This window comes from Colius striatus, chromosome 1 (genome assembly GCF_028858725.1).
Source record: "Colius striatus isolate bColStr4 chromosome 1, bColStr4.1.hap1, whole genome shotgun sequence".
Taxonomy (NCBI): Eukaryota; Metazoa; Chordata; class Aves; order Coliiformes; family Coliidae; genus Colius; species Colius striatus.
In genome coordinates this window covers 144737774-144881952 of record NC_084759.1, presented here as the reverse complement: position 1 = coordinate 144881952, position 144179 = coordinate 144737774, and the positions used below count along the sequence as shown (strand labels likewise).

At 39.1% G+C, this 144179-nt stretch overlaps 3 protein-coding genes across 3 annotated transcripts; 2 read left to right on the top strand and 1 right to left on the bottom strand.

The window, feature by feature from the left end:
- The first annotated feature begins 46953 nt into the window (after positions 1-46953).
- Positions 46954-73544, top strand: FAM180A (family with sequence similarity 180 member A). Its single transcript, XM_010203543.2, has 3 exons — positions 46954-47033; positions 72097-72197; positions 73200-73544. Exons 1-3 carry the CDS (start codon positions 46958-46960, stop codon positions 73542-73544), a joined length of 522 nt encoding a protein of 173 aa, XP_010201845.1. The 5' UTR covers positions 46954-46957.
- Positions 73545-78209: 4665 nt separating this feature from the next.
- SLC13A4 (solute carrier family 13 member 4) lies at positions 78210-103362 on the top strand. Its single transcript, XM_010203542.2, has 16 exons — positions 78210-78308; positions 84560-84688; positions 87381-87517; positions 88079-88260; positions 88907-88961; positions 90758-90797; positions 91447-91524; positions 92983-93173; positions 94139-94258; positions 96998-97099; positions 98202-98303; positions 99370-99467; positions 100297-100427; positions 100910-101071; positions 102489-102626; positions 103225-103362. The coding sequence occupies exons 1-16, from the start codon at positions 78210-78212 to the stop codon at positions 103360-103362; spliced, it is 1902 nt and encodes a 633-aa protein (XP_010201844.2).
- Positions 103363-112222: 8860 nt separating this feature from the next.
- On the bottom strand, positions 112223-119668 carry STMP1 (short transmembrane mitochondrial protein 1). The gene is made up of 3 exons (XM_061988892.1): positions 119465-119668; positions 114857-114910; positions 112223-112686 (listed from the first exon to the last, which is right to left on the bottom strand). The coding sequence occupies exons 1-3, from the start codon at positions 119477-119479 to the stop codon at positions 112606-112608; spliced, it is 150 nt and encodes a 49-aa protein (XP_061844876.1). The 5' UTR covers positions 119480-119668; the 3' UTR covers positions 112223-112605.
- Positions 119669-144179: the final 24511 nt, after the last annotated feature.

Genomic DNA, 144179 nt, shown 5'->3' with positions numbered 1-144179 from the left:
AGGCTCACTAGATCTGCAGCACAATTCATACCTACATTAGGCTTTTCACAGTTTTCTCCATGCTTCTCAGTGCTGCTAATTTCATCTTTAGTTGATGTTGGTGCAGTAAAGATTGCTGCAGTTCAAAGTCTCATGCACTTTTTCTAAATAAATAAATAAATCTGCCATTTATGTTTTAGACAGGACAGTAGCAGAGGTTAAAATCAAAATACTTTTAATGCTCTCTGGCAGATATGCATTGGATTGTATCACCTTTTGGAAGTGGAAGCATGAAGGTTATATAGTGAAACATTCTAGAAACAGAGGGGAAAAACAAATCTTACTTTGCCTTTGTAGCTCTGGTTGTGTGATTCTTTCCAGCAGATGCATAGATGCCCACAAAATCTCAGCTCCGTGGCAAGGAAACCTTTTCTGCTACACTGGCTGAAACCTCACTGAGGTTATTTGTTCTCATTTACAGCTTTGTAGGAAGACATCACTCTCAGAGAGCCAAAAATCTTTATCTTTGTGAATAACACCACCTCAAACAACTCAGATTTGATTTCCCACTGTCAGTTTGCTGCAATTCCTTAGCCCAACATCTGCCTATGCTTATACTTCATTGGCAGTTTACTAGTTTGTCTCCACTTGTACAGAGCTGTCTTTTATGATCAGGCCAGGCTGAAGAGCTCTGAGTAATTATTTCAAAGCACTCTTAAGTAATCTCAAATCATGTCAAATGAGGAAAAATAATTTCAAATGATGTCAGACTTTTTTAGTTCTCATTCTCTACAAGTAGTTTACGTAGCAAAGTGTCCTATAGGAATATTTATAGTCTTAATGCATTTTACACAATTTTACTTAATTTTCATCAGTGAGAAAAAGATATCTTTTCCCTGAGATACTTAACATGTTAAATGGTGGAAGAGAAAATGTTTGTAAAAGCAGTTCTGTCTCAAGATGCCGTTTGAGTTAGTAGACAAATGCTGATACTTGGTAGAGAAAGATGTAGTTTAAAATAGACTATTAATTTCTATGGTAATTATATGTTGACTTGTCTTCACCTCAACTTTTATCTCATGTTACCTCCATCATTCCAGATAAGAAGGTTGTCTTGGTTTTGTTTTCTTGTCTTTCCTCCTGAAAAGAGGACCTGATATTCTCTCTCTCAAGTTGTCTAAGGCCATGCAGTATGTCAACAGCTAAGTTAGAGGTTATTCTTCTTGATTGCTTCTGGAATATCCACCAGATTTGCTTGAAGCATCCCAAAACAGGCCACTCCTTCTTTAAAAAGATCTTAATGTAATCTGCTGGCATCCAGGAGAACATCTTGGTAGCCTACACACTATGAAGACAGTGAGTGTTGAATTCTTCAAAAGCAGGTTTTATTATCTAAATTAAGATTAATGAGTACACCAACTGAGCATTCAGGACACCTAGTGGAATGCGGTGTACTTTAATTATCTGCTGGGACAGTAAGTAAGGAATGTAACTCAATTGCATACACAAATGTGTCTGTTGCCATTTGAGGCTCCATAGGATACCTCACTTGGCCTCCAGGCCTCTCCATGAGGGTAAAGGTTTGTACTCCCATGTCATGCCTACCACCCCTGGAAGAATGTTTCCAGTACCCTAGAATATCAAGAACACACATCTAGTCCCAGTGCCTAGATTTGCAACAAGCTTTCTGGGAAGCAGGTCAGAAGCTGCCAAAAAATTCCATGCAGCATCATGGATCATATAGAAGAATCATACAGCAGGTTGTACTTGCCATTGACCAATGAAGCCACTGGTTGGTGGTAGGTGGCCACTCTGATTCCCGAAACGACCATGACCACTGTTTTATGCAGTCACTGTGCTCTCTTTCTTCTCTCTTCCCCTTATATTAGCTTGCCTGGCATTTTCCTGAAGGCTTCTGACTCCAAAATAGCAAACATCTAAGACACAGAAGCATCACGCTTATTTCAGGGAAACTGTGTCCACGCTGGAAGTAATTACTCCATTTGACAATTTTGCCAGATTGAGGCCGACATACTCAGCACCTTAGAGATTGCCATTTTCCCTGTGTAGTTGCTTATTAAATCAAGGCTTTATTGCAGTTATAAAAAATAACCAGACTTGATTTTGCACGAGGAAAGGAGGGAATTGAACAAATATATATTAAGCAATGAGGAGCCAGGAATTTGCCTTGGGATTAATTATTCAATTTTAAGTATATCCTTGAAAATTTTGGCTTTCAGTTTTAGATCATATATCTCCAAGAAGTGTAACTGCTGCTGTCAACACTACTGAAAATTCTATTTTCAGTCCTATCCTATTACTCAGCAAAGGGCTAGTCATAACTTCCCAAAATAAATGTGACTTTATAACGTAAGGCCTTCACTATGCCTTGCCATCCATCTCTCTGGATGATTTCATTATTTCCTTTTCTACCTTTCTTCTCTGTCTTCCAGTGAACAGATTTTAAGTGTCAATGTCTAGGGCTACACATTCATGCAAAATAAAAAAAACATTTCAAGGTCTTCTATTTTTTTTTTTTAGAGTGAATGAGAAAATGCACAATTATCGAATTTAAAACAATTACTGGAAACGGAAACCCTTACTAAGACCAACCAAAAAACCCCAAACATTGCTAATTACCTCTTGCTACCGGCATAATTATTTATCTTTGACCATATTGGCAAAGAAAAGCAAGTGGTACAAACTCTCATCAAGGAAACAGAATGGGAAAAACACAGCCCTGGAGGTCAAACCTTGACTTTTCAAGAAAGATGTCAAAGGCAAACTGCACTAGGTATTCTCTTTGCTCTAGAGTGTGCTCTATAAGACAGTGCAAAGTTTGACTTCAATTCCATTTCAAAACAAGAAAAATGTTACTTGTCTGGAATTTAGAATTTTCTTTTTCATAGGAAACATCACAAAGTGTTTCATATTGTTATGTAACTTTATACGCTCCAGATTTAAAAATTACCACAGAATAAAAAAGGTGGAGTTCTTTTACCATTGCTAATCGTGAAACATAATAGTGTTCATACAGAGCTGATCTCAGCTTCAGAAAGGAGAAAGTTTCAGGCAGAGATAAATTTCTGCATTATCCTGGATATTTCTAATATTAAAAAGCATAAAGGGCAAAAAATTTCAAAGTGCAGAGCAACTTTACTTCCTTCAGCACATGAGATATTCTCCCTTTCATAAGATTTTCACCATGATTTCAGTAATACTGCTAAATTTTCCCCACAGGGATAGTAAAAGACTGGATTAGCATTTGGGCTGCAGTCAAGATTACTGCACATGGGATGTTATAATACAAAGTATTTGCTGCTCCACCAAAATCTTTATTTTTTTATCTTTTTTTTGCTTTCTTTCTCTTTTTTTGCTTTAGTTCTAGCAAGTTATCTTGAAAAAAAAAACACATGGAATATATTCTCAAATGTAAAACTTCACTATAATCCTAGTTAGAGCAGCTCTCAGACTGAGTATCCGATGGGAGCAACTAGAAGTTATATGGCAATGCACATTACTCAGCCTATAGAGGGAAAGAGAAATCGGAAATGTGTACTCTTTAAAGGTAAAATCCACAGTGAGAAGTATTAGCATTTACATTATTCCAGTGCCCTTTAGTTGAGATCCAAAGTTATCTTACTAAATTACCATCTTTAGGCAATCTATCCACTTTGCAAGCTTCAAAGTGTTGTTTTGTATATGCAATGAAATGTTGTTTAGTTGTTAATGCTCATGACAGTGTAAAAAAGTAATGACATTGTTGTTTGAACAGTTTTAGTCATCTTCTCACAATTGGAGTCACACTGGGAAAATTGGGGTGGCACCTTGGGTGTGGTGTGTTTCATTGGGTATTCAAATGCCAAATGATAAACTTCACATAATGCCAACTTTATGCAACTCAACTCAGCACAACTGTCTTTTGCAAAAATTTCTTGAAGATACATACCAATTCACCTTTCTTACGGATAAGCATACCATTAATTATCATTAATAACCATCAGTAATATAAGATAGTACTCTAAATGTGGATCAACATTTCAGTGCCCCAATGACTTTTGATTTGCCTACGAGGTGCTGCTGTGACAGTGCAGTCTAGAACTTTTCCCTTGGGACAGGAGTTCCTGTGTTCCCAAGTGGCTACTCATCCCCTACATCCATTCATCTTACTCTTCAACATTGCTCAAATGTGCCTACAAAGAATTTGAGTGGATGATGTCTGCTCTTGAAAATTCAAATAAAATGAGATTATCTAGTGAGATCTTCCCAGTTCTAAAAAAAAAGATATTTAGTCACCACATTAAATGGTGTTTTGTAGTCTCTGAAATCAAGTTTCCTACTCTTTTCTGCCTCAAAAGTTAGTATTTAATTTAGTACTCTGGATGTTCTACCAAGTCAGCAATGCTAATGCATCGTTAATGCTCCATGAGCTTTACTTGAGACTGACTTATTTCCTCTGCATGGCAGTCTAGATGCATCACTAAGTTCCTTTCAGTGGTCAAAACTAGATCTCAGCAGGGACCTAACTCTCCACCTTGCAAAGTGGCCTGAGATCAAGGAACTAATCACTCTTCTTTGTGTTTAAGCATTTTGTATCTCAAAATCTATCAGAAAGATAGTTTCTTCTTATGTTATTAAAAGCAGCAAGGTGGTCTAGAGATTGACTTCCCTCAGCTGCAGGGAAATTGCCAGGTCCAATGTCATAGATACGATTGATGGTTGCAAGAATCGAAGCCCTGCTACCCTCCATGTTACATGAAACCCTACAACTCTGTTTGGCATCCCTTAGAGCAGACTTTAACAGCTGCTCCTTTCACTCTTCTCCTCTTTAACTGACAGGCTCAACCCATTGTTTCTTCCTCCAACTTAAGCTGTCATCAATGATTCATCAGGAGAACTCCTAGCCCAGCTCTGCTTCCCTGTCCCTAGTAGTTATCAGCCTGGTGAGCTGATTAATGGAGTTTAATAGTCGCGTAGTTGAGTAGTGGAGTTAAGTAGTCCCACTTAGTCTAAATGGAGTTGACAAGCTGCCTCTCACAGTCACCTGGCAAAAGGCAGGCTGGTAACCAGGAAAAAGGTGCTATGGAAAAGTGTTTTTCTTCAAGTAGTGAGTTCTGCCTACTGCAAAGGGCAGTCTCGCTCCTGGCACTCCTATAGTATCATCTGTGTCCTACACATTCTTTTTTTCTTTCTTTGGGCTTGGGTAGGGAAATCAGAAAGCAGACTGCAGTGCAGCAGCATGAGGAAATGACAAGGACTAACAGTATGTACAGAGATGAAGCCCAGGGGTTATGAGAGTGCAGGGGCTTTCAGTGTGCCTGACAGGTCCTCTATGCAAGAAAATGAAATGTCTGTCTTTCCCTACCTTGAAAATAATAACCTTGCTCAGGAGGAAGCTTGCTGCTTGTGCGAGAGACAGGAGGCACGATATTGCAATCACATTCATTCTTTTATCTCTCCATGACTGGAATATATTTAAATCCCAAGTGATCAGAATGAAGAAGAGCAGGAAGGAAAGATTGTTTAAGGTGACTTAAAAAACCCCAAACCAAGCAACTTCTCTTTAATTCAGATACTTGGAAGGCAAGTTAAAAATGGCATCTTATCCTCTCCATGGCCATTATTCTCTTCCAGAATTTGCTGTGAAAAATCATGTAGTAGCAGGAAGGTAACTAGTTGCAGTATATTGACCCTGACTGGACACCAGGTGCTCATCAAAACCACTCTATCACTTGCTCTCCTTAGCTGGACAGAGGAGAGAAAATATAATGAAAGTCTCATGGGATGAGATAAGGACAGGGAAAGATCATTCACCAGTTACCATCATGAGCAAAACAAAGTAAACTTAGGGAAATTAGTTTAATTTATTACCAATCAAATCAGAGAAGGGGAATGAGAAACAAAATTAAACAAAAAACACCTTACCCTTCCCTTCCTCCCAGACTTAAATTTACCCCCCACTGCCAAAAACTTGCCATGCAAATCCAGTACACTACTGATCCACGTGACCTTGCCCAAAATGCAAAGCAGGAAGTCATAAAACGTTTCACAAATGTCTGTAATTTAAAAAAGCCTACTATTTATTTCCATTTCATTACTCATAGGAAAAAAAAATCAGTGTCTATAGCTTCACATGCTCTTTTCTCTGGTTTCCATAACAAATCACTGCTTATTGATATGCTTCTCTCTCCTGGTTCCAGAAATAAGGTGAGATAGAAACAGTAGGTGAGGGATGAAAGTATTCTTGAAATTATATGTGCAAGAGTCAAAAGCATCTTCTGAATGTCTTTTTTTTTTTAAGTTTATAACCAAATGAAGTTTTAAACAGACTCTCTTTAGTTCTCACCTGTTTCCATCTTGCCAATGAGGACTGGAAAAGGAGGAAGTAGTCTGAGGTCTATGACCTCTGAAGACTTATTTTGAATATCTGTGAATAAGAGTCTTTCGGTATATGCCCACACTGTTTCATCAGAGGATCTCTGTCCTCTGCTTTTCCACATTGCATATAAGCTTGCTCACTCCCTAGTTGACAGACTGAGTCAATTAGGTGCAACTACAGGTTCATTTGCTACAGGTACTTTTTTGTTAGAAAGATTGGATGTGATTCAGAACAGTTTGGTTTCTTCCTTCTTCCTCCAGCATCCTCCCTATAGGTGTGGCCTCACACATGCCCTGCATACACCAGGATGCACAACACACCTTTAGCATGCTGTGAAGGGAGCTCTTTGTTGACTTCATCACCACCCTTTCATCATTTTGGACTCGGATCTGAAAGCTTAAGTTCACAGGAGGTCAACAGGGCCACAAAACAGAGGGACAATGCAGACCAAGGCTTAGGCAGCATGCACATACCCAGTGTGTTCTAGAGGCTGTGAGCTACTAGTCTTTAACAGCTTGTGTATAAGCCACTCCAGTATTGCTTTAGGGGCTGCGATTGTCTTTGCTAATGTAGAGGCAAGACAGGGCCCAGTTTTGTGAGGCACCTTTGTCTATGAAGTCAGTTCAGCTCTGCTGAAAAAAAAGTCATGGCTGATCTGTGATTGAATGCAAAAGTCCAATCCTTGTGACAAGAAAGGTTGGAAAAAAGGCAGACATGGAATGTTCTGATTAGCTATAGTGACCCAAAGACTTAAGACAAAAATATCAACAGGAAATTCTATAAAACCCCAAGCACATACAAGCCATGTGTCAGAAAACGTCAATTTAATAAGACCAAGAACTAGACAATGGAGCAATGAATAAAGGCCAACACTTCTCTGTCCCATTGACTTTTACCTGGCTGGCAGGAGGTTGAGGAAGGGATTTTGCATCTCCCTTATTCTACTCAACAATTTTCATTCACCTCAAAAAAATATTCAGTGTGTTGTATGGTAGTGGCTCATGCCTATATAAGTGCCAGCAAATATTAAAGTCTGGACTGCTGACAACATCTTGTCATGTGGCATTATGCACAATCAGCTAGTGGCTTTAGTACTATCTTCCAGATTTGACTCTCAGTAGTGGAGGACTTACATAGCAGGACCCTTTGCCTGATTTGGTTCAGAAGTTCTTTCTCTCATTCACACATTGGTTCCCTTTCCCTATAGATAGTCTGTGAATCATAATTTCCATTCTGGAGGAATTGCCAGTTTTTTTATCTTTTTTTTAAAAAAATAATATTTTTGAAAGTTGACATATTTTGTTTTAACATTTTTGACTGAAATGAACAGTGTTGTTGTTCCCAAATTATATTATTTGGCTTACTGAACTCAGCTGAAATTTTATTTGAAGTCAGTTCAAAATGAACATACCTCTGCCAATCATGCAGCAGGTCCCTGGCTTGCTACTTGCTTTCAGATGAAGCTGCAGTGACCTAAGAGAAATACAGGGTGGGACAAAGGAGCTTGGCCTGTAATGGATCATGAGAAATAAGTCATGTGAATTCTGACATAATAGTATTTGAAGTGTTCAAGTAAAACATACTTCTGAATAGATCATTATGCTCTATAGCCATTCTGTCTGGGAGATTGGATGCACTGGCACAACAGGGGCAAAGGAATGGGGCACTCCCACCCAGAGGGTGAAACCTGTTGCAACAAATTCATATGTGTTTTGTTCCCAAAGGCTTCCATAGCAAACTTTAAGGAACAAAATAGAAGTTCATGGTGTGCAAGAAGAAAGAAAACAATGCTAAAAATAACACTGACAGTGAGCCTGTTTTTCAGCATCTGTTATCAGTTCTGATGAAAAAAAAAAAAGACTTGCAAACAGCAGGGGAGTAGCTGATTAGCTATGTGCTTCTCACAGTTCCTTCTCCTTCACCTACTGAACATATTCAATGTGCTTATGTGTTGGGTAATGTGAAGAAATATTAACTCCCTCTTTCCTTCCATCCGATTTGGTTACTTTAATCCTATGTAGCAATTGCATAGATTTATTAGTACGGTGATGATGTTACAAGAATATGATAGAGAATATTTCAGAAAAGCTAATAAAGTAGGCTAACAGTTTATTTTATAATTATTTCTATTAAATTGATATTAGTGAGGTCTGTCTCTATTGCGTCTGTACAACAGAATGGAACTGTAGTGCCATTTGCCACATATTAAAAATAGAAATACATGCCCAGCATATGAAGAGTGCATACAGTAGAAACATGCATGTCATTGTCTTTAATGACATAATATAGAATCAGAGCTAAGCAGGGAAAAAAGAGTTTAAGACCCACTAGTTAGCAATCTTTGTTACATGAGAAATCTAAAGAAAATGATGAAACCAACCCTCCTCCTAAACTTCTTCAGATTTCTTTTAAAGACTAAAGATAGACTTCAAGACCTAAGACAGTTCCTTCTTGTCCAATCTAATCGACTGTTTCTGTCAGGACAAGTTAGGTCTTTCTTGAGACTAAAGATGGGGAAAAATTGAATAATTGGAGGAACTGGGGGATATAAAACCTCCCTCTTGTATACTGATGCCATTACAGGGTTCTGTACCTGCTGTAACAGGGGTAATCAATCTGAATGGCTTTAGTTAAGTACTTGTCCAGAACAATACTGAAGCCATTTATCCTATGAAACATTTAGACTGTTTTTTCTCTCATTCCAAAGGGAAAACCACTTCCCAAAAGTTCCTGTAGTTATTTTAATATCACTAGCACAATATATGTTTTATTTATTTATTTTTAAAACTAAGCTAAGTCAGAGATTTTACACCATGAAGTTCCTTTCTTAGCCACAACTCCCGGGACATCTAAAGTGTCTAACACCTAGTCTAAAAGTTTGTCTACAATGCTTCTCCACAAGTTTTGTTCGTGGAATGGTTCTGAGTGTGGAGTCAGAAAGAAACAACTCCAAGTGACGCTTCATGACAGAAACTAAAAGTAATTTCAAATCTATTTTTGTTTAAAGTGGAGCATACCTAAAAAAAAAATGCAATTCTGTCAACCAAACTGTGCATACTTTATTGCTAAAAATATTGGATGCCGGCACCTTCCTGTGGAGATTGTAACTAGTTTGTCAACAAACCTGAAGTGTGTCAAGTATGTTGCCAGAGATGGGAAATAATGGATAACTGCTGGCACGTTTTGCACCAAAAATGAACCCCAAACACCAAGGAACTAACCCTAAATTTTCTAAATATATTGAGAAATATGTTTGACAAATATAGATGAGAAACATTCTTGTCTCTGCTCTTCTCCCTATGTTCAGCATGGAGCTCAAAGTATTCACCTCACTAAACATCACAAATAGTTTGTCATTTACCTACAAAATGAAGTCATTAACAAGCTAAAGGACATAGTTCCCTAAAAATTTCTTTAAGCATCACAGAGTGAAGTTCAAACGTTTGGGAAGCCTACTTTGTGATGATATGGACACAGGCTCTTTGAGGGCTGAAAGAGGAAGCAATGAGATAAGAATAGAAAGTTAGGAGAGAAAGCAAGTTTTGGTAAGACAACTAGTCAGGGTAAATAAACCCATGATGAGCAAAATGAAACAATGAACTCTACAGAGGAAGTTAGTGTGCAGTATAACTGTCACAATCAGAAAGCGTTGCTCCTGTTTTAGCACACACTGCACAGTTATCATACGAAACTTGTGCCATCTTGTGGGAAAATGTGGAAAACATCAAACCATGCTTTCACATAATTTTGCACATATTGTACAAAACAAAGGGTAGGTGCCTCCATGAACAGGTATTTGAGGGAATATTCAGGAGGTTACTAACCAAAGGGGATACCCCAACCTGAACACTGAAGGACCAAACTCCTCAATAGACAAGTTCAACATTCTGATCTAAAGACTTCTGTGACCTTTGAAGTTCTGAGATCAAGAAGAAAAACTCAATCAGGAGATTTATTACAGAAAAATGCCAGTGTGTTAGACTTCTCCCAGCAATCTATGGATTTCCACAGAAGGCTAAATCTTACCCAAAATAAACCAGCATAGCCCAGCTAACTCATACCATCCTAATCTGTGAGCTTTTTTTTTTTCTTTAAGAAAGAATATGCAGATTGATCAGAAGAGATGGAAATGAAAATTAAGGGAAAAAGGAGAAAATCAGAACCTGCAGAACAAGAATTCCAATCACCAGACCCCTAGTTTCTGTAATTCTTGGCAAAGAGCAAGCCAGTAAGATTTCATGTCCAAGAGAATTCAGTTATACGAGCAGTACAAAATGAAAGCTGGATGATAGCAACAAAAAATTTGGTCAGAGATCAAATGCCCTACAGCTAATCCTTGGATTATTTAGATAGTTTGGAAAAGTGATGCTTTTCAAAGAGAAATGTGGGTGTATTACTAGGCTGCTGTTACTCAAGAATCCTGCTGTGAGAGACATCATGAGGCAGAGATGAGAGAAGAGTGACGTGCATCTGTGGGGTCAAGGCATAGAGGCAGAGAAGAAAGGTGGTGAAAGTTATCCTCTACCAAAGAAAAGAATATCTAGTAGAAATTCATGAGAGAAAAAAGATGTGCTGAATCCTTTCTCTCCCCAGCAGCTGGAGTGAGTACTTTCTCCTCTGTTGGAGCCTGCCCATGGCCCTGCTGTTGTAGAAGGACCTCAAAGATTCCTCTTAGCCCCTCTGCTCACAGCTGATTCAATAATTGTGGTACGCAGCCTCTAAAGTATGAGGTTAATGATCTCTGTACAGCCCAAGCTGCTCAAGCTTCACAGCTGGGCTTACCCTTTAACAGGAAGAAGTGTCAGATGTGTCTCATTAGCTGTTCTCCTTTCCCACAGCCATTTAAATAATGAAAAATATGGAAGAAAATTCCATTGACTTGAATACAAAAGAAAAGAATAGAACAAACAAAAACACAGGTTAGTACAGTTAGTAAAATCTTATTTGGGACACACATGCTTTAAATCTAAAAATGACTGAGAGATGGTAAACAGTGGAAGGAAAAAGGATATTAAAACCAAAAAAGACTGTCAGAAGTCTTAACAAGCAACAACAACAAAAAGGAAGTCTGAGAGTTTTTCTTTTTTGCTGCTTGGAAGCCTTCATTTTTTATTAACAGTCCCCTCAGATATAACAGAGTCCAATGCAGCAGGGAGATAATTTTTTAGTCTGGTTTATTTTTACATTAAGAATGTTACTTACAAAATAAGGAGAAGGTCAAGCATTAAAACAAACCGCGAGTTAATGTGGTATGTCCAGAGTGCTGGCAGAACTTATTTTGAGTAAGAGTAAATCCATGGAGTGGGGCAAGATTCACACCACTACACTTTAAGCTCAGATGCCAAAGTGTGGAGCTTGGTTGCCTTCTGTTCCCCGGAAGACAACAAAGACAGAGGGGCCCCAGAGAGAGAGGTTAAGGACTTCTGTTCAGTGCCTGAATTTTGACAATTTTAATCAGGACTTTGCCATGTGGCCATGTTCACATTAGGAATGTTTGATTCGGGTCACCAGACTATACCTAGTCTGAACTAAAACTGCATATAGTACAATTAGAATGCCCCCTGCAAAGTATTCTTCAACCTATTGATCTGCCCTGATTGTGCCAAACTGTTGCTCATGTAAACATTGGCATATGTTTGCTGATGCAGCACCTAACAAAGTCAGCCTGGACAGAGTGCTGATTAAACACAGTTACACTGTCCCCAGGCTGACTCATGTAGAGATAGCTCTATTTTTTTGTTTTGTAGAGCATTTCCTTTGCCTAGGATTGCTAGGAAGGGCAGGCAATGCCATCAATGACATTGTCCCCTCAACTTAGCCAAAGTAGTTGTTGTCGTGGTTTGGCCCAGCTAGCACAACAGCACCACGACAGTTTCTTGCTCGATGCCCCCATTCACCCCCACCCTCGTTAAGATGGCGGAGGACCCAGTGAAATGGGAGTAAAAAGATAAGCAAGATTGTTGTGGATTGAGACAAGGGCAGGGAGGGCTCACTGCCAATTATGGTTCTGGGCAAAACAGACTCCAGTACTCGACTTAGAGAGGAAAGTAGGAAAGTTTATTCTACAAGAAACAGAATGGAATAAAAGCAAAAAGGGAGTAGGATGATGAGAAAATTACAAGCAGCACTTTAAGATCTCCCTCCCCCATCCCTCCTTTCTTCCCGGGCCCAGCTCACTGCTCCCGATATCTCTACCTCCTCCCCCCACAACAGCTCAGGGGGGCAGGGAGTGGGGGATGTGGTCAGTCTCTCACAGATGGGCTTTGCCGCTTCTGTCTTCTCAGATGAGGATGACTCCTGGCATTCTTCCCCTGCTCCAACACGGGGTTCCTCCCCCGGAACACAGTCCTTAACAAACTTCTCTGGTGTGGGTTGTTCCCAACAGCTGTGGCTTCTGCCGATACAGGGTCCCTTCCTTGGGACACAGTCCTTGGTGAATATCTCTGACGTGGATTCTTCACCGCGGTTGCAGTTTCTGCAGTTGCAAGGTCCCTCTCTCGGGACAAGGCCTCTTCTGGGCATAAGTTTAATGAGCTGCTTTGTCGTGGGTTCCTCCCCACAGTTGCAGCTGTGGATATTGGGTCCCTTCCTCGGGACAGGGCCTGCTTCGGCCATACTGATAAAGGGCCCCTCCTTCGGGACAAGGCCTCCTCCGGCCAAAATCACTGTCCCTGGCTCGGGGCCTTTAATGAAGTGAATCGCTGCCCCTGGTCCGGGGTCAGCTTTAGCAAAATGAGTTTCTGCCCCTGATGCGGGCTCATTATCAAAATGAGTCTGTACCGCTGATGCGGGGTCTTTAAAGAAATGAAAATAAATCTCAGCTTCACCAGTTCTCTCCATAGAATGCAGGGGAGACTCTGCTACAGTATACCTCCTCCCTTTCATCACTGACCTTGGAGTCCGCATGGTTGTTTCTCTCACTGTTCCTACTCCTTGCACCACCACCAGCCAGAAGAAGAGAAGAAGGGGCAGAAGAAGGAAAGCAAATGGAGGAAAACACCTCCCCTTCCGGCTTCTTCTTAAAAAGTGATCGTGGAGGCGTCTAATTGGCTCAGCCCCAGAAGTGGGTCTGGCTCAGAGCTGGGGAGAGTTGTGAGCAACTTCTTACAGGAGCCATCTTTGCAGCCCCTTCCCCCATACCAGAAAAGGCTGTCATGTCAAACCATGACAGTTGTCCAACATTCTGCTTTGTGGCATGCAGGCTCATCCATTGGCTGACATTCAGGAAAAGCATGGCCAGTGTTGGCAGCAAGACTTACCAACAGCTGCAGACTTAACACTCAGGGAAAGGGTGAAGGCTGTTGCTTTTGCTGGTAGAGGAGAATGTCCGCCTCTAGCAGCAACAAGTCTTTCATAGCAGAGTGCAGCACAGCTTCGGTAAAGCAGATGGAAGGGAAAGTGAGTCACAGATAGGATCTAGCCCTGATAGTGAGAAAAGAGAGGGGAAAGTAGCAAGGAGTCAACATCAGGAACATGCTGCAGTAGGCCTTTTTCTATGCAAAGATGGCTTTATGTAAACCTATGGTGATCAACATCATGCCTTTGGTAAGCTTCACTTAGGAAAGCTCAGGCTTTTAGTTTTGTTAATTGGGGCTTTCTTAATGACAGCATCCCCTCCAATGAAGGAAATGGGTCTGTATTTGAATAAAGGTCTAATCAGGCCAGTAGTAACTTTATATTCCCACCTTTGAATGGCCTTTTTGGCAATTCAGCACAGATGTTTGATTGTATCCTGGTTTCTTGGTTTCTTTTTTATGTACAGCTTAACTGGTGTCACTAAAAGAAATATAAAATTTGCAATAACATTCTTATGTGTTTACTCTGAATTTCTCCCAGTTGGTTTTGAACTTTCTAAAAACATAACTTACATGTGAGTTTTGACTCAAGAACATTTTTAATTTCAGCCGTCCCTAAGTAGAACAGGACATTGTGGTAATTCACAGAACTCGGGCAGACCATGGCAAGTTCTACTAGTTCTGGAGAACAGACAGAGAGGTCTTTGGAGGAAAAAGGACATTGACAGAACAGGGATCCATTCTTCATTCCATTATCATAAGCTCTCATGGGCCAGTAGGTGATGTGCACTGGCTACATCATATACCTCCTGTTCTCTGTTTCTCCTGGCAACAGACATTCTACTGGCCTCTTGCCCTGTCCAAGCTATTCAACTTGAGACAGTTCCAAACCACAAAATTGGATCCAATTTTAATTTCCCAAAGTCTGGGAGAGATTTTAGTCCCATATTTTGTTAGAAGGTTGCTTCTCATAACAAAATAATTTCTTTCAAATATCTAGAATATACAAAATGTTGCTAACACATCTACATATGATATTATTTCAATTATTTTTCTTTGTTTTTTTCAGTCTAGACCAGATTCCTAAGAAGAACTGACATATAACTCCACTGATACTTGCTCCTCTTTCAGCTGGATTTATTGCTTAGTTTCCTCCAGAGCCTTGGAAACTCCCAGCCATATGACTTTTAACAGTCTCACTTCTAAGGCAGATCATCTCCCCTCCCTGCTCCATCTGTCTAGGAAATCTCCCCTCTACTCTTTCTAGAGATAAATTCTGCCTGCATACCAGATTGCTTAAAAAAGAAACCAAAACAAACAACAAAATAATTATCAATTAATTAACAATTAATTCAAATGAGATGGACTGTATTTTCCTCCTCGCACACTCATCAAGTGAGGTGGAGGAAGGAGGATATGAAGCCCTCCTCATAGCCCATTGTCCTCCTTTGGTCCAGTGCAAGGTAGTCAATTAAGAGTCCAAAATGTGGGAAAGGTGTCTTACTAATCATCTTGAGCCAAGTTGAGCCTAAAACAACTACCAGCAGATGAAAGAAAGAGGTTATTGTATAGTTTAAATCCAGTCTCAGGAACTTTTAGATCAGGAGTCCAAAACAATGGCTTGTGAATTTTTATCATTTTTATTATTTTCCAGAAAGAAAAAGTAGGTGACCTTATTTCATCTTCTAAAAGTTTTCATAAGCCGCAGCACATTGTGTAAGAAAACTTCTCCCTGCTCTGCACTGGTGACGGCATCTGTTTTCTGAACCTGGATATAGTTGGTGTTAGGCTATGTTATGGATGAATTGCACAGGCAGTTTTCTGTTTCTATCCTTTAAACCACACTGTTTTTAAGAAGTAGCCCACAGTATTTATTTTGGCTGGAGTTCGCCAGACTGTCTTGAGATTTTAGTCTTGCCAGATATTGCTATCATGATCAGTGGAATTTCTCACTGCACTTATTTCCTTCTGTAAAGAAAGCCAGCTCAGGGCCTATGCATTTCTAAAGACTGAATGTTATGTAGGATTTGTGCTGAAAAATCAATGCTAGATTTATATATCATATGGACACTTTTATGATGCCACATATCCACATTTAAATCTTTGTGCTATTTAGTGCTGGTTTTGCCATTCCTCAGACCTCCGCAGACATCATAGATTATAGCATTTCCTTTATGTTCTCCTCTCAAGAGGAGATACTCCCTGCCAAATTTCTTGTTTGCTGATTAGAATTTTTCCTCTGGATCTACATTTTTTCCATGTTCTGATTCTTTGAGACATATCCATCTACAGATGAGCAGAGGAAAGAAAAAAGACTGCATATCACTACTGCAACTCTTCCCTTACAAAGACCTAAAATGATTAAAGATAATGAGAGAGTACTTTCTTTCTGTGTCTCATCATTCCAGTGAAAATGTATGCTCTCAAGTTTCCCCTTTACATTTCCATAGCCTTTGTTAGAGGCTGAGGTTTGGCCAGGAGCTGACATCTTGGATATGGTTGAACTCTGAGCCTCATTGAGGGAGTCAGCAAATAAAGATACTGGAGAATCATCCAGGAAGCTACTAGAGGCATTGCTCTGAAGCACACAATGCAAAACTGTAAGAAATAGGGACATAAACATGGAAACTCAGTGAGCAGATACTTACCAAGGTCATTGACGGACAACTGTCCTTTAAAACCACACAAATCCTGTTATAGGTCCTAATTCATTTTTCTTCCCATGATTCCTGAGTATTCAGGTCAGCCCAACATATAAATAAATGCATTCAACTGTGCTTTTGATAACATATATTCAGGAAGGAGAAAAGTATCATAAAATTCCTCTTGGTAACTAATGACAAGATTCAGAATGACTGAACCTCAACAGCCAGTCCAGATCAGTAACTGGGGTAAGGGATGAATCTGACAAAAAGCAGCAAATAAACAACGTATTTAAACTGGAATTTACTTCAGTGGGTGTCTGGCCCAAGGAAGAACTTCTGGATTTGGCCCAAAGCTATTTACATGATACAAAACAGCTTGGTAATTTTCTCAATTTTTAGCTAGACAATCTCTTTAGTTTTAACTCAGCTTCATCAAAAAGTTTTTCTCAGCCTACTGGAAGATGTGGTATTGCGAAATGGGGCACTTTAGAAATATCCTTTGAGAATATCACCAGAATGATCAGTGGTTTTGATTGTGATTAACAGCTCTCTAGCAGACAGTAGAATCAGTGTCCATTCGTTTTTAGACAAGAACCTGAGCTACCTGCTCTGGTAGCTGTTACTGCTTCAAGCAGGTTGAACCAGGTGGTCTCTAAGGATCTCCAATATCCATTTTCTGCAATTTTACGAATCTAGTGTTACCAGAAGGCTCTAGTACACTACTAGTAATTCTTCAAATGTTTTTCAGTAATTTTAAAAGATGATGACTACATGATTTCAGAGTTCGTTCCAGGCTTCCATACATGGCCATATATAAAACATATGGTTTAAAGAATATATAAAGAATCATAGAATCATAGAATCGTAGGGGTTGGAAGGGATCTTTAGAGATCATCTAGTCCAAACCCCACACAGAAGCAGATCCACCTAGATCAGGTCACATTTAAAGGCATTTCTGAGGCTTGCCTGGCTTCAGCTTTTCTGTGTACTTTTTTAGTTATATATAGCAAACAGACTAATAATAATGATCATGATTTCCCCATTTTTTATTGACTTGACTCACTATCCCTTTCACCAAAAAAGAGAAAAGCAATAATAGAAATTATTTTGTTCACACAGAGATGACATTATATCATGTCATCCTAAAACACCCCTAAGCAAGGACCTTGATCTTCCAACTGTTCATTAATGTTTTTGCATGTGTAATTCCCTAACTTCAGTTGCAATTGCAATGTACTGGATGGTCAGTCTACAAGATCAAAGACATGAGAGTCATTAGTTGTGTGACAAATGGGAGTGACAAAACTGTTTACATGACTTCAGGCTGAACTTACTGAGTTATTTAGAAATGTAAATATGCAAAGGAAGAACAAAGATAATTTTTGAAAGTCCCTCAATCATTTGGGAACAAGAACTCAAGTTTTTCAAGGTCCAAGTCTGCAAAAGCATATTGCATATAAAGTGCACTTCATATGTTGACATATAAAGTGAACTTTAGGTAGCTAAGTCCAAATCTTACGGCCTGATCATCTACTACATGAAGCTCCAACAGAGTAGATGTTAAGGTACATAGTAGTATACAGTAGATTTAGTCAGTTCTCTTTGTTGAGATTTTTGCGTAGAATTTTAATTTTGCTTAGAATAACAGCTATCCCAGGACTAGAGAAAGGGAGCAAAACATTCTCCCACTGAGTTAAAAAGGGTGAAGTAAATCCACTGAGGAAAAAAAATGGATTTCCTGCCTAAAAGGGTGAATGTTGAATCTTTCTGGTTATTTTATAAAGGAATAACTAACTCATCAAATTTGCCTTAGGAGAAGTATGAAAGTATAAGCACTTAGCTAAAAGAGAGGAGGCTCCAGTTTCTAATCCCAGGATTATTTCTGTTTCTTTTAACAGATTAAAATCATGATGCTCACCTTTAGTTTTTGGCTGGGTGAGCCAAGAAAAGACTTTTCTGCCTGTGTGAGGGGAAGGACGTGTCATCAATCTTCTTTCATTGGATTGCTGTTGTGCCTAAGGCATGATGGGGCTTTTCACCTAGGCTTGGAATAACTGCTCAACTTGTAAGCAATAGACCTAACTCTTCCCCAAAGTGTTGCTCTTTGACATGCATGCAATAAATTAGTACTTCTCTAAGAATTTATGACAACATCCACAAGCATACTTTTGTAGACTTTACAGTTAATTATTTATTGGATTTTCTGTTTAGTTCCTAAGAGCTTGAAGTTCATTTTCTCATGTCTTAGTGTCACTAAGAAACTTTTATTGTTGAGAACAGGATCGAAAGCCTTTGAATATCTTTTTGTCTTTGTTTATAACAACACTAAGTGTAGCAGCTAATAAGCCAACACCTACTTAAAGTTAAGGTCTGTTTTTTTCTGTTACTTTTTCATCTACAGTCAGGTTAACAATCTACATTTAATATCCAATGTCTATTGTTCTGATCTCAGTAGTCAGAGAGAATGCCTAGGAGAACTTAGGTCTTTCACATTATTTACAGATTTATACAGAGTAGGTAATGAGCAGCTGTAACAGTGAGGGGAAGATAGGGTTTTATTTGGTATTTGTTGGTGAGATGCTCCAAAGAAAGGAGCAAGGGCTTATTATTAGCAAGCATTTACAAGGAGGGCTGCTGAGAAATGTGTATGGGTTGGGGACTTTTTGTTTGTTTTTAAGAGGAAGCAGAGGTAATGTTCAAATATTAATTTCCAGCCTAATCTATGCCTGGCAGAGTGATTTCATGGTCCTGGCCTGGCTTATTGCCCTGCTAGATGAAACTTTGCTGTTGCTTCTGTTCCCAGGAGAAGCAGGGAAAGCAACTCTATGTGCTCCTCTGGCAGGGCAGTGCTGCCATCCAGCATGGCTAACAGCACAGTAACTGACACCGGGTGTGGCAGTGTAGTAAAGAGGAACTCTTGGGACAGGAGTCCTTGCAGGTGGCACATTAAATCCAGTTAACACTGCTTCTTGAGAAGCAGAACGAGCTAAACTCTCCTGTCCTGCTGCAGTTTAGACCAGTAATCATACACTGCAGGTGGGAGGGATGCTTTTGTAATCATGTGAAAACCCAACAGCAGAAAGGGAAAATGTGATCAAGAATAATCCTCTGCTAAGGAGATTGTGATTTAAATACAAGCACATTGTTTCAGGATTTAAAGAGATTAGTGCAATGTAATGTGGACACTGGGCTGGCTAACTCTGACCTTCCCAGCTCACTATTCCAAGCCATCACCTAAATGACTATGAGTAGAGGTGAGGCACTACAATTTCCATTTGCTCTCTGACAGGTCTGTGCATTTCTATCCTTGTATTATTGTTTGAAGTTATCCCAGCAGGTCCAGCACAGGCTAAGCATTGCATTTCTCTTCCTGTAAACATCACTGACAGAGATTTTCAGTATGCAAATGGCTTTCCCAAAGTAAAATGTTCAGACTGGATCCCTTAAAACTAGTCAGTCTATATGCTTCGCTGATACCTGAGGACTTGTAATAGCCTACTTTTTGTAGAACTCAGCTCTTTGAGGCTATCTCTGGATCATAACAGACCATTTCAAATCCTATGCCCTTCTCACCCTTTCAGCAAGACTCTTCAGCCTCATGGCCTTTTTGATGACTAATTTCAGTACTGGCGGAGCTGATGCCTCCCTGTGGTTTGGTACCTGGAAACAGACTATCACCCTGCAATTATCCACACACATTGCCTCTGCCAAGTTGCTGAGAACGTTTCCACAGCATCACATTCTTCTAGCTTAATGCTCTTCTCATCCTCCTTTATGACAGAACAACATATTCACACAAAAGTCATTCAGTCTTTTGTAACTTATAGCAACCAAAACTGGTGTACGGTACTAAATATTGTCACTCTTGGATTACTCCATAGTGAACTCTGTGTCTATCATGGTAAAAGTAGATATATTTGCTTTTATAAATAGACTGTGTGTCTATTGATTGCAAGTCTTGTCTTATAGTCAAGATTAAGTTTAGGGATTTGCTCTACTTAGATAAGAGCTTCTGTTACTCATACTATCCAACAAGATACCCTTATGTGAAGAATCAAGTGTCATTTCTATATGAAGCACAAAAGTACTCTTTTCAGGGTCTGAAAGGGAATATATTTATGTGTTACAGTTACACATAAATACACAGTTACAAGTCTGATCTAGCTTTGATCCCTTCCAACCCTTACCATTCTGTGATTTTGAGCTTCTGTGAAAAAAATGTAACTTGCAAGAGTTACTCTGTTCTCCACTTCTCCCTGCAATGTACATGAACACATTATTATTTTGTGTCTGTTTATATGAATCAATTATGGGTTAAGGTTTTTTTGGATTGATTGGCTCAGACAAAGTAAAAGCTAAAATCTTGCAAAGTTCTTATTCAAATGTATTTCTGGCATATTTTTCCCCCAGATGGTAGTCTTTCTGACTTTTTTTCCTCTGTAAAAGATGGAGTCAGAGCTCTGCAGTTAGCTCCCCATGAAATTAGTTAGTTTGAGTTGGACTGACCACCCAGGAAAATACAGCAATTTTTGTTGAATGCTTCAGTTAAAACAGTGATCAGGTTCACTATGAGTCTTTGTAATTTAAATACTAGCATGTGTATCAACAGCACTTGAATGTCATCTCACATCCACAAGCAAGTGAGCAAGTCTTCGGAAAAAGCCCCTCTGAGGTCAGATCCCCACTTGAGGTTCAGTGCAAATTAATATTGCAGCAAAGATAAGTCCTTGATGAGGCACAAGTGCAATGAAGCTTGTCCAGCCCATTAATTTTAGTGTATTTGTCTGTGTCAGACAACAAGGCACCGATTATCACAGAATGGTAGGGGTTGGAAGGGACTTCTAGAGATCATTTAGTTCAACTCCCTTGCTAAAGCAATTTAACCAATGGAGTTAATCAATTATGACCTAATAAAGAAAAAGTAAATTACTAAGTACTTTCATATATAGCAGTATAGAACTTATAGCAATTAATACTGTGAATTCCTTCTATATTTGTAAAACATGTTACAAAGTACTAAAAGGTAACATCAGAGATTAGATTTTACTTCTATGTACAGAATGGAGATATGATATCTAGTTGCATGTAAAAGGCTCATGTAAAAGGACCTCCCAATGTAAAAGTCAAAAGGTAATTACAGAGTAGCACTCTGTGTATGTTTGACTCACTTAGTCTTCCTCTGCACCCCAGTGGGATAGAGGAGAGAATCAGAAGGGTAAAAGTGAGAAAACTTGTAGGTTGAGATAAAAAAAAAAAAAGTTAAACAAATATAGGAAAAGCTGCACACACAAGCAAAGCAAAGAATTCAAAGAAATTCATTCACTATTTCCCATGGGTAGGCAGGTGCTCAGCTGTCTCCAGGACAGCAGGGTTCCATAGCATGTAACAGTTACCTGGTAAGACAAACACCATCACTATGAATGTCCCTCATTTCCTCCTTCTTCCCCCAGCTTTATCTGCTGAGCATGACACCATATGGTTTGGAACATCTCTTGGGTCAGTTGGAGCCAGCTGTCCTGGCTGTGTCTCCTCCCAACTTCTTGTGCACCCTCTGCCTACCCACTAGTGGAGTAGGGTGAGACAGAAAAGGCCTTGACTCTGTGTAAGCATTGGTTAGAAATAACCAGTTATGTCTATTATCGGCACTGTTTTCAGCACAAATCCAAAATATAGCTCTGTACTAACTACTACAAAGACAATTAACTCTACCCTGGCCAAAACCAACACAAATACCAATCTTTTTTTCCTGTTATATTTTAACTTGAGAAAAGATTTTTAAAAATGATCAGTAAACTGTGCATCTGGGTTCAGAAACAGACCTGGAATTCAGATGAGTCTTAAAAGAGAGGAAAAAAATGTAAGTATTATAGAAAACAAACCAACCAACCAAAAAAAAAAAGATGTTTTTTGGTGTTATTTCATTCTACTACATCAAATATGAAAATAGCAGGCTTGTGGCAGGGGTAGCTGCTTTCCATTAAATGACAGAAAGGAGAGAGAACTAAAGAAGACATTACACTAGTGAAAGGAAAATATCCACATCCCTGTCACATAAATTTTCAGTTTATTTTCAATATTGCCTCTGTATTTTGTTCTGAATTTGTTGTGGAGTGTGTGGCAGTAAAATTTTCCCACTAAGGTACTTCTTTCAGATAACATTATGTAGGAACTTGAGTGGCTTCAAAAAGCAAGAAGACTTTTTTCAACAAATGGCTTACAGGCTAAAATAAGAATGATTTTGAGGATATTACACTTAAAGCTTAAGCTGTCCTAACAACTTAATACTACGAAGATGGGAATCTCTCCTTTCCCTTCCCCTGCATCTTACACCATATCCGCACATCTCAGCTGCATTCTCTCAACCCTGTGAAGTACCACGGGGGATTGCACGTCAACTGGTGATGCAGAGGATCTGAAATCTTGTTTGGCTCAGCAAAGGGTCTAGCAGGCACCAGAAGGGGCAGAAAAGCAGTGCAAGGCCATTCACTCAAAAGCAGTGGCAGCAGGAGTCAGTCCTGTCCCTCTTTCAGCCTGGAATGAATTCTTGGACTGACACAGCTATTCATACTTGTAACTTGCACTCAGGGTTATGATGCAGGAAATACATAACACTGCTGTGATTCAAGGTTTATATGAAAACATGAAAACCCTCTGATTTAAAAAGAAATATATCACTTTAACACCAAGCTATGAACCGTGGCAGTGATGGGAACATTCTCTCTTTGTTTCAGCATTTATGAAGTTTCTTTTACATCACTATAAAAGAAATGTTAGGCTATCAACATGACAATACATGGCAGGCAATGAAAATAATCTTGGAACATGGGAGGACTATAGGGGAAAAAATGACCTCACATGAAACTGGCTATTACGCCCCTGATTTCTATCCAATTCTGCAGCAGTTGAGATATTCCTTAAGAGGGTCCACATAACATTTTCTCATAACCTAGTCCTGTTACAGTATGAGGGCTCTGAAAACACTCTTCATCCCTGTATGTTCAGCAATTACTGCCATCATTAAAACACACATTCTTTACATTAAACATTAAGGCTACTTCATACCATAAAAACCAGCATCTGTTGAGTGGTTTGAAGGGATAGTAAAGGTCTGCTGTCATGGAATAGTTCTGCACAGTGCAGTTAATCTAGGAATGATTGTAATTAAAAGCAACTGATTTACCCTGTGGAAAATTATTAAAAACTTCTATTGGCTTTATGAATGCTGTCATGCACTGTCATAGGGATAGTGCCTTTAAATTGCTCATGAGATTTCCTGTATTTGTAGTGATTTCACATGCTTCAGAAGGATCCTTCTCAGAAACATAATGTGAATAATTAGCTGTTCAAGGTGCTTCTCGATAAAAGGGGCTTTTTCCATGCATGAAGTATTTGCCTAGGAAATATAGTCATCTGTTTTTCCTTGTGCTCTTGTGATTCCTCAATAATATAAAAGTGTGTACAATCAAAAATTTACTAACTATATCAACAGCTTAAAAGTCACAAAAATGAATGTGTAACCTGACAGGTTAGACACTCTAAGTTGAGTCTCTCCACATCTCTCACCTAAAAAATATGAGGTCATAGAATCACAAAAAAATTGAGGCTGGAAGAGGTCCCTGGGATATCATCTAATCCAAACTCTTAGTCAAGACAGGGATACCTTCAATGTTAACTACAAGGCCTTGTCTGTTCAAGTTTGAAATATCACCACAGGTGGAGATTCTTTAGTTTTTCTGGGCACCTCTTCCAGTACTGCACAATTCTTGGGGAAAAATCTTGTTTCCTTATTTTTTAACAGAATTTCCCTTGCTGCAATTTATTTCCATGGCTGCTTTGTGGTTTCCCTCTGACCATCTTTAAGAAGTCGGTTCCATCTTTCCCATAGCCTCCTTCTAGGTGAGGGAAAACTTATTTTAGTTTCTCTAGATCCCCATTTAAGTTTATCTTCTGCAGGCTGAACAAGCTCAGTTTCCTCAGCAATTCCTTGCATTTCATTTCCTTCAGCCCCTAGACTCTCCTCTGGATTGTGTCTATTTTACTGCTTTGTCTTGTACTGTCATTCTCTGACACTGATTAGATATGGTCCCACTGATGCTGAGAAGGAAATAACCTCTTCCCTATACTTGCTAAATATTGTTCTGCTAATGCAGAATGGTAAATAGTTCAGCATGTTGATGCCATGAAAGTGCAATCCAAAACTCAATAGCCAATGTGACTATCAAGCAGGCATTCTTTACTGCAGCACTGGGCACACAGGGGATCGCTCCACCTGGTGTATGTCCTGTTTAAAGCAAAACGTTCTATATTTATATAGACTAGATATGCATATTCATTAGTTTTCTTAGAAAAGACAGGGTTATACAAATTAGTTCTAGTAAGTCATTTACATTAGCTCCGCCCAGAGTGATCATGTGCAATGAAGTGGGGTCATCTTTTGGTGGTCTTCAGAGATGAAGGCCCCATGTCTTCCTCACACTAAACTTTTTACCTTCCCTGTTGGCGCGTGTTCTTTAGGCTGTTTTTCAGAGTTTCACAAATATCATCTAGTTTCAACCAGTCCTCTTTCCGTTATCTTGGTTAACAAGGATGTAGTACTTTCTCTTGCAGGCTTATCTGCCATGCAGACATCTGGTCTCCATGGTATTCAAGGACCCTTAAAACTTCAGATAAGTTCACACAAATAGTTTCACTCCACAAGCAGACACAATTTGCATGCTAGCAGACACAGTTCCATTAATACTTAAATGTCTTCACCTACAAGCAGAGACAGTTTACAAGTTAGCAAACACAATTTGGTTAATACTTTGCTTCAACGTATCTAATATTTTTCTTTCAAATCATCACAATTTGAGATTTCCTATTTGTGTTGAAGGTTGGTTATTTCAAACTTCTTTATACTTCCATGAATAATGAAGACATGGTGTGAATTGTCTTTGTTTTCATTTCACATTAAGGGAAGTTGGATTCTGAGAACATTAGACCCTGGCAGCTTGTGGATTAGGGGAAGGCATTAAACATCTCAAATGCAATATTGGAACTGTCACCAAGAAACATCTTCTGTAGACCTTGTAAAAGGGAAAAAACAAAAAAGCACCTTGAAGGGAAAGTGAAGTTATATATGGAAGAAATTATATATGGAAGGTGTCATTCAGCTGCTGAGGATACCATTTGAAACAAAACAATATTCTCCCCTAGGATGGTGAGAGGTCAAGCTGTTTCATGCAGGGATGAGTGTGTCTCTCCATCTTAACAAAAACCCTCTTGCTGGGAAACCAAAGAACATAACAAGCCCCTAATGACTAATATTTCTCTTCACCCATTCTTTGGCACATAAGTGATGTTTTTTTCTGGGGACTGCATGAAAATGTTAGTTCTCTCCAGCAAGAATGAACTAACAAATGAAGAGCAATCTCTTCTCATCAATACAATGTCCCTTTTTCCTAGTTCAGAAATGAACCATCTCATTTTTTACACAGGCAGGTTTAGTGCTTCTTACAATGGTTTTTGGAGCCTCAAAGGCAGTAATAACGTAGTTTCACCATGACTCTTCCGATGTAGATCAATACTGGAGCATCTGTTCAGTCGAGGCACAAAAGAATTAATCCTTTTCCTCCTCTTACTTACCAGTATACCGTCTTTTCCATGCTTTACTACACCTACAAATCTTGAACAAAAAAAACTTGGAATCTTGAAAACCACCTTCCTAAGATGGTTTTCATAGCGATTGTAGCTCTACCTTGTGACTGTATTCGTCCAGTTTTACTGAAGAGTCCCAGGAAAATGATGTATTAAAGGCAGGGCAAGATATCTGAAGTCATGTCTATGGTCCTTGTCCAGAGCCTTGTTCACCCCGAAATAACTATTCCCCCAACATGCTAAGTAACCTCAGTGGAGTTTATCTGCATTAAACAGAAGTCCTGGTGTACAAGAAGTGCATGGTAAATTCTCTCTCTGCTTAAATGGTGTTTGTAATTACAATGCAATAAGTAAAAAGAAAATGCAGGCTTTTTGTGTGTATGCTACCTAAGTATGAGAGAAGTTAATCATCTCGAGAGATTAAACACAAGGCATTTACAAATTGAACAGTGTATGTGGAATAGAGAAAAGCATCAAGAGCAATGCTTGCTACCATTTCTGTACTGAACCATATCTAAGCTTAATTTGTCTCTGCATTTGAGTCAATAATCAAAGTAAACATTAGAACACTCAACAGCTAAATTATCCAATAAATCATTATGAGTTCAGCCTTTTACTCACCTACAGGATCCTGTGATTAAGATGAATCCCGTAACAGTTTATTTGTGGAACAGCCCTGGGAGTCTTCATTTAGGCATCTATTTTCTAGGAAACCTGATCAATCCTGGGTTAAACATAATGGGCAAAAGTGAGAATGTTGTTTTTAGAAATGTGATTCTTGATAATTTTTTCTTTACTGTGTGTCTTCAGATTAAAACACTGCAGTCTTGATAAAGAGACAAAGTTTTATGAGGTGAATTAATCTCAGCTACTCCATCTGAAAGTAAAATAGTTGTGGTTAAGGCTTGATTTTCTTCACATAGCCATAAAAACAGTGCCAAACTGGTGTAAGATATTCATATGCTGTGACAGAGACAAAGGTATGACATATGGATTCCTGTGAACTCGTCAGCTTTTGTGGTCTTTTCACTGTACTACTGTGAAGGGCATCTTACCTGTGCCTATTTGCTTATATGACTGTGCTCTGCATCTTATTGTCTTCTTTTGCCTTTCATTTCAACTTAATACCTACAAGGCTATTTAAGTTCCATTTAAGCAGTGATTTTCCCCATTTTCAGAAAAGTTGAAAACTCTTTCATGGTGACGTTTGGCATGTATGAGATTAGGTATGACCAGAGATATTCTGGTAGATGATATATTCCTGTTATCTTTAGCTCTGCTTCATTTTGACAAGAACTTCTGTTTACCTGAGGGATGTATAGGGCAGTTGCAACAATGTGGATAATGAATTTTGGAACAAATTTAAAGAAAACTTGGCAAATTCACCACTAATTTGCACATTTTTACCAAGACAGCTTCCCAAAGGTGTAAGTCAGTCACATCTTTGCTCAATGGAGCAAACATAGAAACAATTTGATGTAAACATGTGATTAGTGCTTTGTTATAGTTCAGTTTTTATTACTTTCATGGTTCCTTTTGATATTTTCATAGAATGACTAAATTCCAAGCATGGACATGTTAGCACTTTTCCTTCTCATCTCCATCCAAAGGTTCTCTTCCTGCCACTTAGTGTTTTTTTGTCAGTGTCTGTGGAGAGGTACAGGGAGCAGTGAGAAATACAGCAGTAATGTTGTGTGGCTATGTCAGCACTACTTGTGCACTGTCATTTCATACAGTAGGATGTACCTAGAGCATCCAAAATCTGACTGCACGGTAGTGTGGAGAGCATTCTAGACTATGTATCCCTTCCAATCTTACCATTCTAAGATTCAGTGATTCTATGTAACGTTGCAGGGATGGGTACATTGCAAAGTGTCAAGTGTCAGCTAGAAATGCAATTAGGAATGGAAACACTTGAGTATCATTTAAGGTTCATTATTCTATGTGAAAACTTGTTTTCTAGCTATTTTTAGATTATTTTTATTATCTCCTTTTAGAATCATGGAATGGTAGAGGTTGGAAGGGACCTTTAGAAATCATCTAGTTATTTTAAAACCCCAAAAGCCTTAACAAATCTCATCTGCCACCAAATCAACACTTTTTCCCCCCTGTTTTCATCCAGCAACAAGAAATGTAGAGTAATTTCTTGTATCCTTTAAGTGTCTATGAAAGAAATCATATGAATCAGCAAATTTAGCAGAGCAGACATTTTGTGGTTCAAATGTCCAGAATGTAGGTCATGTTTCATGACAGATAAAGTATTTCAGATAAGGTAATTTCATATTTTAATTACAATATTTTTTAGAAATACTTTTAAAAAAGAAAATGTACTTCAGAAAATGTGTTTCTAGTAGTGTCCAAAATAACAATTCAAATAGGCTTTCTTCTGTTCTATTTTTACCCCCATGGCTTCAAACTGGTGCCTTAAAGATTAGGCAAGAAACCAAACTCAACCCTCCTATTTCAAGAAAAAGCTAGAAAAGGCTTTGTACAAAAGCTGAAACAAACTTTAAGGAAGCCTTAAAGTCTGGTACTACCAGAAGGTAGGAAATGCAGCATTGAAATGAAATGTGAATGTCATCTCTATCTGTGCTTAAATTCAAAGTTGAAACTCTTTCTTCAATTTCATCAGTCTTTGAAAAGTTCAAGGGAAAAAAAAAACAAGGAAAAATAGTCATGATTTTTTATCTGCATTTTTTTGGTAATTGGAAAGCAGATCTCCTCTGGCAAAGCAGAGATTTCATTGACCTGATCCAGCTGTGCTGTGCTTCATAGCCATCAATGCTATGCTGGGCTCGTGGAGACAGAAGCAGCCACAGTTCTATGGCCAGCAAGCAGCACCTATAGCCAGCTGGGATGTCTACCCACCTGTGGGCAAAGTCCAGTCCTGTGTCCCATTATCATTCCTTGCACACAGACAGCACAAGCCCTAAGAGAGAGAGGATGAAGTTGCAACAGCTGTAGATTCCTCTGTGAGGTTTCCTACTCCTCTAGTGTCACAAGATTCAGATTTCTATTGATGAAGGTCAGAGCTGGAACCTTAGAAGTAACTACTGGAGGTGATACTCCAGTAGCAAAACCAGCATTGCACCCTTTTTTGGTAGCAGCCATCCATCCCAGTGAGGAATTTAGGAAATATAGTCCCAGTGCAATGCCTGCTCATTTGAGCTACACTGTTTCCTTTCTACCACATAGTCTGAGATTTGCTTTTACAATTTTTTGACAGTGTGCATTAATTTCTTATATCTTAACCTTTTCTAGTACTTTTCTAAATACTGATCTCTACTCTGCAAATATTTTATTTCTTCTGATTGTTTGTGGCCCTCATGTATTTACAGATACCATTAGAAGGGTTTTACCCTGTAGGTAGAATTTCAGTCTTGTAATCATTCATATATTGAAATTTTTCTTTTAGAAATCAGGAATTCTTTGCCTGCAATTGTGAGACAAGGCATTTGAGATACAAAAATAGCTTCAGGCTCAGGATAATGCTTATAAGTCTCTAAAGGATATGATAATTATTTTCTCAAGACAATTTAAACCAAATGAAATACATATCAAATACCAACATACCTTCTCAGCTAGCACAGACATGAAACACCAATGGTGTCATTTTCTCACCACTAAATGTTAATTTAAATTAAAAAAAATATCTATGGAACATACCCTTATTATGAACAAATAATTCATTTAAATAGGATGCATGGTTTTCATGACAAATTTGAGAATCTGAGGGTCTGCAGCTGTCCTTCTTCATGCATATTGGTTGGTCTGTCCCCTCAGAGCAAAGAGAGGGATGGCAGACCAAACTTGAGCAGATCCCAGGGTATGACCACCAGGCACAGAAATAAACTAATTCAGGTCAGAGGCTATTCCAAGTATGATCATCCTTTAACTGTGCAGGCAAGATTTAGGCTAAGACACAGCTATAAGCTAAATAAAACACATTTTTCCTTGCCCTGTCAAGTGGTAAAAACTAAATTTAAAAGTATGTGTTCATTATGAACCCGACCAAGAGCCCCTTGGGTGTCTTCCTGATTACTTCAATAACTTTGGGTGGAGTCTTGGACACTTTGGTCACCTTTCTCTGCCAACAGGGTCAGCTGCTTCTGTGGTGATGTGTGTGCACGTGGGAGAGACAGCAGTGGGAAAACATTGGCACGTACCTTTTCACTGCCTCTCTTGGAATTAAGTAATGCCTCAGTAGACTGTTTAGCAAGCCACAGGGAACCACAGAGAGTAGACCCTTGTGGATATTATAATTAGGAGTACCCTAATGAGAGCATTTGGAGAAAGAGAGAGGCAAAGTAAACAACCACAAGTAAACTGCTCAAAGCCACAAACTTGGCATATAGCAATTGGTGCCCAACTGTGCTCCTGCCCTACTGCCTACCCAGAGGCTGATATGAGGAGGATGTCTTTAAGAGGAGACTGAGCGACAAGGAGGTAGAAAGAGGTAAGAAAAAAGACAGAGCAACTATGGCTGCTGGAGAGAATGTAAATCCTTCCCAGTCTGTGGCTACTAGTGGGTCAACACACCGGGGGAAACAGTGGCTGCTTCAATATCTGAATGTCCTATTTGCCATCCAGCAGTCAAACATCAACCATAAAGTTTCTCCCCATTTAGTAATCTATAAAGACCTAACAACTCTGCTGCAAATATTGCTCTGTGATTAAAATAGGACTCCTGATATACATACACACCCCTCGCTGGAGAAAGTGTTTCAGGACCAAGCCCTGGTTTACTCAGAGAAAATTAGAATAACGTCAGAGTTATTATCTCCCTGGGACAGATGCCTGAACTCATTTATCTGCTAAGTTTCTTTCTGTTTTCCAACTAGAGACAGCAGGACATGCACATCCCCAGCAGGAGGGGGTGGAGGGAATAAAAGGGGTTATTGTCACAGAGGCAGTAACCTGAAAAATCTGCAAAGCTGCATTCATCTTTTGCCTTTGCTGTCCAGTGTTTCAGAAATGGCTCAGCTGTTGGTGTTTTCCATTAGGCTTACTGTCAAAGTAAAAATAAAAAAGGAAGATGGTAGCTGAAGGAGAAAGGAGAAGAGAAGGGATCAGCTATCTTTATTTTATAATTTAAAAAAGGATTATGTTAAATTCTCTTTTTTCTTCTTCCCAGTTTGCTAACATTTACATTTAATCTCACTTTGATGCTTACTAGCATCTGCTTCAGTATAATTTGCCTCCTTCCCTCATTCTCTTATTTTGAGTAAAATATGGCATAATCATCAGATTCAGCTCTTAAAGTTACAGGGTCACGTTTTGCTTTCCCTGCAGTTATGTTGACAACAGCCAGCATTATTTGAGGAGACACAGAGACCTTTTATAAAGGAAATATTGATAATTTTGGAAAACTTCACTCATCTGGTCCTATTGTTTTAGTTTAGTGATTAAGAAGTTCTACATATCACAAAAGGAAATTTTCAGATAAAATTTGCCATAATTGCTTTCCACATGTGAGCCATCTTGTATGCTTTTATTAGCAAAAGGCAGGAGATCTGTCCTGGAGGGAACCAGCTTCAGGCCAGTCAGGCCAAGAAGTTCCCAGCTGAGCCAACCTGACCAGCAAAAGGGCCAGACAGACCAGTTGTAATGAGGCTAGAAAAGCGAATGAATCCATGCTGGCTGGAGCAGGGAAGCCTGTCCTCATCTCCCAACATGGAGCAAAGGCTTCTCCTGGTGGCTAGGAAGGATGAGGATGCTCATTACCCAATAAACTCCTTGTTAATCAGATCTTGTAATAATGAATGGAAACATCAAGATAGGCATGCCCAGTATCCTGAGGCTATAAAGCTCTTGCATCATGTTCTGACTAAATCCTAAGAATCATGTGCTTAAATGAATTTTCTGTATTTTTTTTTCTCATCTCCAGACATGCTCTGCAGTTTGACTAAATGTTTTCTTCTATGATACAACTGTACATGCATTTTCCAGGATGTTACCTCTTCCACATTTCTTCTGCTATCCTTTTTTTTTTCACTTTTACTGTCAGCCCTCCAACACTGTGCTAGTGAGGCTATTCCTTATCTCCCCATTACACCTCTGCATGCTCTTTTGAACACCTGATTCCTGCATGAAAACACCATAAAAGCTTTCTGTGCTCTACTGCATCAGTTAATTCCACCTTGACAACAGTGTTGCATAACAGCCCTACCACAGGCTCCTACAAGCAGGGATCTAATATAAACAATGTGATGGACCTCATGATTTTGCCCACCTCTCATCGTACCTCCTTCTGACTGTGTCGATGACTCTCAGCCTCTGCAGCCTGTAGGCCAGATGCTTTTGTTTTTCCTGCATTCTGGATAGCAATACTGGTGCACCCTCTTGATGGTGAGCTCTTCCAGGGAGATCCACATTACCAGAAATATAAATTCATGAAACCTACTGTCTGAAATCTGGTTTAAGAACAGGGTGTCATAGCCATGTTGTTGTGGTTTAAGCTAAGCTGGTAACCAAGAGCCATGAAGCCACTCACTCAGTTGTCCCCACCCCACCTTGGTGGGATGGGGAGGGAAATTGGAAGCAAAAGAGAAATACTTGTGGGTTGAGACAAGGACACTTTAATAGGACAACACAAGGAGAGAAGAAACAACAATAATAACAATAGTATTATAAAAGAATATATGGAGTGATGCACAATGCAACTGCTCACCACCTGGAATCCAATGCCCAGCCTTTTCCAGAGCCATGATCCCTCTTCCCTGTCCAGTTGCTCCAGCCTATATACCAAGTATGACATCATATGGCATCAAATATCCTCTTGGATATTACAGGTCAGCTTCTTGTGAGAGTTAATTTTATCCCAGCCAAAACCAAGGTTTGTGTGAAAACAGATGCATGTAAGAAAGACAGATAGGTATCTTTTTCCACATTAGGCATTTGCACATTTCTCCAAAAAGGATACTCATAAAACTCATATCTGTTAATAAAAACCTACTACTGCTTTCTGTGGAGCCTGACATAATGATTTGGCTCCAAGAGAAGCCAAATTGGAAGCATTTCTTCAATGTTTTCTATAATCCTCTTGGCCTTTCTCCTCTCAACTAAAACAAATACTAAATCTGAGCCATTCCTGGTTTGGATTTTAATACCCAGACCTCATTTAATGGGGTTTATTAAGTCTACTTCTACAAATCATATCTCCTGTTACTGGGGTGCAATTAATGCTGAGTGCAGACTTCCTGCCCTGCAAAAAGTTTTTCCATTTTAAAAAACGTTCTGTCTGGGTTAAGATAAATCCAATACTTTTCAGAAAGAGATAGGTTTGACTCTTCTTTGGTTAAACTGATTTCACTTTGTGTAAGCAATTACTTGTTAAGAAGAGTGAGGAAGGCATTAATTAGAGTTATAATATTTTGATGGGATGTGGAGTGGCTAAGTTATGATCCCTGCCTCAGTTAATATTGATTTGCTTAAAGAAAATGGAGTGCTTACACTGGAGGAGCCTGGAGGACTCTCTTCTCATAGAGGCAATAGACAGATAAGGCTCTTGTCTCAGGTGTGGAAGGGAACTTTAGAGATCATCTAGTCCAACCTCCCTGCAGAAGCAGGTTCACCTAGATTAGGTCACACAGAAGCACGTCCAGGCAGGTCTTGAAGACCTCCAAGGAAGGAGATTCTACAACCCCTCTGGGCAGCCTGTGCCAGGGCTCCATCACTCTCACAGTGAAATAGTTTTTTCTTATGTTTAAGCGGAACATTTTGTGTTCCAGCTTCATCCCATTACCCCTTGTCCTGTTGCTAGATAACACCAAAAAAAAAAAAAAAAGGGACATCCCAACTTCCTGACACCCACCATTTAGATATTTATAAATGTTAATAAGATCTCCTCTCAATCTCCTCTTCTCCAGACTAAACAGCCCCAGTTCCTACAGCCTTTCCTCATATGAAAGATGTTCCAGTCCCCTGATCATCTTGGTGGCCCTGCACTGGACTCTCTCCAAAAATTCTCTGTCCCTCTTGTAATGAGGAGCCCAGAACTGGACACAGGACTCCAGATGAGGCCTCACCAGGGCAGAGTAGCGAGGGAGCAGAATCTCCCTTGACCTGCTGACCACACTTTTCTTGATGCATCCCAGGATGCCATTGGCCTTCTTGGCCATGAGGGTACATTGCTGGCTCATGTTTAGCTTATTATCAATCAGGACTCCCAGGTCTTTCTCTGCAGAGCTGCTCTTCAGCAGTTAGACTCCCAGCCTGTACTGGTGCCTGGTGTTGTTCCTTCCCAGATGCAGGACTCTGCACTTGTCCTTCATTTGTCCCCTCATCCAGGTCATTGATGAGTATATTGAACAAGACTGGCCCCAGGACCAATTCCTGTGGAACTCCACTGGCCACAGGCCTCCAACTCAATTCTGTGCCATTCATTGATCACCACCCTCTGGACTCTGTCATTCAGCCAGCTCTCGATCCACCTCACTGTCCACTCATCCAAAGCTTGAGCTTTCTGATGAAGATGTTATTGGAGTCAGTGACAAAAATCTTGCTGAAGTCAAGGTAGATGACAACCACTGCTCTCCCTTCATCTAGCCAGCCAGTTATGCACTCATAGAAGGCTATCAGGTTGATTAAACAGGATTTGCCCTTGGTGAATACATGTTAACTCCCCTTATAACAATCTTTTCTTTCATATATTCAGTGAGAACATTCAGGATGAGTTGTTCCATCACCTTTCTAGGGATGGAGGTGAGGCTGACTGGCCTGTAGTTTCCTGGGTCATCCTTCCTGCCCTTTTTGAAGACTGGTGTGACATTGGCCTTTCTCCAGTCCTCAGGCACGTTGCCTGTCCTCCATGATTGTTCAAAAATGATGGAGATATGCTTAGCAATCACATCAGCCAGCTCCCTCAGCACTCTAGGATGCATCCCATCAGGACTCATTTACTTATGGGCGTTAAGCTTGGCCAACAAGTCTTTAACCTCTTCCTCTTCCACCCAGGGCAAGTCCTCTGCTGTCCTGGCTAGAAGACTAAGTGCTCTCTCAATTTTGACCAACAGTTATCTCTCCCATAATCAGTACACACATTTTCCTATACCTCAGAAAATTTCAGTGTATATAACTGACATTCTCCAAGAAGAAATATACTCACTTTCCTACCACCCCTAGATTACCTGGATCTCACTGATTTTACTGTTTAGAAAAGAAAGATGGTGCTATCTACCTCTCTTCTGCAGTATGGCTATCATTATCTATAAACATTTCTCTTGTTTTAGACATAGCTGACATATAAGAAAAGGGGTCAGTCTGGCCTCCATTGTAGTTTTTGTTATTGTGTACCACACAAACTGTTGGGAAAAACAGTAATGATTCAAGCTCTACTGAACTAAAGCAACTTAGCAGTAGGGATTTGTTCAGTTTACAGAGACAAGCTGGGTCTCTCTCAGTGTGGCCAGTACCATTAGCTCACTGGAGGCTTGGTGCAAGTCTGGACCTAATTAGGCTGTTCTCTTGATCCCTTGGCACTTGCTAGCACAGCCCGGGATGCAAGGAGCAGCTGATACAGCTTCTGAGAACTGACAAGTGCAAACATGAGAGAGGGAAGTTTGCTGCAGTGCAGGCGATTTTGTACTAATATACTTTGCAGGTATGAAATACAGCTTTCACTCTCACTGAGGGAGCTGCTTTAAACAATGTGATTTCTCATTCTATATGTATACACACATGCATGCATAAATGCTTATATGTATAGCTCTTCAAGGAAAAGAAAGGTCATAATTTGCTGTTTTTTCTGTTACGTTTGCTTTCAAGCTTTTGTGCCAAGCTAAGGAAGGAGGAAAGTGGGAGCACTTCAGAGAGAAAACAGTCCACATTCTTCTCAGCAATAAGAAAGATAATTTGATTGTGTTGTCACTCATACCCTGCACCATACACAACCAAGAAACCTTGGCAGATAATAAGAACACTATGCTATTAATATTGGTGGTTTGTGGGTGCTAGGCACAAGAGGGACAACCTGTTCTGTAAAGGATCAGTGAAACGGTGAAGGCAGCAGCACCACAAACTAGATTTTCCCCGAGGCAGCATGTCTGACACAATTGGCAGCTCATTTCTCCTTCCCTTGTATGTGAGCTGCTTCTGAATGCCTCCCTTGTGTTAAGGCTGGTACTGAGCTAAATGTAGGACTGGTGCCAATGATTACAATTCCCATTAGCTGGAATATACATTAACTTTAGGGACTGTGGACCTCTCAAGCAAGGGAATAGTCTGCTGTATGCATCTGTTTTTCCGGAGAAGAAAGAACTCTGTTGTGCTCCTGTTATTCCTCAGACAATGTTTGTTTGGTTTTCTGTTTTTTTTTTTTTTTAGGAAGTTGGCACAATTGAAAACAGCTTTATAAAGATCCTATGCCAGTGTCATCACCACACTGTAATGCTTTAGGATGTCAAGCAACGTGGCACTGGGCAGCTGCAGTCTGCTGAGGATGAGGATATAGTCCGGCAATCAGAGGCTCCTCCAGGTCATCAGGATGGCTGGGAAGTTTGCGTCTAACTCTGATCCATCGTGAATGTCTACACAAGATGAGAGAACTCTCTGTAAGCCTGAGCAAAGAGAGAGATCATAGCTGGGAAGAAAGCCTCTGGAAAGTTGTAATGGTTTAAAGCAACTGCCAGAGTTCTTTTGAACCATTACCCATGGTTTATACTCACCTTTGCTCCTTTATCCTTGGATGAATCTGACATCCAGGGCAGATTTTACCTATAAGCATGAGTTGTTAAATCAATGATCTGTCTCTCCTCCCAAAGTCTAAGATAAAGTCTAGGACTTTAAGATGCTATTCACTTTGCATCTGATTATCACAAAAAAACCTAGTATGAAAGTGAGGAAAATGTGTCTTAAACAATTATCCAACACTTCATGGATTTCAGTGTATTGATTGCTACTTCAGACTGTGTAACCTAGGAGACTTAATTGGTTTTGATCTCCTCTTCCTCTCCTACCTGTGTATTCTGTGTGATGTCAGTAGAACTGTGTGTCTCAGTGCTTATCAGTATAATCAAGTTGATGTTTCACAACAGGGAGCTGAGGAAATGCCTGGAAAAGTGAGGAACTACCATCTACTGACACTCTTGTGTGTCCTTACACCCTCCCACCACTGAAACTAGTGTCTTGATTTTTAACTTGGAGAAGCTCGTCATTTTTTCACCCCCAAAGGCTGCTAAAAAATCTGTGTGGTAAATATCTCTGTTGGTTAGGTCATTTGGGAATGAGTCAGGATGTGACCTGTTTGAATAAAGTGAAAACCTCTTTCTTTCTTCCTTTGTCTTTGTGGCTCACTGCAACGAAAGACACTGTGATGGACACCTAGAGAACTGCAGGTTCCTAGTGGAAGTTAAGGCTCATGTGTGCTTGGGATGGCATGGTCTCTGGATGAAGGATTTTACAGTCTAAAAAGTTAAACAAATGAGGAAAAAGGGCATCATTATCTTCCCTTTTCTTCACATAGGGAACCAAGGCAGAGAAAAGTCAATGATTTACTCGATGTTTGCCTTTTGCTTGAAGCCTGTATCACACAGAGAAAGATCTGGAAAGGTCTCTGAATTCATCTCGAAAACCTTTGTCACAAAGTTGTTCTCATACTTGAAAGCTTTGCTCCTTCAGAAAAATGATTAATTGCTGCTCTTGGAGGTCTGACAGCCAGGCATGCTGGTAGCATGGAAAAGTAACTCTTGTGTCTGTGAGGATTTGTACATTCTCAGCAAATCCGAGGTGTCCGTCACATGTCAGGCATCCTCTTTTTTTCAGGATATTTTGACTCCCTGCATCTTCCCTACCTGCAAACTGGTTTAAGGGGCTTATTTAGGCAACTATAAGCCAGTAAGATTCTATTTTGTAGCAGAGATGTAATTGCTTTATGATTTCTCAAAGTATAAAAAGCTTGATGAGGTGAGAATGCTCATTTTGTAGAGGTGAATGTTAGTCTACAGACTAGGATATCTTAAAGTTCAGACTTTGCTTTACAAGCCACCTGTTTCATCTCTCATTGCTTTCCTCACATGGCTGCTCAAGGAGAAAGGAAGAACTGAACCGCTCTATTACTTCCATCTGGGGTGAGTGAGTTGAGTCATCCTCTCATCTCACTCATGTTTTAAATCATCCACATGCCCCAGATGCACCCATCACTGTATTAAACAAGTGGAAATATCAGTATGTACACCAGCAGAAGCAGCAGGTTGAAGTAGTTTTCAGAGTAGAAACAACTGGGATCTAACTTTCACATTTGGCTTCCCATTGACTCAAGTTTCATCTCAGGCCTTTTAAAAAAGATCTCCGCTCTGTTCAGTTCATGTACCTGTCTGTTGATGCCATAACATGATCTACATCTGGTGCTCATTCTTAATCCCACCCCTCTTCTGTCATTCCCTTCCTGTGATCTAGTCTCATTGTTCTCCCTTTTGACTCTTTATGTAATGCCACTGCATTGCCCCCCACCTCTAACACTATCACCACATAACCCATCTTTACTGTGTCTAATCTCTTAGTTTTATAATTATTAACCAAAGCCATTACCTCTCTCTCTACTCCAGGAAAATGTTTTTCTAAAATTCCAACAAACTAATGAACCTATTGTTATACTCTAAGCTAAAATATAAAATCTGTAGAAGGCTCTGGTCTGCCTGTTCTTGGTGATGCTTTGTGGCAATGAGCTTATATTTCTCATTTGATGTTTCTCTCTGCTCCAGAGATGGCATCAGTTACTCTTGGTTTTGTATTGTCAAACTCTGATTTTGGTTTGGTTTGGCTTTAACATTTCATGACCATATCAACTGGAGACATTCTTTATTTTTTTTTTTTTTCTGTTTTGAGGATTTAATCACACAACTCCCCCTGTGAACGTTCACTGCTCTCATTACAGACTTTCTAGGCCAAAAGACAGGAAATTGTCTGCATAGCTGATCTTCTTTTATGATACTAGCAGTGATTTGTGACAGAAAATTCTTGTCTGATTCATTTCAGACCTCATCCTACAGTAGCACTGCTTACAGTATTTTGTGTTACTTAACTGCAAGTCATGGCCTCAGTGTTTGTATTGGCTTTGTGCCACTGAAGCTTACATTGACTGCCAACAGGTTGCAAAAAGCAAAACAAATGGGATCTTTGAAATGTCTAATTTTTCAAAAGGGTTATGCTGCATTATCCAGCAAGGACTGCATGCTTCTAACTTGGTATAAATCAGCATAGGTTCTCTAGGGTAGGTGTAGCTCTAGTGATTTACATCGGCAACTGCCTTAGCAGCCCCAAGGGAAAATAACAGTCTATATTTTATAAGATGCAGCAAGATAAACAATTCAGACTCCCATCACTCACTTTCCATGGCAGCTTCTGCTAACTACTGTACCTACATGCTCCCTCCTCTGTGAGTTGGTGTGAGTAGCATCACCTTTTCTGACGTTTTGAGGAATTCCGTGAAACCTCCATTGCGTATTATCTTAACATTTTGGGGAAAAAGAAAGTGGCATCCTTAATTTTTCTGTAGTGCAACACACATTTGACTGAAGCAATCTTACTGGAACATCAATTTTATGAAGTCTTGAGTTAAGAAAGACCTTGGCTCAGCATTTATAGGCTTAACTGTCAACAGGCTTAACTTCACTCTGAGCTGTATTCACAGCTACAGTATCTAGGCTATCTGTACAGTGCCTGCGGAGAAAATCTGATGTCTGAGAATGATTCACATGATCCAGGCTGAAACACAGAGACTATCTAAGCCAGTCAAGAGGAAATACCAAGGAGAAAGAAGCGTATCAAATGTTTTGTCTTTTTGGAGCTTAAAGCTAGCAGGAGTTATTTGTCTTTGCTTAGGTTTTCATTGCAAACATGAATCCTCTCCTGACTTTTTATACCTAAAACAGGAGAGGGATCACTTCTTAGTTAGTTAATAGTATACTCAACTAGGATCCAAGAACTTTCTTCCTGAGGCAACTTTCAGCTTTTATGAGCCTGGGGAATAATGACATATCATTTGAACGTATCCTGCTTTGAAACAAAAAAAGATGGATGGTTAGTAAGACCTGTGTCTCATACGTGAGGGCTGCAATCATAGCAAAAGAGTCATCCTCACATTCTTTCCCTCTGCCACAATGAATATTTAATTATCTCCTGCAGGTAGTAGTAGATTCAGCACCAAAGTTTAAAAACTTCATCTCAGAAGATCCTGTAATTCAGGTCTTAGAGTTACTTGTTGGGATATGTACTCACATCTCAAGCAGAGAAAGTATCTCAGCCAGGACACCTTATAAAACAGATAACTTCTCAAACAAGTCACAGAGTAAAATATGTACCACATCTGCTTCCTGATTATGTGGAAAAAACCTGAAATGTGGCCCATGGGACTTGAAAAGAAGCACTTGCAGTCATTTTTATGTGCGTTTGTTTTTTGTAAATATTAAGATCTGGGTATTTTTTTTGAAATATGAAATAAGATGTGAACAGCTCAATGTTTTCAAGGTAGAAATAGCGACATGAGCATTTAAGGAGCCTCACAAAGGAAGCTTAGGCACACAAGGAATTCAAATATCCGCAAAGCTGCATGGTCAGAATTTAAATTTTAGTTATTTAAATGTAGATCTGTAATGTATCAGCTCAGTATCTAAGTGTTCTTGTGAATATGAGTTTAGGAAGCTAGATCAAGGTAGCAAGGGAGCTCTGGAGCAGAAGCACAACTAAAAGACACCTCAAAGTCCCTTCCAACTTACAGCTCCATTGCATTCTGTGGCCTTGTAAGGTTCACCCTGGCTGCTGTTGCTTTGAGGCTCGGTGACATTCTGCAATCTAAACGCTGCAGGATGCTGCAGGCTCACATGAGGGGCCTCATCATAGGTAGGGAGGCTCAAATGCCAGTAGTCCAGTTTTGATATAACTTCTTTTCTTCTGGGAGCTCGTGTACATCCATTTATTTAACTTTTTTTTCTTTGTGGTCTTAGTTATGTGAGTACTTCTTGGCTTCTTGTGGAAGCTAGTCTCTCTTTTTAGTTGATGGCACTGGTATTATATGAGCTGCTGCAGTGCCAGATCAGGGCTGTATAATTTTGGGCAGAGGAATGGATCATCTCTTGTTTTCTAGCCCCAGCTCTAATAACAATTCATTCAGTGAGTGCATCACTGTGTGTGTATATCTCCCTTTATGCATCTCTATGGTGGGAAGGAGACCGGTGTCTGTGTCATGCATCAATATTGTTCCAGTTCCTTGGCATACGAGCAGGCAAATGATGTATGGCCTGTGGAGCAGGGCAGGGCTCTGGCTGTAGAGCAGAATTCCTGACTCAGAGGAATTTCCTCCCCACACACACACTCTGTTTTCAAATTGAACCAGGGAAAATCTAAAAAATGTGCTACTTGACAGAAGATTTGCAAGAGAATCTCCCAGCAACCATGTCAGGACAGAAAGGAGCCTATTTTGAGTTTGCAGAAGATCCTCAAAGCCAAATCTGAACTGACATCATGACTAGTATGATGACAGTGGTACAGATGAACAGACTGGATTCTCCATTGAAAAAGAGATTATTTTTCTGGAAAGACCCACAGGCTCCTGATCATGGATCACTCACTCTTTTTTTCGCCTTCTATTATTTTTTTTAGAGTGAGCTATTACAGAGGACACAGAGGCATCTCACTTGAAGTACCAGTCACTCCAGAGCGTCCCCTGGGAAATACAGTGTTTCTACCCTTCCAACCTGCTCAAGCTGTTCTTTCACCATGACAGCATCTGTAATGGAGAAGGAAGGAAGTACATGTTTGGAGTAGTAATATCAGTTCTCTGCTTTCACTGTGCATGGATTACAAAAAGGCAGATGGCAGCTCCCCTGTTCAGTCTTCATCCACTCAAATTGATTGTGGAGTCTCCTTCTCTGGAGATCTTTAAAACTCACCTGGATGAGTTCCTGTGTGACCTACTCTAGGTGGCCATGCTCTGGCAGGGGAATTGGACTAGATGATCTTTCGAGATGCCTTCCAGCCCTCAAGATTCTGTAATTCTGTGATTCTATGATTCTGTGATTCTGTGGGATCTGGGACTGTTCAACCTGGAGAAGAGGAAACTGACAGTGACCTCATTAATACTTAGAAGTATTAAAAAGGTGTATGTCGAGGGGATGGGACAACACTTTTTTTTGTGTAGTGTCCAGTGACAGGACAAGGGGTAAGGGATAAAAGCTGGAACACAAAATGTTCCACTTAAGGAAAAACTTCTTTCCTGTGAGGGTGAAGGAGCCCTTCTCTGGAGGTTTTCGAAACCTACCTGGATGTGTTCCTGTGTGACCTGATCTAGGTGGACCTGCTTGAGCAGGGGAGTTGAACTGAATGATCTTTAGAGGTCCCTTCCAACTCCTACCATTCTATGATTCCTCTCTGCCATATTTCCAGATTTATTATAAAGACTATGTGGGAGTAGAAGGGTGTACATACTCACTGACAGCATCAGAATGGAGGAATCAAATGCAAAAGCTGCTCCCTTGGTATGTTCACTTTTTCCTCAAATATCCTGCCAGAGGTAGCAATCAGCCACACCTTTCCTGTGCCTGAAAGGTCTTGCAGATACTGGGAGCACTGGAGGACTTAGAGCTCTAACACCTAAGCTTGTAAGAATTAGCAAAACACCAATATTCACTTTAACCTAGCTGTGACAGTGTCTAACACTACATTGATTTAAGATGAATATTGACCAGTTGGCAGAGCAGCTCTTGGCCTCCTGCCTTCAGCAGCACAGTACTCTCTCCTACCAGACACATATTCAAGATGAATTCTTTACCATAAAGCTCCTCTGGTTGATATTTCCAAAGCAATTTAGAAGCATTAAATATTTATAAATAGTGAGAATTTCTAGCCTGCTTCAGCATTCATTATAGTTGTAGTGATTCAAACCTCCAGCACAGGCAGAAATTGCCTTGAGCTGAAACTGAGTAACTATCTAATAATAAGTAGTCATGACATGAATAGAAGCTGTACAGTTGAAGTGCTCTAAGCATGATTGAAAGATTTATTTCCTGACTTCATCTAGAGAACTTTTTAATAGGAAGGATAGGACTCTCTGTATATACATCCATATGCGAGAGAAAAAGATCTCCAGTTTAAACGGGGAAAAGATGCATTTACACTTCTAGAGGCGATGCCATGGGGAAAGCATTCTTTATTTTACACAGACCTGTTATATTTATAGCTGCATTTCCTGTAAGAAAACAGATGTGAGTGCATCATTCACAGTCTTAAATAAAATTTGCACTACAATTGTGGTACACATAGAGAGATGGTCAAAACTGTGGGTCTTGAGCCACAGACGCAGAGTTTGCATTTGAATTCAGGCAAGAAAAAGCTGATAGAGAGGATTAAGGAGAAATAAATAATAATAATTTCAAAAATCACGTATAAAGTAGATTCACATTAATAGAATGGTAGGGTTGGAAGGGAACTTTAGAGATCATCTAGTCCAACTCCTCTGCAGAAGCAGGTTCACCTAGATCAGGTCACATAGGAACATGTCCAGGTGTGTCTTGAAGACCTCCAAGGAAGGAGACTCCACAACCCCTCTGGGCAGCCTGTGCCACTGCTCCATCACCCTCACAGTGAAATAGTTTTTTCTTATGTTTAAGAGGAATTTTTGGTGTTCCAGCTTCATCCCATTACCCCTTGTCCTGTTGCTAGCTACTATAGAAGAAAGGGATGTCCCAATCTCCTGACACACACCCTTTAAATATTTATAAATGTTAATAAGATCACCCCTCAGTCTCCTCTTCTCCAGACTAAACAGCCCCAGTTCCCGCAGCCTTTCCTCGTATGAAAGATGTTCCATTCCCTTGATCATCTTGGTGGCCCTGTGCTGGACTCTCTCCAGGATCCGAAAAAGAAGACATCAGTAATACCCTCATATTCCTTTGACCTACGTGCCAGCCTTATCACAGATCTGTGATGCTGCTGATTTTCAGATGCTGCTCCTCTGTTGCTCCTAGGGTGCTCCAAAGGCTGGAGGTGGAAGGGAAGATTGGGGAAGGAATTCCTGGGATTCTTCTCCTCTTCATTTCTAGGCTGAATATATGAAGCAATGATAATGAACAGAGACTGTCTGGCCTACTTCATCCTCTTTTTGTCAGTTGTTATTTCTTTAGATGTAGGTGTTGAAATGATACAGCAACTCAGAAGAACTACCACCATTTAAACTGTGTTCCTTTATTACCTCACAGGATTTTAAGTTTTCTTGTAATTCATTTTAAGTTTTCAAGCCTGCAATATGCATCCTAAGTGCTACTTCTCCCTTGTCTACATCACTTTGAAACCTTTTATTCACAAACTCTGCTGATATTAAGACTGTCATACCAGGGTTGTTAGTTTGATGCAGTTAATGGAAACTGTTTATAGCCACTGTGTTCACTTGCTAGAGGGCTTTCACTGAAGCACTTTTCTAAACTGAAGTGTACTTCCTCAAGCCCTCATTACTGGTTGAGGAAGTCTGCCCAAGAAGGCCAATGGTATTCTGGCTTATATCAGAAACAGTGTGACCAAGAGGATCGGGGAAGTGATTATACCCCTGTACTCAGTGCTGGTGAGGCCACATCTTGAGTTCTGTGTTCAGTGTTGGGTCTCTCACTACAAGAACGACATTGAGGTGCTGGAGTGTGTCCAGAGACAGGCAACAAAGCTGATTTATAGGGTGTGGAGAAAAATCTGATGAGTAGTGTCTGAGGAAACTGACATTGTTTAGCCTGGAGAAAAAGTGACTGAAAGGAGACGTGATCACTCTCTACAACTACCTAACAAGAGGTGTGTTGAGGTGAGGATTGATCTCTTGTCCCAAGTAACAAGTGATAGAACAAGAGGAAACGACCTCAGGTTACACTAGGAGAGGTTTAAGTTGAATATTAAGATTATTTTTTTCACTGAGAAGGTTGTTAAAACACTGACACAGGCTGCTCAGGGAGGTGGTGGAGTCACCATCCCTGGAGATATTTAAAAGACACATAGATGAGGTGCTGAGGGACGTGGTTTAGTAATAGGCTTGGCATTGTGAGGTTGGTGGTTGGACTTGGTGATCATAAAAGTCTTTTCCAACCAACATGATTCAACGATTCTATGATTCTAAATCTTTCCAGTAGGAGCTATATTACAATGCTTTTATTTCACAGTATTTCACAGAACATCACTCCCTTACTACGATGCAACTTGACTTTCTTCATGCAAATCATCTTGATGCACATAATCTCAGAATTAGCTTTGTTGATGCTTGGATTCACCTCAGCCAGAGAGCAACTCATTCTGACCTAAGTGACTTAACTGAGCAAAGAAGGAATAATCATTCTCTAGTGATATCCTTCTTTCTCTCTTCTCTTCTCTGGGAAATGTAAAACTAGTTTACTCCAGATTTATAATTTCCAGGCAGATACATTTGAGATAGCCCACTTGTAGCTTTAATTGTACATTCAGATCCATCTCTAATATGTTATGGTAACACAAAGAGCATATGACAAGAAAGTTAGTTAGCCACCCTCTGCTTGAATTATACGTTTTGTCATCTCCTTGGAAAGTAAAATACTGACTTGCATTCATGTGCTGTTCATGTGGGAGTAACCTGAAGCAATATGAGCACAGGAAAATCTGTACATGTAGGAAAAGAAGAGGAGTTGCCCTAAGCAAGACAACCTTATTTGACCCTCCTCCTTCCTTTACAGCTGGTGTTACTGGAAGCTGGGACAGAAAAGAATGAGGGGACTGAAGCTAAGGCCAGATTTTGGCATGAGGCAGGCAGAAGCTGAACAGGTTTTCTCCATGCCTTCCTGCCAGTGCCCATTAATCCTGAGCCACGCTTCTCTCTGTCATTCTAGCTTGTGGTTCTTTCCCTTAATTCTTCTATTTATACCTTCTGAGCTGGAGTCTCCTTTCTGATGTGCCAGTTTTACACTAGTGTAAAATCATGGAGGTCTGTGGATTTGTTCCTGACTTACACTTACTGACCCATAAAAGAAGAAAATTAGACAGATCACTTGTAGACATCAAGTGGAGTATGCCATATCCCTTAATTCTGCTAAATAGTCCTCGTGTTTTTATTTTTCATCAATCTGTTCCAACACACAAGCAACCTGCTGTTATTCCAGTGCTGTATTCCCACAAAGCACCCCACAGTGGTCCCCAGCTGTGTCCCGATTCTGCTACTGAAGCTGTGCCAGGGACAGTACATAGCTGCAGCTTCTTCCATGATGGGTTGCTCTGGGATAAATGCTTCCAGTGTTATCTTCCCTGGGACCAGTTCCAGAAAGGAGATGTCTGTCAGTAGCCTTTTTGCTCAGTATCACCTCTCCACATTCAGCCTGGCTATTGTAAATCATCCTTAGGATTTGCTTAATGTTCCGCATAGTACTGCTGAAGAGAGATAGTTAAGAATTTAGACCTTCCCGTTCTTTGCACTGGCCAAATGGAGGAAAAGGCCAGGACTTGTCTTGCAGAACTGACGTGTAAGTGTGGTGTTATAAGTCCTTAATAAAGAAGTGATTATATGAATCACAGTAGCAAAATGTTCTTGTGGAGCACATGCCCCACTCCCTGCCTTAAGTGTCCAAGTATTCCAGAGAATACTTTTTCCTTAAACATTGCTTAACATATAGCTCACTGCATTGCAGAGGAGTATCCTCAGAGTTAGGATTCAAGAGTATCCTTTCATGAAGTTAATAGTGGCTGTTTATTGGACAAAAATAAATTCCAACTGGCCCATATAACAAATGAAACTCGACTACAAAAATGTAATGATATTTATTCACACAGCTGCCAGCAAACTCACATGCACCATGAGTCATTCCAGATGTGGATAAAAACAAAGTCTGTCTGTGAAAGTAAGTTTCCTGATCCCAAGGAGACTTGGTTTGGGAGAGGAGCTGCACACTGACTTCAGCTGTACTCAGAAGAACAGACAGGTTCTCCTTCAAAGGGGGAGGGGAAAGGGAAAAGCCATTTATTTATTCCTGAAAAGAAAGGAGGTAGGAAATTGAAAAGCTAATACACGGCTAGACATACATATTTTAAAGAGAAGGATGCTTTGGAAGACTTTGCTGCTGCTGCTGTTCTATTACAGTGCTCATGCCACTGTAACCCACAGATGGAGCAGAGGTAAGATTTAAACATGAAAAACTATTGAAGAGAAAACTTTAAGTGCAGATTTGATCTGAAATTGTGTTCCATTTTATGTATACATACATATATATACAATTTATCCCTTCTGAATCTGGAAATATTTTTTTCATTAAACAGGATGTCAGCTAAATGATTATACAGACTAATAGAAAAATACTCATGCATGAGTGCATAAAGGTAAAATTATCTATATATTCTATGATTAAATATATATATATATGTAAAATTATCCCAAGAAGCAAAACCATATTATTTTATCAAATTTTCCTTTCTCTCTTTTTCTCCTTTTTCTCCTCCATTAGTAAAAATTGCAAGTCATGAAACATTAAAGCAAATCCTTTTCAGTCACAAGTGGCATAATCTTCTACTCCACCAGGGAGCCAGTAATCTAAACACAATGCGTGGATTGTGCAAGGTGCCTAGGAATGCCTACAACCCTACCCTGATAGACTAGCTCTTGCAACACAGAGAAAGCTACCTGCAGTGTCATCAAACTTCAGCTGTTGATATGACAATATATAGTTAACATATTTGTATTCAAGTATGTGACAGTAACATATGAAATGGTTTGGAACTATTGGATTGCATAGGAGACGCTTGCTTAAAAGTTAATGGTTATGTCCTTTCCCTTTTTTTTCCCTCATTCTCTCCTCTGGTATTTGGCATGAGTTCAGTAGCTGCTGGAAGGGGAGAAAGGAAACACCTCTCAAAGATTTGTTTGCTTCTGACATTGAAATTCACAGATATTTAAATAAACCAGAGTCTGTGAAAAAAAAATAATCAAGTATTCGGATGCCACCCCAGTCTCCCATGTCTTCCTCATTATAGCTGGTTCCTTTCTGCTATTTGGATTTGGTTTTGATTTTGTAGGGGAATCAACAGCTGAATGAAGCAATTAAAAGCTATGTAATTGTGCTAAGGCTGTATGAATGCTTAATTGTTCCTTACAGTTCATAGGGGCCTCACTGACAGGGCATTGACCTGGAACTCAGAATGGTAGGTTCTTTTGCCAGCTTTTCCATCAGCCTCTTGGTTAGTCTTAAATGACTAATTATACCTGCACGTAGCTTACTTTTAATGTATAATAGAGGTAATGATGCCAATTGTCATCATAAAATCCCTTCCTTAATCCTCTAGAGCAGAGCTGATCTTTCCAGGCACAACATATAAAACTCTGAGGAAGTCAGAAGTAGATCTTCATATATGAAAAAAAAACAGGCCTACCTTTTGGAAGAATGAGGTCACCTTACCTATGAAATGAGACAAAAAAGCAAAAAGGATGGGGTTTGCTTCCATGAAATAATCACTGTGCATTTTGTGAATGTTTTTCACTTTCACTTATACACTTTTTAATTAAACAACAGCTCTAAAAGAAATCCATAAAACTGTTAAAGTCTCATTTTAATCACTATGAATATTTAAAAGAACACATCAGAATTCTATTGTGCTTTTTCTGCAGTATCAAGGGGGCCAAAACACTGTCCTAATTTTTGAATTGCTTAGAAACCTAAGTGGAAATTTGAATACTGAGGTACGACACACCCTTCTGCACACTCAGCCCTCTTTCCTCCCTCCACTGATGACAACTGACTTGTCTGTATTAAACCTCTGTCATTTACGTCTTAGCCAACTCCTGATCTGGGTTTTGCAATGGAAAAGTGAATACAGATCAGCATCTGGTCTCATGCAAATGAAAGACAGAACTACATATCATCTTCATGTTGACTATTAGTCTCATGTTTACAAAACAGTAGAGACAGTAGGACAAAGGGTCTTGCTTTAATTCCTAACAGTTGTTGTTTGCAATAGAAATGAACAGTCAGTTTTGGATAAAACAAGGTATAGATTTTGCCATTCTTTCACTAGGGAGCATTAGAGTAGTCTTGGATACCCAGCCCTTGTAACCAAGTATTTAGCTTTGGCTCAAGGAAAAAGTCTGGTGTGAGGAAAGAAGAACATAACTTGAGCTAACTGATGAGTGGGAACTCCAGGCTGCCACCTCCCTTTTCCCTTTGCTTTTACAAGAATCTATGAATGGAAAAAAAACCCCAAACCAATCCACCATTTCTGGCAGGAAAACTGAACACTGTTTTTCTTTTACTCCCTCATCCATTTGCAGTAAAAATCTCATACACTCCTCAGCCTGCCTAGATCCAGCTGTGGACACTGGCCCGGAAACCACAGGCAAGGCTTGGTACCCATCATGAACAGAATAATAAAGAAAAGATCCTGAGTGGTAATGAAATAATTTCCTTGTCATCATCTCAGGTTTCTTTGAGCCTCTTGTAGGATTAGCTGTATGGTATTACTCTCTTAGATTTTGTTACTCAGTTACTTTCAACGTACTGCTCTGATGAGTAGGAATATATTTGAGAATAGAAGTTAGCTGCATTATAAGAATTGCCTATTCCCTGAGGAGAAACCCTAGGGCAAACCTTATTGGCATGTTTCGTCTCAGCTGGCTGTAGCTTATTTGTTGTAAGGGCTTCTTGATTCAAATAAATGGCACACAAACAGTAGCATGCTTGTTACATGGTTGTTTAGGGAGTAAAGACGCAGTATGATTTCTTGCGATTTTTGCTTTTTGGACAGTGTGGAGGCAGCTCTTTTCACTCGTCAGTGAGAAAGGTACACTAATATTGATAACTGATAATTAGTATAATTATTAGTATATTAGTATAGTAATTGATAATTAGTATAATTGAGAATTGATAGTAATTGATAATTAGTATATTTATTACTATATTAGTATAGTAATTGATAATTAGTACACTAATATTGACTATATTAGTATCACTGAACTTTCATGCTTTTGGGGAATGGCTGTGCTGTGTCTTCCAGATCTCAAAAGTGATATTACAGTCACATCTAGATCTATTTGATCTGTATGCATTATTTTGTGTCCAGTCTCTAGTGCTTGGTGAAAGTTAAATGATTGTTCCATAACACCAAAGGGAAAATTCATTCTCCTTAAAGGCTTTCTGCAGAAGGAATTACTTGGTAGAACAGAAGACACATCCTCCTTGATTTCCCCACAAAAGTACAAACTTTTAGTATTTGCTCTAGTGTTGTGACAACTGAATTTGTGGATTTGATAGAGCTGCTGCTTACATGAGCAACTTTTTCAGGCTTCTTCTGCTTGTGGGATTAGCTACAACAGGCTGGCGGCTCTCCAGTGCCAGGAGAGGGAGGACTATATAGAAGAGAATGAGAGATTGGCTGTTGCTAGAAATCCAGCCAGTCCGTTCACAAGAAGCAGTGTTTCATGTATTCTATATTCTGTCATCATATGCTACATACCAGATTGCTGGTGATCTTGCTCCATGGGCAAAGGACTGAATGCCTTGGAGATTAAGGCAAACACTACATCCCCACTCCTTTTGACTTTATTTCACTTTTTTTCCTCACATCTCATATTGCATCTTTACAGCCAGACATGCCTTTCTTGAGCAACTTCTGGGATTCCACCACTGACAGTAACATTTATTTGGCATTTTTGGCTTGGACAGCATGAGCAAAGGGAATGTATTCTTAACACAGCACGTAATTACAACACAAATGGTCAAAGACATATACATATATATGCCCAGCAGGCCCTGAGTACACCAAGCTATGATCCTGGCTTATTTAAGATGTTCTGAGGTTTCCAAAAGTCTGGTCCAAGGGTAAAAAGAAATTACACCATCTGGCCTGGCTACAAAGGCTTCTAAAAATTCAGTATCTATTTAACTGCCTTTAATTTCCATAAAGCTGTTGTTATCCAGTTCTTAAACTACATAGTGCACATAAAACAATTAAAGATATGAGATGTTATGAAACAGAGCCAACTCTTCCTAAGCCTGGCTGTATAAAGAATGTTTCTTTTTATGGGGAAAATGCACTATTTCCCTTTTCTCTGTCAACTATGAGAGTACTTGGAAAATTTCCTCAACTGCCCCATCTTCCTTGCTTATTGGATCCAGTCCAGGTTCTTCACTGGAGCTACAAAAGACTTGATAGATTTGCCGCACAGGTTCTTCCCAGCTACCCCAAGTCCGTTCCATAAATCTGTACCGATTCCTGGGACTGCATGTTAGTAGGCTGGAGTCTCTGTGTCTTGAGGTTTATTTGCCCTCAGGGGTCAGTACTGGGATTGATACCGTTCGATATATTCATTAATGACCTTGATGAGGGAACAGAGGGCATTGTCAGCAAGTTTGCCAATGATACTAAACTGGGGGGAGTGGCTGACACACCAGAAGGCTGTGTTGCCGTTCAATGAGACCTGGACAGGCTGGAGAGTTGGGCAGAGAGAAATCTAATGAAATTCAACAAGGGCAAGAGTGTTGCATCTGGGAAAGAATAATCCCATGTACCAGTACAGGTTGGGGAATGAACTACTAGAGAGTAGTGAAAGGGACTTGGGGGTCTTGGTGGACAGCAGGATGAGTATGAGCCAGCAATGTGCCCTCGTGGCCAAGAAGGCCAATGGTATCCTGGGATGTATTAGAAGGAATGTGGTGACTAGGTCAAGAGAGGTTCTCCTCCCCCTCTACTCTACCTTTGTGAGACCACATCTGGAATATTGTGTCCAGTTCTGGGCCCTTCAGTTCAAGAAGGACAGGGAGCTGCTGGAGAGAGTTCAGTGCAGGGCCACAAAGATAATGAATGCAGTGGAGCATCTGCCTTATGATGAAAGGCTGAGGGAGGTGGGGCTCTTTAGCTTGGAGAAGAGGAGACTGAGAGGTGACCTCATTAATGCTGACAAATATCTAAATGGTGAGTCTCAGGAGGATGGAGCCAGGCTCTTCTCAATGATGTCCAATGATAGGACAAGGGGCAACAGGTACAACCTGGAACATAAGAAGTTCCAAAGAAACATAACATAGAATTTCTTCACTGTGAGGATGATGGAGCACTGGAACAGGTTGCCCAGATACATTATGGAGTCTCCTTCTCTGGGGACATTCAAAACCCACCAGGATGAGTTCCTGTGTGACCTACTGATGGTGATCCTGCTCTGGCAGGGGAGTTGGACTAGATCATCTTTTGAGATCCCTTCCAACCCTTAAGATTCTGTGATTTTGTAATTCTGTGATGCAAGTTATTACTGTACCAGGCATTGCAAAGGTACCTGTAAAGGGAGGGAAACACTGCCTGAAGGGCAGTCTGGGGTTGAAGTTCAGAGGAATTAGCTCTGCGGTTGGATGATCTGAAGAAGACAATTATATATCTATATTTTTAGTTCCCAAATTCCTTTGCGAAGACCATAAATGTACATCATAGACCTAAAAATAAGTCTTTAAAAACCAAATTGTCCTACACTGTAATACATGAGAGTAATATTTTCTGCCTTTTAAGAAATTAGAAGGCAGTAAAGACAAAAATACCTTTTCACAAAATTACAGAATGGTAGGGATTGGAAGGGACCTCTGGATATCATCTAGTTCAACTCCCTGCTAAAGTAGGTTCATCTCAATAAGAAATGTGTCCAACTGGGTTTGGAAAACCTTCAGAGCAGGAGACTCCACAACCTCTCTGGTCAGCCTGTGCCAGGGCTCCCTCACCTTCACAGGAAAGAAGTTTCTGCTCACTTTCCAGTGGAACTGGTTTCCTCATGTTCAAGTGGAAGTTTTCAAGTAGGTAATTGAGAATGAATGAGCTAAGGAGGAAACTCAGATATCTGTATTGCACAATGGTGTGTGAAGCTGAGATGAGAGACCCAGGACCAAGACAAGGTGCCTGTTTTGCATGTCACAGGACAATGCAGGCTACTCCAGCTGGGGTTCCAGCATGATGATAGTCATGTGAATGGCATGTGCCGAAGGGAAGAAGTTCTGCCTTTCAACAAGGACCCCGTGGCTGGAGCCAGTGCCACAGTAGTACAATCACTCTGTGTCTGGCTCTGACATCTCTGCCCTATACTCTGGTGTGTGGTGCAGATGTCATCCTGCTGCTCCCTGTGGCAGATACCTTGGGCATCAGCATGGTGGCAGCTTGAAACTGTTCAACAAAGCAGGAAGAGCATAAAAGGACTGAAGAAGGGGCTGAAAAGGGATTAGCTATTTGTACCTGGGAAAGCTGTTTGGTGTTGTGAAAGGTAATTAGAATATAAGTCTCTGAATGGATTTAACCATACAGAAATATCCAACAGAGTGGGTCTGCCACTGTAATCAAGATCTTTTCTAGCATGTCCTGATTCCCTAAATGCTCCTTCATGGGCAGACTTAATTAATTTAACTCACATGGAGGATGAACTCTGAATCAGAATTCACAGTGGATACCTGAAACCGAAAGACATACAAAGGTTGCTTTAAAAAAAATCAATGTTTCTAATCTCTTCTAGGGCAATGACGTTAAACTGTGATGAGTTCAGAGGCAGGATAGATTGTAGAAGCTTTCGCATTTTAGTTTAGATCACAGACTGATATTGTACTTTATAAAAGGAGATATACTGTTAGCAAGGAAGGATCTAAGTGATTCTGGGGTTCTTTGGACCACAAGATGAAGGCAAAAATTGACCAAAGTTTATAGCTTATACACTGATAAACTAGTTGACAGAATCAAAAGTTAAAAAGAGAAAGAAGCTAGACAATGTTAAGGAAATCTGAGTATGTAACAAGAGGAAAACACATGAGCTAAAGATGTTTTCTCTTTCATATATGCTAAACTGAGAACTATGAGCTATGATACCAACAGAATCTTGTCAGTGGTCCCAGTTCCATACTAGCACAGAAAACTTACAAGTCAGTAAGATATGTACCACCGATTTGGTCATTTTTAGGATTCCTGCATACTGTAGTGTTCCATCTACTTGTCTCAGTCCCAGGTACAGAACTGTCATGACATCTGGATAAGTTTGCACAAGAGCCCTCAAGTCCCATCTAGAGTTCAGTTCTGAAACACTTCCTGTCATTCAAATCCCTCCTTACACTTTCACATAGAAATAAAACTCCCTTCACCTTACCTTTAACAACTGCCTCTCAATTCTTAACATGTCCTGATAAGCCAGAGTTTCCTTCCACAGCTGAAGCAGCTCTGTTACAAATTAAATAAGTCATGTAAACATGCAAAAACTGTAGAGCACTGTGAATCTCATTTTGATTAACTTCTACTCAATTGCTAGGCCCGGGACACCACACTGGTATCAGTCATTATGCAAACACAGAGAGTAAAAAAATATATGTCTTTCCTTCTCCAAAGAACTTTAAGTGTAATTAAGGAGTGGAAACATTAGCATTCCTTTTCATTGTAAGACACGTAGCAATTAAATCACTTGCCCCAGGTCTCTTCAGGATGACTGTGTGAGTGTGGTCCTGTATGTTGTTAACAGTGGACATTTTTTTTTTTAGATTCTGTTTCTGAAACATAAAGTGCTTTTCTTGTTTTCTTGGGGTAGATCATGCCAGATTCAGCAGGAGTGTAATGACCTCTCAGGCAGAAAGAAATCCTGTCAGAAGCACTGAATAGTACAATGTCATTGAACGGAAAGTCAGCAGGTCTTAACAAACATCATGAGGCTGCAGAGGCTCTGATTATTCAAATAACGACAGTCAAGATGTAAATTGCTGAGGTAAAGCACTGAGTGGTGGAGCAATTAACTTTGCACGCAGTGCCTGTGCTGGAGTTCAAGGCAGGGCAGGACCCATAGGACTGGTCTAGAGTGCTGGAGATAAACACTGGTGCTTGCCTGCATGAATCTCCTGCACCCACCTTGAATTGAGGCTCTGAAAAAACTGCACCTCTGACCCTCGTGGCTCTGTTGAAGGGAGTTGAGTCCATTCAAGATGCAGAGAAGCTGGATGGGTACATGGACCTTGCTGCAGCAGAACAGGGAGCCGTGTTTCTAGGTTTGAAGCAGGCAAAACAGAGTCTGCTCCTTGCTTTAACTTTAAAAGCACTGAAGTGTGCAAATCAGAACCACTGAAGCCAATGGGAGTTTTGCCGCTCTCAGGAGTGAGACCACAACCCCAGTCATTGTCTGGAATTTGGTTTCTTGTAGTAATGACTATTGTTAAAATCTTCCAGTCTAAAGGCATTATTTGGTGTTTAAAGTGTTTTTCAACAAAATAGCACTGGTTTTGGTGAAGCTGATGCAGGTCAGCTGCATGGAAGCAGATGGTGGGAAGCAGAAGAAATGCATCAAAGCATTATAAAAAGGAAAACAAATCAACCTGAGGCTAAGATGCAGATAACATTTGTGAGGACACACACAAACAAAAGTCCTCAAGGGACAGTCATCTATGGGGTTTTCTCTCCCATTGGAAGTAAAGCAAGCCAAGGAGGGGAACCAGTATGTCCCTATTGTCCCTATGTCTCTCATTATCCTGAAATCCTGTTTTGATTTGCTGTTATTGTAACAGTTATATGATATATCCCCCACAGCACATTTGCTTCTTCAGAGCCATTAAAGTAGCCTGAGCCTGAACAACAGGTCACAATGCTCTCTTACTTATTTAGAGGCTAACCCTTAGTCAATGACTCTTTGGATCCCTCTGCAATGCCCCAGGCTGCAGCAATAACCTGGCTCCTCTTATCTCACTGTTGAGATACTTGTGGCAAGACACAGTGCTGGACCTGAGACTATGGAGAATGTGAGAAGAGAAGCCGAGTTAAGTTCCACTATTCCCAGTTTCCACAAACATTCCTTTCCTCTGGTGAAAGTGTATGTGAGGCCTTTCCTGGTCCAATTTGACAGCTAGATTTGGCAGCTCCCCAGTTCCCCGAGACTGGCACACATACCACCCATGCTTTGGAAATTCCTCACTGGCCATGGGGAAAGAGGTCACCAGCCAGGACCCAAGTTCCAAACATGCTGAGTGTCTCTCCACTCAGGAGGAGCTAGGTGGGTAGCTGAAAAAAGTTTCTGAGAGAAGGAAAGATAAATTATTCAAAGCTCAGTTATTTATTTGAGAGAAAATGGGCCGGTGGAAGGCTGATGCTGCACTGCAGTCTTGTGTTGGAGATGAAAGCAGGCAAGGTCTTCTGTGATGCCTACATAACTTACTCCCACACCCTTACATGGCACTAGGGGAGCAGAACACTTTGGTTGGGTTTTGCTGAATTGTGATATGGATATCACTGGATTGGATATGGATATCTGCTGTGAGCCAGAACACTGGAATTACATGTTCTTCATCTGTATGGCAGGTGGCAGCATACATCAAATGGAGCTAATACTTCTAATCTATTATGTCTTGGAAAGAGTACAGACTTTCCAAGTTAGCAGGACTTATTTGATGCACAAAGTGAGAGATGAGAGAGGCAAAGGCAAAAGGCAGAGATTCTGAGAAAGAACAGAGAAAAAGCTGGAGGTAAAAATTCAAAATGGAAGGAAGGAAAATGGAATGAATGAGAGGAAATGAGGAAGACAAAATATGGAAAGAAAATGTGATAAATGTGGATGGGGAAGATTAAATATATTTAATATACACATGTAGTTAAGATTAGGGTAGCATTCACTGCCTTGTCAACATGGTATGCATTCTCATTTGAACCTGCCCTTCGGAAGATATCCATCTGTCACAGTTGGTCTTCATCTTACTTGTTTGCTTCTCAAACCCATGGGATGATCACATGTCTCTGGAATTGGCACTGCCTTTTTCTCATGTAAGCAGGACTCATGTTCGCTTCTGGTCCCTACCAGCCTCTCAGTACACCAAGACAGTAAGATGCTCTAGTCTGGGCAATTCATCATTGATCACAGCATAAAACTTAAAGTTACTGCTTCTGAATCAGCAGTATAGGGAGGTCTCTACATGTGTCTTTTTTTTCATTTGCCTTTGAGCTTTCTAAACTACATAGGTATGAAAAAAGACTGTTCCCACTGCCAAAGAAACACATTATTTTATTCCTCAGAAACTGCAAGAAACTTGCTCTTTTACAGGGCTATGGCACTACAGTATTTCCCATTAATACCAGTGAATCTTTCACATTAACATGAGGCACAACAACAGTGCCATGACTGCACAAACCCCTGTTTATTACTATCAGTCCTAGAGGCACGGATCAAGTTCTGCAAGTCCTCAGTTTCAGCTCTGTTTTCCATAATACAGCCATGAGATTACGTTTTTGTTAGTGGCTAGCTCTGAAGAATCACGAAGCAACTATTGAATTTATTTATTAAATATAGATTTTATGTCTGAGGGAACTGTTGTCTTAAGCCTCTTCCTAAAGCAAAAGACATTTAAGGCATGCTTTGTTTTCATTTACTACAATTGTTTGTGGCTTGGCATTGAACAAACTCTGTTTCCAGTTAAACATTACTTGTAGACATCTTAATATAGTACACCATATGTTAAATGAAACCATTCATTTGTCATAGTTGCAGCAACTTCTGGTTTTCTGTATTACCATGCCAATTTGGAAGAAAGTTTTGGAAAGCAATAAGTCTAATGATAAAAACATACATACTGCTTGTTTTGTTGCTTTCTACCACCAGGGTTTTTAATTAACAGAGCTCACAGGTGCTGTCCTACCTTGACTTGGACTTGCTGAATATAAAGCTCAGTTGGGTCTTTACAGACACAGAAGGATAGAAAAGTACCCGATGATTTTTCTGTGCTGGATTGTCTCATAAGAGGAATCAGAAATTATCAACAAAAGTCAGATACGATCAGGCCCAGTTAGGCTCGAATGTCAAAAGGCAGCATGTGACTGCCATGTTGGGATGTCCAGTAGGAGGATCATGTTGTGGTCCTGCTTCCATACAGGATGCTTGGGATAAGCCAGAGTGAAATGAAGAAGACAACACAGTGTCTGACCTCAGCTTGGAGCATCCCAGTTTTGATGAATGGAGTACAGATATTAGGTGTCCTCATGAACCATCAAGAACAGCCAAAACCTGCTTTCTGGCCAAGCTTGGGGTTTTTAGCTGTACTATCTAACATTCCTGCCTTCCTATATGAGGTTCTTGTCTCTTGTTGTGCCTCACCTCTTCCTAAAATGAGCCCTGTTACACAGAGGGAAGATGGCAGCCACTTGGCTAAGGTATGGGCAATGTTATATGCTGTGGATGGAGAGAATCCTCCAGGGATGCAGCAAGCTGAGAGAGAGATTTAAATGTTTACCAATAGGACTGAGAAAGATGAGGTGGTCACAAGTTGGCAATCACAAGGACTGAGGGCTTGTCTTGCCATGGTATATTTCTAATGCTCACACAGGAGAAATGCTGTAGGCTCCAACTGACGAAGAAGTTTGTCTGCCTGGCAAACATCTAAGTGTCAGGAATACCATAAGGAATTGTATTTCCCTAGAAAGACTTCTTTCCTAGCCAGAAATTGTATTTAGGTAGCAAGCTGTTGGATATTTGCTGGAAATTTCTGGATGCCCTTCAAACTCTGAATGACTAAGTGCATGTGCCACAGACCATTAATCCAGAACACATCCAGTCATGTCAGTCTTAATCTCTATGCATGCTGTTCACAGCCTCCATGGTCCATCTGAGGTTCCCTCCAATGCTGAACAGCATGTGCATGTATATCTTCCAAAGGAATATATGGGGATTCTTAAGCAAAATATCACCATCAAGGCAAAGAACTCAGTTTCTACAAATTTGTCAATGAGATAAATGCAACCAACTCATCATGTCTCAAGTGCTTTGTATCCCTCCCTCCTTTCTACTTATACGATCAAAGCTGGAAGTGTATGTCATGTCCAGCTCGCTTTTCAGACCCATCTGTGATGTCTCCCAGGAGCTTTTAACTCCTGATTGAGTTCATGCTGCCAAACAAGACCTAAACTATCAAAGACGAAAATGTATATCCCCTGACATCTCTGTATATGAATGCTGCTGAACTGAAGATAGACCCCAGCACACTCTGAATGTCTGCCTGCTGCAGTGGAAAAGAATGATAGCCCTTGCTGCAATTCATCTGGGAGCAGCTACTTGTTTGTTTTCAAAACCAGTGCATTTCCTTACAGGATCTTTTGTTATAAATCACCTTTTGAATGTCCCTTTCACAACAAACTGGAACACTCAAACCAGTCCCTCTCTGTAACTCAATGCAATGGGAAACAGCTATTAATCCAATGTGTAAAAGGAGCTCAAACATGACAAGCTAGTTTGCACTCTGCTTAACCCTTAATAACTGGACACTGCTCAGAAGTCAAAACAGAACTTAAAGACTACTGGGGCTGGTGTTTGGAAGCATAAATAGGGGGACAAGTAGTCCCTGTTTTGTTTTGTGACCATGCTAAATGTCAATCTACCACTATAAATAGTCAGTTTATTGTATTAATGTGCTCCAGTATCCCAGACAATGATTGCCTCTTGCATATAGGCCAAATAATAAAATTCCCCTAATACGACAGAAGGAAGTCGTATGAAGACATAAGATGAATATCAATCACATTTTCATAACCAAGTGATCTCTATAAGCTTACCCAGGAGATCATCATCACTACCAAGCTGAGAAAAAACTGTCACATGGAATTATCACAAGTCTAGTTTTTGCAAAGAGCGCATCTCTGGGCACAACACATGTTAGGTAGACCTGAAGACTTTTCTTTACTAGTCTATAATGACAATGCATGGACAGTATATATGCTAGTAAAAACTTTTCTAAGTCAGCACATTTCATTATGCAAGCTTCAGAGTGTTTGAATTAGTAAGAAGAAAGCATAGATCCAGAAAAAGACAGTTTGAAATTAGCAATATGAGTATCACAGCAGTTTATCTGAAGTGCATCTCCACAATAATCACACAGAATCACAGAATGTTAGGGGTTAGAAAGTACCTCTGGAGATCATTGAGCCCAATGTCCCTGCTAAAGCACGTTCACTTCAATCAGGTCACACAGGAACACGTCCAGGCAAGTGTGGAAAAGTTCCAGATAAGGAGACTATGATGCACTCCCTGAGCAGCCTATGCCTCATTCTCACAGGAAAGAAGTGTCTAATATTCAAATGGAACTTCCTGTGTTCCAGCTTGTGCCTCTTACCCCTTGTCCTGTCACTGGGAACTACAACGTATTCTTTACCAGTCCACATGCACAAAGGAGTTAAATCAAAGAATAAACTCCTAGTTGCTTTCAGTCAGCAACATGTTAGAGATTTTTCACTGGAAAATTTATTCTTCCTAAGCTTAGAGCTTGAGATCATTAACATTTTTTCCTTAAATATTTACTTAGACTGCTTTACTGGAAGCCAAAGTCTATTTTTTACCAGTTCAGCTTAAAAGACTCCAGAAGAATGTATGGTAAGGAAGAATATCACCAAAGCAAATACATGGGACAAATTGGCAGGGGCCAGTTGGGCTGGAAGCTATTGCAAGTTAACATCCGTAGAGGCAGGAATTGCAGTAGTGAGAGACGGTGAGTTTTTAATTTCCATCAGTTTCATGAGCAATTGTCAGCTTTTTATACCTTTCAAGTCCTACTCCTAATAGATATTTGTGTTATTTTTTTTTGCTGTGAGATTTCAGCAAGCTTGAATCTAACCACCTTCTCTTCCCTCCGATCCCAAGCATACCTTTCACAGCACAGGGTTCTCCATGACCTGGCTGTCTGCAGACTAGCATCACAGAAGTGATGGTTCCAGCTCAGGTCATCTGAGGACCTCACCCACAGTGTCTAGCTGCCTTCAGCAATTTGCAACACTCAAGGTTCTGGCAGGACTTGCTATATTTAATGGTGAATCCAGTTGTACGTCAGGCTCAGCTTAATTTCATCAGATTGTGAAATCTTCAAGATCTAGGAATAGTCAGATTTTCAGAGTGCATGAAATAACAAGGAACAGTGGAAAAATAACAGCTTTGTGGAATGGAAATCCCATATGTATGTTTGTTGAGTGTGGAAAGCAGGTATAAAAATAATCCCTTTTGCATTCATTCTTCATAATTCTTTGCTATGTTTCTGGAAATATCACCAGGATTGTCTCGGCCCACCGTTGTAGCAGCACAGATTGGAATCCACCCATTAGATTTTGTAGATTATAATATTTGAGTTCCATTATTTTTTAAAATATTATTTTCATGCAGGTGCAGAAAATAATATAATGGGGCCCAGACATTCATGCAGCTGTGAACTAGACAAAACAGATGATTTTTCGTGGTGAATCTCACTCAGGAGAGACATGTGGTTCCCCCTGCCTCTTACCCACTGATGCAGCACAGCTTTTCAGCCTTCATGTTCTGTTTAGATTGCAAAACAGCTGTACCAGTCCAGTTCAGAAACATACCTGGATCCATCTTCAGCTCTGAGTTACTTTTTCGAACTTCTTGTCTTTATCATCACTACTAGAAAACATACAATGTTTTGAAAAAGCTTTGTCTCCAGAAATAACTCATTTCCTCACAAAAAGAACCCATTATCTTCCTCTTTTTTTTATTGGGCAATGCTGATTTATACACTTTCTCTACCCAGCACATATTCATGTAATTAAGAAAAATATATGCAAGTGCACTGACATTTGGAACTCAATGAACAGCTGGAAAGGAAGCTGGGTTTTCCCTGTTTTTGAAGAAAAACTGAAATCCCAGAGTAGAGGAAGCAGAAAGATGGGATTTATGTATTCTCCTCCTAACAGTATATTTCAACTCAGATTGATGTTTTAAGGGAAAGAGGAAGACAATTCTAGTTCTTTCTAATCTGACAGAGACAAAATGGTCAATATCATGTTTATTTCTCCTTAGTTTGAGCTGTGATATCAATACTCAGTGAGTTTGAGGAATAGTTTATTGTTTCTCATATGTGCTAACTGTATATGGATGAGAAATTCATATACAAATAAAACAAGAAATAGTTTGTTATCAGTTCAGTAACAGTTCCCTGATGCACAGTCAAACACTTGGATTTACTTGCTAGTTGAAATTATTAAGAGATGGCTTAAGTGAATAATTCTAGGGTTCCCATAACATTTTCTGTTTTTCTTCACCTCAACTAACAGATCCATGATATCAGTGTGACAGTTCCCATAGGATAATGCAGCACAGGACAATTCAGTCAGCAACAGCAAGAAATCTTCATAATTTTTTCTTAATCTGTAGATCATATGGTCATAAAGCCCATGTATTTTTTCAATTTAGTTACCTTCACTGAATTTTAAGGAGTGTCCCCTTCAACAGATCCAATGTATTGTGTTTCATCAATGTGCATTTGTGAAAAGGCAGGCAGTTCAAATTGGCAGATGTCATCAGATGGAAATCTGTCAGTTCTCCTGTTAACATGTAGTTGGACATTGCCAGATGTCCCAGATGAAAAGGCAAGGTAATATCAAAGAGAGTTCATAAATCTACATAATATTGGTTGTTCAGATAATGGACTTGATATTGTTCCTACTCTCTAAATAGATATTTTATGGAACTAGTCAATGACAACAGTTAATGCCTGGCCTGAAGAATCACGATAATGAAATAAAATTCATACTGCTCCTTCCTAGGTGTGTGTTTTGAACTGGACCTTTGATTACTTTCTCACCATCCAGTCTTGGAATAAATTGTAGACATTTGTGACTGTTGAATTTACTCTATTAAAAGTTCAGGGGGATGTAAACATAGAAGTGAAAGAAGTGTTTGGCAGTCACTGGTCCTGCAGCCAATTCTCGCCTCTAACAGAAGCAATGATTACACTACTTGAGGTAGCCATCCACGAAAACGAGAACATGAGCTTGATGTCTACTTCATGGGTATGTAGGCAATGAGGAAGAGCTTCTGCTTTTCAGAACCAGTCCTGATGTCCATCCTTATGTCATCTGAGAACAGGAATCTTCACCAAATATCCTAAGAGCAGCAGGATCACAATTGCACTCAGACTTTTTCCCATGTAGGACTGCTGCTAGTGTAGCAGCTGTGATGGGGAGTGAGACAGCTAAAATCTACAACTCTTTTTTTTTTGTTTGCTTTTTCCCTTCAATCATGACCAGACAGATCGCTGGCTTGGCTCACTGTGTGGCCATACAAAGCGGTGTCAGCACAAAGGGAAAAAGGGAGAGCCTGACTGGGGAACAGGCATGCCAAACTGCCCCTAGTAGCTGCAGCTGTGATTAGGTCAGCCTCAGGAAAACCCTAGCTACTCAATCACCTCTGCCTGCCAGGAAACCAAGGAAGCCTGACTGGAAAAAAAAGTACAACAGAATGTGAAAAGGCCATTCTTAACTACTGGTTGCTTCTTCTCTGTGCTCAGTGTCTCAGCTCTCTATAAATATGTACCTGGGAGGTGGTGCAGGACTCAAGCCCATCCTTCTGGGCTGTGTGATGCAAATATATAAAAGGCCAGAGAATTGGAGACAGCTTTCCTTTCAGAGCACCAATAGCATAATGCATAGAGCTCTTGGAGCTGCTGCAGATCTTCCTTTCCCACAAGGCAGAGCTCTGATTTCCTTTGCTCTCAGGAGAATCATCCGCTTCACTGCCTCTCAGTTCCTTCCTCACAGTTCAGCACTGAGACATCAACACCTGGATGCATTTCTTCCCTCTCTCTCCCTCTGTTTTCTACTCCTCCCTGGTAGAAAAGCGAGTAGATTAGATCATCATTTTATCCCTTCACTTGTTCATTTATAAGAAACGTTTTCAACTGTGTTTAAGATTGCTTTGTGTCTGTCCCTCGCACAAGGGCTGCTGTAAGCCACACTGATAGGGAATGAGAGGTGATCCTGCAAGGAAGACAGGGATATAGAGCACTGGTTAATTTCCCAACTCAGCCTGAAATTTCCTGTGTTACCAAAATTGCTTATTGCCTCTATGTTAAACCCATGGAGCAGGATTGATATTTCCTTTCTTTATTGCTGGCCTTCACTCATATAATGTTCATCATAGCTTACCCTCAGCTCTGGGTAATATGTCAGCAAACAGAAGAATAATGATATATTTCACTTCTTTCCTTCAGATTCTCTGTGTGCATTTCTGATCTCCTTACTTTCTGCATAACATTACTACAGCACATCAAAGTCCTGTCTTGGCTGACTGCATCTTTTTTTGAGAGCGTAAATCACTCTGAGTGGGAACCCTCTCCTTATAACCAAAAGAACAAATAATACAGCATACATTGCTCCAGGCTGGGAACAGGAGAAAATGCTGCATAATGGAAATTCCATCTGAGGGAATAGATTCTCAGACTATTTTAGTTGGTTGATGCTAGTCATATCTTTGAAATCATTTTATTTAAATCATAAAAGAAAAAAGCAATCCTTCACCTCTCACAAACACAAGTTTAGATGCACTCTTTCCTTCTCAAGCAATACCCATTTCTGTAAGCATAAGGTATTTTTTGTCTAATACACCTTTCTATTTCTTACTCATGCTAAGTAGCTAGAAAGGCTATTACCACTCAAGTTTTTATACAGAAACTCTGTTTCACATTAATTTAACACATCTCAGGGTAATTATGAAGTGTAGAAATGTAGATTGGAGTGGGTTCTCATTCATGGAACTGAGACACCTTTTCAGAATATGTATGTTTTTAAAAAATGAGAGAAATTAGTAATATGTAACTTTGAAAGAACGGATTACACGATGGACTAAGGAGTTTAATACAATCTGTTATTAATTTTAAGTGGTGTAGACTTTTTTTTTTTTCCTAAGAACAGTGTTATCTGTTGACAACTTTTATGGGGAAATTTACGTCTCACGTCCTTATTGACAAAATTTAGACTTTTAGATAGAGCGTTTTTCTTTTAACTGTTCTTTTTATAACTAAATTAAGAAGCAAATGTTTATTGTTGCTTTTAGTCAATAGGCAGGAATAAAGAGAGACTATTGCTGCTATTAATTTTCATCTTAGGAGCTAAGGTAACAAGTATGCAGAGCTGAAAGCAAAAAGACACAAATTCTCTTGGTAGCTACTTCTAAAAATGTGGCAATTCATATTAATTTGTAGTTAAACTGTCTTCTTCATGTCACTGCTTTATTCTCTTAAGGGGCACTGGTATTTAATCCCCCAAAAATGGAGATTTAAATGTACTAAAGTCAGAATGCACAAAGACTTTTTGTGATGGGAACTACTTCTGTCAGTAAATGCAATTCCATAGACAAATTTCAGAAGCTTAACTGCAATTCCAAATACAAATTTCAGAAGCTGGCCTGAAGCACTGCAGCATATTTTTTTCCCTTGTCCTTCTAGTTTTTTGTGTGGTTTTCCTTATTTTATCCCCTTAGTCTTTCTCCAGCTTCCTGACTTTTCCATTTCTCCTCTGCTGGGGAAAAGTGTTCCATCATTTCTAACATAGTAGTTTTGATATAAAAAGGTAAAAAGTCAGGAAGCATAAAGGTGCTGTGCCTGACCATGCTCTGTTACAGGGCTGGCCAGCCAAAATTCAAGTTCTGTCCTGGAAGCAATTGCAGTGCAAAAAGTGCAAACACTTTACAAAATGTGAACATGCATCCTTCTGGGGATGAGGCCAGTGCAGGACAAGAAATAAAGATGGATGGGATTACTATACATAAATGTCTTCACCACCCACTAACACTGCATTGTTTGTGATGTACATTACTACTTTCACTTCCCACCACACACTTCTCACAGGTCAATACGACTTCATCCTGGAGTAAGCAATGCTTCTGGTACCAGGATCTGAGGCAGGCACAAAGCAAGTACTTAGGGCAGCAAAATATCTAGTGACTTTGACTGGCTCAGGATGGTTAGGACACACATTTCACAGTTAGCCTGAGATAGTAAATTGTGGATAGTGAATTTTTACTGTAGTAACGGAGCAACTCATCATAGGGACCCACTGAAGAGTCATTTAACAAAAATAAATGTTACATATAAAATATACTTCTGGTTTGATTGTAAACCCTCTTAACTAAGGTGATCAAAGAGGAAGATGAAACCAAACGCCTTTATCAAGTGTGTATGATCTTTGACACTCATGTCCTTTTTTTTTCTGCAGTGCATGGTCAAGGGGAAATGCAGAGACTGAGCTAAAAACAGTTAAAAAAATTCCTCCTGTGAACGTTTGAGACATTTTCCCTAAGATCCCAAGCAACAATAACTTCTAGAAGCTGCCCAGCAATCTCTGCAACAAAATAGGTTCAGCTAGCCTAAATCACTCAAGATTTTTACATGGCATTAAACAGATGCTGTGTCTGCCTATAAAAACACCTTGTGGACATCACTGGGTTCATTTACTTTGGCAAATGCTTGAGTTAATCTTGAAGAATCATCTTCATCTTTCAAAGAAGTCAGTGCTACTTAGAAAATCTGTTATCAGGTTATCGGTAAATTTATTCGCTTGACAGGAGTCTCTAGGTGTGCTGAAATCCACTTACTGCAAATTCCAGGCAGGTTAGAGACAAATGTTGTGACACAAGGAAAATTTCCAGCTCACTAGTGGAATTAGTCTTTGCTCCAGGATGACTAACAGCAAGCTTAAATAGGTTATGTATCTGACCCAGGAAATGGCTTTTTTTGCAGAAGCTGGCGTTAAGAAAAAGGCAGAGCATGGCCACAGATTTTTTCTTATTTGCTTTTATAGCCATGAGATGTTTAGGCTAAGGAAAAACTCATATATGATTCAAATGATCTGTTTCTCTGGGCTTCTTATAGAACAGAACAAAACGATAGCCAACAAATTTATTTTAAAATGTTTTACATACTATCATATCTTTATGAACACTAACTTATGAATTTTTACATTCTGCTTTCCTTTCACTTGGGGCCTGGTAAGCATATTTGTTTCCAAGAACAAACGCACTCACAGCACAGAACAACTGTTTTGTAGTAAACAATTTTATTCTCAGCTTTAGCAATAAAATAAAGCCAAATAAGGAGAAGTTGCTGTCATAATTTGGGAAGAATTAACTTCTTTCTATTGAGATTAGGAGTCATGACTTCAAAAGCTTTGATCAGGAAAAGGAAACTTTTGCTTTGAGGGATCAAGTTGGATGTGCTGCTGAGCTTGCTGCAGTTTCTCACTACTAAAGGGTGATTGTGAACTTGCAGTAAAAAAATTGATTTGGTGGTCTGAAAGGATACTGTTTTGCAGGGTCTTGTTAATCCCTGCTGCAACTGTTAGTGAACACATTAAATAGTTTCAGAGATTGGTTTTCCTTTTTATGTCCATCCCTGAACAAGAACTGCTGCCTGTGCAATTGCTCCCTGCCTTGCACTTCAAGAAATGAGAGCTGGTCCTGGGAAGTCAGTAATGCCCAGAGAAATTATTTTTATGTTTCTTTAGATTCAGGACCTAGTAATCTAAGACAGAGAAATCCAACTGGCAGCCTGCTGACCAAATTTGGCTTATAGAACAACTCCAGCTGGACCACTGACTTTCTTTATGTTAAAAGGCAACTTTCCTTTGCTTTGCTTATAGTAAGTCTGGAGTTTTGGCCCACAAGTTCTTCTTGCTCCTCTACTCCTGTTGTCCTCCATGAAAGAGATCCCACTGAAGCAATAAGATAGCTCTTTTCCATACCTCTGAAATCAAATAAAATAATTCCTACTGAGTTGTAACACCAGTTAAACTGTGGTCGTATCCTGGAGCCCCAGGAAGCTGTATGTGCTTTGGAGCAATGGCCTGCACAGGGCCTGGTTCATGCTCTTGGCTTCATAACTTTTTGTAGGAGAAGAAAAGGGTGTTGATAATGCACAAATAATTGAGCACTCCTGCAGCTATGCTTTGTACTTACTGAGCAAACTCGTCACAGGCAGCATCTGGGAAACCATGAGCAGGAGGGTAAGCTGGAAAACATAACTAAACTCCTGCACTCCCAGCAGTGACATAACATGGAAAACCTGGGAGAGTATCACAAATGTTTATCACAGGGCTAATGAGGTCCAGAAAATTTCAGCATAGTTCTTAAGAAAGATGAAAGCATCTTTAAAATGAAGCTATTGTCAGCCTCAGATGAGACGTTATGTCTAAACCATAAAGAAAATTTTCAGCTGTCATGGGCTAAATAGAAGCAGGTCAACAAGCTGGTAAAAAACAGCTGTAACTCTTTTTAAAAACCCGGGTAATCCCTAGGGAGCAATGTAGTTGAGTATCCAGAGTTGTAGAAGACTGGACAGATCCCTGCAGTGAGCAGTGCAGAAAATAGAGACTCCTGCACCACATTTTCATGGCCACTTTTAGCCTCTTTATGGACTAGACTTAGTCTGCCCACCATCTTCAAGTACAAACAGTGCTGTGCTCCAGGGCACAGAATGAAGCCATTCAGAATTGGGCAGGTCACACTGCTCCTATCTACCTCCATCCCTGAGGCCTCAGTGGGTAGCAAGGGAGGTCAGATCAAGGAGCACTTCTAAGGACTCTCTGAAGAAGGGTTTTGGAAGAGGATGAGCCTGGTACCACAGATATATATATAATAGAAGATGTTTTGGGTAAGGATATCAAAACATTTTTCCTGCCTCATCTCTGTGAACCATAACTTTTTTGTTATGTGGCTATTCAGCCCTTAAGACAGAAGCATCCAGATCTCCACTGGATGTGGATGACACATTTGTAAGAAAAATAAAAATGGTACTGTGATTGAAACGAAATGGCTGCAACATCAACTTAAAATGATGCATATTGCTCTGCATCTTCCTATGAAATGATTGCTTGATAACTTTACAGGGAACTCCCTTGGGGACAAAAATAGTAAAGAAATGATAACTCACAGTAACACTTCTCCACTGTTCTTTGAGACTGCTCAGCTAACTCCTGTCAGAGATGGAAGTAAATGCAGGAAGAAGTCAGCAGAAAAATTTCAAGTGGAATTTGTAATCACTAAATGCAGAAACCAACTGCAAATCTCTGTTTTGGCTTTTGTGCTCAACTTACACATGTGTTTAAGTCAGTGTAATGAAAATCAGAGAGTGCTCGCTCTAAATGCTCACATAATCTCAGAGGAACTTGTGAAATCATGGAGATAACTGTGGAGAGTGATGGTGGTAGGACTTGACTTCTGGGTGGGAAGAGAGAGAAAGGGAAGGACTGAAATAAAAAAATAAATATAATGTGAATCAGGAAAATCAGATTACCATGACTAATACAAATGAGCTCTGAAAGCATTTCTGAGTAGAGCTGCTAAGAACCATAACAAAGTTTGATATGTTTTGGGAACAAGATAATGAGATCAGGGAATCGGTGCTAGCCTGGTCCCTACAGAGGATGGCACGCTTCTGATATGCATACAAAGTATTTCTCGCAGTATATTAACTCAGGCTTTTGTAGAGACCTAAGCTAATCCATGTTATCCTGGGAACACCTGAGTAGGAAAACCCAGCTGCTTTCTGAAGTATTGCCTGTGATTCAGCATGTAGGTCAGTACTACATCAATAACATGGCTTTCATTTTTGTGCCAATCCTTCACACAAGCTTTTCTAGGTGACTGGTGATGGGCTGAATCTGATGATTCTTAGCTGGACTCCATGGTGGGAATCTGTACTTGGCCGAAAAGCTAAAAATTATTGGTGTAATGACAATAAGCATGACAGCACTGAGGCAAGATGCCACAACTTTTTAATGACTTGGGGAATACTTGAGATGTAAAACATCTGCATATGTAGAGGTGCTCTCTAGTCTGAAGCTGTTTCTACTGAAAGGGCATCTAAAAGAGATAAAAATGAATCACCATCATTATGGACTGGATTTCTGCCAGCTGCTTAGTAATTAGAGTTTTAATTGCCCAGTAATAAAAGTTTTAATTACTCAGCAATTAGGGCCTGAAGTTTCAAATGCTTCACATGCGCTCAACTGCATCTTCAAATTGCCAAGAGTGAAAGATGGAATAGCTCCAATGTGTCTCCTCAGAGCTCTGAGCAAGAGGGATGAATACCAGTGGAGACGCAGCAGCAGAAAATGGCTATAGTCCAAGTTGTCAATAGTCAGTCAGGTAAACACTTTTGCAGAGCAGAACCTGCAGACAGCTTGTGATGATCTTTCCCAAACTCATCATCTTCTCAACAGAGTCAGGCAAGATGCTTGGATGGTAAATGCATCATGCTGGGCAAAGGCTTCTGCAGAGACCAAGCCCTCTTCAACATCTCCATTCTTTTACTTCCTATAGTCATTCCTTCAGGCTTTTAGCCACATACCCTGCAAATATTATTCAGTTATTTAAACAAATTTTAATCTAAACTCACATCAATGAAATAGGAAGGACTCATGTCTGTAGGTGTCTTAAAACAGTACCTGAAACCCATCCCTGCAGAATTCATTTAGTTAGCATCCAGCTGCAGTATGTTTATTGAAATTCAACAAATTCTTTTACCTATACTGTATTCTCTAAATAATTCAAGGCCAAAATGTCCTTTACTGGTACTCCACACCTAGTATTGTCCCAATTAAATTTCCTTATGCTAGGTACTAAAGGTTTTACTTAACACAATCTCTGAGGATTTAATTTCTTTCTCCTTGCATTACTAGAACTTAAATACCGTTAACAAGTCAAACTTTAACAACAGTTGGCAACGGCACAGGAGAGAGCACAGGAGACAGCACTGTATTTAGGATACACTGTCTAGAAGGAACTGCATATTTATGATCTGCTTGAGTAATCAAAACAACAAATTGTCTGAGGAACCATGTAGTCAAGGAGTAGTGCCAACTTTCCCATAGAGTTACTATAGTTGTTTCAGGTGGGGTTTTTTTGTTTGGTTGATTGGTTTTTTAATGTTCAGCAGAGAGAGTTTTAAATGATGTCGGGTTTTCTACAGGCAACATGCAAAACACACTACAAGTACTTTGGCAAAAGAAGACAAAACTGTTCTAGTGAAAATACTTCATGGAAAAACATTTAATAGAGAATGGGATGAAGCTTTTTGGAAATTCAAAGCAAACTGCATGTTCTACTAAACATTGTCCAGTTGTAGAACTCTACATTTTGAGGGCAGGATCATAATGCCTTTCAACAGGTGACGGATGTTTTCCTTTTTTAAAACTGGTTTCCAAATTTATCTTCTGGTAAACAACAGTTAAATTTAAGAAGTTTATGAGGAAATGCACTGATAGTCACATAAGCATAGCTATAAAAACACCCTTCCTCTTCCTGAGTACTCGAAAATAAATTAAACAAATCCAACCATGGTTATCTAAACATCAACATCTAAATCATATACGTGTAACATTAAACAAAACAGAGCTTTCCCCCTCTGCTCTGAAAGGAACTTATGCCTTCTAATAATACCTAGTAACCTGTTTAGTAACTTAATTAGTAGTTCAAGATATTTAAGTGGTTTCTAATGTAGCATCAGATGTTTTCTGTACTCTGGATTGTACAGGTCATTGATTCCACAAATGCACTACCTCACTGGGGCACTGAGTTCAGGGGCTATGCATATTTTTTCTGTCTCACTTCCCTGAGACAATAACACACCTCACAGTAGTGGATAAATACCTGATCATAGCAGACTTTGTTGTTTCTAGCTATAACACTGTGAAGTAGTAAAGTCATAAAAATTGGGATTCACCTCACTGAATGTAGCTGTCTCGTCTAAGCTGGTAACAGGCTCAATAAATAGACATAGGCATCTCTGAAGGGTGAGTCACTCCTTCCAGACATATATGCCCAGGACAGATGAGGTGACCTACCCTCTGGAGAAGCTGTCTCTACTGACTAAAGAGATCAAATTTTAGACAGCTGAAAACAGAAGAAATGTAGAGTCTTAGAGATGTGATAGTAGGAGAACGTCTTGAAAAAAGTAGATTTGGTTGTGGGTCAGTATTGATTTCCCCTTGCAGAGTCAGGAGAAGAACATATGTTTTAGGCAATGTTGATGTTGCAGTTGTCATTATTATTCCTTACACTGTAGCTGCACTTCAGAGTCCCAGGTTTGTATTACAAATTATGTTAGACACTGTATAGATAAAGGACAAACAGCTAACCTCCATCCTTAGTAGATTACAGTTAAAGCAGTCCATGTTGCTCATTTATTTACAGTGAGAAGTCATATTGTACATTAAGTCCTTGCAATAAGACTTGCAATAGTCATAAAATTATAGAATCATTTTGGTTGGAAAAGATCTTTATGATCATCACGTCCAAATGCTAACCTCACACTGCCAAACCCAACACTAAACCATGTCCCTCAGCACTTCACCTCTGCATCTTTTCAATATTTCCTTTGGTTGAATCTGCTATTGAAAGGTACTTCATCTTTTCAGTGTTTGCCATCTCTCTTTTCCCATTATTGTTTTCCAGCTATGCTTTTCCCAGCTGCTCAGCGGTTCAAGAGGTCCTCAGCCACCTCCCTTAACCCAGTGCTACAAAACTCACTGGAAGATGTGGTCCTGCTTTACGAGGTTCAGTATATGGGAGTAGATGGTACCTTAAGCCTTAACCAAGACCGGGGTTACTGTCCATACTGGGGTTATCCATTATCAGTCTTCATAATACTTTTACTCATCCCAAAAGTAAGCCCATGGCTAACTATGTAATAGCTCACCAGAAGGGAGGGAATAGATATCTATATGACAAAGCCAGCTCATTCAGCACTTAAGTGGGCAGCAGTTGTCTGTCGTACCTCAAATGTGAGTTCTAGCTCACAGACAGGCAAAGCGAAAATCAAAGCAAATGGTTTCCCACTGAAAGCAACTTTCTTCCAGAATTGTTACCTATTAACAACACAATGCATTTAAATTCTTTAGTCTAAGCCTGAGTCCCAAATTACTTGTTCAAATCATTAAAGCCATGAGTATCAGCCATTACATGTTCCCTCTTTTACAGCAATGGAAACTGTAGATGTAATGCACAGTGTGGAAGAGTGTTGTACAGTTAGCTAAGGGAAAGTGGCCCTCCTGAAGAAGGGGCATGGGTCAAGTCTGTCTATCTATCTATCTATCTACCTACCTATCTATCTAACCCACACCTTGAGAAACTGAGAATAAATGTCCAAACAAGTGAGCTGTGCTGGTAAGCCATTGCTGTACTCTCTCACACAGATCTAGGCCATCCCTGCAATCCCTGTAGGGTAAACGGCCTTTCCCAGCTGTGCTGTTGTCTTCACCACTCTAACCCCATATGACACCAGCAGTAAATCATGACTGTTTTGGACAACAGAAGATTATCTGTTTTTTCCTTTTCCTCTCTCGTTTCCCCACAGCCTGTCTTTCCCAGATAGGTAATACAGGACTCCCAACATTCACATAGAGACTTTCTGTTCTACCCCACCTCCAGCTAGTGCAATGAGAGTTGTGACAACATTTTGCCTAAAGACCCAAGAATGTGTTGTTAAATTCAGATTTACTCTGCCTAAAGTCTCTTGGAGAAGGTAAACAGCTTTCTGTATTCTGATTTTGTACCAGTTTCTTTTAGCTGAGCTTGACATTGACAAAGGTCAGAGGATCTCCATCAAAGATGAGGAGCTTGCTTCACTGAGGAAGGCTGCTGAATTTGACACCATCTGCAATGAGATTATCCCCAAGAGCATCACAGAGATCCGCAGGCTGAGTAGCAGGTTATCTTCCTACCCAAGGGTCCTCAAGAAAGAAGACTTTGAAAGGACAGTGTTGACCATGGTCTACACAGCCTACAGAGCTGCTCAGTCTCAGGGGCACCAGAAAGACACTTGGGCTGAATCTTTTGTCAGTCTTTATAAAGCCCTGAAGCATGACTTGATGCTTTCATACAACAAAGAGCCATCACAGTAGGAAAGTTGATGAAACAGAAACTCAGCCACTTCTGGTTGATAAGGGACATATGTAGCACGCCCACCACTTTATTCTGTAAAGTTTAATAGCCTTGCTTCATGAAAGATTATTTGTTTTCTAGCTCCCTCTTGTGGAATCCACTTTATAGCTCCATGCTAAACAGGTAAAAAAGTTACCTTCAGTCCTGGGAATTCAATTTTTGTAATGGCTTGGAGGCACATTCTGTGACGGGCAAAGAAGGGAGTCTGGTGTACACTCCAGACAAACATATCCTTGTTTCCTCCTGTGGGATGAACACATAGGCAATACATAACTGTAGTATGCTTATGCTCACATACCTAAGTGTATGCTGGAGAATGCTGCTTTTTTTAGCTTGGGGAACAAGTTCATATTTTTGCTACCCAGTAAAAGAATATTATAAAGAGACACAAAAGATTTCTGTAAAAGGAAGAGGTTTTATAACTGTTTGCCTTCAGAAATTATGCCACATTCATTCCAAATATTCTTGTAAATAAGCATTGTCTGATTCACTTCATTTGGCTGAGCCAGATTTTAATCTCAATGACATTTGCAGAAGACAAAGGGCATTGTTGAACACTAGCAGCAAACAATGCCTGTGAACATATTCCCTGATTCCTAGAGCCACTCTCCCAAACAATCTGCAATGATTATTATTTACACATGACTTTGCTTCTGCTCTTTGTTGTTTAAAGTGAACGTGGGTTTGTACTCAGTGAAGTCAAAGGCAAGACAAAGGCCCTGTTTAATTTAACGGTTACACATTTTTCCTGGTTCTATAACTTGAACATAGGTCATCTAAACTCATGCTTCAGAATTCTCTTCTGAGGCAAGGGAGGAAGGTGCATTAAAACATACTTGGTGCTGAATTTAGCAGTGTGACTCTTTTTTGATGGTAAATTATATATTCATTTCTGTGTATATGTATGTGTATGTTTATTCATGTGTGTGCATGAGTTTTTGAGTACATGGAAGAATCCTTCATTGCTCAGTCAAAAATTGCACCCGACCACTTCACAGAAAAGGCCATTCACCAATCCAGTGGTGGGATTTATTAATTTGGTAACAGTGGAAAAGCAGTACTTGTTTACAGCAAAAATTATTTGTTGAAATAGTGCAACTGATTTTTATAAACTGTGGAAAAATCATTGGCAGAAAAGGACAGAAAATGTACCTTCTCAGACAGATGACTAGCAATGAAAAATCCAAATTCTTCTAAAGCAAATCCCGTAATTTTTTGTGAACAAATTACATGAACTCTGTTTCTCTATTGATATTATAGAGGCTTCTACTTCCAAATCATTCATCCTGTTATACTAGCAAGCTCTATATTTCTATTTGCATAATAGCTTAGGGATACAGGCCCAAATCACAAATCCCTGAGGCTATATAAGAGAATTGAAGATTCCAGCCCCAAGTCTGGATCATGTTTAACTGTCTGGCATCACTTGAGCAAAAGGAATGAACTCTTCTATGTCCCTTAACATGGACTTCAAGGACTGGAGCTTAAAAAAATCCATCCAGCACCATTTGTTGCAACAAATAGTGCAAGCACTCAGAACACACTGGGTTTGGCAATCACCCACAGTAATTTGGAACCACAGGAGCCCCAGGGGCAAAGTGTATGCATGTTCATGTTTAAACTCACATATAGGTGCACTTTTATACCTGAAGATCTGTGTTGGCCATCTTCGAAGCCTGGCTGGCATACAGCAAAGGAAACCTGAAAACCTAAACCACAAAACTATGAGCCACAAGTGTCTCTATCTCCTCTACTTGTGCATGCAGTTCAGCACTCTCAAAGCAACCTTGTACTAGAGTCTATGTGCACTTTAAGCCTTCAGCATTAACATTGATGATTTGTTCATGTTTTCTTCCCACACCAAGCTTTATAAACACATGGAGAGGAAACTGCACAGAGCACATTCCTGCCTTTCCAACTCTGCTTCTTGGCTCTCTGAAGCATGACTTACTCTAAAAGCCTGGAACTAGGGCAATTCATAATTCCCTTCAAGCCAGTGACTCCAAGTCTGCAAAGATGACAAGAAAGAACACCACAGAAAATATTAATTGATAGCAGTCACCATCCAGAGAAATACCTTCCAGCCATTCTCCTCACCCCAAAACAAGACTGTCTATCAGTCAGAGTTTACTCATCAGTAAGTATCTCAAAGAAAAGAATTATGGATAATTTTAAATATCAAATCATTCCCTATGGCATACATGCCTTACAAATTGGTAACTTAAATCTTTATCTCCTCAACAGAAAATGACGTTTTCATGAGTTTTATTTTCCTCCTCTCATTCCTGTGTATAGTGTAGGAAAAAGATTCATTCCTTGAGAATGTGGTTGGACTGTCCAGGTTAATTTAACAGAAGCTATTAGTGCAATAATAAAAATTATTCTATGTAAAAATAAATGGGTTCCCATTGTATTGATTTCAGCAGTATATTTATTATTGTTTTGGGTTTGTGGGAGGGAGGAGCTGTAATATTGGCTCTGTAAGAAGTTGTTCAAAACTTTCCCCGTCTCTAAGACAGACTCACCTCTGGGGCCAAGCCAAATGATTGCCTTCAGAGTCATTTTTTAAGAGGAAATTGATTATCTAGGACTGTGAACCTTTTCACGGTAACAGGACAGGAGAGATAAGAAAATAGCCCTTCTCTCAGATGGGCAGGAGAAGGTAATAAATAGGGACAGGAGTACCTTCTTTTTCCAGATTTCAAGTGGGAAGGAACACTACCTCAAGGCAGCTCTTTAGGCTCAGGACATCTTCCCTCTCCCAATATTGCTTAAGATGCAGGTGTAGGTTGCCTGATCCCTAGCTCAGTTTGTATCTCAGCTCTTCAGACTGACTCATATTTATACACAATCCTTCTCTCATTGGGTAAAGAGCTGTTACCTCTAAATGGCACCTTTTATCCACCGTTTGACAAGGTGGATCATTTAAAAAGTAAAAAAAAAAAAGAAAAAGTGGGGGCTTTTTTCATTTAAAATATAACTCTTTTTTTTCAGTATTTTAAACATCCTGAAATCACTAACAAAATAGATAAAAATTCCTTATCTGTATTGGCCAATGCAAAATCTTCACAATAACTGTATTTTTGATTCCAGAACTAATTGCTAGATTTGCCTGAAGGGTCTCAAAGCTCTGTTGCTTGATGGAAGTGTCAAGGCACAGAAATATTACACAACCTTAGGTAAATTATTAATTTCAGGAAGAATTCACCCTGCATGTCAAACTCTTCTCCAGGTCTGCCTTTGCTAGTTCTCGAGGACTCAGTGTCACAGGGGCATTTCAGTTCAGTCTGAGGAGCTCAGTTTGTGTCTAACTAGCAGAGTGTGGGAAGATGATAGGCAAACAAGGTTTGGGAGCATGGAAAATCCTAGGTATGTGGCTTCCTATGATATACAGGGCAAATGGATACCTGTCTAGAGGTCATGAATGCAACCAATCAATAGATTCATTCCTAAATCTCCAGTATTTTCTGCTCCACAAAAAACATTAATAACAGCAGTTGCAGAAATGTTTCTCCAATAAAAAGACTAGCATAGCAAGACTAAAAAAAAAAAAATCTCAATTTGAGTCCAAATCCTACAGCTACAGAGGGTACATGAATCAGTACAGAGGTCAGCCACATGCCTTATGAATAAGTGACATTCATTGATCAGAATGGAAGAAACATGGAAGACAAAAAATACTGTTTAGAAAACAATGGTTATTTATTTATCACCAGTACCAAGATCTTGAAACAATAACAAACTGTTGAATTTTTTAAAAAAGGTCTTTTTGTATGTTTGTGTGCATGTCAGAAAGTGGAGGCTGCTGATTGTCTCTAATGTTCTGACTGGGTTTTGGATAATGGGTGGAGCAATTACTACTTTCTACAGTCCTCATTGGAGAATTTGAGTTGCATGAAGCTTTTTAACAAGTTTTTGTCTTCAGAAGAAGTATAATCTGTGTTGGAATTGCTGCCCTGTGAATTCCAAGCTAAGCAGAAAAGTAGGGTAAAGGTAGATACAAAGTAGAAAACTATAGCAAAGAGAAAAAACCTGGAGGATCTGCAGGTGGTTTAATTTAATTATTTTTTTTAAGAAGGAATACCTGCAAATTTGCTTCTGTGCACTGAAGAATGAATTGTGGAAGAAAATAAACCTGCATTTGAGACATTCAGACTATAAAACAGGAGGAAAAGCAGCAGACCGAAACATATCTCATCCAGCTTATGAAAACAGAAATTACATTGCTAAATGATGGAAGAAAAAAATTTTCCTAAACATGAGGATAAAGATGCAACACAGCTATACCTGTGATTTCATATTAAAGAAAAAAAATTTCAAAAGATCACTATGCTCCAGCTTTCAAACCTCTGCATGTTATGGTGTGATAATATTTTGTATGTTCTGGGAACCCCCACATAAATGGAATGCCTTTTTAATTGAAAAATCTTTTCAAAACAACAGATTAACAACTAAATAAATTAAGAAAGTCATTTCAAGTGACTGAGTGGGGGTAGGAAATGAGACAGTGAGAGACCTTTCAGGGAAATTCAGGCACAAGTGAAGGAAAACGTAGAGTAGAAGTTGGAGTATCTGAGGAACTGGAGAAGAAACCCAAGGAGAGGAAAGCCAAAAAGTAGAAGACCATGGCAATGATGAAGGAGATTCTCCGATCCAGAAACCTTTTGGTCGTAGTTCTAATTCCACTTCTGCTGCTTCCTCTGCCTCTCTTATACCCCAGCAGCGTAAGTATATTTTCATTTTCTTTTTAAAAAGCCTCTTAGTGGAGTAGATATTTATGCTGGGTAAGTCTGCAGGGTGCAAAAAGAAAGACAATGACCTAAATAAACATAGCTCAGAGAAATCAAGGACTCAAATTTGAATGATTAGGAAGTTCACTGAGAAACCATCACAGTAAGAGTCAGAGTTATCTTGAGTCATGACACAGGTAGGGCTGAAGAATCAGGTGAAGCTGGTAAAGCACTATTTTAAAGCAGAACTACTGCATCGCTTCTTTTCTACAATGTGTGTGTGTGGAAGGGGAAACGGAACAAACACATCCATAAAATTTTCTTAAGCAGAGGTCTATCAAAGAAATAATTTTAACATTTTTAGTTCTTAGTAATAAGTATACATGGCAGGACTTACAATTTAGTGTGGGTTTATAGAATAGCAATTCAAATAAGACAAGAGCTAGGACTCCGTGACAGACATATATGACCATATATAGCATTGACTGCTCTAAAGCAGATGTAGGTACCTCAACTTAAACCTTGCAGCTCCAACAGTAGCTAATAAATGATGTCATAGAGAAATACACAACAATGCATAGGAGGGAATAGCCTGTGCTTAACACACAGACTAGCAAATGGGAGTGAATGCAGCTGTGTTCCTTATATTGTGTTGGAGATAATGAGTACCCTTGGCCTTGTGGTTAACTCCTCTCTGTGCACTTCTCTGAAGTTGTAAACCATAAAATAAGAATATTTTCCCACTTTATAGAGATGATGATATTTAACTTATCAAAATGTGCAATGTATTAAAAATTCTGCAGCTGGTGCTTTTGTAGTCCTAAACATAAATCTGGCCAAATGGTGCAGCAATTTCCTTTCCATCCTCTACTATGATAAAGATTAATTCTTCCTTCTAGTGTCAGAGGATTTATGAATACTACTACTTTATCAAGTAGAAATGTAAAGGATTAGAAATGGTATAGCAGTTTTCAAAACTGAAATCGTAGTATTTTGTTTGGAAATAAAAATAGGATTCATAGAAAGGAAATGTTCCTATACCACTGAATAGTTTGTTGCACTTTGCTTGAGTTTTCTTGCTCTGAACTTCAGTGTATATCTCATCTGTCCTCTTACAGTAGTTTTCCACCTCTTCTCTCTTTCATGAATGAATGACAGAGAATCATGCTATTCCTCAGGGAACACCAGGGCTCACTATTTCACAGAGGTTTGTTTCAGAAAAGAGTTTAATCTCTCCCAGTGTCACTGGAAGGGCAGCATAAGAACAGATATTCCTTGACATGCTCACGTGGCACTGTAGCTGCAGCATACTCTCAGTCCCTTGAGAATCTCTCCTAGGAAACATGAGATTCGCTGTACTAAAATTTGTCACTCATGTTTTCTCCCTGCTGGATCCAGAGGCACAGGATGAAATAAGGAAACTCTGTAATAACCAAGGGAATTCTAATTGAATCATATGTGTGCTGAAACAGAAGTTCACTGACAGTATGGTTGCAAGAGTTGCTATTATACAATACAAGCTCCTTTGTGCTATTACTCTGCACCTCACGATGTTCCTTTACTCCAAAGTGATACAAAAAGATGATGTTTTACGTTCACTTTATGTATACATGAATGATCACAGATAGTAAAGTACAGCAGTGAATCTGACCTAGAGTTGGAGAAATTTTTATAATGCTATTAAGAAAACATCTACATGAAATAAACTCAGTTGACAACACACTATTCAAGTGGTTTAGTGTAGTATTCGTTTACTTCTTAAACCTGGTGATTAAATCTATCATTTACCAGACAATTATATGAGTTTTCTGTCTATCTTATAGAGACTAGAATTACCAGGCGGTTTATATTTGTATTTCTACACGGGATCAGCTTGCAGCTTTTTTGATAGTATCAACACAACTCTGGAAATATCAAAGGAGTATTAGATATATAGCTACAAGAGCAATCAAAGGGAGCATGAGGACTCAGAACTGTTTGTAGATACGGCTAAGGGGAATAATGTCCAAAGCTTCTTTTCTGTTATTTTGTGACAAGAAATGTTTTGGGTATACAATAGACCTGAGAAAGTTTGCTTGAATTCTTCTTCCTCTTCCAAAATTTATATCTGAACTGTGACTCACAGCAGGTTTGAGACATGCATAATAGCCTTTTGGGTCATGATACATACAGGGAAAAAGTTTGTGTCCTTACAAACTATGGGTCTTTTTTGTTCTGTACTTATTTTCCTCATTATTAATAGTTGCATGGGAGCATTTTTGTCTCTGTTTTTTCATCTTTATCCAACTTTTTTCTTAAAGCCACTGGTAATACCATAAAGCATGCCACATGAATTCAATCAATTGTGGGTAGGTTCTCCTATGACTGCTGATCTTTTGACAACACTAAGCCCAATCAAAGACATGTGGATGACTCCTCAAAAATCAAAAGAGTTACTGTAAGCTGTGGGACCTAAAGCATCAGGTGATATTGATACCTTGACATGTCAGATCAGCAGAATGAATCCTAAAGCACAGAACATGTCCTGAACAGACATGGATTAAATACTTTTATTCACCTTTGGTTTTATTTAAACAAATTGAAGGGAGAGAAATATAGTGTGATTCCATCAGTTCAAAGATGGCAGTCAAAAGGCTAGACTATCTCTTCTCTGCACAGCTTAATTAATCACATGACTACATGCAAGATATGTAGATCTCCAACACAGAATTTATTCTACTTTTTGATCCCTTTAAGAGTCTCAGATGTTTTCGTTACAAAAGTTTTATGCTTGACCCTTACTGTGTAATTTATAGCCATGGCTTCCTTTCAGCACCTCTTTTCACCTAAGAAACTGACTGAAGATAGATGGTAGTCCTTCCAGTCATCACATTTGGCTGATCCCTGCTTCCAACCCAGAGGTGGGCTTAATAGAAATTTTCAGCCATACAACAAGAAGTGACAAGGGAGAAGGAGTTAAAATTACACAGCCACTGCTTCAGTCCAGTACTTAGTAGCTCTGGTAACCGTTAATTAAATATATAAATTCAGTTCAATTAAATAGAAGAGATTAATATAGCTTCTCTTGGAAAAAAGCTGGTTTGAAGCATTGAGAAAATAAATAGAGAAAGTTGCTAGACAAGCTGATTAATTTTTTAGTGGGGATTATCAAACTTGGCTTTCCTAGTACTTGCTGCTCAGTTTTATACCATTTAAAAATGTGCTTTATTTTACTTTTATCTGTAAACTGACTACAGCCTAAAGGATAGGGAATACACAGACTCAGTGCATATTCCAGCTACATTTTGGTAGAGATGCATTTTCCCACTTTCCTGTTCCATTTCCACTATCAATCTATTGGTACACACAGACAAGCAACAGAAAATAACAATCTGTGCTCAAAGAAATTAAAGAGAAGCATATTTTTGGATTGATCAAATAATTTTATGAATTTGAGTAAAACATATCTCTTGGATCTTACATCTGCAATGCTTTAAAAAATAAAATGCTTTTTCATTAAAAGACATTTTTCCTCTCAGAAAGCTGTTGGATGTCATATAAAGTTCATACAAACATAGTAGCTTGTTAGCAGAAACTAAGGACTTAAAAAACAAAAACTGTCTCAATAGTCTCTAGGGCAAAACAATGACCCTATGGTCTACTTTCTGCGCAATATTAACTGTAAAATCTAATGTAGTTAAAGATAACTGAGCAGAAAATGGCTAATGTTTATCAGCCAGTGACTCTCCTCTGAAATAGTTTTGTCTTCCTAGTAGAAATTACTAAAACTCTCTAATGCCTGATATCTTAATTTTAGAATTATTTCCATTTTTAAAATAAAAGTATTTGTTTGTTTGTTTGTTTTTTATTAAGTGATCATTTAGAGTTATTACAAACTGAACACCAGTCTTTGGAGTTTCAAACAGCATAGCAATTCAATTTTATAAAATGCATGCTTCATAATCCGTGAATATTTAAAAAAAACACTAACCTCATCCATTCTAAGACAACCTTCTTTAGCTTTTCAAAATATTTTCTTGGTAGCAACAAAGTTACAACTGTAACACAATCTTTTACTGTAATGTTTTGGTGATGATTCTGATTATGGACTACCAGTGAAACCTATACTGGAGAGCTCAAAACCTAAACAACTCTTCTATAAATTAGGGAAAGGTAATCAATAAAGGCCTTTCTATGGTTTGGAGTACAAATAACCTTTACAAATACAACAAATACTACAAATAACCTTTCTATAGTTCAGAGTACTTATTCACCCATAAGGGAACAATCCAGAGTTAAATTTTTCAAATAGCCTTTCAGATACTCTTTATAGATGTAAAGGAATTGGAGTTTATTGGATTCAAGGAAATTATTTTTCCTAATAACCTTATTTCAGTTGTTTCTGTGGCCCTGCTTACTTGAATCAGAACTATTTAATGTTAAACTTTTCTGAAATAGGAGTCAAAGCAAGCTCTGTCAGCTAATTTAAACCAAAGCTTCTGCCTAGGCTTGACTGTAATTTTTAAGCAAGTAACAGAAATGGGATTTAGCAATCTATCTTAACCTTTTCTTTGGGCTGTATTCTGCTTGTTATTACTGTATGCTATACTAAAAAAGAGGAACAGCTGACTGTGGCTCTTTGTTAGAAGTAATGTAAAAAGGACATGTGTAAGCATTAATTTAAGTACAAGCTATCAATTCATTCAATTGAACTCACATCCCCACATAGTCTTAATTTAGACTTTATCATCTTGTTCAAAAAATTGATTGGAAAAAAATGAAGTTTTGCACACATTCACTTATATGCACAAGGATCTGTGGGAATTGCTTGTATGACCTTTTGAAAGCTCCTTAGTTCAGGAGTTATCCAGTCAGGAAGTAAAAATAATGAAATTTTATTTTAACATACTCAAATTTGTGAACAGAGAATTTTCTAAACAATAGCCATTGTGAGCTGTGAATCCATACAGATAAATAATTTCATATTAAACATCTAGTGAATCATGAAGAATAAGTAGATTTATAGCTGGTATAAATCAGTGCAGACCTACTAGCTTCCATAAAACTGCCAGTTAGACCCAGTACATGAGCTGGATTCGAATTAGAGAAAAGGAAAAGAAAAACATTTTCCTGAGAATAAATTCTATAATTATCAGCAAGAAATATCCCCATATTTCTAAATGTAACAAATTGAGCTGTAGTAGAACTCTATTGAATGCCATAAATAAAGATATGACTATCTAAAAAATGATCAGGAGGACTTCCATTGACTAGCTATGTTTTCCTGTAAAAATATGAACCAGATAGCACCTTTCTTCATCATATACCAGGCTCAGTACAATGTTGTGGATTTTCTCTACCATAACCTTGGACAGCGGCAAACTTGTTCGCGCAACCCATTGCCTTCAGGGCTGTGGTCTTCCTCCAAGAGTCTGTAGAAGTCACCTGAGAAAATAAAAACAACTAATAAAACATGTAGGTTTGCACAAAGTTTTATAAAAGCAATTTTTCAGACAATTTATCAAAAGAGCCACAAGGTAGCTTTATCCATGCTATGGCAAATGTGGAAGTTCTATTCTAATCCTGAAAACTACAGATTTTTGTACTTGTCTAGCATTAGAGAGAAAGCTAGCTCTACAGGCCCATTCTGAGGAATCATAGTTGAATGCTTGATAAATAATAAATTATGGAAATAAAACAAATTTGTACATTCACTTGGAACAATTATTTTGTTTATCCCAGTGTTTTGCCCTAGCTCATGTTCAAATCCTTTCATTAACATCATCTTCTGGATCTGGCCTTTCAGATAGTAGTCTAGATTTCACACCCAAACAGCTGCACCTTAGGAGGTCCTTATGCAGTCACAGAATCACAGAATCTTAAGGTTGGAAGGGACCTTGATAGATCAACTAGTCCAAACCCCCTGACAGAGCAAGACCACCTAGAGCAGGTCACACAGGAACTCATCTAGGTTGATTTTAAATGTCTCCAGAGAAGGAGACTCAACAACTCACCCGGGCAGCCTGTTCCAGTGCTCCGTCACCCTCACAGTAAAGAAGGGTTTTTTTCCGTATATTTCTTTGGAACCTCTTATGGTCTAGTTTGTATCTGTTGCACCTATCTATTGCCCTGTCTTTGGACATCATTGAAAATAGTCAGTTGAATGTTTTAAGTCCAGGCACCTCCAGTCTGTTGAATGTGTCCACAAGGCTTCCACAGTGGGTGGTGGGCCAGTAATACCTACCCTCTGTGCTTTCTCCCCACAGGAAGCCTCATGTGCCTACGTGCTGATCGTGACAGCTATATATTGGGTCTCTGAAGCGGTACCTCTTGGTGCAGCAGCCTTAGTTCCTGCTTTCCTGTATCCACTATTTGGAGTCATGAAGTCTAGTGAGGTCAGAACAGCATGTACTTCTTTATCTTTATTTAAAGTTCTTACTCTCAGTAATTATTTGAATAAAACTAGTCTTAGTGTAGTAGCAAGAGGTATGGGAGGAAGAAATGTACATCTTGTAACGTGTAACTTGGGCCAACCAGCTCTTTCTTCTGCTGAGGACAGACATGGGAAAGGCTATATTAGCCAAGAGAGGTGTCCATCCTGTCAGCTATTGCACCACCATCATTTCTGAAAACCTATTGCATCAAAGGATCCTACCTTTCACCTTCAAAACCATGTAAACAGCAGCTATGGGCTAAATCATAAAGTTTCTTTACAATTCTATTTAATATAGATATTGTATGAGGCAAAGGTTATGTATTCTAAAAGTAGCTACAATTTGTTCCACAAGACTAGACAATTTTGTTAACCAGGTGAATGTCTAAATCTTTTTCCAAGCTGTAACCTTAGCAGTGCCTTGTAGCTCTAAGTTCTAATGCAAAGGGGTAGCTGTCAAAAAAAGTCACTATGATCAATTCTGAATATACTTACTTCAAGGTTTTTCAACGCTACTTTCTTTCATGATATGCCAAGAACTAATTTTATTTAACCTCCAGCATTTTACCCCTCTGCTTTTTTTTTCTGTCTTCTGTGGAAGTGGTAGGATGGTGAGGGAAAATCACACTTGATTTACAAGGACTAGAATTACAGACAAGAACATATAAGAATATATAGTGACCATAAAACTGTTGAATTTCTAACACAATCTAGTATTGACCATACTCCTAAAGGAATGGAGACAAGCATGAACCAAAAATTTTACAACCCTTTTTATTCCTCCCAGCAGTTTAACCACTGAGTAATATAACCAGATACATTTCCATACCAACACAGTTAAATATTTTAAGAGGTTTTTCTCCTCACATAAAGGTAAAGTAGTTACATATTTCCATTACAAAATTCTGCAGCATATTGTAGAGGAAAATTTAAGGGTAGCTTGACAGAAATTCAGTATAATATGAAACTAAATGATAGTGAGACTACTGCAGAGAATGTATTATTTGTTCCACGAACAGAAATAAACCCCTCTATTATAAAATAAACAACTCCGATGATGCTGCAATATTTCCAGTCTGCTGTTCAGGAGTGCCAAGGAAACCCAGGACTCTTGCCTAGCAGTTTAAGGCACAAATAACTCACAGGGGCCTAAGAACATGAGCCATTTTTCGTATATGTCTACGTGTGTATTAATAAGAGTATTAGCATTCAGTTGTTTCTTCAAAATTACTGTGAAAGGACTAAAGAAAAACAACAGATTCTTTGTGCTGCTGGCTTGACAGATTCCTTTCATTCAGTTCAAGATCTTTTTTTAACAAGGTAGCAGGAAAATAAAGTTAACGAGAAAGAAACCAGTGGAAGAAAGCCAAAACTCTGATATTTAAAAGTTCTGGCACACAACTAGGATGGCCAAGTCTATTTAGGTCACTATGGGGATTTGTTAAATAAATATAATTAAATCATAGAATCATAGAATGGTAGGAGTTGGAAGGGACTTTTAGAGATCATCTAGTCCAACTCCCCTGCAGAAGGTCCACCTGGATACTTCACTTATTGCAGCTTTCAAAAAATAACAGTAGAGTCATTCTTGCACTTTCACGGAGGAGCATCGGAGTAATTGAGGACAATGGAAAAAATACTGCATACGCTGGTTTTAACTGTTTAAAAATACTGTCACCTACATTTGGTTAGAGGAATAGTTTTAAACTGAAGAAATTATTAAAAAAAAAAATAATCCAGCAACAGCTTGAGAAGGGTTAGATCAGAATAAGATGAAAAAATTAGCTAGACAGTAAGTATCTGTAAGCTTTCTTTTCTCCTACTTGTTTGTTTTCACATGAGAAACAGGGTGTGTGTGAGTGTCTATCTATGCATATATGAATGTTCTGGTTTGCTTAATTTGTTAGTTTTGCAATCATTTCAAAAATCTTCTGGTATCTCAGCAAGTCTCACATTCAAGGACGCTGCTTTGGAGGACCGTGCAAGGTCCCTGAATTTCTCCTGAGCCAGTAGATGGTTTTGCTCATCTCCTTTAATTTAAAATTATCTTTTTTTGAAAATTTTCCTTATTTTCCTAATACAATGGAGATAAATTTCCATTGTGAAAAGTTCCAGCACAGGGTTTGTGGATCATCACAGCAATATCCCAACATGTTGCATTCAGGGAGTATGTCCCAAAGGACTTTATTTTGAAGCTCTGGGTTCTAAGGGTGACACTTTTTGCCCAACAGTTGAACAAAACATAAGAAATATACCAAGATAGGTAATGACATTTCCTGAATGAAAAATATGCATGATGAAACACATGCATGAACTATCTTCAGTGCAGTGTCTTTTCTGTGTCTGTTTCAGCCTGGGCCTAGCTGAGTGTGAATAACTGCAGGCAGAGAATATCCTGCTTGAAGTAGTAAAATTTCCCTTGATCTCTTCAAAGCTCAGAAACTTACTAACAAGTGCCTTATTATTTGGAAGCATAACATGAAAGAGATTAAAGAGAACATTCTGACTTAAGAATTCTGCATTTTCTCCGTCTTCCTGTCATTCTTTCTCTAAGGGGAAATATTCCACAATACCATATTTTGTCTCATTCAGTATATTCTCTGCATAGGGTAGTTGCTGCTTTTTCAATGATTTCCTCCTTGCCCTTAATGCAGGTGGCTGCTGAATATTTCAAGAACACAACTTTACTCCTCATGGGCGTGATCTGTGTGGCAGCTTCTGTAGAAAAGTGGAATCTCCACAAGCGAATCGCCCTGCGCATGGTCATAATGGCTGGAGCAAAGCCAGGCATGTGAGTGAACTTTTGACCTTGAGGCAGGTTGAGGATGACAGTAGCAGCTTGAAAGAGAAAATCACAACTCCAACTTTCCAATCTATGGTAAAAAGATAGCTAGATTTGAGGCTCTTTACCTACCTCTATACCCACCTTTCCCTTCAAAGTTTGAAAGCTTACGATTTTTCTCATCCTCCTTCTGCTGCCTACTACTCCTTGGCTCCTTGTCCCTTTACTTTCTGTTTTACTGATACTAATTTTAACCTCTCTATTCCCTCTTCATCTGTTTTTTAGCAAACACAAAAGGATGCTTATATCCTGGATGTGCTGAAAAATCACTGTTTCTCATGTCACATGATGATTTTCATGTGGAACACCAAGCAGTTTCCAATGACATGTTGTCTTATGACAATTCTCAGCACAAAGCAGCATTTTATCAGCACACAGCATAGTACTTTGTCACCCACAAAAATAAAAACACCCTGTACAGTTTTCAGTTGACTAATGAAAACATTTATCAAGAAAACCTTTAATATTTGTGAAAATGTCTCAAGAGGATTTTCCTGTATTTTTCTCCAGGTTGCTTCTTTGCTTTATGTGTTGCACCACGGTGCTCTCCATGTGGCTTTCCAACACATCCACCACAGCAATGGTGATGCCAATTGTGGAGGCGGTGCTCCAAGAACTAGTGAATTCTGAGGAGGAGCATGAAGTCATCAGTACTGCAGGCAGCACCATTATTGAAGAAAACGAGCCAATAGGTATTTGTCAATATTGGCCATTCTTTTCTCATTTGTTTATCAGTGACCAGACCTGTTGATACACATTATTCAAATTCAATTGAGGTCAGAGCTGTCTATTTGTACTGCCAAAGATGTTCTATCTTTTTATGCTTTCAGAAAAGGAAAGAAAATTTCAAGATGTGATGAGAGAATTGGAGTGGGTAAACCATGTTGAATTAGGGCATGTACTTGAGTACATCATAAGCTCTTACGTCAGGATTTTGCAGGGTTGGAAGGAAAGCTCTATTACAACCTCACACTTCCCCATTCTACCTCTGCCCTTCCAAGTGCCACAAAAACAGTAAATAAATTATAAGAACTCTAAGTTTTGTTTTGTTCATTCCTTCTTAGAAAGAAAGGATTTTAGAAGAAAATAATTACTCTTTCAGTTCACAAATTCCAGGCTGAAAACAACGTCACCTAACTTTGCTCATTATACTTAGGTATGATAGTCTTTTAACTGACAGAGACACATGAGCAGGAAAATATGACACAATGAAATGGTTCATAAAGGTCATAGATGATTTGGACAAGATTTTGTCTGCTGTAGATTCTGCGGGTTTAGTGGTGTGGCCCAGGGTCTCAGTTCTTACCTCAGGGGCTGCTTTCTCTTCCTTTGCTGCAGGTCTCAGTGAAAAGCATGGCCGACCTTCACTGGAGCTTATCTTCATCAATGAGGAGTAAGAATGAACCCTGTACATCTCGACTGGACATTTGAGCCCTACACAGGTTGCAATGAAATGAACCCAGGAGTAGAGACAGGAAGGACAAGAACAAGCATATAACTGATGTTTCAGATGTGAATGACAAGAAAGGTTTATATGAAAAATGGGATTGATGTAATGGTCTGGATTTCACTAAAGCTTCTTAGTATTAACTTATTTTTTAATACCATGGCCATTTTTGAGAGAAGGAAAATGTTTCTCACTGTTTGACAGGTCTTTTGAAGTCTGTGTTTGTGCTGTATAAGAGAGCACTGTCCACAGATTTTTATTTCTCTTCCCTTGAAGGAATAGTGATGGAGCAGAGTACAGTGCTTCACAGGATATACGCAGAGGGAAGACACAGAGGATTCCTGAGGAAAGTCTGAACTGCCAAGAGCATTCAAGAGATGAGAGCAGGGGACAGGGGTAGTAAAAGCCAACAAAAAATACTTCTCCTGCTTCCCAAAAAAATGTAAAATGTTTCTTTTAAAGTTGACAAAGCTCTTCAGAAGTTTGAAACACTAACAGTTTCAAACAGATCTCCATTTGGGGTAAAATCTAGTAAGGTGAGAAGGGCAAATCAAGAAGAGGACTAATTTCTTTGTGAAATTATCAAATTAGTCATCAGTTTAAGATATATAGGAGAATATGCAAAGTTTTTGTCCTAAAACTATGTTATAGGCCTAGTTCTGATGAGCATCTTCTTACAAGATGTGAGAATACATTGCACAGTCACTTCTTGAGCTTCTTCTATGTTGTTCACAAGTGTTCAAAAGAAAAGGGAAATAAGTTCTTGTTATATATTTAAAAGTTTACTTTAAACCAAACATTATAATTCAAACAGCACATGTTGATGACTTTAAGTCACAAGTTGTAAGTATTTTTCTCATTAGTCTGGAGACTAATGCATTCTCCAGTATTCCATTTGTTACCTCTTTTTATCCCAGTCATATTTTCTGTGCAGTAGACTTAAATTTTCAGTTTGGCACATTGTACCATTAAGCCCTTTAAGCCCTGTTGAAGAATATGTGTGGGATGTTGCATAACAGAACTATTATTAAAACAGTATTACTTGAAAAAGAGCTTGAAATTTGGTGAGGAAGAAAAGAAGCAGAAAAGTATTAAAACTCTTTTCAATATCAAAATAAAAGTTCAGTGGATTGTTTGCATGGTCCACATGCCACCTAGAACAGATTTTATGGAAGGTTTTAATGTGGAACAGGTAGGTGCTCAAAAACACCATTTGAGAGGTTGGCAGAGGAAGAACCTGAGTAGAACAAGACAGTGATAGTACTGGATTACAAAGTGATTCATGGAATCACAGAATCATAGAATGGTAGGGGTTGGAAGGGGCCTGTAAAGGTCATCAAGTCCAACGCCTCTACTCAAACAGATTTGCCTAGATGAGATCACATAGGAACGTGTCCAGGCAGGTTTTGAAAACCTCCAGAGGAGACTCCACCCCCTCCTGGACAGCTTGTTCCAGTGTTTCATCTCCCTCACAGTAAAAAAGTTACCTAGAACACATTTTTTTTCTTGCATGGAGATGGAACTCCACTGCTACACAACTAGTAACGGAGCTGTGAAACAGGATAACTCTTTATGTGTCTGGCCAAGACACCATATAAGACATACTAATAAATTATATTCTCCAGCATTTCAATAGGCATTACTTCTCCTGCAAATGCTGCCCCTCCCACCATGATTTGTGCCTTTTGAGGGAGCTGGGTAAACAGGCATTTTTAAAGTATATTTTCCTTCTTTGTTTTCAGCACTACCAGTACTGACTTCAGCTCCTTGATGCACTCAAAGGTATTGTTATAGGTAGTATCTTCTCAGCTACACTGTCTTCTAAAGCAGGAATCATGAGAACAGAATCTACACAGCCCTTCAAAAAAACTGATTTATTTTTTCTTTTGAACAATTAGAAGTTGTTGGCAGAGAGAAGATATTGAAGAATGTCCTGCTTTGTATTTAACCTATCAGCCTGCTTGTGTGAATCAAATTGGGGAACATTAGTTCTGTAGTGTTTGTTACACATGTTACTGGACATCCTGAGATCCAGTTAGTAAACTAACAATTCCATACAATTTCTAGCAATATCAGATACAATCTTTTATTGTCCAGGTATTGCCAACTTCTATGGCTGAGATACATCAGTTACTAGAACAATCCACACATATTACAAAGTCATAGCCTCTATCAAGAGACTTGTTAGATTCTCCTACATGGCAGAGTTATTATAATCTGATTTTTAAGATCACTTTAAATATGTAATTTTTTTTTTCCAATGTAAAATTTACAGTTGAATTTTTAGAGGTTTTGGAGGGGTTTTTTGTTGGTTTTTTTTTTTTTTCCAAAAATCCACTACTTGTGACCTTTGCAAAACATCACAAATTATAATCTCGATGTCTCTAAGAAGAGAAGAAAGGCTAATCCAAAGGTATTTGCCTCCCTACAGAGTATGAATGGTGTGCACATGATAGCCAACCCTATTGGAACAATGAATTCTAAGAGCAATGGGCAGCACCTACCTCAGGTAAGGAGATGTTAGATCTATGTATGGAAAAGGCAGACATGAACATCACCTGCTCCTCATTGTTTCATATTTGTTCCTTGTTAGCTGTGTTATATGGAATCATTACTCATCATCTTACAGCAGTCATGGCTTGGCCTTTTGTTAATTCTTTCTCCCATTCAGATTCCTCCAGCACAAGTATGCTCTGAAGACCCTCCTGCAATGGCTACTATGACTCATTTTGCTTTATATTCTTGAATGTGACCACAAGTTTCTCTTCTTATTTGGTTGTTCTATCCACTTTATTTCTGCAAAGCCTCCCTGGAAAATAGCCTAACTCAAAAATCACAATCCCTGACACACAAAATCCTGCTCAGAACTAAACCAGAAGCAGGCATGGACCATTTAACCCTTCAGGAAGTTCACTAGGTAGTTTTAGTATCCACTTTCTTTTTGTCTTACCAAATACTCATCCTCAAAATTCTTCATTATAACAATCCGTTCCAGAATTTCTGCTTCTCCTAAGTGGATCCAAGAAGTGTTTGCTGTTTGGACTAAAATTGCCTAGTATCTTAATGGAATAAGTTGAATTCCAAAAAGATTAGACTAAAATCAACACATGAATTTGCATTTGAGTTCCAAAGCATCTGAGTATATATTTCCAAAAAAGGCTAACATGCTGCTCCTGATACTTAATTTTCTCTTATACTCATTTCACATATGCTCATATGTATTCTGTGGTTAATTTTAAGTAATATGTTCACTTCACTTGTAACAAACAGGGATTTTAGACATGGTGCCCTCACAATGATGAACATATAGCATGACTGAATTTACTACACAAGCCCAAATCCAAATTAATAAATATAACAAACCTATCTGAAAACTTACTGCTGTTTTCCTGATCCTAAATTACAGCCTTAGGTTGCATGTGAAGTACTGTACCTTTTTTTTTCCAGTACAAGAACTTGATTTACCAACATGCCACTGCTAAGAAAGCTTTTGGAGTAATATTTACCTGCATATAGAAGAAATATTTTTCTTCTGTATTCCCACTGCCCAGTCTTTTTCATGCTGTTTCTGAGACCCCTAGCACTCCATTCCTAATTAGAGGCCCTGAGCCAGTACAAAAAAGTCCACTGAGCATTTGTCCGGTGGCTGCTCATAAGCCTCAAGGATTACAGATTCCTACTGCTGCAGCACTGGAATCCTGCCTCTACAGCCCACAAAGGCTTTCGGTATCCCATGGAGATTCCAGTCAGAACTGGAACTGGCCCAAACCACAGCCAGAACTCCGATTACTGTTTGTCACACACTGGGCAATTTCAGCCCCCTGGATAGATTTCTAGTTCTGGCTCCAATTAATCCCTGTGAAGAAAAAAACACCCCTTCTTATACAAACAGTACACTATGGCATTAGAACAAGTTGGGCTGCTGTTCTGATCCCCTGCTTTCTTTGGTGAATGTATCCCCTCACAGGCTCAGATATTGGTCCTGCCTCCTAATTCCTCAGAACTGGGCCTGAGCACAAAGTACCGGTATCAGACCAGACACGACCACATGGTCTGTAAATGCCTCTCACTGAGTATCTCCTACGCAGCAACCATTGGAGGACTGACAACCATCATAGGGACCTCCACTAGCCTCATATTCTTAGAGCACTTTAACAAGTAAGTGATATTGTGGTTGTGTGAGGATGGTGGCTGGATCATTATCATCTCTGCGGCTTTCCCCATGGGTTATTTGCTACCTCAAGGAACCCTTGAAGATAGTCTCTCTGAAGGCAATTTTCTTTCCTCCTCTACTCTGATGCTATTATTAATCGTTAATGGTTGAAAGAGGGAGCTTAAGTTAATACACATCTTTCTCCCATGTAAAATAGAAATTCTTCAACACATGGTATCTAAGTTTCTTCAGTAATTTCTTTCAGTTTTACAAACTATAATGGAGGCAGCAGGCACTCTGGAAAAGTATACACTAAAGACATGAAAATACAGAAAAGAAGAAAAACAGAAAAGAAGATAAACACAAAAGAAGGAATATCATAAAATCAGTTTCAAGTTGTTCAGTGGGTTCTTAGAAAGTGAGTTCTTACAGTGAACCTAGAGGCATCATTAGCTGTATTTGAGCTGCTCAACATTAAGAGCAAAAATCAATAAGCTTAGAAATGTGGCCTTATGCTTTTCGTTCAGAGAAGATGGAAAGCACCTTTCTGACCAACTAAGTATTTCCTTTTGACATATACCAAGGGGTCTCAAAGACATGAATGTTACCATTGTGATAAGACTGCTGGTACTTTTTTAAGTAAGTAAGCTTTAACCAAAACATAGGTAGGGCCAGAATTTCAGTCCTGATAACTAAAAGTTCACTAGACAATTCAGACAGTCTCGTTTTAAATGTGTGATGTGCTACATGACTCATCTGTTGGTCAGGCATGGCCAATGACTGACATTCTTTGGCAACTTCTTGTACTATGCTTATGTAATACAGATGTTACCAATACATACTGATGCAATTTTTCTATCATGCCATGACAAATATATATACACATATATGTGTGTCTATCTATGCATATTGGAGATGCCTGTCCTTTTACTATTCTAACTTCTTATGCATCCATTTTTTCTCTTTACAGCCACTACCCAAATGCTGAAGTGGTGAATTTTGGAACTTGGTTTTTGTTCAGTTTCCCCATCTCCCTCATCATGTTGGTTCTGACTTGGTTATGGATGCATTGGCTATTCTTGGGTTGCAAGTGAGTGCAAATTGTTTAGGTTGCATGGATTACAGAAGCAGGGCATTTGTGTCTTCTCTAGAACATGTTTCATGAAGATGTTTCTAGTTGCACTCTCTAGTGAGAGTGAAGAGCCTAGGTATTGCTGATGGAATTCCTTACTATGATTCAACTCATTTTTTTCACTCTCACGACCATGAGGATCCTGTTGTTGGCCAAATTTATCTCTTATGGATAAGTAAAGCTTAAAAGATGAATAAAAAAAAACCCTGCAAGTGAACAAGTTGCTTTTCAGATCTGACCCCAGTTCAATGAAATTAACATAAGACCGTTAAAATTAAAGGTAAATAAACTCGCTATATATTTGTCTTTAAGGTGGAAAGAACAAACAGCCTAAGAGACAAATACCTTTTGATACCAGTAAATCCCTTAAGCCCAAAATAAGTGCAACGCTCAGTCTCCTACTTTATTTGTACCACATATTCTCTTTGCAGAGGCACTCAACAAAGTTAATGAAAATTGACTAAATGTGTGCATTTAGAGTGGATTAGTTAATCTGCATTATATTGTGGTGCAGACACATTTACTCATAATTAAAGTGGCCTTAATTTAATTTAGTTTACTCTTAAAAGTAAGCCGAAATGACATCACTAATTTATTTCGCCTAAGACAATGAATAAAATTATGACTTCTGCTTGCTGCTGACCTTAACTAGATTTGAAGAAGTAATTTAGAGGTGAATAGCTCCGTGTCCTTCTCCCAGTCAGTCTCCTGAGCCTTGTAGTTCCAAATTAAAAGGCTGAAATAAGCCCTTTTTTTTTTTTTTAATCTTGAGAGGAAACAGGCCTTAACATCACCCTCAATTACTTTCTTTTAAAAAAAAAAAAAATAAATATAATTGAAATTCCACACTGCATGCAAGACCTCATGCTGATTAATGTTGTTCTAAATAACACCAGAGACTGAAGCATTATCGACTTTTTGAGAAGTACTGGTTGATTCCAAGCTTCCTTAATCTTTGACTCCCATTCACTGCAGTTCATTAAAGAACATATTATGTTTGGAGCTTGGCTGCAATACTCTGCCTTCATATCCTCCTAAGCCTACAAACAGTTTTAATATGTTGAAACAACTGGCTAATGTCTGTAAATGTTACTGAATTAAATGCTTACTGAGTTCCCATACTGTTCATGTTATTTTCCTGGGAAGCCCAGAGTCTTCCATTTATTCTTACTTGGACCAGTTGGAACAACATGCAAGACTTGTTTTTTAAGCTCTAGACTAGGTCAAAGGTGAAGGATAATGGACTGGCAAAGCAAATATATATTACTATAGAACTGGTCATTACAACCCATGTAGCTCTCCCCTTCCAGCAACTGTGTTACTGTTGGTGGATTTTACTGGAGTAACAGCAAGGTTTGCAAGGATATTTAAATACTTATAGGTACAGAGCAGTGCCAAGTGTGCTAAATATGAGTGCCTATTTACAAGAGAAATGAAAAGTCTGTTCAAGGCTTTTTGTTAACCAGACAAAGCCTGCCTGCATCTTGAGCTAAGCAAATTTCTTTGAGAGTCTAGCCTTAACCAGATAAATGGAGGGAGATCTCAGTCTGCAGTTTGACCAGTGCTATGGCAGGGCTCTCTAGTGTGGTGCCAAGAGAGATATTAAAATAGCAGGAACTTTAAAAGCAAGGCATTTTGCTCCCACAGTACTTCACTCACAGAAGTCTCTGTTACTGCAGCCTACTTTAGACTGGCTTAGCTGCAGAGGTTTCTTAATCCACATCATATAACTCTGTGTGACTGAGGGTACAGCTGGAACAGAAAAACAGAAATCTGTAGCTCTCAAAGCCCAGAAAAGTGATGCTACTGAAAAGAATAAAAGGAAAAAGGTTATAGTGAGCTTGTAAGTATCTTAATTTCCATTCAGAAGGTCCAAGCTTTGTTATAGTATGAAAGTAATATAAAAAATTAAGGACTTCACCTATTTTTTATATAAATGTATAACAGGTTTAAATATACTTGTCTATGAAATGTGCTTGTGCCTGTATGTCCCTGGCAGAAGTACAGGCATTTTTCACCTGGACAACTCAGTAGGCTGATTCCTTTGACCTCTATGGCAGAGGCACTTTGGTGCTACGCTGGTTGTGCCTTGTTTAGAAACACCTAGTATTAGTTGAAGCGGACAGGCTGTGAAAGTTAATGGGATCTTTAGCGTAGCTTTCCTCCATTACTTACTGTGAATCTTGAATAATCAAGTAAAATTTGGGCTTTAAGGCCAAACTGGGTCCTATATATGTTTGATACTCCCAATCTAAACGGAAAGCATACAGTTCTCTCATTAATAAAATCTATTGATAGTTGGTCTCTGTCATAGTCTTTCCTAGTGATTATAGAAATTAGCCATAGCCTTTAGAGGTCTCTAGAACCAGAAAAGTCTGTCCACCACTAGCTCTTTGAGGAAGCCTACACAAGGGATCCTAGCTACAGCTTAAGACGGCTCAGTGATACCAGTCAGTATTAGTCAGAACACCCTGAGAACCTTTCTACTGTGTCTAGGCTTGATTCTTAGAAGATCTGGAAACTAGACTACACAAAGATCACATGCAGTAATTTCCCTTTGCATTGCCTTGCTTCAGTCATATATTCTCCCAACAGCCCCTGGCAACTGGAATGTTCAGTTTGCCTCAGTGCTGTTATTTTTTATGACTATTTTTCACTTGATTTCCTTGTCTAATTTTACTATGCTATTTACCCCAGTTTTAAAGAGACCTGTTCTATAAGCAAGAAAAAGAAGACTAAACGGGAAGAAATGTCAGAGAGAAGAATTCAAGAAGAATATAAGAAATTGGGAAATGTTAGGTAAAACAGATCTGACTTCCTCACTAACGTGCCTCTCTAGGCTGGACTATCCTCTCATATCGCTCTCCAGTTTGCCTTTGGTTCACGTAGATTATTCTTAAACTACCAGCTCTTTCCCCTCCTTTCTAAGATAAGAGTAAAATTAAATGCAAATATGAACTCAAAGCAAAGACTTTGTTACAAGCATGCATTTATTTACTTATTTATTTCTAAAGAAAAGGGAAAGAAAAAGAAAGATCCAAGTTTATTTTAATCTGATCTGAGTCAATGTCTGAAAAATAAATCGTCAGAGGACTCCCTTTCCCAATTTAGGTACATACTTATTTTAGTAGATGGAAGTTCATTGTTAGCAAAGGCTTTGCAGTAATCTTTCTCATCATGAGATGTCTAGCTCTCCCAGTTGCCCATATTCTATTCATTGTGGCAAGAAATGTTTCTTGAAAATATTGTTTTCCAAGATTTTAATTTTTTAAAAAAGATGATACCTTATAAAATCCATTCTTCTCAAAATATTTTGTGGTGTTAACTGAGATTTGACAGAACAACTTGCTGAATGCAATCAACTCTGAATCTAGACTGTTGTTCAGACTGTGCCTAAATATGAAATATTAAATTTATCCTAAATTAAATCTCAGTATCCTCAAGTCACCTTATATTTATACCACATGTTTATATCTCTGCTAATTTCCAGTCATTTGTTCTTATGCTTTCTACATTTTTAGCAAATGCAATAGAAAGATGTTTAGAGTGGAATAGTAATATGAGCTTAACCTTGTTAACATATTTAATCAGATAATAATGTAAATACAAAAAAAGCATTTAGAAATATTTTCCATGAGGTCTTGCCCATGAATGATTGAATTACGAATACAGATGGATATTTTTAGCCTATTTTTTACAGTGTTTAGAGAGTTCTCAGCTAGAAGCCAAACATACAATTCTTTAATTCAAACTAATCTTCCTTCTAATTTTCCATATGGTTTTAATCTTTTTTTTTTGGAACCAACTTCTTGTCCTGGAACTTGTTCTTCAGTTTTCAGATAGACTTTGGATTTAATTCCTAGCTTTTTTCCCTTTTTTTTTTTTTTTCTTTGATTTCTAGCTATCCTGAGATGGTGACTGGATTTTTCTTCATTCTGATGACCTTACTTTGGTTTACCCGTGAGCCTGGCTTTGTACCAGGATGGTCATCGTTTTTTGAGAAGTAAGTGAAATTCCCTAAACAACTGCACAAGAATACGGCCTTGCTTCTTTTGACGTTCTGCAATAGTTTTTGGCTTTAAAACGTCATGATCCACTTTTAACAAGGTGGCAAAATAAAAAGCCTTTATTAAAAAATTAAGATTTTTGCTTTTTAAACGACATCTCTTCACATAGTGGCAAACTACTCTTTCTCAGTAAGCAGAGTGAATTAAGTACAGAAAGTAAAATAAACATATTTCAAATGTAAAAAAATAGGAGGGTGAGATTCTAAAGCTGAAATGCTTCAATATATTCATAGCAAAGCTGTCACTGGAATAGATTGTAACTATATTTTAAAAAATCTATTTTGAAATAAGAATTTTTTATAAAAACATGGTTTTTTTCTGAAAATAAATTTTATCAAGAAAATGTCCATTTGAATTAAATATTACACAGAATGGTGACTAAAGCTTTTTTTTTCAAGTACCATTGAAATAAATAATATTAAAAGTAAGTATAATACATAATTCATATCAAAGAATAAGTTATTTGAAATTAAATTTACTTTCTGTTTCTATTGGATAAAATTACTTATTTCTTCATCTTAATTTTGACATAAAAATAACTTCTAATATTGGAGTTTTCTCAGGGCCTCTAGAGTTTGACACTCCTTAAAATATATTTTCAGAACTATTTTTAAACATTTAATTTAAAATCAATCTACAGTTAATTTCTAAAGGACCTGAATTTTCCTAGAATCTGTTTATTTTTTCTTGCTTTTAGTAAAACTCTTTTTTTCTGTACCTCTGAGTTAATAGATTTGTAAACCAAAAGGGAGTTATTTTTTTCACTAGAATGATAAAAATGGTTGAGTAGTGATTGAAGTTGGCTACAGGAGTCAGTTTAATATATGGGAAAAAAGTCCCATTTTTGTACTTGATATGCAGACATATTTTTCTGGTAATCTACTAGTAAGACTCCAGATATGGAAACACAACTTCACATGTAACTTGTTTGGAGTCATGTATCTTTTTTGCAAATATTTCTCTTAGTTTGCTTTTATGGTAACTCCACTGTTTTTTCCCTAGGAAAGGTTACCGGACTGATGCCACTGTCTCTGTATTTCTCGGTTTTCTCCTTTTCCTGATTCCGGCAAAAAAGCCATGTTTTGGCAAAAGGGAAAAAGGTAAGGAGGATGCAGCAAGAAAGAGATTTGGCACATTTTCTAGTGTCTTTAATGATATTTTTCTGTTCTCTGTAAAATGTTATGAAAAGAAATTTTTATTGTGGAAGGTCAAGGTTCAGTTTCTGCTCTAATATCAGCCCTTCCTACATCAAAACTCCTTTTTTTTGTTGTCTTAATTCACACTGTCTCATCCAGCAGATGACAAATAGATCATATATCTGAGGCCACTATCTCTTCTGTGTTACCAGAGTTATCAAACTTTAGGACTTAGTTTTAGGAAGGGTATATAGCTGTGGGTTTGGCGGGTTTTTTTTTATACTATATATTAGACACGTATTATACAATATTTAGGAAAAAATATACTCTCAAATATAATTTGAGAAAATACTCAGACATAAAAAAAAATGTTGTTAGTTAAAACCTAGAGGGATAAATGCCCTTTATCAAGCTTCATAGCCTACTGGGGAGAGAAAATGCCCTTTGAGAAAATAATCCCATTGACACTCAATTTTTGTAGTCTACAAAGAGAATTTACACATATGCATACACAATAGAGCACACAGCCTCTCAAAAAGTGATAGAACGAAATGCAAAGGTTTTTAACTATTTACATCAACAGAGCAGTAAAGGAGATGTTAGGACATTTGGAATTAATATGCTGCATTTTCTGAGGCTGAGGTAACCAGAGAAATGAGGCTACGTGCTGCTTCTTCACCTGTCTCACATATAGTTCTCAAAATAACTCCCATGGATATTATATTATTCCTACTAGCATGAAAAACTGTTAAGATCTTTTCAAAAGGGCCAATGCAATTGTGTTTTGGTATAGGAGATGGTGAAAAGCCAACAGACATTAACACACTGGATCCCATCATTACCTGGAAGGACTTCCAGAAAACCATGCCCTGGGAGATTGTAGTGTTGGTTGGAGGAGGTTATGCCTTAGCAGCTGGATGCAAGGTACTGATTTAGTCAGTTGAGTGCTGACTGGATGAATCAAAATCTAGGCTTTACTGACTATATTTACACTTAGTATATATAATTAATGAATATGCATGTAGCTCTCTTATAGACTCCTACATATAGGTAACTGTATTTGTATATTTTACTCTCAAATTGAACTCTACCCAGACTGAGCAATCCTTCATCACTAATTTCAACACTCCAGTTGTCATGCTGAAGAAAGGAGAGGTCAGCCTCAATGCTTTTTTAATGTTATTAACTGCCCAATGTATTTCTTTGATACTATGAACAACTATTTATTGGACACTGCAGTGTAATCCAGTTTGCTGAAAAAAAGGAAACATAGAAAGCATTGACCTAAACATTAACTTTGTTTATTTGTTGGTGAGATTCCCTGATCCAAATTGCACCAAACAGAAGGATCTATCTTACAAACACACTAAGTATTTGGCAATTCTTGTGCTCTGTCCCTTCCCCAGACCTCTGGCCTCTCTACATGGATTGGACGCCAAATGCTCTCCCTCAGCAGCCTTCCTTACTGGGCTGTAACTCTTCTGGCCTGCATTTTAGTGTCCCTGGTAACAGAGTTTGTTAGTAATCCAGCAACCATAACCATCTTTCTGCCTATTCTATGCAGTATGGTGAGTAAAAACAATGACATTTTTAGTCTGTTGTTTCCTGAATGGCTCATGGGAGTGTTTCAGGATGTCATAGTATTGATACTCTTCACATGAAACATAGCTCTGGTTCTCAAGCTACTGTTTTACAGTCTCAGGCTTCGGAAAAATAATAAACTCAGGCAGCTAAAAGCATATTTTAGCACCAAGAAATTTATTCAATACCTCTCTGACAAAGTGAAAACATAGGTCCTGCACTGACAGATTCATAGTCGAAATGTAAGAAAAGGTGACTGCAATAAACCATATAAGTGAAGTCCACATAAAGCTCAAGATACACTCATCAACATTATTTTAAAAATTTTCATTAGTTCATAGTCACTCACTCACTACTTGTAAGAAAAGACTGTAGTATTGAATATTTTATCAAATTTAAATGTATTCAAGGGTACAATCGGTTAACTGTACTATCATCACACATGGAAAGCAAATGTGTTTATTAGGGACAGAAAAAAATCAGGAAACTGGTGAAAAAGGCAGAGGAAAAAATCCAAATTTCATTCTGTATTGGAATAGCAGTCACAGAAAACTGTCTTACTTCTTTTCTTCTATGTAATGTGAAGCTTTTCTTATCAAGAATGTCGGTCATTAATTGCGTTTCCCTATTATAAAAATGTTATTGGATTGTCCCACAGTAAGCTATGTGAACAGCTCTGAGATAATATGAAGATATGGTCAGACGAAAATAAGTAATTATTCTTCTATACCTTATGAGTTCAGATTTACTTCAGCTCCATGCAGAAAGAGACTCTTCTGAACAGATATTTAGAGCAGTAATCTTTTAGTAGTCTGAACTGCCATCTTCAGGCAGTCTCTCTTTTTTGACTGTAAAGTAATCCAGAGACGCTTCCACCTTCGAAGTGAAGTTAGCCTTGTGAATACCCTTCCCTTTCCCTTTGACATAAAATTAGGCCATAGTTATGTTACAACAGATAGTTTTCTTAACCATTGATCAGGAGGACTTTGCATAATGGTCTCAATATCTTCAGAAACTGAAAGAAGTACGTTCTTCATGTCAACTTCTTGTGGCTTCTCTTGGATAAAGACTGAAGTGACAATCAGTGTTAAGATACAGAAGACATGACATAGAATGACATAGTGAACATGTGGGAGAAAGAGCAAATTCAGCCTAATAGTAGCATTCTCCATTCTCTCTATGTGAAATGTCTCAAGAGAAATCCCTGGAGCATGACCAGCTTCAAATTACAGCACTACTCTAAAAGAAAACAAAACAAAACAAACACCAAAAAAGACTTTCATATTGAAGTTTAGAAACTTAGGAGACATGAATCTCATTTTCACATAAAGCAGAGAGGGTACTGTCATCCTAACTGTGATCACTGGCTTTTATTGGTTAAGTGAAACACATCTCTCCTTCCAGTCAGAAACCCTGCTTATCAACCCTTTGTACACCCTGATTCCTGTCACCATGTGTATATCATTTGCGGTGATGTTGCCAGTGGGTAATCCTCCAAATGCCATTGTCTTCAGTTATGGGCACTGCCAGATTAAAGATATGGTGAGTCTTGAGATCAGGTATATCCTCAACCTCAACACCTTGTCCCTACATCCAGCAAACAGTAACAATAATGAGAATATTGGTACTAATATAAGGTCATTGTGATCTTCACTGCTGTTACTTGACCTTACTGTCAGGTTATGAACATCCACACATCTGCTGCAGGATATGCACATTTCTCATCTTTATTTTTTATGAATATAACAGTCTGAAGAGGTATCAAAAACAGGAGTATGCAATCTTTTCCACTGACTTGTGCTGACAAGCATAGGAGAACATGACAAATTAGATTTATCACACAGCTCCACACTAAGTCATGTAGTTATCCCCCTTCTGATAATCTGATTGAGAAGTTCAAGTGAAAAAATGAGTGGTTTCCAATGAGCTGCTCTGACTATCACTCCTGAATACTCTCACACTGTAGACTCTAATAGTCACAGTGCCTTTTTTTTGTTCTAGAAATCAGTATACATAATTTATCACACTATATATAGACCAATATATGTACACACGTACACCCTATTGCCTTCTTTCTCCATGTTAACTTATTTCGATTGAGCTGTCATTGATTATGTTCTGATGTATTTTGCTTTTGTAGGTGAAGGCTGGCCTGGGTGTAAATCTGATTGGCCTGGCTGTTGTCATGGTGGCAATCAACACTTGGGGAATTAGACTTTTCCAGCTGAATACTTTTCCAGAATGGGCAGCAGCCAGTAACATCACTAGCCAAACATGATCTCCAATGAAAAAAAAAAAACCAGAAAAAAGTGCAAGACCAAAGCAAGTTGGGACAAAATATTAAGCATATGTTGCACATATGAAAGAAAGGAGAAAACTTGTGTGTACATAGAACCATTATTCATAGCAAAACCATGAAGAGAATCCACCTGAAGGTGGTCTGCTTAAACCTTTCTGCTCTGAAAATCGGCATGAGTTAAAAGGAGAGATTAGCTTTGCTTTGTTATTGTTTTCCCTGTGATATATTATCTATGAGAAAAATCTCTTCTCTAAAACCTTTGTCTATGTCTTTTTCATGCCCTAAAACAATTAAGTAGGACTTGTAAAATGTGATATAGGACTGCATTGACATAGACAAGTACAAATACATGGGTGTACTGAGTAGGAGAATATTCTGTCCTACCACAAGTGAGGTTCATTCCCAGTTTTATAAGCCTACTTATTCTGAAGGTACATTATCATTCTTCTTTTGAGGTGACTCATCACTGTGTAGGAAAAAAAAACAATTTCCCACCTAACCCATATGGTCTGGATGGAAACACAGCTACCAATCACCAGCTACAGCACTTCAAAGGGATAACAGAAACCATCACACAGATAGGAAGGAGAAGTCTCCTCAGAAGGAGAAATGTCTTTTTTCTACAGTACGAGTATAAAGTCCAATACTGCAGTACTTGCAATCTCTGCTTTGGAAAGAAGAGCTTCAGAAACAGAAAGTCTTGTTCAATACCTTCTTATCTTATCATTGTACTGAAGTGGGAGCTTTTTCAGCATGAGAAGGTGTGACCAGCAAAACCTTACCAGGTCAACACACCCATTGCTCTCCTCTCTCTTTGGTTGCTGTTTAAATAGTTATACAGTTACTGTTCCCCTGATGGAGAAACTACAATCTCATTCAAGATGGCATTCAGTGTTTCTCCATGAGTCAGAAGGGAGAGGGCTGAAGTAGAATGGTGCTGGTGTATGTCCTTATCGTGCACTCTCTCACCTGAACATCACACCCGCCTGCACTCTGGCAGTCCAGAGAACAGGAACTTCAAATACAGGAAACTGAGACAGAGTGGATAACTACCAAACCAAAAGGCCAATCTCTTTATCATCTGCAAAGTGAATGCTCTTCTTTTCTGACTGGATCCCTGTGATACTTGGTAAACCTTCTCTTGTATTATGTCCTGGTTTTAATAATTTCTTTAATGTCAATGCATCTAAGCTGCATGTAATCTCACGTATTCGCACTCCTCACACATACACTTTAATGAATTTTTATGCTTTCCATTTATAATCTAAGCTCTCTAGATGTTAGGGTGAATGTCTATTCTACAAAAATTAAATGTCAATAAAATAAATTATTCACTACTGCACATTGTGATGCTCTATGAAAATATATAAATAGGATATATCTCACCTCATAACCCACCAAGCCCTTAGGGAAGTAGTGTTGAGACAGCAGGAGGTGTTGGTTTACAGCTTCTGTCACAGTAAAGGGATCCCACAGACTTGTCTTTGGAATAAACAGATACAGTGAGAGGTCACGGGTAGGCAGAGGGGGAGTAAAATGAGAAAATGGCAAAAGCATATCTCAGTCCTTGTACCAAAAGCAAGAAGCAGCATCCCTTAGCAAAACAACTGCTATTCATAGTAGTTTCTGTAAATTTGGTTTTGAAAAACAAAGTATTTATGTGAATCAATGGTTCAATGCATTTCCCATGCCCTTCTAATCCATGAAACAAGACCTTAGCTTCATTTTTTCAACTCTTCTCATCTCCTCAATTTCTGTCTTCCCCCTGTTCTGAGCTTCCCACTCTGCTGAATCCCAGCACACAAAATCCATACCTGCCCCTGGGATCCAGATCCTCCACGTCACTCCAGCTCCTCTCCTTGGGTGTCTTCCTGCTCCCCAGCAAGCAGCTGCTGCTGGGCACAGGCCTCACCATGGTGCTCCTGGCACAAGCTCAATCCCCCCAATAAGCTGCACCCAGTACTGAAGCCACTAAAGCAGGACAGAGAGGTTGCAACGCCCTCCCACCAACAAGGGCAACTTTTTCCAGGCATAAGCACTTCAGCAGTTGCAGGTGTCTGCAATATCACAGATGCTGTCCCCAGGCACAAGCAGGACACCTCTTTGTTCACAGTCCTCAGAGTTACTTTCAACCATTCTCCCTGACAAAAAACTCTCTGTCTTGCTCTCTTCCCAAGGTTTTAGTTGCTCTATGCCTTTTACTGTGTGTTCATCCTCTAATCCTTTCCACTTCATGGTTCATCCACCAGCTTCTTCAAATTGCTTAGCTGCTTGGCAACAAATCATTCTTCACTGTCCCAATACTTATTTCTTGGCTCAGCTGAGCTCCCATCAGACCTTGCCATCCCACACCTTTCCCAGGGAATATGAACATAGGATATTCTCACTTACAAAAGAGTTGAGCAGCTGGCATGCCAATCAGCTTTAGGGAGGTCTAGGATTACTTACAGATCAAAAAGGGTGACCACCAACACTCTCCGGTAATAACAGCAATTGCACTAGGTAAATGGAAATTGCTTGCTGCTGTGTTGCACATCTCAAGTACTAGTTCTTCAGAAACATTTCCATGAGTCTCTGGCATAGTTTGTGTCTCATGACACTGCTGCAGAGAAATTTGGAGTGGACTCAGGCAAGCAGTCTCCTCAGCAGCCTTCCCTCTCATTTCGATGCTCTCAGCACACTTCCATTTCCACAGCTGCTGAAGCCTGTCACTGTCATGTTGCACCAGGTATGTGCAGGAAGGCAGTGTGCTATACTGTCCCTTTTTCCATATCAGATCTGTTGGTGAATGCACATACAGCCAGATTCTGCCCTTAAGTGTACATGTATAATTCCTTTCATTTCACCGAAGACATAGAAGGTACATGAGAAAATATTTAATGGCAGAATCAGAACACCACAAAGGAAAATAGCAGTAAATGAATCACAGAATCATAAGGGTTGGAAGGGACCTCGAAAGATCATCTAGTCTAACCTGCTTGACAGAGCAGGGCCACCTAGAGTAGGTGATGTTTTTAGCATTCAGTGTATAGAGCAAGACTTGAAAATAAAAGTTCCACTTTCAGTCCACAATTTAAGATTCCTATCCAAAAAGTATAAACACATTAACTAGTAGCAGTATATTATACAGTTTTATATTACTTTTTACTAGAATCCTATTAAGGCTACATAGATATTTTTTCACAGTGACAAAAAAATTTAACTGAAGTAAACTGAGGTCGTTTATGCTGAGTTATTCTTCATTTTGTAGCTGATAATGTTTTATTTCTCAGGAAAAGTAGAAGAGTATGACTGCTCTAATTAATACCTTGACATGGGTTGTTCAGTTCTCTGTGGTTTGCAGAAAACGTGAATAACAAATTTTAAAACAGACCTTTAATTTTTTTTTCGCACATTAGTTAGTATCTTACTACTCAAGTTGTACCTTTGAACCCAAGGGTACATACAGCTGTCAGAGAAGTGTTCTAATGAGTATGATGAAATGTTGCCGAATCCTTGTTTCGACAGAGAACTCCCAGTATTTTCCACTAGAGTGTTAGGGCTCACAGGGTAGGAAAGTTACTAGTGCAGTTGTGGGCTGAGTTGGTGTTTTACAAGAATGAGATATTTTCCAGATGTATTAAAGAAATAATTGACTTTGTCAGGAACTTCTATTCTGAAGGCAATTTATGAAATTTTGGTTTATTTTTCAAGAAAGTTAACATGACTGTGATTAATGTATGTTTCAGGTGAAAAGTTATTTCATCTCAGTACAAATTCCAATAAAAATTATCTTGGCTTGGGACTTTGTAAAGTAAATGTTAGCACACATCACTGAGAAGTGTAACAAATAAAACTAAATCTTTCTTGTCCTTCTGAGGCAAAGATAAAAGAGCTGTACTGGAAATTCCTCTATGGAGTTTACTAGTAAGGTGTGCACTCCAATACCCACACTCACTTCCTAATAATCAAAATAATTCTGCGTCACATACAGAGGACTTTTACATACAAATACCAACTCACGATCATGTTTCTGCAAACACTGGTATAATCTAGGCTTACAAAATCAACTCCTCAATTCTGAAAATTCCAATTTCATCAATGTTTCATATTCACCAGTCATCTAAGGGCCATCTGTAATCTGGACCGACAGTAATCTGGGCCCTTCAAAGCACAGTTCCATATGCCCAGCATGTATAACAAGAAAGCATTCACAGAGGAGTTATAACAGCTGTTGGTGCACACAGCTGCCAGCACGATAGAACAAAGGAGAACCATAAAGGACAGCCATGGTGGAAAGAATTCTGCCTTCATGAAGGCAAAATTTTTTTTTTGAGTCATACCACAACTTCCCTCAGAATCACCACTGAGAAATGTCCTGTGCTGCCTGATTTTACCCATCAGAAATCCCTGTGAAGCGTGGTACTCTACATTTACAGGAGTCATGTATCTTTATTTTTCAAGAAAGTAATGAATTCATAATAAAAGTTTCTGATGTAGATGACGCTATCTAATGTAAAAGCATAAAGAAAAATGAGCTGGCTTCATTAAGCTTCTTCCTGTCCTTGAGTAATTCCTCTGAAGTATAACCTGCTTTTACAGAAAGCGGCTGCAGGTACTAGAGATATAATTGAGTCAAATGGGCTAAGGAAAGCTAATGCCAGGGCTTAATGGCATAAAGGATTAAAGAGCCTTAACGGCTCTTTCCTTGGACCCACAAGCTCCAGTTAAACACAGATGTGGAGCTCCAAGCTCCTATCTGCCTTTTCTCTTGGATGCATGCTGAGCCTGGGCTTTACCTTCATCTCTAGTCAGGTCTCTATCATTGTCTCCTTTTCCTCAACAGATTTCTTGGGATAGACCTTAGGCCTGGTTCAATCCCTTGCTGTGCCTGGAGCTGACAGTGAACCCTTTTATGAGCCAGTAGTGCTGCCTCCTGTGTGGAGATCTGTGGGGCTGTGCTCCACTGGTGAGGATACTGACTGCACTAGAATTACCTTTGACTCCTGATTTTATAACAAGAAAGTCCTCTATAGGCACATAAGCTACAAAAAGAAATGCTGAGGGAGCTAGCTGTTGAGGCTATTTTATTGTCCTTTAAAGGTTAAGGTGATCCAGGTAGATCCCTGAGGACTGGAAGAAAGCAAATATCACTCCTATCTTAAAAAAAGAAAGACTTAGGGAACTCTGGGCTGGTCAGTTACACTTCAGTCCTTGGGAAGGTGATGGAGCAAATCCTCCTGGAAGCTGTTTCCAAACATTGAAATGACAAGAAAGTGACCGGGAGTAATCAGCATGAATCTGTGAAGGGGAAATGATGCCTGACCAGCATGGCACATGTACAACAAAACAACTAGCTTGGTGGATGAAAGGAGAGCAATTGATGTTGTTTGCCAAAGCTTTTGATATGGCCTTCCCCAAGAACCCCACAGGTAAAATGAAGCACAGACTAGATAACCAAATAATAAGGTGGATCAAAAACTAGCTGAAGTGCTGAGCTTAAAGGTCAAAAGAACCCTGAGTTGCATCAGGCAGATCATCCTCCACAGGTTGAGGGAGAAGGCGATTCTTTCCCTCTTCTTAGACCTGGTAAAACACATCTGGACTGTTACATCCAGTTCTGGGCTCCCCAGTACAAAAGGTATGTGGACATATTGGAGCAAGTCCTGCCCAAGAGCCATGAAGATCAATGCATGGAGCACACATCATGAGATGAGGAGCTGTGGCTTTACTAACATGAGTAGTGCCATTTTATGTTACAAAGTTTTGAGAGGTAAACTTACTGTCCTTATTGGCACTCTGGTGCCCAGTAAACTTAGAATTAACTTTGCTATCTGGCATTTTGTACACTTTCAGTATTAACTCTTTATTGTATTCAGCTGAAGATGGTCTACAAGAGCTTTAGAGTAGTATTTTATATTACAAGATAACAGTCACAAATAATTTAGCACACTGCTTAGTAGTTTCTGTGTTCCTTTCCTCCCCTTTTGCCTCAAATCTTCAGCTCCTAAGACACTTTTCAAAAGAATCAGTATATGAAAATGAATGCAACCACTTCTAGCACGGGAAAGAAGACTGCATATTTTAGCTGGCAATTCCAGCTATGCACATAGGCGTTGAATGTGCAGAAATTTACAGCATCTATGTTAAGTGTGAAACTTGTTCCCAGGTATCTTGAAGGTACATTCACCCTTTGTGACCTGATGTCACATCACTTCATCCAAAGTCCCTCTGAGCCTTCAGATGCAAGATCTGCATCAAACAGTCTTTCTGCCTTACAAAATGTATGGTTAACCTTTACCACCATCTGGTAGAGTCCAGATGAAACATGTCACACAGTAGCAGCAAACTCAGTAAAAACTGTGTTATAATGTTATCCAGCACTCCAGCTTTACTATGTGGGACAAAAAAAGACAGCTGGAGCCAAAATGGAAAGTGTTGCTAAGTGTGAAACACTTACAAAGGCCTGTCTTTAACAGTTACCAGTATATCTTGTTTCTACAGCACTACAATGGTAGCTGATTCTCTTCATAATCTGACAGAGGAAAAAAAAAATCCCAACATCTGCTTGGAATGCTTATATAGAAGTTTCATCTCCAAATTACACTTTTAGAGTAATACAGGCCTGTTTGGCAATAAATACAGCAATTTCGAGTGTTATTTCCCATCTCTGTATAAAGAAAGAGAAAAACATAAAGCATGGCTGAGGAAAGAAATAGCTAATTTGAAACACTAACATAATTTCATGTGACAAGCAATGAAATATGAATGAGTTAAAGCCAGTATTTTTCAATACTCTGTTCAAGAGTAGGAAGGAATGAGAGAAGGAAGCTGGGAGAAACTAAGTTCATCACATTCATGAAAGCATTAAAGTAGCAGTGCAGTGCTGTCTTACTTTCCTATAGAAATGTGCATGGAAGACAGTTCCTTCAGTCTGGTTTGGTCTAGTCTAAGAATCCTATCTACTGGAAACCCCTTTCCAAGGCCAGAGCTGCATTACTACTTCAGTAACAGCTAAACACAGCTGTACTTTCCCTTCACCAAGCAGATTCTTGCTGTCTTCATCAGATACTGCTACCACAAGGTTTCTGTTAACTAATGGTAGCAAAAATCATTTCTATCCATTTTGAATTTTTACTATAGGGAGAGTTGGTCACATCAGCTACCAAGACTCTTGGACTTGGAGTGGCTTTTGAACTTGCCAAATATTCACTAGCAAAGACTGAACGTTCTCATGTCAGCTACACATTTCAGGGCAGATAGTAAAAGGAATGATGGGTAACTTCAGGGGAAATATTTTTGCATATAAATATATTCTTTGAGAAAGAGAACCTTTAGATAAGAAATACTTTCCTCAATTGCAGGATTGCCCTGTGGAGGAACTCTGCCATCACCAAACTTAGGAAAAGAAAGTAAAAGTTTGGCATCAGGTACTGCATAAATGTTTCTCTGCTCATTCAGTGAAAACTTCTGAGCTTGGAATGAACACAGATGTATCCAAATCAAAGGCTTTGGGGTTAAGGGTAAAAACCCCTCGTAGGGTCCATGAGGAGTCCTGTACATTAAAAAAAAAAGCTTTCATGCCATGTTCATCTCCAACAGTTCACTGGGTCTACAGAGCAAAATAGTTTGGGCCCAAAGCTTGGAATATTTTCCCTCTGAATGTCTCCAGGCCTGTCTAATGGACTAAACACACAGAGATCAAAGCACATCTGGTTTAGCCTCCTCATAATGGAATCCACTCTGTGGTTTTCCTGTGAAGAGAATAAAAAGATGGTAAAATGGACAATTCACTTTGAAGGTATAATCCTAACTAAAACACTAATGGCACTCTAGGCGTGTTTTAATCAAGAGCCTGAATGAATGGAGGTCATTCTCTGTGCTTGTTCCTCCCACTTGTCCATAGCAGTCCATCACCAGGTACTTTTAATAAAAGCAAGAATAATATCTTACTGGTACTTTTCTTTGTTCTTCATGTCCTGCAAGACTGTAAAAGGGATTCAGTGATTTAAGCCAGCTTACAGAGTTGACAGGCCTCTGCTATTTTACAGAATAAAAAAATAAAAATTGATAGATCTTTCAATCAATAAAACTTATTACTGTAATATTTTATTCAGAATTTACAACAAAATAGGTGTAAAATGGTATCCAAATGCAGACTTGCTTTCCATTCAAACAGAAGAGGACAGTGCTACAATACAATGTATATTTCCTCACACACCACGGTTTTTAGTGGCAGCAATGGCTGAAGAGGAGGATATCAGACAAATAACATGGCGGACAGTATGTAAACGGCTCTAATCCTAAAAAAATACATTGTAGACAACTGAGTCAAATGCAATGGGATGAAGACCATGTACAGGAATGAAGAAGTAATAGGAATACCAGATATATTTGCTAGAAATTCTGAGCTCTAGTTCTTGTTCCCCACCAAGGGATGGTAATAAAGTACTCTTATAATAACTACAGAAACTGGATCACTAACTACATAAAGTGAAGGGTTTGGATTCAAAACATAACTGCTGACCTCCAGATGCCCCAATTATGTCTTATGGAAGCAACTCTTCTGTCTCCCATTCTCCCCATCACTCCTAACATCTTCACGCCATGAAGCGGGAGAAAGAAAAGGAAGAGACAATAACATAAGAAAAAATGAATTTGAAACGTAGGTTAAAGTTGATGGCCTTTTACACTACTTGATATCAGCCATGTTTGTGTAGTGACCATTTCACATAATGGAAAAAGAGGAAGATTCCATCCTTCCTTCTCAGTCTGACAACTGAGTTTTGCTGTCTCCAATAACGGAGTGCAGAAAGGACAGTTAAGTCTCCTCATGACAAATGACAAGAAACCTTGAAAGTTACTTCTTGATGCATTTAATTTCTTTGGTGATACTTTAAGAACTAGGGTATTACAAAGTGTCAGGTACACACAATAACAGGACTAACAGGACTCCAGTTGGATCAGGTAAAAACGGGTTACAAAATATTAGGAAAAGCAATAACGAAAAGTACAAAGGATCTCATTCAGTCACATATCAGTTGCAAATCCAAATTCTGAAACCCTTGAAAATGAGTCCCAGGGAAAGTTCATGACTGCTCTTTCAGAAGAGGGACATTCCAGTTCTAGGAGACTAAAAGCAGAGGAACCTCCCACATCAACCCTCTTCTTGACCTTTGTTGCCTGAAAGGTAAATTGCATCCTTGATGCGTGCACAGAGGTGACCTAGGTAACACTGATCTCTTAGGACTTGTCACTGGGAGGTTTCTTCTTCGCTTCCACATCCTTCTTAAAATCCTCAAGCTTCTTTGCGATGTTAGGAATCTTTGAAGACAAATAAAAAAAAAACCAAAACAAAAATCACACAAATTAACAAAAGTCCTGAGCAGCATGAACAAGAATGACAGTATCACAAACACAGCACGGAATTCTATGAGGTTTAAATCAGTTTCTAAAAGATACTTGCTTCCAGGATGTGTTACCTTACACAGAGGTTAAAAACAAAGCAACATCAAGCAAGCAGCAGATGAAGGCACCTCACATAAAGCTTCAGGAAATATTTTAGATTTTTAAGACTAAAAGTCAGCCAGTCGTGATGGCAACAGGAGGAAGGTAAGAAAAGATCACTTTACAGGAAATTTAGTAAGACCAGTCTGGCTTCCTCAAAACTGGCAAGGATAAGCCGATTTAAACGCTGATGCACAGGCTTTAGTAATGACTTTCTGAGAGGAAATTAAGATTGCACTACACTGGTTACAAACCAAGAGAAAAAAAAGAGACATTCAAGAGCAGCAAATATGTTCAAGAAATTAATGAAGAAATACTTCTCCTGGTCTATCTTATGGGAACAAAAATTCCCCACTGGGGAACTCTACTGCATTGCAAATTGGCAACCTTTTGCAGTTTCACACTTGAATGAAAATTCAATTTACCGCATGTGAACTTCAAGACTTCAGCTTTTTCTTGCAAATAAAAGCATTTTGATAAAGTAATTTAATAGTAAATTTTGACAACTTAAAAAAAAAAAAAAGCAGCAACTTTCAAAGGCAAGTAGATTAATCTCATGACCCCAGCTAAAAGCAGGAATTGACAATTTAAGATTTTACAGACTAACTGAATCCTAAGTTTTTCTTTTACGTTCTCTTTCAAAGTCAGTCTCTGTTTGAGCCAATAAACTAAGAGCCCAGCTTGTAACATGTCTGACATTTAAGCTAAGCCAGGAGAAGTCCACTGCTGTCAGCAGGGCCCTCTATGTGCTTATAACTAAGCACATGTGCATACAGCTGCAGAATTAGGACCTCATTATAACAAATTTATTTTAGATGTCATCTAAAACAAATCACCTTCAATATCAGCAATAAAATTACCATATTCATCCTGCAAGTCAGTATTACACTCCCAGTGAACTGTTTCCAGCAAATCAAATGCTGAAGTCCCCCTCTTGTGGCAATACTTTATTAGTGCTGCCAGGGAATCACTATATTGTACTTATTGATACATACTGATAAACTATGTTCTAATGACTACATTTTCATAACGCTGTAAAATATATCGCAAAAGAAGCACCAGTCTGTCATTTGTACTCTTACTGGAGTGACGACAGGAGGCGTCACAAAAGTTTGTGTGTGAGCAAGGAGCAAAAAGTAAGAATTATGAAAGCAAGAGAACTTCAATACTGAATATGAGAGTATATCAAAACATACATGTGACAGACTTGATCTTCAATAGCTTTGAGTTTTTGAAACCAGGCTAATATGGATTGCTAAAAGGAATAAAAAATAATGTTCATTTCATTAACTCCTCTAGTCTGTAAACAGCTAACTGGCACTGCCCTTACAAGGCAGAAATTAAAAGCTTGTACTGAAGACTCAGATATAAATCTTCTGCTCTCTCTCAGTGAAAAATCTCTGTTCCCTGTGAGAACTGAGGAAATGAAGTTCACTTTCTTCCTTTCTCACTGTGAGAAAAGGAGGAAAGAAAGGTTGCAGGTCAATACATTGAAGTAGGAGCAGGTGCTGAGTTTTCAAAAAAAGCTGGAAAAACTTATTTTCATTATTGGTACAAAAGACAGAAATTTTACATGATGTGAGAGATTTTTACGCAACAGACATTCTGAGTGAAAATCACTGCAAGCATATAGGCTACTAGAGTCAGGAAACCAGTATTTTACTGCTGGTACAATCCATGTGCAGCTGCTAAATATGTTCTGTTTCTCCTATCTCTATCTGTTTAGAGATGTCTGTTTATCATACCTGTGCTCTAGGGCTCAAACTCCAGTTAAGGCTTTAAGCATTACTCTATTACAGAGATATCAGAAGTAGATGTTTTAGTTCCATTTACATTCAAGTTCACCTGTAACTAAAGCCAGTATAATCTGCATTCAGTTTAATTAAGATAAATCAGCAAAATAAAGACTGATTCAATTCTGACTGAGGGAAAATAGTCTTGTAATTCCAGTTCAGAATATGTTTAACTGAGATACAAGGATACTTACTTCATAGTTTTGAGCCAGATACATCCCAACCACATTGCCAAGAGTAAAACCAAGCTAAAAAGGAAGAAATAGAGGAAAAAAAAATAATTAAAATCTCTCCATCAAAAGTATATTGGTTAAAATATTAAAAAGAACCAAAACAAACCAAATACTACTAGGCATGTGAAGACTAAAGAGTTTCAATGCCCCTACTACTTAATCTTTCAACTTTCTTCCAGAGAGGTGCAATTTTACCACCTTCCTCACATGGAAAAGCTTGTCATCATTTCCAAAATGCAGCACAGTTGTGTCTTCAATACACATCTCCAAGGCTATCTGGATAAGACTACAATGACCTTTGTAAAATTCTTTGCACACTCACAAAAGCAGTAACTCCTGTGAAGCTCAGGAAGTATGGATTGGATGAGTGGACAGTGAGGTGGATCAAGAGCTGGCTGAATGACAGAGCCCAGAGAGTGGTGATCTATGGCACAGAATCGAGTTGGAGGCCTGTGGCCAGTGGAGTTCCACAGGGATTGGTTCTGGGGCCAGTCTTGTTCAATATCCTCATCAACAACCTGGATGAGGGGACAGAGTGTCCCATCAGCAAGTTGGCTGATGACACCAAACTGGGAGGACTGGCTGATTCCCCAGAAGGCTGTGCTGCCATTCAGCGGGATCTTGACTGGCTTGAGAGTTGGGCAGAGAGGAACCTCATGAAGTTCAACAAGGACAAGTGCAGAGTCCTGCATCTGGGAAGGAACAACCCCATGTACCAGTACAGGCTGAGGGTCAAACTGCTGAAGAGCAGCTCTGTAGAGAGATCTGGTAGTCCTGATTGATAATAAGCTAAATATGAGCCAGCAATGTGCCCTCGTGGCCAAGAAGGCCAATGGCATCCTGGGATGCATTAAGAAGAATACAGACAGCAGGTCAAGGGAGGTTCTCCTCCCATTCTACTCTGCCCTGGTGAGGCCTCATCTGGAGTCCTGTGCCAATTCTGGGCTCCCCAGCTCAAGAGGGACAGAGAACTTTTGGAGAGAGTCCAGCGCAGGGCCACCAAGATGATCAGGTGAATGGACCATCTTTCATATGAGGAAAGGCTGCAGGAACTGGGACTGTTTAGTCTAGAAAAGAGGAGACTGAGGGGGGATCTCGTTAATATTTACAAATATCTAAAGGGTGGGTGTCAGGAGGTTGGGACATCCCTTTTTTCCATTGTAGCTAGCAACAGGACAAGGGCTAATGGGATGAAGCTGGAGCACAAAATGTTCCATTTAAATATAAGAAAAAGCTATTTCACTGTTCAGGTGAGGGAGCCCTGGCACAGGCTGCCCAGAGGGGTTATGGAGGCTCCTTTCTTGGAGGTCCTCAAGACCCATCTGGACATGTTCCTATGCGACCTGATCTAGGTGACCCTGCTTCTGCAGGGGGGTTGGACTAGATGATCTCTAAAGGTCCCTTCCAACCCCTACCATTCTATGGTTCTATGAAAAATGTGGGTGACAGCAGCAGGGACCTATATATCACAGAGCTCCAGGTCCAAGTCTGGAAAGCCTAAAGCAACAACCCACTAAGATGATGCTCAGTGATAGAGAGAAACATGCATATGCAAAGGCATAATGTGGTAATATATGGTAAAAACCCAAAAAGGTTCACAATCTTGAAAGTCAGAACAGAGGCTGTGACTACAAAAATACCTCAGTCTCACCTTAAAGGTTTAAGACTAGAGTCCCTCCACCAACATAACCTGATGTAAACCTGCTACTTCTGCAATAACTGTGCGCTTTTCAGACCCCTTTGACACCAAGAGATCAGTTTTCTGCCAAATCCACTCTGTTCTAGGGGCTCTTCTAAGCCAGGAAAGTGCTGTTGGTTTGATGCAGGGCACAACCTCTTTTGACAACCATGCAAACTCTTAGGTGCTGAAGGGTGTATGTGAACACACACCTTGGAAGGAGAGAGAGGGCAAAACTGAAGCACAGTTCCTAGCCCAGATCCTGTTTGCCAGCTGAGGAAAATCCTCAAGTGTAACAACACTTGTTGGAGTGAAAGAATTTCCTCTCTTCAAAGACAGGTGATGAGATTTTTCAGCAACTCCTAAGGATCCTTGATTTTATTTTTATCATTACATTTCTTAAAAAGTACTTCCTATACCATGAAAGCTAATTTGACTATTTTAGAAGGAGATGCTACTTATATTGAGCCTTCACCCATTGTCAATAGAAAAATCACTCTTAAATGACAGCTGAGGCCAGTTCTATTTAAGATAATGTTTATTGCTCACAGTCACCACTGTCAAAATAATAACATTTTTAGAAAAATAAAGGCACTGTCCACAATAGCAACTTTCCCATCACATCCTGACTTGGTAACTTTTCCATGCCCAAAGCAGGATACAGCACAGCTCATCTTTTGAGTGATTCAGACTCTGTAAGCATCACTGGTGAAAAGCTAGCTACAGAAAACTAAAATTGGTTGAAATCTGACAGATGAACCATGACTGCAAGTTACTTCAGCATTTTCTTAAACAGAATTTTGGTTTTATTCTTTGTTTATTATTACTTTTTAGAGAGTTCGGGTTTAACATTTAAAGAAAAAGCAGAGTTATTTCTGTGTGTACTACACTGGTTATCATTTGCTCTTGCAGTTTCATTTATCAAGAAGTACTCTGGGAGATATTAACAAATATTGCACTGATGTAAACCAGACTTGAGATTCCTTTTAATGGAGAGCATCATTCCAGCAGAGGACAATTTAGCACTGTCTGAGAAGTCACTGGAAAATACAAACCAGCTCCTTGTTTACTGTCAATTTTCTAGGCCTTCAACCCAGAACATTTCTAAAGGTGGGATAAATATCATATTCTGTTGTGTGATAAACCTTACTTGGTACAGAATTCAAGAAGAGGAGAAAAATTCACTATTGAGACTTCAATCGTGGAAAGTCAAACACTTAGACAATTAAAATGTGCATGTTAACTAACAACAACAGGCTGATGAGAGTTCGAGGTCTACTAATTTCTATCCAGCATTTCAAGTTGCATTTTAAACAAATGTTTATTTAATGCTTAACTCTGGATAGCACACGTGTAAGGTTTGTGAGATTATCCCCTTATCTACCAGCTACAGCCCTAACAAAGGAGAGCAAGTCAAACACCCAAGGGGAGACTAAACCTCAAATTAATATATTGTTTTTTGTAATTTTCTAATTCATCTAATGAAGTCATAATTACTAACAATTTTTTGTCAAGCAACAACAAAAAGTAGTTAGAAGAGTGGATAAACACAAAAACTTTGTGTGTAGCTAAGCTTGTTTACCCTTACTGAGTGTTTTTATGAGAGTAGGGAGAGACTATAAATAGTGACAGAAATGACTTAGGCTTTCACACTTGTTATTATGAATTTGAGATAAGAAATGGGCTTCATGTATTCTTTTTATAAAAACACACAACACTCTCCCAACTTACAACAGGCCATCTCTTCTTGCTTTGTATCAACACTTGGTATGAAACTGATTAGCTGGTGAAATTACTCTTCTTTCAACAAACGAAGAAATATCACTTTTTGTTTGTACTTACTGGGACATATCCGAACACAACTAAAAGCCTAGAGTCTCCCTCGTGTCACAAGAATGAAAAACAGGAGGCTATTTACATGCTTTGCTGCAGCAAAAAACAGCTTTTCTTATTTTTGGCCAGTAATTTATTTCCTCACTTGTCAGTAACAAAATATCAGCATCAATCAAATATTTCATGAAGAGTAGCCAGGCATCTAACTTCAGACACCCCAAAGAGTTTAGGGGAACACATAGAAAGGAATGTTAAAATAAGCTAAATACAAAACATTTGGTCTACTATTTTGCTGTTCTTAAGCAGATTCAATGAAAGACAGCAGTGAAACTTGAGCCCTTGTATAAACTTACATATATTTCTATATATATAAAGCCACATCTTTAGGGACAATTTTTTAGGGCCGACAAAAATGGCAAGGACTGCAAAGCAAAAGGAGGGAGGCACATATGCCAACACAAAGACATTTGAGCGGCAGGAGGGCATCACCGTGAGCAAACAAAACCTGCAATCTCCGAGGCAAATTAAGGACACGACTCGGCTAAAAAAAAAAACGCGGCAGGAACTTCATTTTCAGAGCAGTTTTAATGCACAGTTCCGCAGGGAGCAGGGTAAAACCGGGCAGTACACGGCAGGCACAGAAAAGCGGGACCCGGCGACTCAGAAAACTCAAAGCGGATTGGAAAGAGCCGGAGAAGACAAACCGCCCGAAGCCGAAGTCACAGGGATGCTGCGCTGCCCGAGGGCCAACACCAGGAGCAGCCGCCCCACGGAAGCGGCCTCACGGCCACGGGACTGAGTCACGCCGCAGGGCGGGAGCGCCCAAGGTACAAGGCAGCTAGCGCAGGGCTGAGGGGACAGGCTGCCGCCAGGCCCTCGGGCAGGGAGAGCGGCGGGAGAAGGCGGCCCACCCTCCAGGCCTTCCCGCGGCGGGGCGCGGGCTCGGGCGGTGACTCCACCAACACCTCACTGAGGAGCGGCCCCGCCGCCCGCCTCGTTCCGCTCCGCCCTGTCCCATCGCGACACGGCGGCGGCGCCACCGCCCCGCGGAGCCTTACCAGGAACTGCAGCATGGCGCCTGCTTGCCTCTGTCCCTGCCCGCCTGCTTGCTGGGAAAGTCAGGCGGGCGGCGGTGGTGATGGCTCCTCTTCCGGGTGCTGGCCCGCCCTCACCGTCGCTGCGGGGAGGGGTGAGCCGGGCGCCGCCCGCCCGCGCCCCTGCAGCTTCTGGTCACCGGGCCGCGGGCCGCTGGCGCCCCGGAGGGACATGCGTAGCGCGGTCACTCGGGCCTCGTCCCCGATACTTCATGGGATAAGAAGACGCGCAAAGAGGGCGCTGGGCTGACTTTTATGGTCATACTCCCGCTGCTCGCGGAATCGTGTGGTGCTGACCATCGAGCTTACCACTCCCGAGGCGCTGCCCGAGTTTTTATAGAACGGGTAATTTCAAGCTGTAGTCTTCAAGGAAAAAAATCAAGGGAACTGGGCATCTTGATTTGCGCAAAATTAATAGCCAGCTCAATCTCTGTCAGGAGACCTCATCAACAATTATTAAGTACCTAAAGGATGTCAAGATGATGGGGTGACAGTTTTTTTTCTGTAGTGTGAAGTCACAGGACTAGGAGTAATGGAGCTGGAATAATGAGCTGCAACACAAAAGGTTCCACTTAAACACAAGGAAAATCTGCTTTTCTGTAAGGATGATGGAGCCCTGGCACAGGCTGCCCAGGGAGGGTGTGGAGTCTCCTCTGGGAGTTTCAAAACCTACCTGTGCACATTCCTGTGTGACTTCATCTAGTCACATCTGCTTGAGCAGGGGAGTTGGACTGAATGGTCTCTAGAGGTCCCTTCCAACCCCTTCCGTTCTGTGATTCTAAATCCTGTATGATTTGGGCGTCCTTTGGCTCAATGCTTAGAAAATCTCAGCCTCTCATGCTAGAGAAGGCAGAAAGACAGTTTTCTCTTTTTATTTATTTTTTCGTTCCCTACTCAACAGTTGCTAAACCACATAGAGGGTAGCCACGGCCAGGTTTGGGGTCTGAGCACAGGAAAGCACCATGGATCTGATGAGGGCCGGACACCACCCTTCGAGGAGAGGCTGGAGTAGCAGAACTTGTTCAGTTGTTCTGGGGAACCTAACAGCACCCCACTAGGGCTTTTAAGGCAAGGTGGATACTGATCAGCTGGAGCTAAGTTCTTCGTAGTTGAGCATGATGGGAGGATGAGAGACAGCAGGGGCAAGATGAAATGAGAGGATTGGGCTGGATTTAGGACAGACTCTTTTGTCACTTGCTGGAGGCAAGCAGGCAGTTGGCCTAGATTGCCCAGAGAGATTGTGCCATGTCCACCTTGGAGGTTTTTGAGATCCAGCAGGATTAAACCCTAAAGAAACTCAGAGTTGGCCCATCCCTGAGTAGGAAGTTGAACTAGGAACTTTCTGAGGCACCCTCCCACCTGAATGAGCCTGTGATCGCACAAGAGCTATCCACAGATAGCTCTTTTTAATCTTTCTTCCCCCCCCCCCCCTTTTTTTTATTAGCATAATTAGAAAATGAATAGCAGTTGTCCTGTGTGAAACACTGGGTTTAGTTTCTTTCAATGGCTACACTTAATTAATTGAGATTTGGGCAGTAAATATCATGGAGATTTCACCTGCTGAAAGTTATAAGACATTGGAGATTTTATTGCAATGTATTACAAATCTCTTTTTCACGTACAGAATCACAGAATCTTAAGGGCTGGAAGTGATCTCGAAAGATCATCTAGTCCATTGTGGAATTATTGCTGCCATTAAACCAAGTTAACTCAAAGTAAGCCTCTGTTCCCAGAAAGTTCAAATGCTCCATCTGATAAAAAATATAATAGAAAACTTGGAGAAGCAGGTAAAGAAGTCTCTTTCACCCATTTCATGAAAGGAATCATGGAAAGATACTAAGTAACTTCTTTTTTGGTTCTATGTTACTGTAATGAGGAGCTTGTCTTCAGACAACCTTTGCCTGAGTTTCAGGGTACCCCAAAGCTGCTGTATTATGCTTCCCTTCCTGGACCAGAGCTGACATCTGGAAATTGCATGCAGGGGTTTGGATGGATGTGGTACAAGAGCCAGGTTTGCGATTCCTTGCCTTCTGGAATAGTGCCCCCAAGAGTCTTGGAAATGAGCTCGTTTCTAGAAACAGGAACAAATTACCTGTTAATATCTGGTTTTGTAACACTGAGGCCTTCTTTAAGTGTGCAGGATCAGAGCACTGAGATAATATTACAGACCAGTCCTGGCTGAGCACACGTCAGAAGTCAGAAAGAAGAAACAAGGCTTTTAAGTAGTAATAATGCCTCCACAGTACCATGACAGGGAGATATGGCTTCTCCTGTTTTCTGCTCATTAAACATGCTATTATGCTTAAGCTATAATGAGGACAACATCTGTTGTACACAGTTCAAAAGTACTGTACACAGTTGTTTTCCTACATGACACGAATTTCCTCTGTGGTGTTTAATGGGCAGCCAAAAATATTTTTTTCCTTTAGTGTAAATCCTTTCCATTTACATCCGCCAATGCTGAGTCGTTTTGAGTTAAGAGACTGTAGAGGGTGGTACTGGTGAATGACATGTTGTTGGAAGGAAGAACTCAGTCTGACAGCTATAAATGCAACTGTAGTACTTTTATATCTGGGGGGAGGGGGCAAGGGCAAGAAAAGAAAAAGAAACAATCTTCCTTTTTTTGAGCTCCTCTAAATATGCCTCCACCTTAGACCAGAGAGTCTTATAAATAGGCAGCACTTACTAGAGCCTGGGCATTGATTGTCGCTTGGCTAAAGTGCATTTACTTAATCTTGGAGAAGGAATTAGAAAGAGGCGAACAAGACACCCCATCTCCAATACCACTGCAGCTATTCCAGGTAATGTTCAAACGTTGGAAGGAGTCCATTGTGCTACATGGCACTGGTTTTGTTTTGCTTGCTTGGAGATGGATCAGTTACATGACCTACTTTTCATTTCCTTTGTTTTTCTTATTCCCTGCTTGTCCTGTCAGAGGATGATACTAGTCATAATTCTTCTCAGACCACAGTCAAGGCTATCTGGGTCTTCTTTAAGGTAGCTCTTGGAGCTTCTTCTCTTGTAGCTACCAGCCATATCCATAGAGAATGGCAACATGTGGATAATAAAGATGGGGTGAGGAGCCCAAATGGAAGTGCATTGAGCTGGTGTGATAGAGATGGCTACACTCATTTAACCACATCAGAAAAACCTGGGTTCAGTGAAATTGACAACTGATACAGCATCATTGCTTTAACTCCTTCCACTTTGTCATCACATCTACAGGTTTTAGGAAATGGAGTATTTTATGTGGGAAAACAAGAAGTCTGAATCCAGAAATATGAGTATCTGCAGTGTAAAGAAGAATGTAAAAGTCATGGAGCGCCAGTGAGATACCGGAAACTACTGCATGCATTCAGTCAAAATCAAAGCCTAAAATGCTGAGTATCAAGTACTGTAAGTTGTTCACTCACATGCAGATGAGACATAGCAGATAGTCTCATAATTTGGAACAATAAATATATGCAGGCAAGTGAACAACATCTTTGACATTGGATTTTCCATTGAAATAAAAAATCTTGAAGTATAATTACTTAAAATGAGTAAGGTTGGAAAACTCATCTTTCTAACTGAGCTAGGGATGAAAAAAGTGTAATTTCTATTACATTTACTGCTGGAGAAAACTTTCTCAATGTTGTCTGCTTTACTCAGGTACTCTTCCAAGTACAGTCAAGCCCATGAGGTTTGGAAGGCTTGTTTGTCAGGAAGTACTGACTATTAATTCATGTTGATTTAACATTATTTTTAATATGCATGAGCATATATATATATATATATATATATACTCTATAAAACATGAGAATCCCTTTCTTAAAGGATAATATTTAATTTACCCTGGTTTTTACAGTGCAATTGCTGGTGTATGAACACACCAAGACAAAATGATTTTGTGTGTCAGGCCCAGTAGAAAAAAAATTACGCCATCGTAGTGTGGAAGATGATAACAGAGAAGATCTTATATTCTTATACCCACATAAATCTATAGGCCTGGAAGGAAGCCACCCCAGAGTGTTAAGAGAAGTGTCTGACATTGTTGCAAAGCCGCTGTCCATAGTATTTTGAAATGTCATGGAGATGAGGAGATATCTCTGATGACTGGAAAGGGTCAAAAACGAGGGCTCAAAAGAGGACTTAAGAAACTACAGGCCTGTTAGTGTTACTTCAATCCTTGGGAAAGTAACAGATGAAGTCCTAGAAACTAATACAAATGAAATGAATCAGGTGATTGGGAAAAGCTAGTACAGACTTATGAGAGGCAAATCATGTCTGACAAACCACATTACCTTCTACACTAAAATTGCTGTTGACTTTATCGGAGCAGTGGATGTTGCTGAACTTGAGCAAAGCATTTGACACTGTTTCCCACTCCATTCGCCTGGACAAACTGACAAAATGCAACCTGGATGGTTGGTCTGTAAGATGGGTGGGAAATTGGCTCACAGACTGCATTCAGAGGGTTTTTTCAGAAAGACTGAAGCAGTAAGGTCTCTTCTCCCTGGAGAACGGGAGGCTCAGGGGGTACCTCATCACAGTATTCCATCACTTAACAGGCAGCTACAAAGAGGACAGAGGTTCTCTCTTTACATAGAAAAGACAAGGGATGTTGGGTACAAGTTACACCAGGAAAGAACACAGAAAACAGTGAGAACAGTCAACCACTGAAAAAACTTTCCCAGGGATGTGGTAGAGTCTCCATCACCAGAGGTTTTCAAGAGGTTTTCCAGGCTCCCTTTCCCACAAAAGACTGGATCACATAATCTTTTGAGATCCTTTCCAACCCGGTCTGTTCTATGATCCTGTGATACTAAAGGTGACTTGTGTCCCAGACTGTAAGTACTTTCTCCACAAACATTTTACCTAGTGAACAGTCTTCTCACTCTTCCTTCCAACTTGTTTTTCCTGTACAGTCTGTAAATATGTTATTATCTGTCCTGAAAGCAGCAACAATAAAAGATTTGATTAAATGTGTTAATTGTGTTGCAAATGTTTGAGAGTTAATTTGAGTAAAGCAATAGTATTCATGATTTAGCCACCATGAGGATGTAAGTGAGGCAAGATTGGTAGGGAGGAGTAGAGTTTTAACAGTCTAACTGAAAACATGAGGGAAAATGATAAGTTGTTGGCCATAGAAGCCCTTTCTCAGATCTCAGTATGATTTAAGTTACAGGATATAAACAGAAATTAAAAAAAGGAAAAAAAAGGTATTCTTCTTGTACCTTCACAATAGCTAATATATAGCTTTGGATATAAGCCCTCAGATGCATAAAGTTAATAGTCCTCATAATACCACTCTTCATTGACAATGCATAGCTAAAAAGGGGAGTGAAAATCGATTTTCTTTGAGCTAGAAATTCTGAAAATTCAACACTAGATGGAGCCAGATGACCATATATTAAAAATTCTGTTTGTTTTCAGTCCTTAGATTTTCTTTTCACTTTTCTCCATTTTATTTACCTTAGTAAAATACATTTTATATAATCTGTGATGTAGCTGAATAATTTCTGAGGAGCTATACTCATCCAGGACCTTTTTTATCTTGCTATGGAGACATGCACCATTTTAGTATGTAATAGATAACAGAATGTGTTACACACATAATATACATACAACAATATGAAGTAAGGTATTAGAACTGAAGGGCAATCAGCTTATCAAAAACTTATCAGAAATTCTTACCTTTAAATATACCGCATAGAATTGCCTGCTTGAAAAAACTAAATAGCCTTTAGTTTGCATCTTCCCAAATCTTTTCTGGTGGATGTGCAATATATTGTCAATTTTTAAACCCGTTGAAAATATGTTTTCAAAATTACTTCTACTCCCTCCACTCTCAGATGCTGTATCCCCAGGATCCTCTGGAATTCCCAGATCAATAGCATAGTATATTTTTCACAGGAAAAGAGAAGACACCACTGACTCTCTATGTGAGTCTGAAGTTGTTTATGGATGAGTTTTCATGTGTAGTGACTGACTAGAAGAGATAGTTGGTTTGTGGTGGTTCATGTTGAGCCTTTTAAAGTCTACTTTTCACACAGAGCACTATGAGATTCAAATTTCTGACACCACAAAACACAGTTGATGTAGTTGAATACAGAACACAAAAAGTTTGTAGAAAAAGTGCCAAAACATTTACTTTGTGAAAATGTATTTCTCTTAGAAAAAAAAAATCATGTTTTCATCATAATGTGTGTGGAAGTACCAGTCTTCCTTATGTTAACTGTACTTTTGAGACTGCCCAGCTCTTTGTACACAATTTGTCAGGGGCAGAGAGCAGTTTAGCTCCTCCCAGCAGCCATCAGACAGCCTGCAAGTGTTTGCTCCTCTCTGCTGCCCAGTGGCAATGGGCCATCTTTGGAGCCACAGCTGGGACAGGGAGACTCTGTCAGACATCATCTGCCCATGGGGTCTCCAGAGTGAACTCCAGACCTTTCTCTTGTCCTAAAGGTCCTCTTTTCCAGAAAAGGGAAACTTTAGAGTGTAAGGAGTGTGAACCCCGGGAGAAACAGAAGAGATAATCTACACAAGATCTCTGAGCAACAGGACTGAAGGGCAGCATGACTCACACATTGGACTTGAGGGGTCTGTCGTATTCCTGGGTGACACAACAATGCAGAAGCTTGGCCTAACTTTGTTGAAGATTATTTCTTTTCCAATAAAATGTGAAATTGGTGCTTATTCTTGTGGCAATGCCAGATGTTGAATGTACTAATTCAGTACCAGGTCAGACATTCATTCCACTCTGCCATTGTAATTTAGTTCTGAATTTCCACAAGTGAACATTTACAAGCTCTGTCTAGGAATTAATCATATACTTTTGAATTACCCAGTGATATCTATAACTTAAAGAAGATTCTGCTTGCCAGCTTAATATCTGACCATACCCCAGTGGCTCTGTTTTCACAGAATCACAGAATATTAGAGGATGGGGGGGACCTCTAGAGATCATTTAATTCAACACCTCTGCTAAATCAAGTTCACCTTGGTCAAGTCACACAGGAACACATCAACGCAGGCTTTGAAAACCTCCAGAGAAGGAGACTCCACAGCCTCCCTGGGCAGCCTGTGGCAAGGCTCCCTCACTCTCACAGGAAAGAAGTTTCTCCTCCTGCTCCTTCCTGTGTTCCAGCTTTTGACCTTTAACTCTTGCCATGTCACTGAAGAAAAAAGACTTGCTTCATCCTTTTGACACCTGCCCTTTAGGTATTTGTAAGTGTTCATATAGTTTCCCATCAGTCTTCTTTTCTCCAAGCTAAACAGCAAGAAGTCTTACAGTCATTCCTCAAAAGAGGAATTATCCTAACCTATGATTTTATTATGTTTCTGTTTATATCCACTTATTAATTTCTTCTTCCTTTTAATGGAGGAAACAGATTTTTCAGTCTTACCAAGACTTGCATCCTAAAATTGTGAAATAACTATACCCTGCCAGGCAAAGTAAAAACCTGTTTGGAAAAAGTTTAATGTAATGTAGAAAGACAGAAAAAAAACCAAACCCAAGGGACTGATAACTTTATATTTAGGCAGGACAGTGGAATATCATGAGTGCAAATGAGTCATGATTTTAAGTTTTTTCCCCTGAAGCTACAAGATCTAGAAAGTTCTCTAAGCAACTCCTCCTCCAGACAACTAAGAGGTTCACATCATTGCATGCCCCTTGGACAAGAAATTTAAGGCTGAGTCAAGCAAGGAATTATTGAGCAATGATGGGCTCTGGCCTGACACAGGCAATAGCGTGGGAAGGACTAATTTTCCTGTGGTCACAGAGAAATAATTGCATGAACAGATAATGGATGTGTTGTTAATTCTTCTCTGTACCAGACCCACAGAGGGTATGAATGCCATGGAGATTTAGCTGGAAGTTTCAAGTTGTAGCTGTGCATGCAGCTGTGGGAGCTCCTGGTTCAGCCCCTGACGTTCTGGTTTAGAGACAATCGTCACAATCACATCAGATGTGAGAAACTGGGAAAATAGCTCTGTCACTCATAAGATAACAGCAATCATCAGCACACCAATTTTATGAAATCTCTTTTCAGAACAGCACTAGAGATTGTTAAGAATTAGAGTCCTATCGAACGTACAGGAAAATGAGCAAAGAAAAACCTGCTATTTATAGCTAAGCTTGCTTGCTGCTGTTAGAGCTGAGTGGTCCAGCAGTCTCTACTGCCACTCCTGGACTGTGACACAGAGGTGGGAGAAACCTCAATGGTGGCCTCAGGGCTGCACAGGCACTCCAGTCCTCAGTTCTGCCCATAGCAAGTTTGCAGCTGTTCTGGTCATTGTCACAGCCTGGCTGCCTGGTCAACCAGACCTCTACCCCTCTAGGGCCTGCTGGATCACCACCTTCAGTGCCCAATGTCCTCCTCACATCCACAGGGGCAGCCCAATCTGCTACTCCTCGAGGAGTACCTTGTTCTAATCAGATAGAATGTGATCACTTTTTCCTGAGAGAAAGAAAGAAAAGAACTTGTCCGAGCAACCTTTGTGGAAGAAAACTCTGCCTTCAGAATAACTATAAAAAGAAGACATATATGATGTAATTAAAAGAATATAATTAGAATGTGTTTGGCAGAACACTTGAGTAATGACCTGAGATTTAAGTATAGCTACATCTTCTGGGAGTGAGTGGGGAGAGTGTTTATGGGATTGGACGAACGTTGCTTTCTCCAATGAATACTCCTCAGTATGATGGGGTTTTTTTGTCACAGCTGGTTTTTTGGCAGAAAAGCAAGCTCAAAAAAAAGCTTTGGAGGTGAACTGAAGAACTCACAATTCTTTTTAGTGAAGTAGAGCTGCATGTTTTTAAGGCAGTGTTAAATGATACTGTAATTTGCCATAAATCTGTGCTGGGAATGGAAAGAGCAGTCCTGTCCTTCCTCCATTGGGGCAGTTGAATAACAGGTCCTGCTTTAAAAAAACAGTCTTTCCTCGGCTCATGTTAGCTTTTCACATAATTAAAAGGTAACTTCTGCCATCAAGAAGCAGGCATCTGTAATAGGAAATAATGCTAGGAAAGCATGCACCATCCTTTTAGTGATGATGGGGTTTTATTGGTATCACCATAGTTTCTGAGCTTCTTAAGTATACTTTCTGCTGCTAAGGTGTTGCTACCTACAAATAACAATAAAACATCAGAGCAATATTAGCTGCTAGCTGAAGATGCAAAAGCTTTCTTTCACATGTATTCAGGAGTCATCCAAAGCTTCTAGAATGAAGTAGATAGCTTCTAGGTATAGAAGTAAAATCCATGTAAATGGAATTTCATATTGGAATTTCAGAATGATCAGTAGATGGTGCTCTTTTCCTGAATAAGAATTTAAGTAGTATTTTTCAAATTATCAAAAATATTATCAGCCTTTTCCAATCTTTTTATCCCACGGGTAATATTTGTTAAAAAAACAAGTTGCAGACTCTTTTACAATCCAGAATTTACTCCAGAATTTCACTATATTTCACAACAGACTGAGAGATACTGGTTTAAAAGACCCACTTAATTAAATAATCCAATTATCATGTCACACTTTACCAAGAAGCTCTTCAAAAAGGATGGGATTAATGGTCCAGATTTTAATTAGCTCTCCTCTTTTTATGAGAAGGTTGTTTGTTCTGCTTTTTGTGAAAAAAACACAAACCAACAAACCAATAAAAAAACCCACTCCCAAACAAATAAAAAAAAACCCCAACCCTCATACCATTTTCTTAGATATCATCTCTACAGTTCATTAAAACAATATTAATAATATGAAGCAATCAGAGTTCAGAGGCTTCCAGTTATCATTATCAAGAAATTTTGTGTTGGCACTTCCCAAGTTTCCATCATTGAACATGACAACCTATTTAACTAAATCTGGGAAGCACAACTTCTGTGAACGCTCTTTGGCCATCCTATCCCTGCCTGTTGCACCCGAGAGCCTCAGAGTCCTGCTACCGACAAATTACAAACTCATAGCATCTCAAACCTTCTCCTGACTTTGAGGTTTGGACTAGGTATTTTAAATGAGCCCAAGGAGGATTTAGAGTTTCAGTTGCTAGCAAAATTCAAAAGTCTTCAGATGCCTTTCTGAGATACTGATCTGAACTATATAGAAAATTTTGCATGTTTAGTGTAATGGCTAAGCTCATTCTCATCACTGTAGTATCAGAGAAAGCCAGCATCTGAGGCTAGGAAAAGGAAGTAAAGTAAAAAACACGTCAAGATAAAAACTTGAACTTTATCAAATGGACTCTTCGAAAGTCTCCTAAATGTGAGGACATCTTGACCTTTTTCTGTTGAAGCCCAGTATGTGTCAGGTCTCATCTGACAGCTTTCCTTACACAATGGAAAATTTGCAAAAATTTCATAAAAATAAAACAAAAAGTCTGAAACTCATACTATGTAAATTTTTTCCTACAATGATTTATTTAATCCTTCGTATTATTCTTCAGTTGATGCCAATGTGGTAGTAAAGGGAATATACAAATCACTGTGCTTTCAGATAGCTAAAGTCAAGGATATAGTAGGATATGAGACTCTCAGGTAAGCAAAACTATTAGGTTTTTTTTTACCAGATTGATCAATATAAAATCAATTCTGTGCTCTATACTTGTCTGCAATATGTTACTTAGATCATTTAATTCTGTTTCAATAACTGAGTGCTCCCGCTTTCATAGACTCATTTAGATGTGAAGAATGAGGTTGTTTGCTTCAATAGCATAATTTTTTAGGATAGTTTGATAGTTATGTCTCTGTTATGCTTGGGAGCATTGCAGTTGCATATTTTGTAAACTTTGTGGATGAGGAAATGTGAGAGACATAAAGATTTAACTGCAAGTTATGAGACTGGGCATTTAGGGCCAAATTTACAAAGGGACTAATGTTATGCCTTGCCTTCTGGAAGGTTACTGAACTAAAGAACTGAGCTGATCCTGCTGAACCAAGCTTGTCTCTGGTAGTGTTTCTAGAAACAGTAAGGCAAGCTCATGCTTTCCACAAACAAACATATGTGTATGTGTACTCTGTGTATATGTACTCTATTAAAATATCACCTTCATGTAGAAGTGGCATGTAAACTTTACATAATATTGCACATATTTTAATATGGTGTAAAAATCTAAATTAAATATCACGCTGTGATGATTCTGAATAGGAAGATTGTTCATTATCAAGAACACTTTTTGTTTGTTTGTTTCTTTCTTTCTTTCAGATTGGAGCATCTATTGCTGTTGTTACTCAGTTTCTGAATGGGAGAGGAATTACTAAACTCAGGGATTAATTGCTATGTGTATTTTAATCTTTGTTCTTGTGGCAGTCTATGCAAAGGTGTTTTAAGAGCTTTGTGAAGTGTTATTGTGTTGTACAGCATGTACCGGTTCTTTGAAGTCCTTATCATAATGTTCCTGGCCTCTGCAAACTATCATAGTCCAAATCTAACAGATATTTTCTGAATATATTATTCTCATTTATCACAGGAGAAAAAAATAAGGGGACACAAGTACTTCAACTTCACCTAAACCACTTTGTATTGGTCATGGTCTTCAATGTCAATAGAGCCAGATATGCTTAGTCTGATCTTGCATGGCAATTCTTACATATAGGTGCTTAATACTGAAGTGGATATTGGACCTGGCTTTTTTACTAATTATGTACTGTTTGTTTCAGGATATCATGATAGGTCCTACTGTTTTCTAGACAGAGCTCCTTTCATAATTCTCTTTATGAATGCCTTTTTTATGTTTTAATACATGGGCAAAAGTTATTTTTCAGATACAAAGATCTGTGCTTCTGAAGAAGTGCCCAGAGGAGTTGTTGAGTCTCCTCCCTTGGAGGTCTTTCAGACCCGCCTGTACATGTTCCTATGCGACCTGATCTAGGTGAACCTGCTTCTGCAGAGGGATTGGACTAGATGATCTCTAAAGGTCTCTTCCAACCCTACCATTCTATGATTCTATGAATATATTGCTAATAGTTGCATGTTCTTTTCACATTAATTCATGTCTTGCTACTTAGGTCAAGGAAAGAAGTTCTGGCAGCATCCATTTTAGACCTAATATTAATAAACAATGTGGGGGTTAATGAGCATGAAGACATAGACTTGAATAACAGGTATCAAATGCATGCTCCTGTTGCCTTGGTAACAGTTCCTCACTGAGGATTTAACCAATAGTCAATGTAAATATAACCATCAACTATTCAGCTATGTTTCTATTACAGTAAATGCAAACATTTCCTAGAGTCTTAATAAAATCACTGTAAGAAATAGCAGCTAATTTGTTACTTTATAGCAGATCTCTGTCTCAGTTCACTGTTAAATACCTTAAGTACAGGACACTTTCCCCTACCCTTTTTGTTAAGAACCCTGCAGATAAGGGTCCAAAGCCTCATTAAAAATCACTTTATATCTGAGTATGAGTTTCTATGGAAACCCACAAGTACACAAATATTGTTCTAAGCTTACTGATGCCTGTTTAGTAAAGTAGATAACAAAATAGTGTAATAATGTTCTTTTCACTTTCCTATCCCTTGTTTGCCCCAAATAGCTACATGCACATATAATACGTTTCATCATGAAGAAGGGTGGCTAGATATATACCTATGCTGGGTTTAGCTGGGATAGATTTAATTTTCTTCACATTACCTAGCATGGGGCTTATGTCTTGGGTTTGTGCTAAAAACAAGGTTGATAATATGGGGATGTTTAGGTTACTGATGAGCAGTAACTTACAGAGTTAAAGCCTTTTCTGCTCCTCATACTGCTCTGCAAGTGAGTAGTCTGGGCATGAATGAGAAAGTGCAAGGGGACACAGCCAGGATGGCTGACCCCAACAGACCGAAAGGATATTACAGATATTACCATGTCATGCTCAGCAGATAAAAAAGGGGAAGAAGAAGAAAAGTGGAGGGGACAATCGGAGTGGTGGTGTTTGTCTTCCCAAGTAACCATTAAGTGTGAGATAGCTCTGCTTTCCTAGAGGTAGCTGAACACCTGCCCGCCAATTGGAACTAGTGGCTGAATTCCTCCTTTTGCTTTGCTTGTGTAAAAAGCTTTTTCTTTACCTATTAAACTGGTTTTTAATCAAGCACACAAGTTTTTTAACTGTTACTCTTCTGATTCTTTTCACCGTTCCACAGGAAGAGTGAGCAAGTGTCTCTGTGGTGCTTAATTGCCAGGTGAGATTAAACCACAACAATACCTTTTTGCTTTTTAGCATCTTTTTTCAAGGTAACCTTCAGCAAACACCAGTTATCTGTAGACCAACAGTAAATTGCAAAGACAGTCTTAGCGCTACAGTGACAAAGTAACTCACAGATGTCCCTCTTTCTGACATTTCTTTATAGCAACTGTGGAACCAGGAGCACTGTTCAGATTATGCAACAGCCCCTCCTCTCTTTCTTCTCTTGGATAGATTTCCAGGGAAAGAAAATCCCAACAACTAGGCCAAAAAGGGCTGTGCCAGGTCTGGGAGGCTGAGAGCCCAACAGGAGCCCAAGGCTGTACTTGACACCACAGAGCACATCAGCCTCTCAGTGTAGGCACAGCCTGAGATAACTTAAGGGAGCCTCTGTCCTCTCTCCATACAAAGGGTGCCCAGGCAATTATAATTGCAGCTTATTCCAAAAGCTAGTTCTAATTATTATGGTTCACATCTGCTGAAGCATGAAGAGAATTAAGTAAAAATTTAGAGTAAGAAACAAAGAAAGAACCAAACTATTAAGCTACAATTGTAGCTGCTTTTTTGCTTTTCATATCATTGTAAATAATATCTTAGAGATATAATAGAAGAAAGAGTATTAAACTACTTTCTCTTCATGTCTTCTTGAACTAGCCCCTGAAAGACCTGATGCCAGGTGAGCTCCACAGAAGTCAAATCTACACTAAAAATTAATGCTGGCATTGCTCAGAGATATAAGAAGGTGTGATCACTGAGTGACAGACCTGTGCTAGCAGAGAAACCTTGGTAAGTAGCAGTTATGGTTAGGAAACAACACTTCAATGTGTTGCAGGTTGCACTTTATGAAGCGCATCTGCTGGAGCTGTATTGCCAATCAGAATAGTTTACATTAGTATATCTCAAAGTCAGTGAAGCCTTACTAGACACTCTCCTCTTATTTATATTTTACCAGATCCGTATTTTTTTTTCCCTTCAGAATCATGTTTGGATGTTTCAAAAGTTTCATTTTCCTTCTGTCTAAACCACTAGGAAGAGCACAGCTGTGTCATGCCACACAGCCCTGTGAATTTTGTTGATGTGTAGCAACATATAAAACAAGTTAATTTTAAATGCTCTATTGAGTTGATGGCCTGGACCCCAGGCAGGAAGGTTTAAACATTCTCTAGAGATCATTGAGACTTCTTTATTGGAGGAAAGGTGCATGCTGAGAAAAACAGTATGTAAGCATGAAATGAAGACTTACATAGCTATGTAAAAGCAGAATTGCACAAAGGGAAGAAGCACAGTTGAAAAGGCCTCTTTAATCCTAGTACTCCTTAATTTTTCAATGTAATATATAATTATTTTGCATGCAGTATATTATTTATGATGTGAATGCCTCAAGACAAGCTAAATGATTTTCAAAGTTCCATTTCACCTCAAATAAAAAGGCCCATTGAAACAGCAGGAAAAGAAGTGAATTATGCAAATAAGTCTTATTTGGAGAAATTATTTTGTTGCTGCTGTTCATATATTATCTTTGACTTTCATTCCTATTCGGCTTTTTTCTCTTATCATTATCTCCATTCTGTCTGGTTGAGGATCCCAGACAAATTCCCCTGTCCTTACTACCTCAGTATTTCCTCCTCCTTTACAGGTTTAAGTCTAAAGCTCAGGAACCCCAAAAAGAGTCTTTGCTGTAAAACTCAGGCTGTAGACTAGGCAAAATAAGCACATTTTTCCTTAGTATTTGAATATATTTCTTCAAAGGAAGATGGTAAACTAGACACAAGAGGCAAGGTGCCATTGCAATGATGTCTTTACACACATGACAATATTACCTTGAATGCTCTTTGGGGTTTTTTTTTTGTTGTCCTGCATTTCTTTTTCAAGCACACCTATGTAAACATTACACTTAAAGTAGAAGCAGAAAAACCCATTCTGAGGAATCCACACAGTTGCAGTCATGAGCTCAGCAGTCTATTGAAGCCCTTCAACGTGTTTAAGATGAGAATTCAAGAGCTTGTGGCCAGGGGCCACTTCCCAGTAGCCTGTGAGTTTATAGAGAGAGGGGAGCAGCAGGATTTCAATGTTTGGCTTTAAAAGCAGGGCTCTCATTTTGTGTAAGTGTCATGAATCAGGATGCTGAAGGATATTTAACTCATTGTATAGTCAGGAACAATTTAGGTAGCAATGGTGCTGAAGGGACACTATCCCTTATCATAGACTTATGTTTGCACTCCCTCCATTCCAAAACGGGTCACAATCCAATTTGGTCCTGCAGTCAACTGGTTCCAAAATTAAACCAGACAAAACCAAATCAGCCTTTCAGGGCTGGTATTCATTTGGTTTCATTCCCTGAGCCATTTGGTTCCTTTCCCTGAACCACACCATAGAATCAGAAAGGTGGTAGTGTGCAGTGTATAACAGGAAGAGAGAGATGGTACCACATTAAAATGGCTTAAAACTCTTGTGGAACTGCACTGTTAGGCGCAGTTGCTCTCACTCTTAGCAGAAAACAAATCTATGTCCTCTTTCTTTGATTCTGTGGTAAAATAATGGAATGGAAGGAGTGCAAAAGCTACAAACTAAATCTATTGTGTTCCTGCATCCCTCAGCCTTACAATTACATAGAATCACAGAATCAGAGAATCACAGAATGAGGTTATGACTGATTACTGGATTAAAAAAGGTGTTTAATTTCTTAGAAAATTTGAATGTTGAGAAGGAGGCCTATTTCATGCATGTGTTCTCATTTCACTTTGCTTGCTTTTCATATACTGCAACAAAGAGAAGTTATGCTGTTGTTAGTAGCAGAATTTCAAAACAGTTTTGTGTCTACAAACTGCACATCTGTTGGCTGTTAACTATTATTCAGATTCCTTTTTGCTTTGAGAGAGATATATAGCAGCATTCAAAAAGATATCAAATAACCATCCTGCAATAAAGCTTTTGATGAGCACAAAAGTCATTAGGCCGGAGAGGTAGGTAACTGTTCAGGACCTGCTAGAGTGGGAGTGTGAAAAGGAATTGGTGAATAGGCTTTGAGATCCAGAGGGAGAGTTTCTCTTCTCTCTTCTTTCCCTTGTATTTCTGAGCCTCAGAAGAAAAGACACTAATGGTATGAAAGTTAGCAATATTGGAAACATTGTAGAGAAAGCAATGCTGAAGGGTACAAATGCAGCTGACATGAATGCTTTGAAAACTCCTGTTATAGATCCCTGAGTTCTTTGGGGCAATGAAACCATTCTGTGCTTTCTGTGTGAGTGTTGTGACTTGATAAGACTTCTGAATTGTCACACAATGCCAATGAAAAGAAAAGATAAGTGGAGCAAAAAGCAGTATGCTGACTGGGAGGTAAAAACACTGCCGCTGTCACAGGCTTTTCTTTTGAAATCCAGCTCATGGCTATTATTTTATCTAACTCATACTAGTGATAAATAGCTACAAACAATTTTCAGTCCATTAACATGAAATATTTTTCATCGGCAGATGTCAATACAGTTCATGATGAAGCCAGTGTGACAGGCATTATTTTGCAAATGAGGAAACCAAGGCATAGAGAAGTAACAGAGTTTGATTCAAGGTCACTCATCTCTCTGACAGTACCACAACGAATACGATCCAGGCACCTGGAGACCAAGTTCAGCATTTTCTGCAGTGTTATCTTATTTAAAATGTGTGTATTTGTACATACAGTTGCACATACATATACCGGCAGATATTCTAGAAACATTTGGAAATATAATTCCACATTATTCCATATTAGTAACCACTTTGTCAGGAAGGCAGTGAGCACAACTTATCAAAGAGAGTTCAGAATAATCTTATCTCTAATCACTTCCACCTTTGTAGTCCATTCAATACACATCTCTGTTGTGCCTTCCGTCACATTCTTTTTCAAGAGACTCTACTGATCTGACATTTATTGATTGAGCTTATCTTTCAAAGTGCTAATTTGTTTATATGTTCCTAAATGGCTGTATAAATGTGTTTCTGACAGGATTCTGGTAGAATCTGAAATAGGCTTTTTTTGATAAACAAACATGTAACTGATATTGTTTTCATAACAATACTTGACTACTACTCATCATAGTCTTACAAAACACTTCAAGATAATGAAGGACAACACCAGCCTGTGGGTATAGTAGCTACTTTTTACATACTATAACTTCTCCTTGCAGTGAACACATTTAGGTAAGCTGAAGTTAGCCTACCTAAAATTATCCAAGAGAACAATGTGATCTATTTCTTTATTCTTTAAAGGTACATTTTTGTTGTCACAGACCCTGAAAACAAAACCCATATTGTCTATTATAAAGGAAAAATGACTTTGCAAATATCAAATGCAAGCCACCAAGTTACTTTTTTTCCTTCAAGATGATCACATCTGTTCCAGGCATACAGGAATGTGTTCAAGTATGAAAGGTAGCAAGAATGATACAATGGCGACGAGTGTTTTGTGCTGGCACTGTTACTTTGCTTATTAATTTGGAGAGTAACAAATCAAATTCATTTTATTTTTCCTGTTACACTTGTCAGGTACTTAAATTGTTGTGTTGTTGTTCTCATCTACTGTTATGTTAAGAGGTGAAACTGGTTAGAAATTTGCTAACAGTACTTCCACTTGAAGTAATATCCACTTTGGATGGTTGCTCATGATTTCATTATAAATGGCAGCAAAACGAGTCCATACTACCTTAGGAGTCAGTTGCCATGTGACTTCTCAGAAATTTTTTTCTTTCTGAGGAGATCACAGTTATTCTTCAAGGGATTTTTCTTGATGACATGTTACAAAAAAAGATGCACTTAAATGAAATACTCAGAGCATAAATGATCTGTCAAATGATCTAACATCTACTGGGATATTGCAAAGTCAGATCATCAGAAAGTCTCATTCTCTCATTTATACAGCCAGCATTTGGCTATCAGAGGCAGATTGAGGACTTTGAACCAAGTAAAGACTGTAGGATCCCGAAGGTGGAAGTATTGGAGACAGCACTCTTCCTTTTGCAGCAGATAACTGAGTCTGGGGTAGGATATGAATGCAGGACTGGCAGTAAGAGGTTGAGCGCACATTAAGCCACTCAGTTTGACCTCCTTGGTAGCCTATTTTCCTTAGGGATCTGATAAATACCAACTCAGTTAGTTGCAATTTGTCTGTCTGTAGTCTCAAGACAAAAATAATCTCTTAATTTCCATTCTGAAGCAGTAACTTTTGCATACTCACTGTTTGTCTGTCTGCAATCCATTTCAATGGTTTTATTACCATCTACTGGCCAACACAAAAGATTTTGCATCTAAGTGTCATTTGAAAACCCAGGAGAAAAGATCTCACTCCAGAGAGAGGTATAAATGTTTTATCAGCAGCTTAAATGGACCAGAATTTCCTCTCTCATCCGTGCCATCTTTGGATCTGATTGGTCACCTCTCCATTTTATCTCTTTGTAACACACTGTAATGTTACTCCCTGACACATGTTTTGGATGCTTTGAAAGCAGAGGAGAGAGATGAAAAATTTGTTAATCATCTAAGTGAAATTATTCTCTTACTAGGAGAGCAGCAAGCTGGCCAAGAAAGCACTCAAGCAGCTAAACCACCAAGGAACAGAAATGTCCTCCTCATTTATGCACGGAGTAAGAGCTACACTTCTGAGAACTGGAGAACGAAGTCTCAATGCAAATCCTGGGCACAGTAATAAATACTCACAGGTGCCTGTATCCTACAGCACCGGCTTTGTGAAATGAAATCACACAGTATAAGTTGATATTTAAGAGATACTTATGGTATTTTAAAAATAATATTTAAAAATTTGTTTAAATAGTTTCTCTCCCACTGTAGTCTTGCAGTTATTGATCACGAATGAGAAACCTAATTCTGTAACTCTCTCAGCTTGAAGAGAAATATGGAAATAGGGATACATCCATGAAGCTTCTTTTCATTTGCTAGCAACTCAGAATGCCCTCAGGAATTCTGATAATACAAATAACATCTCAGTCTCAGAAAAATACAGAACGTGAAGGTATTGCCTTCTAGGTTAACAGTAACATATGTTTATCAAGCCTTTATATGTGAAAGACTGATATTTTACCAGATATTACTATGGTCAAAATTAATCTATTCTTATGTATAATCTTAGTATTTAATGATGCTCCTGAGTGTCCAACTGAGTGCACATGTGCTTGCTTACCTCCTATCAATAATTATTCATCTATAAAATACACACTGAGAGTAAATGGATAAAAACAGGTAATGTCAAGAGCCTTGACCGCAGAAGACTTCTCCTCATTACAATAAACTGACTGAAGCCACTAAAAATTTAATTCATTACAAGTCTCACTGATGCAGGCAGACCTTAACTTTATTCTATAAACCTTTGTTGATCTGCTTAGAACAGAAGCTTTGGAGTAGCAGGTATCTTACACTTTTCATTTAGCGTTGTTTTTCTTTCAAGATTTTCCGCTAGGTTTTTCTCTTAAGACAAAGTTAAAAGGCACATTTCAATCAGCCAGGCTGATATCGTCAAGCTCATGCACTGAATTCTCATGGCGGGAGGCAGGTGGGAAAAACAACAGAACTTTCTATTGAAAAGTGAAAAACAGAACTCTCTGCTCCAATTATGTTAATCAGGAACCTGTCTGGAGGATGGCAGTAAGGGGATGAGTAGAATTAATGGGGAAGAAAAAAACAAATTATTTATGTATGAGTCAGTGCATCTTACATCTTGCACTCCAGGGGCCTTGCTGTCAATAAAAATATACCACCAAATAGTGGTACAGCAGCATTTCCTATTTCATAAGAGGCAGAAAAGAGATTTAAATATACATCATGATTATACAGTCATAGGAAACAGGGCTGGAAGGGATCTCAATTAATCATCAGGATCACGTTGAGACTTCATGCTTAAAATATATCTCACAAACATGTGGAAAATCTCAAGCAGTAGACATCCCATGTCTTCTTTGAGTTATCTAGTCTTTAGTTCCTTGTGAGAAAGTACATACTTTTGCCTGAAGCCCTCTCCTGGTCTACCAAAAAACAACATTTTACAGTGCAGCTGGAAGCTAATGTAGATTAGTTAGTCCTACTAATCTCTCTCTATCCTTTATGTGTAATATTAGCCTAGACATATGTGCCTACTGACAGCTGTAGCTAAACAGGACTTAAAAAATAAAATCTTTTATCAGATTTTTGTCCCAGATATGTCTAAATTCTTCCCATTCACAAGTGTGGATGCAAAAAAGAGGAACAGAAAATGAAGGTGAGAAAAGAGCAAATGTTACACATGTAAGATATTATTATGGACTTGTATTGATTGCATAAATCCTTCCAATTTTCCTCTGAGTTGCATGTCAAGACTAATGTGATAGCGAGTGACATGAGGATAAATACTGTTGATCAGGCCATGAATCTTTCACATACTGTTAATCAGAAATTTGGTTAAATGCCTGTTTTCCCCTCCATAGTACAGCAGTTGCCATTATGTGCCCTTACCACCAGTTGGACAGATGTAACTGTCCTAGGAGTATATGGCTTCAACTGTGCTCTGGACAATTTGTTTGCAAAGACAATCAGAAATATCTGGAACTGTGAGGTTTGGATCATTTTGGTTGGGGCTTTTTTTTTTTTTTTGGTATTTTTTTTAACTCTGTTTTCCACTACCTGTTGAGTAACCCATCAAATAGGAGCACATACTTCATACCACATTGTTTCCTCCATTTCATCTTGTACCTGGAGCCTTGCAGCTGTGCAACATACAAATCTGGACACTGTCTTTTTGATGCTTAGCTTCACATCATCTTGAAAAAGATCTTTATTGAAATCAAATGTCTAGTAGCTTCTGCTATTCTAGTATACTTTTCACAAACAAGGGAATTACTTCCATAACTGTGTTCTTGGCTCTTGAAAATGTGTGGTTTTAATGTACATTTAGCAAAACCAATTTTAAATATGTTACTGTTAAATTAGGAGAACAATATGGTAGATTTTTAGCAGAAAAATGAACATATTTCTAAATTAAATGTTGTAGGCTTTTCAGAAAACAAGTCTCTTTCCATAATGTTGGGGAAACTTACCATTTCGTGTAACTGAAAATTCAGTAAGCTGATAAAATAATTAAGAATTCCATTTCTGCCTAGTGTGCAGCAGGAAACAGGCAACTCCAAACTGTTGTTTGCTTGACTGAGTAGACAGTTTTAAAAATTACATTGGCGTCTGTGAGCACAGAATCGCATCCAAATCCAGTGCCCTTCCAAATGCAATCTCTTCTCAGCAAACATGCCCTGTGATGAAGACTCATCTCATATCAAAATCACCAGGCAAGTCACAGTACATCCTTAGCATCATGATAAGGGCTCTGTTTTGTTCTCTTTGTTTACACAAAATTTCTGAGAGAGCAGAAGTGGTTTGGTTCTGAGTGCTTTCTGCTAAGTTTGCTAGGAGAGAGGAAGGGATTAAGGCTGCTGTGAGAGCTGCTCTGTATGGGATGAAAGCAGGGATTTTAGCTGTGTCCTTGTGTACCACCTTCCTCACTTCTGATACCACCCCTCACATGCTAGCTACAGACAGTTTTATTACCCAGCAAGGCTCATTGCCCAGGATGGTGATGCAAACACCATATAAATAAGGCAATAATAGGTAGAATTGGAAGGCTGAGGGATAAACAGTGCAGTCCTTGCTTTAAAGAGCATCCACAGCTCTTGTCTTGTCCTCAGTCATAAGGAAACCATCTCCCCTCCTGTTTCAATCTACTTTTAAACACACTGGTCAGGGGGAGTTTGGCCTCTCTAAGGGACAGAAAACAGACAGAGAAGTGCCCATTCCTGAATCAGTCTTTCTCTGTCAGAGGGTGAGGGATAAAATCTGAGAGGCAGAAAGATTATTTTATACAGCAGATTCACTGGGCTAATATATTTATCTATTTATCCTTTTAGGCTCTATTTGTAAAGAAACATGCTGACTATATCTGTAAATGTTTGAAACACTTCAGTTGGTGGTAGGCGTGGGAAGAGAATCCAAACAGGGATGCTGGGCATTTTCCTTGCTGTTCCTTCTGACATATCAGTTCAGAGCAATTGGTAACATAGCGACAGGCTGCAGCACTTCATTATAATCACAATCTGCTACCTTTTTAATATAGTATCTGACATTTCAGTCAGAGGGAGAGCTTCATCCTTAAGCTGGCAGGAACTTTGTGCCTTGGATTTGATAACATTACCTTGCTGGTTATATGGACCAGACAGGGCACACACTGTGTTTATCTAGATGTGTCAAAGCATGACATTTAGATGAAAGGCAAAAATATATAAACACAAATGAAAAACTGCAAGTAAGAACCAAGCCATCCTTTGCGGTCTGGCAAAACCATTTTATTTGTAATCTAGCTTTCAGCAAAGGACCATGCAAGTACTATATTCGACAGGAGAAAATCCAACATTCACCTGAGCTTTGGTAGGAGACCTGAGGTAGCCACTTGGTAGGCATTTGCGATGTTTGTGCCATGAGGTTGTAGGGGAGGTGCTGACACTGAAAGCCATAGAGCAATGTGGCCACAGAGACACAGGACTGAGACTGTGCTAACAAGACAGGAAGCATAGGCAGGACTTTTGGGACTACAGTGCAGGGAAAAAGAGCTTGGAAAATTCTGATTTAAACAAAGAATCTCCATATCTAAGACTCTTTTTTTGGTATTTTAGAGATTTATGATTTCAGGCCCATCTTCTCTCCGTGTTTTAGTGTGGCTTATATTTTCTGTTCTGTTTTGCTCTGCCTGCTTGCTTTTATTGAGAACCAGCAAGTAGAAAACCTAACTAATTGACAGAAAGGGGAAAGTGTAACAACATCTATTGTTTATTTGAATCTCTGTATCTCAGGATCTCTAAGCATTATCAAAACTAAAATAAAATCAGAATTGGAATGTAGATGGTACTAATAGTAATTTTCCAGATGTGTAAACTGAGGCATGAGCAGACACTGGCTGTGTACGGTCTTTCCTACTGCTACTGGGTAGCAGTGTGTCTCCCATAAAGTCTGTGAAATTTCTGTATTACATGAGGAAGAGGCAGTTCCATATGCACAAAAGTGATAGGATTTGGCCTCTAAGCTAATTTCAGGAGAAAAAAGGTCTGGTATTGTTAGATTTTGTTTTTTGGCTTTAACATCACTGACAAGCCTGATTTTTCCTGTTATAGTCTGTTGAGATTTCACTCTGGGGTACCAGTATGACCATGAAGAGAAGTCTAACCTTTCTGTGTTAGATGCTCATCAGTAGAAGGTCTGTCATGTTTACCTCAGAAGTGGCAACACAGGAACAATGTGTGAAATCCTCGTTGTTTGCAATGACCTCTGTGTTATTCAGCTTGAAAGGCTAGGTAGGTTTTTGTTAATATTTCATCAACGATTATATCTTAAAAGAAACAAATCTTTGATCAAAGAATAAAATCACCTTATTTGATCTAAGCTGAATTAACAGATAGCAGAATAAGAGGATGATTCTCTGATTTATCTTGTCTGGAATATTTTTCCTCACTAATTCATGTAATACAATATCCATAATCTTTCTTTTATTAAGGCTAGACTATTTACTTTAACACTAGGTTTAAAATCCTGCATAGGGAAACTCTAGGGATTCTGTAAACTGAATTGTTGACAACAATATTCTCTTTTATAATTCACTTAAACCACAGGCTGATTGTGAGAATAAAGCCTATATCCTTTAAGCATTACTGACACATGATGTTTATAGCTGTGAAAGAGAAAGGTAATTTTTTTTTTCTTATCAAGGAAAAGCAAGAATGTAAAACTTAATCCTGACTGATTTATGTGATTTAGGGGAAACTTTTCAAAAGTGCCCCAGTAATTTAGGAAAATTTATCTTAATTTTAAAAACCTCCAGAACCTATGAGAGCATAATATTCACCACAAGTCAGTGAGACTTAGACTTTTAAGTCACTAAAGCCTTTTGAAAAATGCTTATTAAATTCTCAGGGGCCTGTTTTCCCTCCTAAAACTCTTAGTTGAAATTCAGGGGGTTTTAATGTTTTATACTGCCTTAATACTCATACAAGTTTCTCCCAATCAGTATTTCTAACTACTGAGTGGGTGTATATGGGAAATATGTAGGATTCTATGCTGCATCTGAATGCTTTTAATTTATTGGAGCTTTGATTATACTTAAAAATGAGACAAATGAATTGTTATTTTCTGTTAAAAAATGTAGGAAAATTAACCTCTCTGCATATATCTCTACTACTGCAGAAGGCTGTGTCTATCTTCAAAGAAGTTAGCAGATGTAAGCAGCTTGTGTACTGTGTGCCATGCTGCAATGCTGTGCGGCTAAGTCTTACAGGAGTCAAAGGAATGTTTAGTCAAATCTTTGTGCAATATAGTGTTATTCTATAGAATTGTTCACACCATTGAGAACTCACATAAATGCCTCAAAATAGCTCAGGAGAGTGAGGCAGGGAGTTAATCTCTTCTTCCTCCCTATGCTATGGATATAGATACTTGACTAAGGAATTAATAATCTTTTCAAAGCCTAATCTAAGGGCTTCAT

Bases quoted from the DNA above. Each gene is read 5' to 3' on its own strand.
- FAM180A (XM_010203543.2), top strand. From the start codon at position 46,958: ATGCTTTGGAAGACTTTGCTGCTGCTGCTGTTCTATTACAGTGCTCAT. The intron at 47,034-72,096 runs GTAAGATTTAAA...ATTGTTTTCCAG, and splicing joins AACCCACAGATGGAGCAGAG to CTATGCTTTTCCCAGCTGCT. The intron at 72,198-73,199 runs GTTCAGTATATG...ATTTTGTACCAG, and splicing joins ATGTGGTCCTGCTTTACGAG to TTTCTTTTAGCTGAGCTTGA.
- SLC13A4 (XM_010203542.2), top strand. From the start codon at position 78,210: ATGGCAATGATGAAGGAGATTCTCCGATCCAGAAACCTTTTGGTCGTA. The intron at 78,309-84,559 runs GTAAGTATATTT...TTCTCCCCACAG, and splicing joins CTCTCTTATACCCCAGCAGC to GAAGCCTCATGTGCCTACGT. The intron at 98,304-99,369 runs GTAAGTGAAATT...TTTTTTCCCTAG, and splicing joins TGGTCATCGTTTTTTGAGAA to GAAAGGTTACCGGACTGATG.
- STMP1 (XM_061988892.1), bottom strand. The intron at 112,687-114,856 runs GTAAGTATCCTT...TTGTCTTCAAAG, and splicing joins ATCTGGCTCAAAACTATGAA to ATTCCTAACATCGCAAAGAA.